Source organism: Xiphias gladius, chromosome 8 (genome assembly GCF_016859285.1).
Source record: "Xiphias gladius isolate SHS-SW01 ecotype Sanya breed wild chromosome 8, ASM1685928v1, whole genome shotgun sequence".
In the NCBI taxonomy this organism is placed as follows: domain Eukaryota; kingdom Metazoa; phylum Chordata; class Actinopteri; order Istiophoriformes; family Xiphiidae; genus Xiphias; species Xiphias gladius.
In genome coordinates this window covers 10,130,643-10,274,821 of record NC_053407.1, presented here as the reverse complement: position 1 = coordinate 10,274,821, position 144,179 = coordinate 10,130,643, and the positions used below count along the sequence as shown (strand labels likewise).

The 144,179-nt window shown below is 41.9% G+C and overlaps 2 protein-coding genes across 2 annotated transcripts in view; both read left to right on the top strand.

The window, feature by feature from the left end:
- Nucleotides 1-66,572: 66,572 nt before the first annotated feature.
- hipk2 (homeodomain interacting protein kinase 2) lies at nt 66,573-135,950 on the top strand. The gene is made up of 15 exons (XM_040132406.1): nt 66,573-66,900; nt 82,857-84,033; nt 116,286-116,409; nt 117,097-117,216; nt 118,657-118,743; nt 122,219-122,403; nt 122,538-122,700; nt 124,813-125,038; nt 125,800-125,921; nt 128,723-128,853; nt 129,867-130,049; nt 130,189-130,512; nt 131,328-131,572; nt 131,674-131,834; nt 131,999-135,950. Exons 1-15 carry the CDS (start codon nt 66,882-66,884, stop codon nt 132,461-132,463), a joined length of 3,732 nt encoding a protein of 1,243 aa, XP_039988340.1. The 5' UTR covers nt 66,573-66,881; the 3' UTR covers nt 132,464-135,950.
- A 4,167-nt stretch (nt 135,951-140,117) lies between these two features.
- The window catches only part of si:ch211-1e14.1 (UPF0606 protein KIAA1549), a 42,940-nt gene continuing 38,878 nt past the window's right edge, over nt 140,118-144,179 (top strand). The window contains exons 1-2 of the mRNA XM_040133536.1: nt 140,118-140,278; nt 141,600-141,725. Coding sequence (XP_039989470.1) covers nt 140,185-140,278; nt 141,600-141,725 — 220 coding nt within the window. The 5' untranslated portion in view covers nt 140,118-140,184. The remainder of the gene's footprint in view (nt 140,279-141,599; nt 141,726-144,179) is intronic.

The following is a 144,179-nucleotide window of genomic DNA, read 5'->3' as shown; positions in this document are numbered from 1 at the left end:
GAAATTATTACTAAATGCTATGCTGTTATGAGTATTTAAAATTTTGAAAAAATTAATGTGTAATGATTTGAGTGCACTTAAACCTACAAGTACAAGTTCGGGTCAGCAGGTTAAAACACCAGTAGAGGTAGTAAGTGGACTGCAGGGTGAGAGAGGGGTGAATGAATCTCATTGTTATAAGCATCAATGACATAATTGACTATGAATATTTAATTGAAATAATTTTAACTTTTACTAGGAAACGTGCTACTATGTATATGAGTGCACAGTGATGTTATGTTAACACTACGGACTCTATTTTCGTGAATCGAGGCACAGGAGGAGGCGATAGCTCACAACGCAAGCTCACTTCAGCGTGACAAAGAGATTTTTGGAGATGCAAATAATTTCATTCAGTTACTCATACTTGGTGACACTGAAATGCACATAATAATTTCAGTTACCAATACTGAGTGAACAAAATGACTTGTTTACGCACCTTACATGTTTGTACAGGCCTAAACTGAAAACTCCCCATAATCCTGACTAAAGTCATACGTTTTATCTATTTGCAGTTAAATAGGTAAAATTACAGTTTTATGCACGGGCATGTATTTCTTGTTCTGCCACCATCAGATTTATCCCAAGCCATCATACTTCTTCACTACCACAGTGATATTGGTCACAGCTATAGGCCTTTCTCTATTATAAATAAAAACGCCATGCCTCAGGCACTACTTGTGGGAGACCTGATCACTGGCAGACTGGTGTATTTGGCAAGGATACGCAGTGGGGTTTGGTCATGATTTGCACTGTAACCTACCAATTTATAGTAATTCTTTTGCTGTGTATGAAAGCCAAGAAGTTTGTTATTGTAATAGTCTGGTGCTGGTTGCACGAGATATAATCTATCCGGATTGGATTAACTTGTGTGTAATCGTGCGATTATGCCTTCATCTTTGCTTCAAATGGAGCAAGCAAAAACCAAGCAGTCCTGTTGCCTTTGAGATGGCTACGGGAGTTTAATCAACAAAAAGGGAAGGCCCTCATACATCCCACAGCAGCTATGGATGACTGACACTGGTAAGAATCAGCTCTTAATTGACCCCGTTATCCTAAAGACCCAGCCTTATTGATATTATTACCTCAATCAAATAAAAACCTTTGTTTGTTTTTTTTCTTTGTGCAAGTGAACATGTCTACTGGCTTAAGAATTGATGTCAGAGTGAAACAAGTGAAGATAAAATACATTAAGGGGTTCATGTGATTTTTGGAGAGGTCTGTGCCAGTGCAACTTCACCAGAAAGGCACGGAAATATCCCAAAATGCCTGGGTTGTGAAACAGAGCAGTTTCAAAATGAACACCTAAGCCTTCTTCTGAGCCAGAAGAAAAAACATGCACTAATATCACTACCAGCTAGTTACTCATAGAAGCTTTTAGAGAAGAATTCAACTTAAACCCAGATTGACCTCAAACAAATAGTCTGTGTCTTATGTAACATGTAATGTGAACAGAAGAGCAAGGCTTCAGTCTCTTCATGACCAAACATGGTAATACTGTACTGGACTAGTGTTGATTAATGAAGTTAAGCTCTTGGGCTCTTGGTTTCCTCCCTCCTATACATATGCATGTGAATGTATGTTTGGCAAATTGACCATTGGATGGAATATATATGTTGATATGTACTGACCAACCAGAATGAGTTTTGTTTTTCTCTAGAAAAACTATGAAAGATTAGGTCTGCTCTCTGTTAGGAGAGAAAAATTTCTGTAAATTTCTGTCTCCTATTATTGATCAATAATATTCCCATTAAATTCAAATCCGTCAGTATCGGTGCTTTATTTGTGTCTGTGTCCAGTGTTTACAGAATTTCCACACTTTTTTCAAGAACACAAAAATATCTACTATAAGCTGTACTTCTTGATCACAAATTTCTCATAGATTTAAATGAATATTCCTGTGCATTTAAAAGAACCTTTTGTGCATCTTGAACTTTATCTAGGCACCTGCCTGAGGTTAACTATTGTAATTGATACCACTTACTCTTATTTTTGGACATGGCTTTCAGTTTTGGAGTGGGTGGGCATGGAGGTAGTGATGGCAGGTGAAGAACGACCTTGTTCTTGGTGAAAAAATTGTCGTTGTCATCCTACTTACCCTCATTCCCTTTCCACCAATATGGCCTTTTTGTTTTCTTCAATTATTTCAACAATGTCAGGACAGAACAAAATTTTCCCCAAACGTTATGAAATCCTTTTTAATTCTTTAGCAAATACCCAAATCACACTACTGTTACATGCTGTTATGTACAATTACATGTTGTAATTCAAGGCCAGCACATTCGTAGTGTGTAAAATATTAATTTTGCTAAGTAGATGAAATAAATCTCAAGTAATACCGCTACTTACCTGTTTAACAGATTGGTTAGACAATTGACTGCTACTAGTCAATGATTATAAATCGCTATATCTGTGTCTGTAAAGCGGCATGAAAAAGTTTGGGCACCTGTGGTGAAAATTTCTGTTAGTGTGAATAGTTAAGTGAGTAAAAGATGAACTGATTTCCAAAAGTTAAAGATGACACATTTCTTTAATATTATAAACAAGATTACTTTTTTATTTCTATCTTTTTTCAGATGGTATTTCATTTTCGCCCATTCCCCCTGTAAGTTGAGGAAACACTTTTCATAGTAAAATTCCCCTCCTTTGTCCCCTCCTGAGTGCATTTCCAACAGCCAAAATAGCCAGCGTGTCTTTTAATGTTTCACAAATGCACAAGCTGGTGCATCACACACCATTGCAGACAACTTCAGTCTCAGTGTCATGGCCTTTGAACTCAAAACCACTCTCCAAATGAACAATTTAACTGAAGTCCTCCAGAAAATCATTGAGTTTGGTTTGTTTATGCCACGGAACAGGCCTAGAACAGCAGGATCACCCTGGAAGTTTTGTACATGTCCAAGATAGGGCCATAATTGGGTGGTTAAACTCTTAAAAAGTGGTAATCCATCAATATCTGCCTGCAAATTGACACACACATTTTGTTCCAGCTGGACTTTTTGTGCATTAAGTATTCCTGTAATGGCATTTGGCACTCCAAAGCAGTGATACTGTCCACCAGCTTTCTCATGCAAGTCTGCAGAGCAGACAGTACCAAGTAATGTCCTGGAATCTCTCAGTAGAGAGCTGTGATGTGCTGAGAGCAATTTCAGCAGACCATTTAAAACTGCATGGCAAATTCAGAGCTCTCCTTCCGTGTTTGCCAAACTGCTTTGTAGCTTGTCACAGTCTATGCAATCAGAGTTTCCATAATCCTCATCTGAAGCAAAATACTCATGGGCATTGAAGAAGACATCGCTGCTCAAGTCTTTGCACCTCAGCTCTTCAATTTCAGGTAATTTTTGGCATTCCTTGTATATGATCTCACTGTTGACAACAATTCTTGAAGAAGAGATTGGCCTCAAGCAATGAATAAGAGATGTTTTTCTTTTTTGTTTTCCTTAATTTTCTGTCAACTCTCTCCTTAGTTTTACGCCACAACGTACAATAAGATGGCATGTTGCTAGTTTTGGCCATACTCACACGGTCAAATAGTAAAACAAACAAAACAAACAGGCACAAAGTTGAGATCAGTCACAGACCTACCTACTCCATTATTACTGTAGCGAGACAAAGGACATGTGAATCCTGTCAACAAAACTGTTCAGAACAACTCTCAACACTGACACAATTGATGAGCAGATCAGATTGATACTTTTTTGCACTTCTTGGCCTTTATAGGAAAGTGCCAACACACTGAACCATGCCTGAAAGCTAAAAAAAAAAAACCAAAAAAACATGAGCATATTACAATTAATATGGGCCTGGAATTTTTGAATTTTTTAAGTTTTTCATGTTGATCAAAGTATGAGGCTAAAGCTAAAGTTTTTCTTAATACCTCTTTTTTAGTTGTTAGTCACAAGGGGCTAACAGTTTTTTGATTTTTCCACAAAAACAATCTATTTTAACTAATACACAAATCATTATATTGTTCCTTTGAGAATACAGGTATGTAGCTATGATACATGTAAGCTAACATTGGATAATTGGTTTTAACGGTAAAGCTAGCTAACGTTAGCTTGACCGTTGATTAGGATGGCTTTGTCGCGTTGCTAATATTAACCTTTTAGCTCTATTCTTGGTAACATTACCGGTAAAAGTTTTTGGTTGCTGATGGTAATGTTGGCGTAGTCGCTTTTTAATTGTTTTAATGTCATCAGATACTTGGAGTCAGTAAAGAAATTATGTTGTATAACATTTTCAGAGTTTACAAAGTTAACTGTTAATCCAAGGCAAACGTTAATGTTATCGACAGTTGGTGTAAGGTAACGTTAGAAACGGCTCGTGCTTGCCGCCAAAACACATTGGATTTAGCATGAGCAGGTTTGCCGAGTGACCTCATCAGTGACATGCGTGCACAAGCAGGGGTCAGAAAACATCAGAAAATGAATGGGAGCTTATGAAGAGATCAACATGAACAGTTGTTTTTTGTGCCTAAAACTGCCCGTTATACAAAAATAATGGGTGGAAAATGTTCCATTATTCCAAGAAGGAAGCCTAGTTCCAGTGATCTGGTCAGGGCTCTGGATTTTATGAAGTCTTTGGATGGTTTTACATTGAAACTGCAAGACTAAACGTCATTTACAAGTTACAACAGCTCACACTGTTGTGTGTTCAAGACTGATTAATAAATATTATTAATTAATATTATTATTATAATAAATATAAAGGCTCTGTGTTTGACATGTTTAGAGTTTCAGTTTGGGAATCGGTGACGGCTGATAGAGTGGCAGACTCATGGTTTAGGATGGACATTGTATCATATTGTTATGTTTATAATTGTCCAGAAGCAGAATTTTCATACATGCTAATGTTACAAATACAATCATCACAGTAAGTGCAGTGCACGAGTGCTATTAACTTGGGCTTTACCTCCCGGATGTGCACGCACCCATTAATGTTTTTGAAACAAGAGATCCGTCTATTCTACATGGTAGCTAGCCCAGTCTAAGTATATGGCTTATCAGACTAAATATTGCTATATAGAAAGCTGTGGGTGTGTCCACATGCATCAGCAGTAGTATGTAAAGGCTGAAAGATCATATGCATTTTACATTTCATGAATGTCAAATGAGCAAAAAAGAAAAAAATCTAACTAAAGTCTCAACGAAGGAAAGATTATAGGAGCTCAGATCGCAGATAAAAGTCACTGGGTGTAAGGTCTACAAATTAACAGAAGTAGCCTAATGAAGTTTCTTTCTTTTTCTCAGTCTTCACAGTGCTTTCTTTTTCTTTCCTGTAGCAGATTGTGTGATGGTGACAATTATACATACTATACATGGAGACTGATTTAATTTTAGAAATACATGCTCTTTAACAAAATTGTTATCATGTTTGGTCATAGATAGGGAAATATGATGAGTCAGTATTCTTAGCTTTAAAATGTTAATGAAGTTGATTAATGTTGATTTTGCTGTTTCCTTGGATGCTCCAGACATGAATGAGATACTGAGAAGATGAAGACTCAAGAATGGAAGAAGCAAGCTGGTCTAGGTAACTACTGCACCTTCATTTGCTTCATCGGAGTTGATTCAAAGCTATCACTGACAATTCTGAAAATGTGTGGTGTTGAAATGTCATGATTGTTTATATGGGCAGGATTTTCCCTACCATTATAAGACTTAGGTGTGGTACCTTAGCATTTTTGCACAGCACCTAAACCGAACATACGGAAAAAACTATGCTGAGAGTTCTTTACCAATCTGGATCGTTAAAAAAAGTAGGGGTTGTCCTATATTTCAGGGCTAGACAATTACGTGTCCATTCATTACAACGGATATCCCTTTTGAATGGAGAGAGTACCAGTGTAACTACGGCCTTTATTGCATTATGGGTTATTTGTAGCCTTATTATGTTGCTAGGCTAGTGAGTGTTTTCAAGTCTGTCTATAGTGAGTCTTTCAGAGTTAATTAGCCTTAAAAGTGTTTGGTTAGTATAGTTTAACCGGCAGGAGGAGGCTGGTGTAACATGTACAGCGGAAATAAATTCATGACGAGTGAGAATGACTTCTAAACGTCTCCCAATGTGTTTACCACAGCAATAAACCAGGGAGAAAATCTGTCAAACAGCCAAGTATTACGTCTGTCACAGATGATGAGCTCAAACAGACTGAAGTCTGGAAAAAGTTAACTGTCAGAGAAAATAATTAAGAGAGAGGAATATGCCCGCTACAGTAACTCGGTCAGCTGACCAGCGTCCACTGGCAAAGTGAGCTGTCTACAGACGTCCAACCTACAAAAATTTTGGTAAGCAGCCAAACGCTGTTACATTCTAAGATGGCTGTATGAGAATGAGAAAATTGCAGTTCAAATCCATTCACTGTTAGTCAAGTTTTTATATATGTCTGTGTGTGTGTGTGTATGTATATATATATATATATATATATGTGTATGTGTGTGTGTATGTGTGTGTGTGTATATGTGTGTGTGTGTGTGTGTGTGTGTGTATATGTGTGTGTATATATGTGTGTATATGTAGATATGTTTGAGTGTGTGTATATATATATATATGTATATATATATATATATATATATATATGTGTGTGTGTGTGTGTGTGTGTGTGTGTGTGTGTGTGTGTGTATATATATATATGTATATATATATATATGTATATATATATATTTTTTACAGACCAAATTGGTTTAATTTGGTCTGTAAAAAAACAAGATGGAAAGGTGGGCCATGACATGAATAAAAGTGTAATCCAGTAAGATGCCAGAAAGACTTTTACTTATTTGTAGTTGTATTTATATTCAACAAAGGATGAAATACAAAAACTGTGACTGGCTACTCATAGTGCAAGTTGTGCATTCTCTGGTACGGAAAAAGTGGAAGTCGGAAGTATTGCGAATGGTTCCCTGATCCCCCCTGCAGATTTAATTTATTTGATTACAAAACAATTTAAACTCTCCATGGTCTATCACAGAAGACAGAAAAAAGAGGAGACTAAATCAGAGAGGTGCAGGAGATCTATTTACATATTAATTAACTGAAAGTTTGATTACAGGTAAAGTGGCAAGAAAAAGTAAGTAATCCTTTGGAATTAATTATATTTATATATAATTCTGTCTTAAAGTATGGTCAGATCTTCAGACAGCGCGCTACGTTGCTCTGACGCCGGCTTTAAAGAGGAACGCCATTATTGCATCAGTGTGTTTTAACCAGGGCATGTGTGGCGTTTCATTTTGTTATGTGGAGAACTTTTTAACTTTAGGGGAATAGTGCTCCTTTGAAAACAGATCAGTCTCTATAGGTTAACTAATGCAGCCAGTAAATACCATGTTCACCCTGTCATCATTTCTGAAAACAAATACAACTTTTTAGCTTTTTAGCCTTCTTTCTTATTTCAATTAGAAATCACAGATAATGTTTATTGTTTTGAAATGCCTGTTTAATTACATATCCTTACTTTAAAATATTCACCATTTAATTTCACTGGACAAAGTTTAAATTTTGAGAAAAACTGTTAGGGACTCCCTAACGGAAAAAAAACAACTCACTTAGATATTTTTAGATTCTCCCTACACTCATGTCTCAAGTTTTTACAGTTTATGATGTGAAAGGTAACACATAAGTATGTAATATCAAACATCTGTACACCATGTGTGCGGCATATATTCTAATACATCATACACTGCACTACACCAACACACTAGCCTAATGTAATTTGGTCCTCATTTAAGCTGAGCCAAAGCAAACCCCATACAAGGACCAGCTGAAATTCTTGCTGTAAAGCAACAGGCGCACTGTGCCAATCCCAGGGTGATACAGGGCTGCAATAGGATTAAGTGGCTATGTTGAAGTGTACATTACTGCGGGGGTCTTGTAACAGTGATAAGAAAATTTTTGGAGCTGACGACAGTCCCATAACTAGCTCGGGCTGGTACAAGTCATCGCCTCCAAAAAACTGTGACTAGCACACTGCACTCGCTAAAGATGACAGGAAGTAGTTGAGTGAAACTTCAAACCAAAGATACTATTGTATTTACACTTTATTATAAAATTTTTGAGTAGGATTGATTATAATTCAGTGCGACAATAACTGCAATGGCTTCAGTAATAAATCAGAAATGTGCTGTAGTGAGTAGTGCAACTGTGTTAAATGCATATAAACATCCATAAAAAGCGATTACAGTAAATGCCGTGGAAGTGAATGAGTCAAATGCAGGAGAGTACAGTTACAAAGTTACTGTATACCACCTATCAAAACCAAATGTTATTAAATTGTGCAATGTATCTAGCTTGCTGTGGGCTTTTCAAGCAGTGCTGAAAGTGGTGTTTCATATCATTAAAATATTTTTCTTTTGAAAAAGTAGTGGAAAATCCATTTGGGGATATTGAATTTTATTGCCATCACCTAAGACAGACAACGTTCCCTCTTGCCCTTCCCCCTTTTCCTCACTTGCTTAGACTGGTAATGCTTCCCAAGAGGAGGAGAAAATACGTTTAGTTTAACATTTATATGCGCGACACCATGAATGCAGTAGTACATTTAATGAATTGAGAGTTGTACTGGCTGTAGGAAGCTTTGGAAATGTGGGCGGACCCCCCAACAGAGGTGTGACTCAAGTTCTAGCTAGGTGTTTTTTTTTTTTTCCCCAGCACATTCAGTTCTCTGAAAGACAATGGAACTGTGTGCTGTATGTCCTGGTTGACTTTGTCTTCAACCCAGTCCAGAGTGAACTTCTGTGTTACGACTGTTTCCCCAATACCAGCCACTTCCTTTGTCATCACTGTTCTGATCGGTTCATCTCTTCCAAGTGAGGGCTTAAAGATGTCTTCTTGTCTGATTGGTATTTCTGGTCTGTCTGGTTTCCTGGATGCTGTTTCAGTCTTACTGACCTTATGTTCATCATTGACCTCTTCAGTCCCTTCCTCTGTGAAGATGTGATTGAGAGGGGTTGGGTTTCCTTCCTTCCTAGTCCCTTCACACACACTGGGGATCCTCTCCTCTAGCTTAAATCTGAGTTTACATCAGCACACGGCAGCACTAGTTCCTGAATGAACAAACATGACATGTATTAAATAAGTGGAAGCGACAATAAACCTGATGGATGTAAACTTTAAGGTTACATTCAGATGGTCTTTCTCACCCTTTGTGAGATCTCTTCGGCACATAATTTGTGAACAGTTTCTGACTGTTTTCAACCCAGAAGAATAGATGATAGTTCTGATACAAATGTGTGTGAATCATATTAACAGCAGAGTTTTAAATGTAAACCTTTCCCATGTTGTCTCCATTTCCTCTTTCTGCCATGTTAAAGCTGTTAAAATCCTCTTAAAGCTCCGCAGACAGTCAGACAGCTCCTTCTGCTTCATTCTTCTCAGGAAGTGCAGTGTGATCTTCAGAAATGCCCCTCTGCTTCTCTTCCTCTGCTCTTCAACCTCATCCCTCCCTCCAACTCTAAGCATGCTGGGTAGTATTATTCGGAAGTCTCTGAATCTTCTTCAGCCCGTTTTTCACAAACCTGACAATGTTCTCCTCAAACAGCTGGAACAAAATAAATTTTAAATTAAACCAAACTCAACATCAGATCATCTATGGAAGACTGAAAGCCTGCATAGCCCATTTACACACATATATATATATATATACACACACACACACACACACATATATATATATATATATATATATATATATATATATATATATATGTATATATACACACACACACACATATATATATGTGTATATATATGTGTATATATGTGTATGTATATATATATGTGTATATATGTGTATGTATATATATATGTATATATATGTATATATATATATATATATATGTGTGTGTGTGTGTATATATATATATATATATGTGTGTGTATATGGGCTATGCAGGCTTTCAGTCTTCCATAGATGATCTGATGTTGAGTTTGGTTTAATTTAAAATAATTTAAAAACCAAACTTTCAGTTTGGTTTAATTGGTATACAAAAAAAAATAATGGTGTGATCACTAGTTTTCATTATGGAGACCAGATCCTAAATAATGTTCGGGACATATGTCAGAACTTTTTTTGGATACATAAAGAGACATATTGATCTATTTTCCCCCGATACTGTTTGGAGCAAATGTGAAGGAAACCAAACTGGGTTTAAATTAACATAGATGTGACCCAGAAGATCTTATTACTGTAACTATACTGTAATATGTAAGCCTATAAATGTTGAAGTCTCAAACAGCATCTCTGACTCAACAGCTTTGGATTTCCTCAGCTCCAATCAGCTACATTACCTGTGACCACGCTTTTGTGATACGGTCAGAGGGAGTCTGTCTCCCTCTACAGACCAACATGGGATCGACAACGTCAATGAAGACCAGGACAGCTTAAACGAGAAGGCTGTGACCTCTGATTATCACAAAGGCCGGAAAGTTAATGTTTTATCTTAATTTGTGACTGACTACATGAACCTTCCTGTAGACCAGAGCAAATTGGGAGGGATATGTTTCTCCTGTTACCTCCATAAATAAGCAAATACATCTAGACAGGGAATATTTTATGGCTGAGTTTTGGTCTGTTGACGGCACTTAAAGTTCATGACCTCTAGGGGCTGTTAGCAGTGCTTTTAAGTTCTGGAGTTGTGTTACTCTAATTAATTTGCTATTACTCAGAGTAGACTTCGAAATATGGTACTGTACATTATTTCAAACTTCAAATTTTGCTGTAGTAAAGTTTTGGGACATATTGGGCCTTCTTTATGATATTCAGTCATAACATTATAAGCCATGCAGGAAACGCTGAATTGAACCTAACAAAGCTTAACCAGATAGACATGCCAAAAAGGGGTGTGTGTGGTCCAATTCCAGTTGTGAAATATGTATTTTAATGAAAAATAATTTTCATTATTGTTGTGTTCTCTGTGTGTGTGTATAAATTTCAGTTGTTACTCTCACATAAATCATATATAAGATATATATAAGATAAGATATATATATATCTATATGTATATAGATTCTTATATATATTATATATATATAAGAACAGGAAAGGGCAGTGCCTGATGAAAAAGCATTGCCTACAGTCTATAAGGCTTTTGGGGGGCAGGTCTTTGTGTATACAAGCTGTTGGATAGCTGTGGTGATCAGAACAGATAGCCTGACTCTGTCCTTGTCATCGAAGGGTGAGAGCACGGATAATAGAAGAACTTCATAATTAACTATACATGAGGAAAAACACATACACAAAATGAGAGATGAGGGATCCCTTTGCTTTATTACTCTTTGCATTGTATTTGATGACAGAGAGGAAGAGAATATGTTTTATTCTGTACTCAATAAGTGTGTGCATGTGTGTGTTTGTGTGTGGTTCAACTTCCCATGGGCTCACTGTAGAAAAGAAGGCTTATCTAACAATGTGTGCTGGGTGACAGCTGTTGACATTCAAAACATCAGTCACAAATCCACTGCCGAATAACTCAAAGATTATGTGTAGGGCCATTTTAGACAGGCATATTAAAGAGCCTGTGTGTTTTTGCCACAAGTTTTTGCTTTTCTTTCAGAATTCCTTCCCAAGAAAGACCCATTGTGGTAACTTAATTTCAGTTCATTATGTGACTGGAGATTGTATGATGTATTAACAAGGCCACAAAGAAAAAGAATGAGGTAAATACTCAATGATGCCATGGAGAGAACATGTATTTTAACAGAATGCAGGTTTATTTTAAAAATAATAACATGCTTTGACAAACAGGTCACCATACAACAAATCAGCAGTATTAATCAATGAGGGTGAAGCCAGAGCTTTTGTATGTTTTTTCGTGTTTTTTCAGCCGCTGAGCCAGGGTTGATACTTGCTTTGCCCTGTCAAGATAAGATCTGTCTGGGTTGATGCAGCGTGTGTGAATAATGCATTAGAGATGATGACCCCTCCCTGACCAAGAGATGGACAGAAATAACACTGACGTCAGCCCTGAGCCTCATGGTACCAGACGCTACAAAGAGAGGATATACAGGGGATATTAAGCCTGCAGTGCTTCTCAGGGATTAGCTACACCTCTCAATCTGCCTGTTTCTCTCTGGGGGGGGCATCTATGTCATGCTCTCCCTCTCTCCTGTCTTTTCATGGCGATGTGAGAGGCATCTGTGAACACCAGGGAGTGGAGAGGAGAGGCCACTCACTGGGATGAGATGGGACTGCTGAGAGATATTTTTGCTACATCTGCATGTGCATGCATGCACACGCACAAGTACATTTTCCTATGAATGCAGGCTACTGCCAATAATACAATGGGCTTTGGGATACACAAACTTGTCATCTTTCCACGTAATGTATTTGATTTTGAGAAATTATAACATAAATTTTAAGGATCAAAGGATTATTATAAAATCACTTATTACACTGATCATTTTTTCTTCACCTCCCTCTGTTTCTTCATCAAATTTCTCTCTTAATGTTAAGTTTTCCACCCTCTCCATCTGTCTTCTCCATCCGTCAGGATATGCTTTTTGTGCACTTTAAGATCATGGAGTCTCAGTGCTGGAGGTCTACAATTAAATGCTCAATGTATTTCGCTTATTCCAGCTCTTGTCCAAATTATAACAAGGGCCTCAGCTTCTCCCTTGTATCTGCAAGAAACCTTAGGGAGTTCTCCTCTCTCCTATCCTCTATACCAACCTCTGCACTCTTTCATATACAGTACTGCAGGCCTACAGTCATATTACACAGTCACTCAGCCAACCAAATGGACTTGCCAGGACACTAACCAGCTGGTCAGCCAATAAATCAGTCATCTTGTAAGATTATTATTACACCTACAATATCTACGGCCTGGCTACGGCCTCAAAGTTCTCAAATACATTTTGATTTTCAGTTGATTGTGGAATATGTAACAAAACATGGGATTATATAGTTCATTGTCTTTTCATAATGGCAATTCAAGGTCAGAAAGGAAAAAAAAGCTATAAGAAACACTTTTCAACACTTTCCAAGGGCACAGGTACAGGTCAGAGGTCATGGACCGGTGCAGAGAGGTGCTTAACAGTCTGCCACACTCAAGGTGAGTTGAATTTTATTAAGGAAAAGGAGTTGTCATATTTGTGTTTAATATATATCAGCGAGAGTCCCCAGTCTCTCCTCTGCTCTAGTATGTCAAGATATGAATAAAGAATTTAAACACACCAGATAAGATGAAAAATTCGGCCCATAAGTATTTGGACAGTGAAACAATGTCCATAATTTTGCCTTTGTACACCAACACAGTGGATTTAAAATGAAGCCATCAAGATGTGATTGAAGTGTAGACATTCAGCTTTAATTCAAGGGGTTTAACAAAAATTTTGCATTAGCTGTTTAGGAATTGCAGCCATTTTTATACAGAGTCCCTCATTTTCATCGGTTCAAAAGTAATTTGACAATTGACTGACGACCAGTTTCATCGCCTGTTCCCTCATTATGTCAAATCAAATTAAGCAGATAAAAAGTCTGGAGTTGATTCCAGGTGTTGAATTTGCATTTGGTAGCTGTTCATGGGAACTCTCAATATGCGTTACAAAGAGGTCAATCAACAAATCAACAATTTGGTAAATTCTTAAAAAGAATGAATGCACTGGTGAACTCAGAAACACCAAAAGGCCAGGGAGACCATGGAAGACAACTAAATTGGATGATCACAGAATTCTTTCCTTAGTGATTAAAAACCCCTTAACAACATCGAGCCAGGGGAAGAAATTTCTCGTGGAGGGAGGCGTATCATTGTCAGTCTGCAATCAAGAGAAGCCTTCATGAATGTAAATACAGAGGGTTTACCACAAGGTGCAAAACACTGGCAGCACTCAAGAACAGAAAGGCCAGATGAGACTTTGCCAGAAAACATCTAAAAAAACCTGCCCAGTTCTGGAACCAGATTGTTTGGACAGATGAAACCAAGATTAACTTGTACCAGAATGATGGGGAGAGAAGAGTATGGAGAAGGAAATGATAAAAGCTCATGATCCAAAGCGTACTACATCATCTGTCAACATGGTGGAGGCAGCCTTATGGCATGGGCATGTGTGGCTGCCAGTAGACCTGAGTCACTGGTGTCTATTGATGATGTGACTGCTGATAGGAGTAGCAGGATGAATTCTGAAATGTAAAGGGCTATAGCTATCCCAACTGAGCATGCTATTCACTTACTGAAGACAAAAATGAGGACAGAAAGACCCACAAAGAAGCAGCAACCGAAGGCGGCTGCAGTAAAGGCCTGGCAAAGCACCTCAAGAGAGGAAACTCAGCATTTGGTGGTGTCCATGGGTTCCAGACTTCAGGCAGTTATTGACTGCAAAGGATTTTCATCCAAGTATTAAAAACAATTCCTATATTTGTAATTATGTTGGTTTGTCCAATTACTTTTGAGCCTCTGAAAATGAGGGACTATGCATAAAAATACCTGTAATTCCTAAATGTGATATTTCTGTTAAGCCCCCTGAATTAAAGCTGAAAGTAAACACTTCAATCACATCTTGATGGCTTCATTTCAAACCCATTGTGATGGTGTACATAGGCAAATTACATTAAAAAAAAGTTTCACTGTCCAAGTACGTATGGACCTAACCTGTAGCTCTGTAGTTGTCTAAGTCAGAAATTTCTATCTCTCTCTACTGTTTCATTTACTCTTTAATTTCTCTTACCAAATTTCTCTTGCCTATTTCTTTGTTAATGAGAACATTCAAATGCTACACATCTTCTTCTAGGCTGCTAATTCAGCATAATTAAATCCTGCATGTCTGCAGATCTGATTTACTAAATTTACTCAAGGCAATTTGATATCTAGGACTCGCCTTGTTAGTCCGATGTAAATGAATGGTATGCATCATAGTGAGTAGCATCAAAGTGTATAATCCAGGTTTTCATAAGAATCCGTGAAGGTCAGTTTTACTGACCTGGGTGTTCAGACTTTTTGTAAAGCCAGTGGACTATGTGTTCTGTTGATCTTAATCTTTCTCTCTTTCCCTTTAATATCTCTTCCATTAACTTGCAGAAATATTAGCAGCTTTCCAGAAAGACCAACCATATAAATCTATATAGATGTCAGCTGACATTCAGGGGACTTCAGGCAAGCGGAAGTTGAACACACATTTGTTTCTCTTTCTCTGTTCTGAGAGGCTCTGGAGAGCAGAGGGTGGCAAACACTACTGGAGCAGAGAGAGAGAGGCTAAAACCGAATAAACTAAATCTCATTCAGCTGACACTAAAAGCAATTATTCACCATCAGAAGTTGTGTGTGGTGAATCAACTTCATGTAAAAAGCATAAATTCACTACCCCTTAGAAAAGGATTTCTAATTAATATGATTCCATTTCAGTTAACATTTTGTTCTCACAAGTACTGCTGCTGAAGTCATATGTTGGAAATATTCCTCCTAAATAGAAGAAGAAATGACTACTAGCCTCATTTCCACATATAGGGAATAGTTATTATTCATTACATTGTGCAATTGCAGTCTGCAAGAACTCTGAAATCACATGAGAGAAAAAGCCAAAATAAACACACGTATTTAATCTTTCCTACAGCAGGGAGAAGAGATGCATATAAAATAGCAGTGCATAACTAAGTTTATCTTGGTCTGTATTTCTATCTGGGATGAATCAGTTAAAGCAGAATTGAAAAAGAGAGACAGATATGGCGAGAGCACACTCAGAAAGCTCTCTTTGTGGAGACTCCCTCCCCTGTGCCTAGGGAAAATGAAGCATTAGAGTGTGTGCTGGCATGGCAGAGAAGAGATGAAAGAGCGTCTGACTCCACTCACTGAGATCTCCTCCTCCCGCGTTTGATCCTGTCTTCCGGTCGGCTGGCTGCCCAAGAACAGCATAGAGAGCCAAAGCTTTGCTCAGGGCATTAGCATAGAGGAGAGGACAGAATGGCTTTCATAAGCCACAAACATATCCCTAAAAGCACAGACACTCAGAAATACGAGAGCAGTAATGGCATGTTTATTTGGTCCAAACCAGGGCTAGTACAAGCCGATCAGTTCGGTACAACTAAATAATTACAAACGTTTAATGTAATACAGTCTAACTACACCCAGAGCTTTCAAAGGCTGCGTCCAGAATTACTGCTTATTTACTATATATTAAATTAAAATTTCCACAATGCAACGCATTGCATTTTACGGATGCAAAAATTACCATGACAGTGATTAATGAAAGCTGCTCAGTATTGAGTAAACTATTTAGTGTCCATTAAATAGGGAGCAGTGAATACGTGAAGGAGGGAGCAATTTCTGAAAGAGCTAAAATGTTATGGTTAGCTGAGCCATACTAATCAGTTTAGTTGCTCATGGCGCTAAGTCATCAGTATGAAACCAGAACTCGAAGAAGTTCCTTGTTTGTTTAAATCCCCTGTTTGAAAGTGTTATATTTCCAATTAAATCCAAAATCTCAATCTACTGCTCATTATTGACTAAACTATTTAGTGCCTATAGAGGTAATAGGGAATGAATGAACGAGGGAGTAATTATGGAAAAGTTTTTTTGCAAAAAGTGTGATGGTTTTCATTTTTTAGCTAAACTATGCCAGTAACCAACAGGGATACTATATAAGGACACACAAGGAGTAATGGATTGGCGTCAACATTATCTAACTTTAATATTATGTGTTTAGGAATCATATTTAATATGCTATTTCATTTGTGACAGCATCACAAGACTTTGAGGTGTTCTAAAACACATAGCTGACCATGTTGACATTGACAGCTGTTGGACACACATTGTCAAGAGTTTTCATAGGGAATATCTCATTGTCTCTGGAAAGACAAGTTGATGTTCAGTCTTCATATGTTTTCCATTTACCATTTTTCCATTTTATCTCAAAACCTGAACAAATAAAACCAAAACTCCAAGCTTGACTGGACACCATGAAGGTTTAGGGAGAAAATTATTAAAAGAAAATTATTAATTATTAATATTATTATTATTATTGATATTTTGTCATATGGATGAACTGACCACAAAATCACATAAAACCACACTGTGTTTTTCAGCGAAACACACAATATCAGCTTTAAGCCATCTGCAGATAAATATTCAGCTACTTCACTTGGCAAATCTTTAATTCAATTAGCATCATCTTGTCATCTGAACATCAGACTGAAGGATGAGAGGCTGATTGAAAATGAGAATCCTAGTCGATAACTCCACCAAGACATAGACTAATGTACCATTTTTAACTTCCTACTTGCACAAATTACATACACATAAAGATGAATTCAAACACACACACACACACAAACCCACACACACACACACACACATAAAGATACTGTAACCCACTTCACGTCAATGGTCAACAAGGTGATGAGAGCAGGGGAGCACAGCAGAGAGGAGGTTAGTACAGTGCAGCTGCAGTGGTAATGTACTTTATTTATGACAAGCACTGGAACAATACTGGCTATCTGCACTCAGAAGCTTATAAGCAGAGGTGCCTGCAGTAATGACACATGGCCAACAGCTACAAAACTGTCACAAGCAATTATAAAAAAAAGAGTGTGACTATAATGAGGAACTGAGTTTTCTACTCCAGGTGAATCTGGGTGCTTATCCATGTTTACAGCTTATTTTAGTGTTACAGCGCATTGGCAGCAATTCCCACATTTCGGCTCAAATATTTCAACTACTGGATGTGTCCTTGACCTATCCTGCCAGATAGTTTCACAACATTAAATTTTAGCATTACCCATTTTATGCTGGAAAAATGTAGTAATCTGCTGTTTTGCCAAAGGCCTCCACTATAACTGGATGAAGGAACTGATGAACTGAATACGTATTCCTTAGTTTACTAAGGAATTTTTTAATTCCTTAGTTTATTGTAAAAAGTTGTTAGATCAGTATGTGGATAACAAGTCCAATTCATTTAAATTAAATACATTTGCTGTTTGCACTAACCTCTTTTATAGATATGAAAACCTCTTTTTAGTAATGTTTCCTAGTCTTCTATTTTCAGCTGTCAACTGGTACAAAAATGATGGTGATACATGCTCTAATAATTTATTATGGCTACCCTTCAAAAATCATTAGCCACACCTTTGTCGGATGTATTTAGGTTTTGTATGCTGTGTTTATGTCACTTTAGGGCTGTCATCCTGTTGCTTGTTTCCTAAAATACTATATAATGTCATGGTAACATCAAGTAAGGGGAAGGAAATCAAAGATGAGAAATGAATAATAAAAGCAATGTTTTAGTTTAATAATAGACTTTAAGATCATGCTCTTGGTGCACAAATATCAGTGGATTACTGCCTGAATACATATCTGATGATCCCTCCTTCCCTGTTACACTGGCCTGTAATAAGACCCACAGAGAGGCAGTTTTAGTGTCTTTGGTCCTCACCTCTTGAGCAGACTGCCAGAGCAACTGAGGGCATCAAAATGTGTAAAAAGTTTCAAATAAAACCTCATGAAATGTCCTTCCAGCCGCACATTTATGTGGTCAATTACTTTGTAGTACAATTTTGCCTGAATGTTAATTGATTTAGTTAGATTTGATTTCACGTTTTACTAGTTTATAACAACCTTGTGTTGGACATGACAGACAATGTTTTGAGCAGTTAAGGATCAGCTCCTTTGTTCACCTCTGTCAGATGAGCGCAGGAGGCATACATACCTGAAAACTAAAGCAGCCAAATCCATTACAATCCCATTAAAGTCAGCACCATTATTGAGGTCATTACCGAGGGGGGAGAGAGATGCCTGATGATGATGGTGGATCAAACGAGATCTAATTAATTCATTTATTCATTAAAGCGCAGCTCTCGTGCAAGCATGGTTAGTGCAATGAAATGAAAATGGAGAGAGAGATAAAGAATCAGACATCAAGTGCAGCGTCTCTGCAGAAACATCAAAACTTGACATAAGACAGAAAATATGAATATGAAACATGAACAAAACATCAAAGGCAATTTATTGCCAGTGTAGGGTACTGGCTGCTTTTCAAAGGACACTAAAACACATGGACATTTTCTAGCGCCGTGAAGGACGGCTGCTTTCAGCTGGGTTACGCACACAGACACACTAGGTGTCAGTCTGGTTGCAGGGAAAGACAGAGAGGAATATGACAAACACGAGGCGTGAAAATAAAAGTGTAAGTAAGACAGAAGGAGGTAAAACGAGCGGGAGCTTCACAGTCTGTTTCTCTGCTTCATCTTCCACCGGTGGAGCTGTGATTGGGGCGCAGCAGACATTAACGATGGATATTGATCCCTTCTCAGGTGGCTCGGGGACCAGAGGCCAAGGAAATGACAGAAACCTACTATGTTGCTTTCGCAGCCTGGAGATGCGGGGCTGGAGGAGGGGTGTGTATGTATAAGTGTTAGGGTGTTAGAGAGTAAAAGAGGGTCAAAAAGATAAAGAAGGAAGAGGGGAAGAGACATAGATTTGTATATGTGTTTGTGGATAATTGGTTTTGCCCATTTGCATGTAGGTTTTGAAATGAAGACAAAAACTGGAAAACATTTACAGATCACAGCCCTGTCTCCCCTCCCCTCATCTCCCCTATCCTCTCCATTTTGGCACACAGCACTACCTGGCAATCAGTATATGTTGGATCAAATGATGAGATCCTTACATCACTGCGCAAGATAAAATACTTTGTTTAGTTCAGGAGTTTGTACAGGCCGCAGTTATGTCCGTAACAGGATGACGTTCATCACTCGATATAAAATAATAACATTCCTTAACATCAAGTAGGATTTGACTCAAAGTTAAGCCAAGATGTAATGGTTTGAGTGCAGCTGAGTGGATGCCATGTCAGGAGCTGTGGCAGACAGAAAGGGAGATTAGATGAAGAACAACAGGCGAGCTGATTGGACGTGACAGTAGCAGTGTCCTCCTCCTCTGCAGCGCTGAGTGTTCCAAATGAAAATCTATATGGCATGACGCTGGCAGCAGACATTCATGGGCTAGAAGAGACCACTGGTCAGTCAAATGTTGGTGGCCCATAGTGCATATGTGCATTGAAACGCTCAGATATGCATATATATATATATATATATATATATATATATATATATATATGCATATCTGAAGATAAAAAGAGAGATGCCTGATGATGATGGTGGATCAAACGAGGATAAAAAGATTATGATACTGCAGTAGAAAGAAGGCTCTTTTATAGACGAAAACAAAAATGAGGGAAGACTCCTTTTGTGCTTTTTCATAAATCTGGATCTGATTTACTTGGCATCATGCTGACTGCCAAATATACATATGGAAACAATATACACATGCACATTATTATGAAAATAAACAAAGATATCCATAGCTAAATTGAATCACATACTACACTGATGAAATTTTAATAACAAAGGAATGATGATGAGATAATATTCATGATAAAAAAAAGTCTGTCATCTGATCCCATAGCTCCATCTTCTTCTTCTTTAGGTATACCTGTCTCTGTTTATGCTACCATTTAACCCACGTCCAGTTGCGATCTTTCTGGTCCAAACAACTAGAACTCCTCTCCTGTTGACATCACAGCTCTGTCCTTTCGCTGAGATCTTACTTTCATGGCCCGCTGATCAGTGGGGTTAATCAGGGATTTGGGGTTAGGGTCATCTTGAGTTTAATTTGAAGGAGACTGAGAAAGTGCTGTAGAAAAAAGGCGATAAAAGATATTTGATTTTAGTCTTCTCCTTTTTCTGTCTTGCTGGCAAAGTTATACTTGAAAAGTGTAGGATTGTCTTTAATTACCAACCCCTCAGCTCTCCCCGACCCTTTTTTCCACCGATGCTCATCAGTAGACAACACAGTTCATCCGGTCAAAGTAGCAGGTCAGAGCAGAAGCTGATGCATTAGATGCCTTGGCAGCTTTTCCAATTCATCCCTCTCATTGTTCCCTGTTTTGATTAAGATGGGACTCTGAATTCTACGTAGTGGTCAGATTGTTGCCGTCTGTGGACGTTCAGTTCTTGACTGGGGATGCTGTGTTGGATCTATGTGATGGAAATTCTGATTTCAGGACTTTCAGGAAGAAAATTGCTTTTGAATCGCTGTTATATGGGAGGACATTAACTGTAATTGAAATAATATGTGAGCCAGAGCACCTTTATGCAAAATGGCAATAGCTTCAATGAACCACATATAGTAGTAGCTTCAAAGAACCATATAGTAGTAGTTAGGTCAAGGTAAAATAATACATATTTTTTCATAATTAAGCCTACATTTACTCCATTTAAAGTAGATCAGGTTTTAGTTGTTTCATACATTTAAAATGTGCGTAGTACCCCTGTTGTGAATGCAGTTTTCTAGGCAGATCTAAAGATCTAATTGTGTGAAAAATGTGTGTGTGTGTGTGTGTTTTAGTCTCACATGAAATCCCACTATGGCCCTACCCTTAACCCCATGGAAGAGGTAGCTAGGGGTATTGTCGCCTGGGAGACTAGGTTCAGGGCAAAAAAAAGTGTTCATGTTCATCATGGCTAGTATAGCCAAATTGCATACACAAACGGAGCGTCTGAAACAGTGTACCTGACAAGAGAAAACAAAATGAAAAACTGAAATGAATTCAAGACCAATGGTGCCAGAAAACAAGGGTGACTGCTGGTATGGCCTTTTTCTTAAGAAACCCAACCCTGAAGATGGACAAAGGACTTTCTAGTGAAGCAATCATTGCTTATAATCTTTTGGGCCAGAAGCACAACACACATCATTTCATTAATCGTGATGTTGATAGATGTCAGTACAGTCAAAGAGCCGTGTGAGTAAGATCCTTTGGGGAAAGAAAAACTTGCTTTGTGCTCTGTTGAAGGACTCCTTCTTCTTTTGTGGTAGTTTTCCATTCAGATTTCAGGTGTGGATTAACTGTCTAGAATGACTTTTTGATGCTCTTAATCTCAGTATCACTCTAATGCATTTATCTTCTATCTCCAAAAATTGAATAGAGTATGAATGAGCCACTTTCATCCTACCTCTAGATCTTGGTTTCCACTGGCACTTGCAAATTTAATCTCTTCATTGATGACTATTCATGACATTCAGTTAGGATTGGCACAACTGCAACTGTTGTGCAAGGAGTTTCTTTCATCTGGCTTCAAAAAGTGAGACACAGGTCATCTTTTCTTATTCCACTGGTCACTCTACAATATCTTGTGCCCAAAAATCTCTTCAGCTCCAAGAATGATGACTAAAGCAAGCAATTTGATACTGGAGTACATTTCATGGTATTGATTGTAAAACTGCTTCTTAACTACTTTTTAATATTTTTTCCGTATCTCAATTTTAAAGCCCTAATTACTTGTGAGCTTGTTGCTTTTCTGGTTCTGTGTGTTCGCTTAATCACTTTTTTCTTTAACCAGATAGGCCTGTTTAACTCACCAATCAGTTATGGCTGGGAGAAAAGATAAGCTAATGTTGTTGCCCTTCTTCTAATAGCCGTCCTGGTAGCTGTTTGTTAGCTGGCCCTGCATTTATCAGAACACATTTAGATTACAGCAGACGCTCATTTACTGTACCAGGTCTGTCAGGAAGGCTTTTATCTCCCAGTTCATATTACCCAGTAGACCATGGCTGTCGTCTTAATTTATCCATCTGCTCTACTATAGTAATGAATGGGGGTTGAGTGTGGACTTTGCTTTTTAACTCAAAAAAAGCTTTCAATTTGCACTTACAACTCAGCCTGCCCTGTTTTGTCACCGTAATATTGCATTTTAGGGCATTGTGAGATGTAATATTAAAACAGATAACTGTAGTCCTACATTTTAATTGACTGGGTGATGCGCAAACATTTATGTTCAATTTGCTTTTTTTGCCTGTTAGCTGTCTGAAAATCATTGAGTTATTGTGTCTTTATGCTCAATAAAACAAACACTTTGGCACAGAGTCACAGAATATTTAGCTACAGCCAAGTAGCAAAGCTGACATGTTTGTCACTGGAAAACCGCAATGACCTGACTACCTAGTGTACACTGTAGCTCCATACAGTAGCCTACTAACCACTGGCTGCTCCATCTCGCACTGCAAACACAGCAAACAAGCATGAAGCAGTAAACAGAGACTGCTGCTGGGCAATGAGATAACGCGTGAGAGTCAAATATGTTTGTTTGGCAGGGTCTGTAAGGTCCATTTAAGATGCTTTTTATAACCACACCAGATCATCACTGAAATCAGTCTCCCATGTTAAAACTTGGATCACTGTGTGTGAGTGTGAGAAAGACAGATGCTGAAGTCATACAACAAGTTGTAAATGGTAGTATCATTAATCCAATGGACCGAGTTTGAAGTGAACAAAGACAATGTCATCCTTCTTTACAACATAGCATTACAAACACAAACACACACTCACAACTTACCACTAACTTCAGACCCAGAAATAGGTATGTTTCTGCAATGAAGGGATGCAATATCAGGGATGCAAACCAAAATCGATAAATAGTGATTAACTCTATCTGAAGTCTTCGTGTCGTCCAGAGCTCCCAGCCTGCCTTGTTTCCTTTAAGAGCTATTTTTGCATGGCATGAATCACAGGTACAGTTTTCAACCAAAGCCCTCTAAAGCGCGCGCACACACACACACACACACACACACACACACACACACACACACACACACACACACACACACACACACACACACACACACACACACACACACACACACACACACACACAAACTTTTGCTTCTACCTTTGTGAGGACACTCACCAACCTTAACCATCACAAGTAAATCCCTAACCGCAACCCTTACTCTAACCCTAACCTAAACCTGATTCTAACCCTAACCCTAAAACCAAGTCTAAACCCTCAAACAGCCCCTTGAAAGTGAGGACTGGCCTAAATGTCCTCACTATATAACTCAAACTGGTCCTCACAAAGATAGAAGTACAAATACACACACACATGTACACACACGTACAGCTACACTCAGCTGCGAGCTGAATGTGGAAAATAGAAGAGCCTTTGGTTGATACGACGTAAACAGAAACCAAGTAAGTACACTCTGTACATGAACTACTTGAGTATGATTAACGACTGACATGAGAGGAGGAAGCAGTGGAGCAGAAAGCAAAACATTGGGTCAGCGTGCATGAGGGAGCGACAGTGGGAGAAAAAAGCAAGAAACGGATGGCAGAAGGAGGTGAAGGAGCTACATGAGTGAAAGGGAAGAATGAGCACCAAGAGAGAATGTAAAAGCATGACAGGAAGAGGGAAAAACGTAAGGGATGAAGGACAAAGGGCTCAGAAGGGACAGAGAGAAAGGAGACACTGAGTGGCACTACTGGCAATACGGACATCTGAGGCTCTCTGTCTGCACTTTGTCGCACACACACACTCACCCGTACACACAGCCTCCATGGTCAGGCTGAGACCAACGGTGGCTAAGGTTGCTATGGCGACATCCCACCAGGATGGTAATTACAATTAACATCCCTTCTAAATGACCACCTCTGTCTCCTCTGCCCGTGCATCTCTTGGGTAATTGTAGACTTTAGCTCAGCTCACCCAAGCACTGTGGTTGGCCCCTTTTTATTTTTACAGCTAAATAATCCTGTCCAGATACAATAGAGGCAAAAAAGAATTATTTTCTTCAATGTTAAAAGGTTGTTTGCTGTTTCACTAAATAATTGTACCAGTCGGTGTCGTCATCAGCATTAAAATCAATATGCAACTCACATTTGTGCACAATGTGCAGGAAAACAACTTCCCTATTCATGCCAGCAGTGGAAGATTGCTGAAATCTATAGACACTACAGTATATTAACATGAGCTCCTGCTACATAAATATCAACTGTTAGATGCAGTATATTGTACCTGCAAAATAAAAGAGCATTTAGAGGGCTGAGCTACAAAGGTGTGTGGTGTCATCGTCACTTATCTCTCAATCTCACAGAAGGCCAGAGAAAGAGAAAAAAGAAGTGAAGTGGGAAGGCTTGGAGTGCTACAAAAGCAAAGAAAGCAATGGACCCTCACTGTTATGTTCCAGGCTGAAAAGGAGCCTTGTCAAATGGCACTCTGTCATGGTGTCAGAACCCATGCAGCCGTCAAGGAGAGAGAGAGAGTGAGAGTAATACAGAGTGAAACACAAGAGAGCGGCAAAGGAAATCATTGCTTTGTGGTTCGTGTGCACTGGAATTCATAGAGCATTAATTAAATGACAAATGGAAAAGTGACAAGGTATCATTTTAGACACGTTTAAAACCTGTAAATTTATGCGCAGCTCTGGTCCACTGACATTTCTGTGGATTTACGTCAAGAATCTATGCTCAACTTTCTGCTCCAAGATGGAACAAGGGGCTGGGATTGTTATGCTCACAAGTCCCACTGGGAATATGTTTTGCAAGATTACTCCACTTGTTTAGAAATGTCTTGCAGCAACAATGCAGATGCTGATCCACAGTTGGACTTCTGGGTTGACCTCCATGCTGCTAAAATGCAACATTCAGAATCAAGAAGCAACACATCAAGTAGGACAAAATCAAAGCATGAACAATGAAGAGAAACAGCTGGTGTAGATGTAAATGAATGTGAAAGATGAGCATATGATGAGCATTTGAACGTGGACATGCATATAAGAATCACATTATTAAAATAAATAGTGGGAAGATGAATATTTATAGGTGTCATAGAGCCAAAACAGATGAAAGAAATGAACACAGAGGAGTGAGAGTAAAGGAGATGAGAGAGAAAGAAAGCAGGTAAAAATAAAAGGCTTGACTGAGGACAAGGACGTAAGAAGAAAGAACGGGGGTTGAAGGAGGTTAGAAAAGGACATGTTGAAGGTGAGATGTAAAGAAAAAGGAGCACTGCTGGCTGATGAAGGCAGAAATCACTCTCATCTCTTTCATCCGGGGGGATGGGATAAGGCTGCTCCAGGACACTTGTCCTCTTCCTAATTGGGTCCACAATACATGAGGGAATCAGATGCCTGCGAAATAGAAAACCGGCCATCCTGTCTACACCTCCATCACCCATCACACCTCTAGTGCCCCCTCCGTCACCCCCATCCTCCATCAAGAATTCTTCGGGTCATTATTTCATTCCACGGCCCCAGCACCCCAGATGGTCAAATCATCTCGACAATAGAGATGATGATGGAGGAGTCAGAGAGCCTGTCACACAACAGGACAGGAGAGCCTGTCCTGTTGTGTTATTCCTATCCAGTCCAGTGAGTCTCATCATCCTTAAATCTTCAATCCCTCCATCCCTTGTCCTCGGAGACAGAAATACAACGGGAGAGCAGAACTCTGGAGGAATACAAACTACGTGGTTACCTGACACCTTTGAGCAGCTGCTGGCCTTCTCTGGAGAGAGTTGGCTTTAATATGGCTCCATATAATATAATAATTATGAGTGTGTTCACATGCATGCTGGTATCCTGGTTAGGATTTTTTTATTTTTTTTTGAGTATCCAAGCTACATATTTGTGCATGCCAGCATACCCTGGAATCAGATACCCAGATAAATCCTGATTATGAGGAACACATAGAAGCTGGAGTATTCTAGATAACTGTGATAGGTAAAAGCACCTTGTCCATGTGCTGTAAGTTGCTTCGGTATTCCAATTTCCTATCATGTCTCTAACTTGCCTGAATTCTTGCTGGCTCCCTGAAAAATGAATGGCATGAAAACAATGTATGGATACAGCTCTTTGAGATTTTGTTGGACCCTAAGGGATCAAATTTCATAATACATATGTCAAATAATGAAAATGAAATTTCTAGGATAAATTGTATTGTTGCTCTTTTTGTCCCCTTATTGATGAACAGATGGTAAAACCAGGATAAGATTTAAAACTATGATACTAGTGTGCATGCAAGCATACTCTGATCATTGATTGGAAATTTTCTTTGCCTCTGTGACAGCTGTGTGTACCATTACACTAAATGACTGTGGGTACATACTGGCTGCTGTACACTCTTGCTAGCTTTATGACACCCATCACTCAATGAGGATCTATAATAACTTGTCTTAGAAACACAGAATGAATACACAGGAGAGGCTATCAACAACACAATATCAAATAAAGCTGTTTGTTAGCTACATTCCCAGTCTGTGTAGCTCAAGTTGAGTTTGACAGCTGCAGAAGTCAAGCACGGACAAGACATTTTATTTCTACAGTGCGTTGAATAACCTCACTTGACTTAACTAAATCAATGTTACACAGAACGCCTTTGTATACAAAGGCCAGTGGAGAGTTTATTATTTTTAGTAATTCCACAGATTCTTAATGATTGCTGTTGGATTCAGACGCTGGGAAGAAAAAACAGCCACACAACAAATTTTGGAAATATCTCAAAAACATCAAACATCCTATACACAACATATGAACATATATAACATGAATCTGATGCTTTACTGAAGTGAGCTCATTCTCCACACACATAGAAAGAGAGGCCCAAAATTTCCTCCCGGAATGTTTCATTTACAGGAAAGTGATATAACAAATTAAAGCAGATGACGTCCACGATACCAGCTAAAAGCACAGTTCGGAGCGATCCATTTCAGGTAAAATGTCAAAACAGGTCTCTGTCTTACTTTTGTGCGTGAGCGTGTGCTTGTGTGCACTGAAAACAAAGCGCAGGAGCCAACAGTGTTTCCAAAGTGCATTGATTTTTTCTCCAGCCTGCTTCACCCCCCTTCGACATTTCACAGACACTGTACAGCCCAGAGCCAATATACAGGATGATGAAAGCTAGGGTGGCCTTGTGACCTCTGAACCCTGTCTAATGCATGTCTCAGCTTATCATTAGCTGTTACTGAGGCATTGTGGGTTACTGATCTGTCTTGATCTCCCCTCTGCTCTGCCTAGATCTCCTCTATTCTGCATTTTCACCTCACTAATGTGTAATCTACCCTTCTCTGCACCTCGGTGTCGTATATAGATGATTATGTGTGTTATTCCACACTCTTATCTGCGTCAGCGTATTGCTGCCATGCAAGAAAAATAAAAACAGATCAGTATCACATGAAAAGTGTATTGTTATAACAAGATGTTTTTCACGTTACAACAAGACATTTTCTTGTTATAACTATAGGCTAATTTTTTTTGTTACATGAAACGTTTCATGTTACAACGTTTGTATGTCATTATAACGTGAAAATATCTTGTTATAACATGAAAAATCTTGGTACAATGTGAAAAACATCTTGTTATAACAATACACTTTTCGCGTTATAACATGATGCTGACCTGTTTTGCTTTCCTGATGTGGCAGCAATACACTTCTGTACTTTTCAGTTTATTGTTTCTGTCTGTTTCACTCTATTCTCTTGTGCTAACTCACACTCTCCTTTCCCCCAATTCTGCCATGCCTTGCTCCTTCACACTCCTTTCCCTGCCACCTTCCCTTCATACAATGCTCCCCTGTCTGAGGTTCAACTGTAGGATCTGAGGATGAGGACACCAAAGCCCCAAAGACTGTTCTGAAATCACAGAGCGTGACCTTGTATAGAAATCGCACATCATCCTTTCACAAAACAGGGTCACGCACACACATGGCTGACCATCCCTGGCTGTGATAGTAAAAGCTGGAGAGGATTTCATTTTGGATTGTATGAGAATATAAGGCGGTGATACTTATTTGCTTCGGGGCTTTTGAGTAAAATTCATTTTTGAGAGAAATGCATTTTTGCAGCTTTTGAATCAGATGGCTACATTTGATTTAGGTCCCTGTAAAATGACATATTTTTTCATGGATAATTTAAAGACATAACTAAAAATCTACCCAGATATTGCAAGAGTGAAACTAATTGTTTTTTGTGGTGACACAAAATTAAACACTTGACTTTTAGTTTTTCTTTAAAATTTACCACTTCTTCTTTTTTGTGTTTTTTTTAGCCACATCTTCTAGGGATGGAAATAGTGGCTGGTCCACCACCTAAGTCCAGGCTGATATTTTTATATGGATTGCTATGAAATTTTGAACAAATAATAGTGGTCCCCAAGAGGATGATGTCTGCTGACTTTTGTGATCACCCGACATTTCACCTAGTGCCACAATAGGGTTGATTTTATTGGTTTCTTGTGAAATGTCTTGACAGCTATCTTATTGTTTAGCATGAAATTAGGTAATCCTCCAAGATGAATTGTAATAACCTTTTGTCTAGTGCCATTGCGAGGTCAAAATTTGAATGCTTGCAATAGTTTATTTTTCGAAAAAATACCAGCATGTTAGTATTATCATTGTTAGCATATTTGCATACTGACGTTAGCATTTAGCTTCACTGTGTGTGATTTATCTGATGGGAAAACCATTGAACCTCTAAACCAGCACCTGTCTCAACATGTTTGGGGTTAAAGGGTTAGGTTATGCTTTAAAATAAGCCATTTGTACAATGTCTCACCACATTAAAGGTCAAAAGACTTATTGTCGTTCCCAACAGCCACACTCAAAAGGTGGGTTGAAAAGCCAGCTGTCACAGAGAGGGGGTGGATGCGATACCCTTTTAAATATGAGTATAATGGTGCACATTTTCAAACAGTCTCTCCGGTGATACTTTTTCCTGTGTCGTACAACACGCAAAAAGGCCACAAATAGTTGTGAAAAAAGAAAAATTAATGAATAAAAGAGAGCTAGAGAGAATTTAGAACCCAGCTGACTTTCTCACCTCCGCATGCCTGGCAAGTCAGTGTGTGAAGTGGGTGTGAATGTTGGATTGACAGTTCCGGGAAGTTACAGAAATGATCGGACATAGCTCCTCCAGTCAGACAAGGGAAAGGTGTGAACGGAGGGGGTTTCAAGCTATCCGGCCATCTGACATGTAGCGCTGAGGAAGTATGCTGGCCCCTTAACACTGTTGGTCTGTGGAACGAATAGTAGCCTACTTGAAATATAAAAAGTGGAGTCTGAGGACATTAGAAAACCCACAGTGGTTTGACGTATGTGGTGCCTTTAACGAATTGTTTTTTTTCTTTTACTGAAACTGCTGAGAGCAGATATTTTGTGCTGACATTCTGTTCCTGTAGTTCTGACAAGTTTTATGACCAAGAAATTTCAAGCATTCACTGTTTCTGGTCAGGGTGACAAGTTTCTAAAGCAGCATTTTGACTGCACATGCAGACTTTTCAAGAATCCAATAGTATTTTATGGCGAGCCACTTTGTAAGGGAGAAAATTAATAAATACATTTAGTGCATAATAATATATTTATTTTTACATTCATAATATAATTGGTGGATGAACTATGATGACATTTCAGAAGCCAAGTGTCCTGCCTCTGATTTATTGATCTTCCCACATGAACGTACAGAAACACAGGAATGCACATGTGCTTTGCCTATGGGCTTTTCAAAACAACAGAAACCTGCAGGGAAAGCATGAATGAATCATACAAAGATTGCAGTATAGCCAATCAGATAATGACACACCCTCAGTTTAAACATTAGGGATCTAGATACTCCTGAGGGAGAGGTGCTGGAGAAAGTTTAATCATTTCTGTCAAAATAGCACGCACACTTCTTCACAAACACACACACATAAAAATGAGTCTGAACCTCCCTCTGTAAGTACGTACCTTGAAACAGTATAGTCACTGTAATAGAAGGACAATGTACAACTCCTAATTAATTAAATTCAACTATAAAGTAAAAAATATGTGAGATAATGCACATTTTGCTCCAGTTAAAAAATGAATATTGTTACATTTTGCTTGAGCAGCTCCAGTATCGAGTCAGTAAGTATAAAAATTGAGGTTAAAAGGTAACACAAGACTGTCTGTCCTCTCAGGAGTCTTCTAAGTGAGAATCAATTTCAGACGGAAAATTGAGTTGAGAGTAAGAAAAAACTGAAAAGTGTAGGTAATTTAAACCCTTTTATTGCTGAGGTGATAATTGGATATAAAATCTTCTCTACAAATTGGTGTAACAATTAACTGAGAATGATGGTGTTAAGAAGCTTTATTTTCATAACTGAGATGTGAAGATAATGTTTTAGAAAATGTTTGAGGAGATGATACATCAGAAATGGATACATTGCAGAAGCCATTTACAGGCTAAGCTGTTCTTCAGCTGTCTGCACAGGGTTTGTATTCACACATACAGAGGAGCAGCAAGTCTGTCACTACTGATTTAGACAACCATGCTCATCCACAGGCCCCTTGCAGCCACTGCCCTCTAACTTCTGAAGGGCCACATACACTCACACCCACACAAATTATGAATCAAAAGCTCTATTTCCACTAAGAATTGACAGTCCTCAGAGCAGCACGGTCATATTACAGTTGCAGGTTATTCTTTCAGGTCTTGTGGACACAGCAAGCGCAAAGGACGCACACAAAGCTGCTCTGAGTTTACTGTGTAAATGTGAGTTAGCAGCATTTGAACAGGGCAATAATGAGTTTTCCAAGGGGAATTGGGCCGTTATTAAGTGTCATACAAGGCAATTAACATTGTGTGCCACTCTTTATGATTACAAGTATCATATTCCTCCTCCTATGGCTTATATTTTAATACAGTGGCGTGAAAAAGTTTGGGCACCCCTGGTCAAATTTTCTGTTACTGTGAATAATTAAGTGAGTAGAAGATGAACCGATCCCCGAAAGGCATACATAAAGTTAAAGGTGACACATGCTTTCAACATTTTTAGCAAGATTCGTATATTACTTTTGTTTTGTATAATTTTTAGATTGAAAAAAGGAAAAGAGCACTATACAAAAGTCTGGGAACGCCACGAGATTTGAGCTCTCAGATAACTTTTACCGAGGTCTCAGGCCTTAATTAGCTTCTTAAGACTATGGCCTGTTCACAGTAATTGTTAGGAAAGGCCAGGCGATGGAAATTTAAAAGCTTTATAAATACTCTGACTCCTCAAATCTTGTCCCAACAATCAGCAGCCACAGGCTCCTCTAAGCAGCTGCCTAGCTCTCTGAAAATTAAAATAATTGATGCCCACAAAGCTGGAGAAGGCTATAAGAAGAGAGCAAAGCAAGCCTGATGCATTCTTGAAACAACTCCTTTGGACTGATGCAGTTCAAATAGAACTTGAGCAAAGATATAAAAAAGGGTGCAGACTTTCATGAAAAGAAGACCTCTCCAACTGTTAAACACAGGGCTGGATCAATCATGTTTTGGGCTGGTGTTGCAGCCAGTGGCACGGGAAAAATTCCAATAGTAAAGGGAAGATTAGATTCAATCAAATAACAGCAAACGTCTGGGAGCAACCATCCCACCGTCTGTAAAAAAGCTGAAGACGAAAAGAGGAAGGCTTCTACAACAGGATAAAGATCCTAAGCACACCTCAAAATCCACAATGGACCACCTCCAGAGGCAAAAGCTGATGGTTTTTCAAAAATCTCTGGATAAACCTCCAAAGAGCAGTGCATGCAAGATGGCCCAAGAATCTTACAGAACTGGAAGCCCTTTACGAGGAAGAATGGGCGAAAATCCCCCCCGAACAAGAATCAACAGACTCTTAGATGCTACAAAAAACGTTTGCAAGCTGTCGTACTTGCCCAAGGGGGGGTTACTGTGTACTGACCATGAAGGGTCTCCAAACTTTTTTTTCGGGCCCTTTCCTTTTTTTTTTGTTATTTTGAAACTGTAAAAGATGGGGGGAAAAAAGTAATCTTCTTTAAAATATTAGAGAAATGTGTCATCTTTTGGAAATCAGGTCATCTTTTACTCACTTAACTATTCACACTGACAGAAATTTTGACCAGGGGTGCCCAAACGTTTTTATGCCACTTTAGCTAATGGTGATAGTATATATTGTAATTTCTGGAACAAAGCTCACAGAGAGTTTATCTCAGACTGACAGGATTTTCTCATTCAGTAGTTTCCTGTTCCCCTGTCTGTACAGTTGTAATAGTTGAGATGCCAGCACCAACTGATTGTGTTTAAATCAAAGCAAATTTCACCTCAGCACCTGTAAAGTATTAATCTTTCCAAAACAGAAATAAACTTTCTTGAAAGAGTAGTTCAAAATCTGAGTACTTTATGCTTTGACAGCTGATACTGTATACGCTTACAGATAGCAGAAGTTCAATAAAGATGCCATGAGCTTCTCTCGCGGTGAAAAGAGAAGAAAAATACACACTTTAGTGGTGGATTACGCTCACTGAAAGCTGTAGTAATTTCTTTTGGCATATATCCCTGAATTCTGACTTAGTTCGCCCGGTCTTGGCATCAAATCCAGCCATGGCAAACCCAATTTTCTGCGCTTATTCCTCCCAACCTTGCTTTCATTCTGGTTTTCTTTCTTCAGCCTCGGCAGAGTGTAGAAGGAGGGAAGTGAGCAGGCCTGCTTGCTTTGATGTGTTCTTAAGGAAGAAATCTGCCTTTCATAAGCACCCCGTCTTATCAACCCGGGACTGATCAGGCGAAGCATCAGAGAGTGTGGCACTTTAACACCTACATCCCCACTGGGAGGCTGTCATGGTAGGGTGCTACTCATGATGCACTCTGATGTCTGACAAGAACTCTGAGAGCAAACAGAAGACTATGTACGTACATACATATGTGGATAGTCACATCTTGTTCGTTAGGCTAGGTGAGATTCTCACCTACTATGATTTGGAATAAAAGTCTTATTATTTCTTCAGCTCAAAGTGTTCCTGAAATGAATTAAACAACTCCAACACACAACAGTTTCTCACCTTGCATATATTATTCTCACTACATTCGGTGACAGAAATGAAATCAATATAATATTGTTCATTAAACGTTTTAACAGATTATCATATATGAATGTCATTTACTTATACACACATACACTCCGTTGTGTCTACATGAGATCAGTGATACAGTTGAAAAAACCCTGAAAAGACAATTATTGAGTATCAACAGCAATGAAGGCGACACCGTGAAAAATAAAAAAATAAAAAATAAAAATTCAGAATTAAAAATAAACCTGATGATGGGATGTGTGATTTTTTTTTAGGTTTCTAAGAATTAGATAATTTCCTGTGAGAGAAAGATTGATCATTAGGAAAAGCCCATTGCAGAATACAAAACTGTGTATGTTCACACATGTATGACTGCATGTGTGTGGCCCCAAGACTACCGCAGTTCACATTGAGGCAATTGATTTCAATAACCTTAAGGCAGCTCCTGCTGTATTACCTGATCCTGCGGCCTTGTCTCGAAGAAAGACTAGTTTTAAGACTGATTCTGTGCTTATATGGTGCAATTTTCAATTTGTTTTTTTCTCACAGCAAATCCGGCTGTGTGTAATATTGTATCTAGCATAGGAATACTGTACAAATTGAACACAGAGGGGAAGGAAGAGGAGGACATTAAGGGCCCAGGGGCTTACTTTCCCTCCAGTACCCCTAGCATGTTAATTTGGCCTTCAGTGAGAGTAGGCTTACTCTGTGTGTACCTCTATGCATACAGTATTTCTTTTGGGCTTTGTCAAGGTCAAAATGTAATGATGCTCTTCATGAATTGTGTCCTTCTAACTTCACCAAATGAAGCTCCTGGTTCATTTTCTTCCAGCCTACCTGTTTATAAAGAATAATTTGAAAGTTAAGCAGCTGCTTCTCAGAGGAGTTTCAGGCTTGAGTCTGATAAAACAAACATCCAATTCCATTTGAACACATTCTGTTAAATACAAAATCAGTTAAATCTTTATGGTCGTAGGTCTCTAATTAATGCATTAATTAATTTAGTTAATTATTTTTTTATGATTTGTTTGACTGGAAACATGCATATAAAATGCACACTGACAAACTGGGTACACAATAAACAATCCACCCCAAAAAAAAGCACATTTAACGTGTTTTAAACATGCAGCAAATGGTTTGATCTTCATCAATAGAATCTAGTAGATATTATTCAGAGTAAATGAAACACTGAGCAGAGAGGGATTTAGATGAGATTTCTTTGATAAAATAAGATATAATTTAACAAAAGACTAGTTCGTCCATCTGCGCACTTGCGCATGCAGTTAGGGCGATAAAGGTGTGATAGCAATAACAGATGCGTGTGAAGTGTTGGCTGGACTGTAAAGCTGCCAAGGAAGTGATGGCCTAATGAAATATACAGAAGAAAGCCATCTTTGCAGCCAACCAGAACCTTATCAATCTGCCTCCCAGTCAGTCAGTCAGTCAGTGAAAAGGTACTGGCAAAGAGGCAACCTGTCAGACCCCCCTTGCAGACATACATTTAGTCAATAAGTCTGCCAACTGGCTGACCACCACAAGCCCAGTCCGTCGTCGTGGTAGCCACCAGCCCGAAGGAGCCGGCAGGTCCAACTCTAATAATCCCACTTGCTCTCATCAAAGATCTCGTTGAGTTCTAAGCAGAGTATATCAGGCCTAACCACTGCACTGCTGCTCTAGGTGATGTGTGTGTTTCGGAGTGATTATGTATGTGTTATACTGGTTATGTACATCACATAATCAGGTAGCATCCCTGAAATACAAACAAATATGTGTATTACAGGCAGTCAAAAGACAAAATTATTTACTGCACTTGTGGCCCAGTATGATGCTTTTCTCTCATAGAAATTAAACATAACAGAAAATTTAGGGCTATAAGCACCTTCAGTGTAAATTTAATGATAATGGACCTTGACTATCAAAATTGCTGATCTTAAATATCAAACCTGAGTCCCACTGACCATCACTTTCATTTTAATCCTAATTACAAAAGGTTTAATTAATTTTAGATCAGTGACTGATTCCTTCCCAGGCCACTAGAGGTCAGTGGCTAGTCGAGCTGATGCCAGTGGTGAAGGGAACAGGACTGCTGTGCTTTAGTACAGAGAGCATTGTCTGAGTAGGCGCTGGTTTGACCCTCTCAAAGATAATAACAGATCACCAAAGAACTGATCCCCCTCTGTTGCTGCAAACACTCAAATTCTGGTTGAATCTGACATCGTCCTGATTACATTCAGAAATATAAGTCTAACAGTTTTACCTAGACAACCGGAAGCAAAAATGCTTCATTATAAATGCATAAATTCAACTTAAATCGTTTGGTTAGGAGTTTTTTTTTTTGTGTGCCACAAACAAGACACCTAAATATCTCTCCTACATTTTGACACAGAAAACAGGCAGCCACAGCTCTCAATCAGGCATCAGCTCTCTAAAGACTAGAACCATTGCTCCATTCAAATGTTTATGTGAAGAAACCTCTACATGCCCCATCAGACGGAAGAGAGACAAGAGAGGAGCTCCTTGGTCTCCACTGGCCCCGGGCGAATAGACTGCTCGCTCACAAAGGAGGGCTTGTCTGCTAAGGTGCTTAGAAAGCGCTCAGGTCGTTGATATGCAAGGCGACGGGGCAGCCCACAGTTCGCCTGCTGAGTTAATTAAGCTGCAGACCCAGTTGGCAGGATGCCCCCACCCCCCACCCACCTCTCCCCTACAGTGCTGAGCGGCATTCCTACAGGCTGAACCCCCCCAACCACCTCACCCACAATTCATGAGGGGTCTGCACCTACAACCAAAAAGTCCCAAACAGCTTCATATTGTAGCACCACAGTATCTAAAATAATGCTTTTCTCTTTTTGCTTTCTAAAAAGCACTATCTCTATTTCCCCCTTACTGAGGGCAAACTCCATCTTCCTCTCCATGTCTTTGATCGGGTCTTGCTCTTCTTTAATTGATTTCCATGAGATGTGCACCCACTACCCAAATAGCGCTACATCAGTCAAAAAAATGTCGACTTGCCAGCTCCATGTTGCTCAGCCCATCCCTTGTCTTTAATGTCAGTGAGCATCTTGGCAATCTACCGCCTCTATCATAATTTCTCCTTCATTTGCTCCTTTCTTTCTTTGCTGCTGTCACGCAAAAAGTAGCTCCTGTCTGCCATAGCTGACACGCACACACGCGCACACACACACACACACATACACTTACAGCTCTCTCCGTCCTGCTTAAATTTTTCATCCACATACTGTAACCGTGAAGGCAAAGAGGGCAGGCTCAATCAAACAGAGGACAGACTCCCCAGCTGCCTGCCATGGCTCTAATTGTGGATTCATCACAGACAGAGCAGATCAATACAGCACTCTTGACTCTGTGCAACGCAGAATGATCTGAAGTTTGTCCTATTGGAATTTCTTTTACCGAGGGGGATTAGACACTTCCATCCCTGTTTGAGGATGGCGGGACCTCGCTCTCAGCCACATTTAGGGTTGAGAAAAAAGGAGAGCGCTGGAGAAAGACAACCTCACCCCTTTTTTTCTGTTTCCCTGCTAATGACTCTCCTTTTCCTTTGTAGTCAGAGGCACACATATGCACAAATGCACAACTACACACACACACACACATGTGGACGCTTCTGTGTCCTCTGTTTTGATGTGACCTTGGTGCTCCTGGGGAGCGCTGGCTATGAATTGGCGAGGTGCTGAAAGAATTCCGCGCCATTAAACCTGTGGGGGCTTACTGTAACACTCAGCTATCCATAGCTGCTCTGTGGAATTGGAATAGTAGCTGTAATAGTAGCTCTCCAGCTAATGTACTGCTGGGTATTCAGGGAACAGAGGGGGTGGTAGTGGGTTAGAGGCTGAGTGAACCCAATACTACAAAAAAAGTTTTTTAAAAAAGTCCATCTTAAGAAGTCATTTATACCTGTATTGCTGTCCTGCTTACAGTTACATGCTCTAAATTCACTTGTTTTTGATACAGATTTGCCTGAAATTACATGAAAAAAAATTTCACTGTGGTATAAAGATGACGTCGCTTGATTTGCAATTGAAAAAAGTTCAACTTCAGTCAAATGAGAGTGTGTTGTTGTCCTCCGTCATTCCTATTTTGTTTGATAAACAATGAATTACAGGAAGGCAGTCTGAGATGGATTTCCGTGTTTAAATGCTGTTTGTTCTTCATACAAAATTCCTTCCTTTTGTTAAGCACCATTTGATCGGTAATTTTCAAGAGACTGGTCAAGTTGAATCATCGTCCATAAAGGCCAGATGGACGGCTTATATTTTTCTCTCTGAGTGATAGACTTAGAAATTGTAGAGGAGCAGCAGCAACACCTTCTCAGTCTGTCACAGCCACAGCTTTTCCCTGCCATCACACAGCGAGAGGGCTCTACTGCTGTGTTTTGCCACAACCACTGCCAACACAACTCCTCCATTCATTGCCTTTTCTTCAGTTTGTTCTGGACTGCAGCTCATAGTTTCTTATTTTGATTTTCAATTTGCATGCGCCCGTGCAGAGGCATGTCGCAGGAAAAAAAGCAAAAAGCTTCCATGCGGGTGCAGGCGCAGGTTGTGAACATCCACCAAGAAACAGGATTTATTTAGGTCAGGATTGTATGAAAACTCATTAGCAGGTACAGTATCAAGAGGACAAAAGGTTTTTTTTTTAAACTTTTGTCTGTGGCTTTCTGATGATGGAGAACTGCACAACCAGGTAATGCCAGGAAAGAAACAGCCTTCATCTTGTTTAATGGACACTCACAGACACACACACACGTGCATGCAAACACACACACACACACAAAGTGATTTCAAAGGAAACCACTGTTGCAAAGCTGTTGCAAATAAACAAAAAAGAGTGAATGGATTGCAATTTTGTATTATACAGATACTCGTTATACCTCTGACATTCAAGTGTCCAGTGTCCATTTACAATATACTGTATATAATAACCACATTCAGTATATCAGGTTTTACTCTCAATGAGAGATTTAGTGACCACTATTTATGACCACTTGTTATCACATGACCAAAGTTCTGTACTTGGGTCACATGATGACATGATGAGCAAGTTCCATGTGCTGAAGAAGGCAGTGGGATACGGTTGAAAGCCATAGATAAAGCTTTTATGTGACCCTTGAATTTTATATAAGAATATTTTATCACACAGAAATACATAGATTGAGTGAATGACCATAAAATGGAAATCAAAGGGCAGTCACTAAATATGAAATCATAGAAACCACCAGCGGAATGTATGTCTGACCACTTTCACCTAGACAATGAAACAGAGATAATTTTTTTTTCATTCTGTATGTGTCTGTTCAACAGAAATAGGTTTTCCAGATCTTCTTCTGACCTAGTCTGATGATAAAAAAGTTGCCTTTTCTGTTTGGGGAAAACCACAAGACAAGGAAAGACAGAAAGAACCTGTCAACATATATCTGTCTTTAATGACATAATTCATGTATAAAATACGTTTAATATGTGAAATTAACATACAGTATATGGAGCTTTCGACCTGACTGTATTTCATCTGTCAAGTCAGAAGAAGTGTATCAGTCTGACTGAATATAAATCTTATTTTCTTAGCATATTGGGATAGAGTGCACAAGATATATAAGGTTTTTCTTCAGTGTTCACTGATGATAAATCCTTTATTATCAAACCAGTTTTTTTATCATAATCACCACAGTTTTCTTTGTCTTTGCCAACTACTTTCATTTATTTGCAACTCAAATGTCTTTGCATGTCAGGCCCATAAAGCAAACTGAAAGTCAAATTGACAGACCGAGTGAAAGGCCAACGCTGAGGGGAAAGATTAATAGGTGTCATAACCGAGCAGGTTAAAATATCTGCAGTAGCGCTACAGGGGGACCGTGTACACCCTGTCTGGCCCAGTGAGTATTGATCTCTAAATTGCATCAGGATTTGCTCTGCAGAAACACATCTACATATCATCAAATCCATTGGCACTTTAATATAAAAATATATATAATTTATATAATCCTTCTCATCTGTTTATATTTCTCTGTTATTGTGTTATTTCATAGCTGCTGTGATAAATGTCTGAATATTATTCATCCAGTGGAGACATATTTTCTATATCCAAGCTGATAATCCCTTCAGTAAAGAACACGGCGCTGAAAAAAACTCTGTCTTCGACGCAGAGTGGAGGAATTGAGGCTGAGACAAAATCAGACGTTATTAATTCTATGATATTAAACACGCCCACTCTCCTTTTCCACTTTTTACATATTCATCACAAAACTAATGCAATTATCAATACCGTAATCTATTTGGCAGTCACATGGTGCAAAAATGTCATTACTCGTGAGCCTTCTTTAATGAACAAATCTAATGAAGTGCAGTAATATGTTAGAAGCAAGATTTCTCTCACCTTAGGCGGTGATATGCCTTTGTGCATGTGTGTCTTTGTGTGTGTGTGTGTGTGTGTGTGTGTGTCTTCTTTGTGTGTGTGTGTGTGTGTGTGTGTGTGTGTGTGTGTGTGTGTGTGTGTGTGTTTGACTCATGGACTTAAGTGCTTCTGACATGGGTGAAATGCTTTGCTAAAGACAAAAGAAAGGACAGCCAGAGGAAAAACTTGGATGGAAAACTTAGATGGAAATGTACAGCAGATGTTAGAGATTATATCAAACCTTCCTCAGTTTAATCCTACCTGCCGAAACATGGATCTGTTGCCAAATGAAAGGCGATGGCTTGGGAATATTGATTCCACATAGAGAGAAGACTGGAAAGGGGGAAGACTGAATACCTAAAAGAAAGAATGCAGAGGTGTTCTGACGAGTGATGCATAAAAGCCAATAAAGGAAGAATTCACACATCTAATCTCATGGAAATACAACGTAAGCATCTCTTCACATAAACACATAACATCATGACATATTTTATATATTTATTTGCTCAGGGGAATGGAACCCACCCCCAAGACTCCTAAAACCTTTGCTATGCATTATTCATATACATCGGCACAATTTTTGCTGATATGCAAGTCTTTGGATGTGCACGGTGGACTTCTGTACAAGACTTTTTTTGAGGGGCATTATGGGATGTGGCAGGACATTATTCAGACATGTAATACGCCTTTTCTGTCTGGTGTCCGCTCTGCAGCTTTCTTATGAATCCCACAGAGAGAAAGAAAGAAAAAAGAAAGAGGATGTTTGGTGGTGGAGCGCAGAGGCGGCAGTGGATGTCTTGACCGATGAAAGGCCAATTACTGGATGGGTTTCCTTGCTGTGTGCTGGGAGGAGCAATACTGATGGCATTTACAGACAGCAAATAAAGGTGTTAGACAGAAGACACGGACGGCAGCTTGTACACAAGAACACATTAAAAAGGCACCCACATGAACAGCAAAATCAGATTATATTTATCAACAAGTCTCAAGTGCAAGTGCATTTTCACATGTTCAAAACTTACTAAAAATAAAAACAGAGCGCCACAGCAATGAAAAAAACCCCACTCTGCATTAAACGACAGTACTCATCTGATACAGCATCACCAACCCCCGCCCAAGCCCTCTCTGATTCTAAAATCTAAAATAGCTTTTACTGTCACCACCAACCACTCCATCCCTTAATCTCTTCAAGGAGATCCATTACCATATTAATAATGAGATGTGAACCGGTCATAGATTAAGCCCGGCAATAAAGCAGCCTGCCAGGCACTCACACTGAGTCATTTTAATGACAGTGTGATAATTATAACTGCATGTGTCAGAATTGACAGACAGGGCTCCTGCATACATCATACAACCCCCCCAAACCCCCCCCCCCCACACACACACACACACACACACACACACACACACACACACACACACAAGCAGTGTCCTCGTCTACTTCTTGTTTCACATGTTAAATATAGGCTTTGGCCTTAATCACCTTGCTTTGCATTATAAATAGGCTGGAATATGACAAACTGGCTTATTCACCTGCTAACTGGCACTGAGACAAGGGTCAGTGTGTCAGAAAAAGTGGAGAGGAGGGTGATGTAGATGCTATTGGTAGCAGATTACATTTCTTCAGTACACTGTTCCGTTATTGTTTCAAACAGCAGCAGTTTTTCCCTCATGTGCTCTTGAATTGATAGCAAAAATCACAAAGTACACACACTGAGACTGCTTATTTTCTGTTGTTCTGCATCTCTCGCATACCTAGGGTACCCAATGCTACACATAACCGCAGAACCTGTGGGAAACAATAAACAAATGGCCTGAACAAGAGTAGCTCAAAACCTAGTATGTGGCTTGACCACCCTTTATCTATTTGCTTCTCTCTTACTGTCTGTGCCCACATATACAGTATTTTAATTCAGCTTAACTCCCAATAAAACTGTTTTCATTTACATGCCTTTCCATTTCTGTTGTCAGACAATGGAACAAGTATGAAATAGTGACTGAAATGCTGCCCATCAAGACTTCATATTAACCAGCAGTCACTTCCAAGCCATTTCCAGGCTGCTGCTAAAATCCTTATTTTATAACCGTGACGTTGTCTGACAAAATTATCATTCACATAATTTAAAGACAACAGTTGTGCTTTGATTTCAGCTATATTTTCTTGTAAAGTGATCACTCAGAGAGAAAGTTAAATGCTTATTCACGTCTGCCAGCTGCCATGCAGTCAATTGAATGAGAAGCATAGAGAGGTGTGCCTGCAGAGGGAAAGCCCAACCTCGCGCTTGTGGGGCAACACTGGCAACTCTCTTCTATGGAAAGTAGCTAAGACTTGTCCAAAAAGTCGCTAGATTTGTCGTTAGGGGCTTTTGTGCAGAAAAAGTCTCTAAAGGGGCCCGAAAAGTTGGTAAATCTAGCAACAAAGTCACTGAATTGGCGACAGCGCCTGTAAATGCCCTCCAGTGACACAATAGCAACTGTTTGTACCAATTCATTTTGAAAGAGCAATGACCAATGGTTAAACTCCAACACTTAGTCACGTGGCATTCAGCTGACCAATGGTGTAGCTTTATCACTCAGTCAGTCAGTCAGACACGGACATTCGCGTTAATAGGGCTTGTCCTGCTGTTGCGGTCCAGCCAAAAACAAACAAAAAAACACAAAACTTGTGTAGAATGTGGTGTTGATATGAATAGTATTTGATGTAGGATACGCTCAGCAGGAATGCTCATTATAAAGCTCTAAAACCCCAGATTTAATACAGCATACACAGTTTACTGTTTCTCTGTGTCTGACACTAAGCTGCTAATGTGTTCAATAGATTGTATTCTGTGGCTTCGAGTGACAGTGGTTGACGTTTAATGTGAGTGTAAGCGCTGCAGACTGGGTGAGAAATGATGTTTGTTTCCCTTGTTGCCGTGGCAGAGAGTTCTGCGTGTGTGTCTGTGTTTGAGTGTATTGCAGAAAAGAGAAGAGGCAGAGTGTGTGTGTGTGTGTGTGTGTGTGTGTGTGTGTGTGTGTGTGTGTGTGTGTGTGTGTGTGTGTGTGTGTGTGTGTGTGTGTGTGTGTGTGTGTGTGTGTGTGTGTGTGTGTGTGTGTGTGTGTAAGAGAGAGAAAGAGGAATGCTTTATTTTCTTGATTCCAACAGTACACATGTGCCATGCTTGACTTAGATTTGAGATAATCAACAAATGTGAGGCTAAACAAACAGCTACAGTTAAAAAAAACCAAACAAATAAACATGATTTTGTGTGCGACAGGAAAATATCAATTGTCGACAGAAATTGAGATACAAGCAAGTGACTTATACACTGGAACACTGTATTTAACGTATAATAACACATCAAGTTCAGTTTAGGTCAAAACACACATTATGGTTCTCTCTTTGACAAACACGCACACAGTCCACAAACAGACTCAGCAGACATGAGGTAATGGAAAGTGCTATAGAGCCCATTGCAGTGATGTTTGTATGTGCTTGACTGCACCTCAGACTGATCAGAGCAGATGGTAGTGTTGTAGTTACTACTGTCTCAATGGAGACCTCTGTGCAGCATGTGGTTGAGACCAGGAGTGCAAGATTTTGAATGACAAGATCCAAGACTAATCCATACCCCTGATGATTCATAACTGTCAAGATACTTATACTGTCACTACACTGGAGTTAGATATGCAGACAGGGATATGAAAGTTTTTTTTTCTTTTTGTGTAACGTCTAACAATTAATTAATTCATCGTTGTAACGCAGAAATCATAAATAATAATCATTAGCATCATCAGTAAAGGGTGCCTGATTAAAATTTGGCGAGATTTGACCATTCTAAGAATTTAAATCCATGACTATTGGTAATGAGCAGTTCTGACTCAGGACGTTATGTTGGCTAATAAAGAGAATTAGATTCATGAGCTGTCTTCATGGAATAATAAGAAAACACTCTAAGGACAACAAACAGCATAAACTATTGTGTTGGTGAAGGTTAATGCCCTGGTAAGTGCCCTCTGATGACTGAATTTAACTTTTAGCTATATTTAAATATATTACATGTTTGGTTTTCTCAATTTAAAAAAATCATCTCCCTCAACTCACATTGAAGCTGAGTTTTCTGAGACAAGCAAAAATGTATTATTAAATATTTGAAATTTTGAAATCCAATTCAATACAAGCGTGACTAATAGAAGTTCATGCAGGACAAATGCAGCCTCTGCTGAACTTTTTTCTATATAAAATCTTGGAGACAATTGAAAAAATGAATATAAAGTTAGTGTTACATTCCTATTATAACCTGTGGAAATTACTATTACTGCCCCTGTATTAATTTGTGTGTGTGTGTCTATATCGAAATGGGGGAGTCTTTATTTTAAAGCCTTTATTGGTGATTTTGATGCACTTAGTGCAAGTCATTGTCAGGCTGTGAGCTGCTGAACAGAGGCAGGAAGGCAAGCAGGTAAGCCAATCTGCGCTGTGTTCTCATTAACCGCCTGTGGATGCACAGTGAGTGCGGGACAAAGAAGGGGAGAAAACTGCTGTAAGAGAGAGAGAAAAGAGGAAAGAAAAAAAACAATACAGAGAAAAAGAGAAAGAGGAATATTTTTGCTCCAAATCCTTTAAATAAGGAAAAGGTGAAAAGATTTGGCTTCCGCTCCTTTTGTGAGCAATGAGGGGAGGAAGGGCACTGAACAACCTGTGAAAGATCTTTGTTAGTGGTTCAGAATGTGTGTTTGTACATGTGCATTGATTAAGATGTGCACAAACAGATGTGTGCTTTTCTGACTATTTGCATTATAAATGTATGTGTGAGAGTCTAATATATGTGTGTGTGTGTGTGTGTGTGTGTGTGTGTGTGTGTGTGTGTGTGTGTGTGTGTGTGTGTGTGTGTGTGTGTGTGTGTGTGTTCGGTGTGTGTGTGTGTGTGTGTGTATGTGCGTGCGCATATGTGTGCACGATTGCATCCCAGCCCATCTGTACATCTTTATGGAGGGCAGTAATTGAGTAGTAGAGGACAGGGCTCAGCACCGCAGGGAGCCAGCTGGAGTTATTGAGGGATGAGCAGTCTGCCTCTGGGAGCCAGCATCTCTCTCTCTCTCTCTCTCCCTCAAAACAAGGCAACAGGGGTGGAGGTGGAGAGACTGAGAAATATTGGGAGGGACACAGAGAGAGAGAGAGACAGAAAGAGAGAGAGAGAGAAGGCGCGAGTGAGAGAGAGACACTCCTTTCTTACTGGAGAGAGAGATGAGCAGCAAACCTCTCTGAGACATGCATCTCTTCCACTCGCACAAAGCAGGAGGCAGGGAGGTGGGAATGTAATGGCTAAGGGAGGGATGGGGAAGAAGTATCTGGGGGCTGCATCTACTCCTGTTTTTTCATAACAAATCAATTAATGGGAAAAAGAGTTTAATATAAACAGTTATTTTCGTCAGTCATTTCAGTCTATTGCAGGCAACGGTACCTAAATTAAGAAACACTTCAACACTCATGAATAAGGTGCAAAATGATTTACTGAGAATAGTTTTAGCATAGAGTCATACTCCATAGCCCATGTAGTTCAAGGCTGGGGCAGATTTTGGCAGTGTGCACTGCAGGAGAGTGTCTCAGCCTGCACTAGCTTATAAACAAAAATATATTAAACCAGCTGTTTAAGCCCCATTTCAGTGATGGCCTTGGACCTCAGTATACCTGCTTGCACTTCTAGTTAGAATAGAGTTTAAACACAGTAGTACATTCACATACGTATGTCTTGAGTTGATCCAAATTCATAAAACAAAGTGGTTATACACATTTAAGTGTGAATTTAAGTGTGAAAGTTGCAGTCACATTTCAGTGACTGCAACTTTCCTTATTTTTAAGTAGTACATCAGTGAAGGTTAGGTGCAAGATAACAAATGGGGAGGGGTGGGAGTTGTGTGAAGTCATAAAAAGATCAGAGAAGATGTATTATGGATACACACACTAAAGGACAAGAGCAAGTGGTAACAAATGTGAAGAATGGATAAGAGCACTCGTGGAGAAAGAGAGAGAGAGGTTGGAAAGATTATGGAGGGCAGAAGTTTGGCATGAGGACAGAGATGAGACAGGGGAAAGACAGGGTTAGAGGGGGAGGGAGGGAAAGAAATCTCAGGAGGTATGGTTGCATGCTGTGTGACATCAGTGGTTCATCAGCAGACATCACACCTCCACATACGCACATTCAGACACATACATAAATACATCACAGCTACTTTACCTAATACATGGAAACATACATTACATGTTACATTACAACACATTATACAAATTTCTCAAACTAAAAGTGGGCAGGTTATAAAAATATAAAAATACAGCAGAAGTGGGAAAAAAAATCAGACAGATATTAGTGAGAAGTGGCCACTGGCAGCCATAGCTGATAAGTGTCTCTTTATATCAGACTGCAGCTGGGGTCTGACAAGTCGGGATCAGTATACAGGGACTATGTAAAGCATATCTAGTAGAGACATGCCAGCTGTTGGTAATACTGTCTAATCGGGTCTGATGAGAAGAGGACTCACAACATGTTTGCTCAAGTGGATGCACTTGCACTTGTCCTGAGAGAGAATAAAACAACCTTAGGAAAAAATGGAGAGGACACACAGGACTAAAGCTCACAAAACTTTGGACTGCCAAATGGTGCCTTTTAAAACCATAAAATCAAAACATTTAAAAATTTTAGCACTTTAATAATGCGTGAAAATCAACTATTACTTTTTTAGCCTAATGTAAATTTGAGATGTTTTCAGTCAGACAGCTTTATATTGTAATCACAATAATTATCACAGTAAATTGAATTAAATCAAGAGCTGTCATATAAATTATATGCATATATATATTTAGGAACATAAGTATTTGGACTTTTTTTTGGCTCTGTACAACATCACAATGGATTTGAAATGAAGCCATTAAGATTTCATTAAACTGTTTACTTTCAGCTTTAACTTAAGGGGTTTAATAAAAATATAACATTAACTATTCAGGAATTACAGCCATTTTGATACATAGTCCCTCATTTTCAGAGGCTCAAAAGTAATTGGACAAACCAACATAATTATAAATATAAAAATTATTTTTAATTTTTGGATGAAAATCCTTTGCGGTCAATGACAACCTGAAGTCTGGAACCCATGGACACCACCAAATGAGTATGCTCCCTTGAGGTGCTTTGCCAGGCCCTTACTGAAGCCACCTTCAGTTGCTGCTTCTTTGTGGGTCTTTCTGTCCTCAGTTTTGTCTTCAGCAAGTGAAAGGCATGCTGAGTTGAGTTGAGGTCAGGTGACTGACTTGGCCATTGAAGAATATTCAATTTCTTCGCCTTGAGAAGGTCTTGGGTTCCTTTCGCAGTATGTTTTGGGTCAGTATCCATCTGAACTGTAAAGCACCATCCTATTGGTTTTGCATCTGAGCAGTTAGTACAGCCCTATACACTTCAGAATTCATCCTGCTACTTCTATCAGTAGTCACATCATCAATAAACACCAGTGATCCAGTTCCATTGGCAGTCACACATGCCCATGCTATAACACTACCTCCACCATGTTTGACAGATGATGTAATATGCTTTGGATCACAAACCGTTCCTTTCCTTCTCTATACTCTTCTCCTCCCATCATTCTGTTACAAGTTAATATTGGTTTCATCTGTTCAAAGAATCTGGTTCCAGGACTGGGCAGGTTTTTTTTTAGATGTTTTCTGGCAAAGTCTAATCTGGCCTTTCTGTTCTTGAGTGTTGCCAGTGTTTTGCACCTTGTGGTAAACCCTCTGTATTTACATTCAGGAAGGCTTCTCTTGATAACAGACGGACAATGATACACCTGCCTCCGCAAGAGTTTTCTTGACCTGGCTCAATGTTGTGAAGGGTTTTTCTTTACCAAGGAAAGAATTCTATGATCATCCAATTTAGCTGTCTTCTGTGGTCTCCCCAGCGTTTTGGTGTTGCTGAGCTCACCAGTGCATTCATTCTATTTAAGAAATTATCAAATTGTTGATTTGGCCCCTCCTCAAGTTTCTGCTAACTGCACCATGGGTATGCTTTATTTTTTACGCCTAATGATGTCCTCCGTCATTTGCATCAACATCCCTCTGTAGCGCATATTCAGAGGTCCCATGAACAGCTACCAAATTTAAATTCAACACTTAAAATCAACTCCAGACCTTTTATTTGCTTAATTTGTCATGAAATAATGAGGGAACAGTCCACACTGGGCCATGAAACTGACTCTCGGGCAATTGTCCTATTACAAAAAAAATGTAACCCCCCCCCCCCCCCCCCCACACACACACACACACAAATAAATAAGTAAGCATTCTTTCCCCCCCTTACCTAATGTGTCTTTGCAGTTTACTGGAGTCTTATGTTCTAAATGAACCAAGCTATTTCTCAAACTGTAGGCAATGAGGGCATGCAACATCAGTTAAGCCATAGTGAGTCAGAGGTGGGTTTCTGCATATATTTATTGTCTTCCCTGGTCACCAACATTTAAGGCAAATCATTGAAGCACTTCACAGAATCACAGAAAACAAACAAACCCTTTTTCCAAGAGTGACAAAAGCCACTGACAAACAACATTGCATGCATGTCCAGATAAATACTCCTCAACACAGAATCTGTGACGCACATGCACAGTCCTGTATAAAAATGCAAAATGGCAAATGATATGTGAGAGATGTGACGGAACCTGTGGAAAAAATCACTGTCTTTGCAGCCCTGGGTGAAGAAGTGCTTAAGGATGCCGAAATATTTTAATCCTAAAAGCCAGCCAGTACTTTAGGATCACTTTTCAATCGCTAATGTCAATTAACTGAGCACTGAGTACACAGCTTCATCATAATCATAAATCACACACTTCCTCCTGGGATATTTGGTTGTGCTGCAGCCAGAGTTCATGAAGTACATTTTAACAGAGAAAAAACTAAAACTTAAAAAAACAACAATAATATTAACAGCCAACTTGTGTCTGCGTGCTTCTAAACAGACACTCTAGAAACAGAAATTGTTGGTGCTTTTAACCTCAAAGGTGTTACGGAGCATGTGGTAGCAGCACAGGCAGGGAGGACCCAATTACAGACACATATGCAGGTAGGATAGATGAGCACAAATCTTCGGGCAGACAGCCCAGTGGCAGAAGAGTCGAAGAGCAGGACACCTTGGGCACATCAACCAGGGGCTGAAGAGCAGGAAAAGCTGAAGATCTCTGGCTGTTGGCCCAGAGGCAGGACAGACAGGCGGTGCCACTCCGGGGACAGCCCAGAGACCAACAGACATGCAGAGCTGATTTGGAGGAAGACCCAAGGCCGACAGACAGGTAGAGCCATTCAGGAGAACGTTGGCTAAGGCAGGGCCACTCTGGTGGGTATCTACAAACGCACTAACAAAGGCAGAACCCCTCTGGAGGCTGAGCTGGGTTTGGGCAGGAGGCAAACAGCAAACGCAGTTCCCCTCTGGAGGTCGGACAGGCTGGTTGTTGGCAAAGATAGCACCAGCAGAGAACAGCGCTGGTTGTCAACAGCTGAGACAACGGCCTCAGGGGCAGGTTATTCGTTGGCCAGATAGCCAACTCAGGAACAAACCTGGGAACAGGCTTGACATCGGCTGAGACAGCTCTGGGTCGCTGAGTCTCTGAGGCACTGGGCAGTTGAGTCTCCCAATGGCGTCGGGAGCAATGATGATCACATCTTTTTCTGTGGCCATCATTGAAATCACCATCATTGGTCAGGCAAATACTTTCGAAAGGTGACTGCTAGGTGTCAGACTGGCTCCTTGAAGAGGTCACTGAAGACTCAAAGATTTTTAGGCTGACAGAGAGCGTGTTAGCTAGCTAATCCAGGCAGGAAATGCAAGAAGTGGACTACCCAGCTAAGAACAGGTAGACTGCAGGCTAACACACATGAGCCTAATCGACTGGAGTGCAGGCTGAGATGCAGGCTAAAGGCTAGCAGGCCGGGTAGCAGGCCAAAGGCTAGCCTGCTATTGACTAGCATGCCAGCTGGGGTGCAGGCTGGGAATCAGGCTTGTTGAGGAGGTCCTTAGCCCACTCAAGTAACAAATTCCTCAGCCATGTCTTAGAGGATGTTTCTCTGCATGCTATTGTCAGAGCTGCCTCTCTGTGCTCCCTCCTGTACATCCAGGGTTGCAACTCATACAGTTTATCTTCAAATAAAGTATCTCCTGGGTCCATGGTTGGTCAGATTGGACTGTTATGGAGCCGGTGGGAGCAGTGCAGAAAGGGAGGACCCATGCGTAGACACATGAGGCAGGTTCAGTGAAGGAACTGTAATGGATGAACTGAAGAAAACCAGGCTCACAGACAGATGGATGGACCAGCAGGCAGATACAGAACACAGGTTACTACAAGCAGGTAGCAGGCACATGGAGAAAAAACACTGGGACATAAGCAGATGATCTGACAAGGAGTTGGTGGAAATGGCTGGTTTAGGAACTGGCTGGGATACTGGGAACAGGTTTGTGAATGGGCAAGGGAGCTCAGGTGATTGTGATTCGGAGACAGCTGCACAGGTAGATCTAGTAATCAGTTGACTGGGATAGGGAGGTGGATGGACAAAGAGTGGCAGGAGTGGCAAAATAAACAAGACTGAGACAGGAATAGAGACAGTAGGGATGGTAGGTCCAGAGAAGGGAACAAGATGGCCCAATGATGAATCATGACAAAAGGAACTGCTTGTGTAACAGATGCTGAGTCACTCTGTCTTTAGTATGTATACGTAGTATATAAAATCTAAAAGCTGTAGCTTATATCACAATATTTTGCTTGGAAATCTCATAAAATTTCCTGATATTGTCTAAAATTATGTTTAACAGTCTCTAAGAAACATCTTTTGTTCATCTTATTGTGAAATATCTCAGCACATAGGCTACATATATACAAAATATTGATTCATATCATTGTTTACAGAATAAATTTAAAAGTAAATTCAGTTTTTTAATTTGTAATTAAATATAATAAACTGAACATTTATGAAAAATCATCACACCCAAAAAACGATATACATGAAACAAGAAGACAACAAAGTTAAGATTGACAGCTTGCTGTGATCAAAATGGATGACCTAGGAAACGTTCTCCAAACAAATACTTTAATCAAATTGAGTTTTGTTGCTGTCATGTGAGTTTTGTATCTCATTCACCCACATAAGGCAATTTTGAGGTGCTGTGTAATTACACTCTGTTCACAGTAATTCTCTGCAGTTTCACTTTGCGAATAATCCGGCATTAGGATAGGATGGGTAGGCAAGCTGTAGACAAATCCACAAACAATATCACCAACCCACGCGCAATCATGCAATCATCAGGTTTTATAATATTAGTGGTGAACATACATTATATCTGCTGTGATGGACTATGAAGAGTGATATGCTACAATTTCAAAACACCTACGCACCCACTGGCAGAGTGTAATGTAGTTCAGGCTCCAGGGAGAAGCAAAGTCACTCCATTTATTAATGATATCACTTTAGCTCAATATCAGTTAAAGCCCTGAAAACGGATACGAGGTAGCGCAGGATGAGCGAGGCAAACAGTTCTATCGTTCCTCCTCTCACTTCCTGGAAATGTTGTTGGTATCAAAGAGCTTTCTAAGACTGCAGGCGTGTCTGTAAATCATACAGAGAGGAGCAGAGCTGTTATAATTGCTTTGCAATGCCTGTGATGCCCCACCGGATTATCCATGTCATAGCTTATTGCTTTTTTATTGTTAATTGCCTCATAAAAACGGCATTGATACATGACCATTGATTTGTGCACAGCCGGGTAAGCCAGATGATGAACATACATTGTGCACAAGCATACACACACACACACACACACACACACACACACACACACACACACACACACACACACACACCAGTGCAAAGAGAGAAAAAGTGTGCAGAGCCAGTCACATGGACAAGGGGGTGCCAAGCATCAGATCTGGCTGAGACCCCCACACTGGCCTACTGAGACAGGATGTATAAATGGATACAGATGGGCAAGAGAGAAGGAGGAAGGAGAGACTATAAAAGGAGGGTAGGGGTGTTGGAGTGGGAGAGGGACATGCCCCCATGCTGCTGGAATGCCACACGGTACTGACTTTGAAACATAGCTTCCTGTCACAAGTGAACGAATGTGTGTGAGAGTGCATGTGTCAGTGTTTGTACTGTGGAGCACTGTCTGTATTAGCTCAGCCCCAGTTCCCTCATCCTGGCTGGTGGTCACACAGTTGCACCATCACACAATAAACACACACACACACACACACACACACACACACACACACACACACACACACACACACACACACACACACACACTCACACGAACACACACACACACACACACACACACACACACACACACACACACACACACACACACACACACACACACACACACACACACACACACACACGGAGACACAAGACACAGGCTTATCACAGACAGCAGAATACTCATCTGATTAATAAACTATGGCACTGCAGAGTCACAAAGCCAAAATAATCCACTCTAACCAAATCTGGTTAGCTCCAGGCTGCAATATACCCCAGAAATGAACAGAAACTAAACATAGCACTGATCTTGCTCCTCATAAACTGAGGATGACTTTAGTCCTGGTAAGCTTTTGGGAAACCAGATCAGATGAGATGAGTTTGCCATATCTAGCCTGTTAAAGTTGAGTTCTAACATCAGCTCTCCCAGAAAGCCCTCCGCTGCTCCCAGTTCGTTATCATTGAAATCTACTGGGGATCTCAGCTATTATTCAGTTGCCAGCCAAGCAAGAATATTAATTGTCTTACCTGAACAAGTGCCAAATCTTATCACCATAAGGACTGCACTTATATAGTGCTTTTCTAGTCTTATGGACCACTCAAAGCGCTTTACACTACATGCCACATTCACCCATTCACACACAATCTTTTTTTTCTATACATTCAGGGCTTTGTACACATACATACACACACACACTCACACACTGATGATACATTGGGGCCAATTTGGGGTTCACTATCTTTCCCAAGGACACTTCAACATGTGGACCGGAGGAGATCGAACCACCGACCTTCATTACAGAGACATGTTCTTACAGTATGCTTATGTGCATGTGTGTGAGTGTGAGCACAGGCGCTAAGTGGGGTTTATCTCAGACTATACCGCATAGCTCTACATGTCTGACATTCCTCTGTGTCACATCATCTGCCGTCTAGCACAATCAATCAAGAGAACCCATTGTGCCTCACAAAAAGCCGATGAGCTGCATCAATAACTAAGCTTGCACTCCCCACCCATGAATATTCCCCTAATGAAACAATCTCTCAGCGCAACGCTGGCCTGGAAGTCAGAGAAAAGAATGAAAGAGGCTGTATGGTAACAGGACTGTCCATACTTTGTCTCCTTCTGTCTCTCAAATATGTACAATTACAATGAGCAGCACAGAGTAGAGGGAGAAAGGGGAAAAACTGAAAGAAAGAAAGACAGAAAGAAAGAAAGGAACATATGAACGCACTGATCAATGTGCTGCTTTTTGTCTTTTTGTATGTAAGCTAACCCTGTAAACAAAAGGCCAACTGTAACGCATTCACTGTCATTCCCAACCCCCAAAGATGCAACAAGAGAAAGCATGGGGAAAAATAATGGCCACATTCACACCTTCAAAACATCACACATGGAGGAATCACAGTAATGTCCTCCCTCAAGCAGCCTTCATTTCCATTAAGAAAACATATCACTTTCCGGTCTCTATTAACCCCAGGACCCAGGCCATCCTGAGCTTGCACTAGTTGGAACACTTTGCACACTTTGTGTGTTCATCACTTGGCCTCCCTCTATTGCCATTAACTCTGTGCTAAGACCATTATTTAAACACTGAAAGCAAAGAGGGTAATTTGGAGCAACGCAGTGCCAGCTCTAACATCTATTCTATAGCCACAGCTGCAGTGTGTAGTCTGGAATCTGTCGAGGGGCCAGTAAGTGACGCTCCATTGAGCCTCCACAAACAACACAAGACAGAAATGAACCACTAAGGCTGCAGAAAAGGGGGAATGTTTTTCCTCTAAAAGAAAGAATATGGATGACAGAGCAGTGTGGAGAGGGAGGAGCAGACAGAGTAGGGGACAATAGAAAAGAAGAAATGGAGAAATGTTATCCTTGTGATTTATGAAGTCATATGTTAGACACATGCACCAAAGAGGCAAATGTGTCATCAGCTAGGACATAAAATAGAAAGACATCCCGTACCTACATTTGTATCTTCCTATAGCAACACCAAAGATTCATGTAACCCTTAATCTATAGCCTTTTCACTTGCTGTGAATCACATGGATCCCCCCTACCTGTGCCATCTCTGATGCTTTTGTCCACAAGCACACACACACATACGCTTACGCAAACACACACGTACACAGCGCATCCCTTCCCCACAGAGCACATCATCCACCTCAGCAACAACAGCGATATTTACAGCCAAGCCCCCCTGGGTGGCCGGGTTTCTCGTCATGAAACCAGCCCTCTCAGCACATACAGTACTGTAGGTGACTTCAACAATCGCTGCCAGTCCAAAAGAGAGGTCAGCTATTCTAGACTTCAGCAGGAAGCACGACGCTGGTGTGAATCCCGCATGTGAGGCACTTCAATCCTCGAGAAACAATAACAGAGGCCTGGTCTTTGACGTCAGCGCAGTCGTAAAGGCAGAGACGAGGCTAGAGATTAACAGGAGCTCTCTGAGGGGGACAGACCCTCTTCCTGTTGCTAGGAGGCTCTGAGTGTCTCATCTTTTGATTGCTGGATGTTGTTAGAAAAGAGAAATATTTAGAGAGAGGGATGGAGAAAGACAGAAATAGGGTTAGCTGATAATAGGCTATTTTCTATCAGGCCAGATTGTTCTTTACAGGTTCACTTTACCAGGACCTATTGTTCATCTTACCATTTAAGGTGTGTCCGTCGATAAAAGTAATAATAGATACCATTATGGCCAAAACACCTTTAATTATTTTTATGGCTAAAAATGAAAAGCTAGCACATCACCGTTTAGTTACATAGTTCCAGTAGTTTATAAGGTAGTTGTGGAGTAACATATCATCTATGAAACTCCCCAAAGCTCCAAAGTCACAGTATGGCATAAATGGGATCAACATTATCAACAAAAATTTTTTTCCGTCTCCTCCTAACTGTACCGGAAAACAATACAGCAAAGGCAAAGTAAAGGGAATAATTAGAGGAAAAACTCAAGGTTTCCCTATTATTCTAAAAAGATTCTTTGATTATCAGCCCACTGATGGTATGAAGCCGGTCTGTAGCTATAAAACAGAAAACAGAATGTTTGCAACCCTGTCTCCTGCAATTACTGCTGATTTATGTTCAACGGCAGAAACTACAGTGAAGGTTGAACCCTTGGTCAGCTGAATGGCTCGTGACTGAGAGCTGATGTCACACCATTGGTTGGCCGGCCGAGTGTTGAAGCTTCCCCTTTGGCCGTTGCTTTTTCAAAATGAACAGGCGCCAACAGTTTCTCTTGCATCATCTGGAGGGCGTTTACAGGAATGGTTGCCATCTTAGTACCTTTGTTGCCAAATTAACTGACTTTCAGACCTATTTCTTCACAAAAGCACCTAGAGACAAATCTAGCAGCTGTTTGGACAAACCTTAGCTACTTTCTCTAGAAGAGAGTCACCAGTGTTGCCCCACAAGCGCAAGGTCAGGCTTCCCGTCTGCAGGCAAACCTCACTAGGCATCTCATTCAATTGACGTGAATGAGCTTCTAACTTTCTCTAGGTGATCATTTTACAAGTAAATATAGCTGAAATTACAACACAGCTGTTGTCTTTAACTTATGTGTATGGTGATTTTGACAGACAACATCGTGGTTATAAAATCAGGATTTTAGCAGTGCAGGACAGCAGCTTGGAAATGGCTTGGAAGTGACTGCTGGTTAACGTGTAGTCTTAATGGACCGAGTCTCAGTCACTATTTCATACTTGTTCCGTTCTCTGACAACAGCAACAGAAAAACATGTAAATCAGAAGAACTTTATTGGCAGTTCGGCTGTTTTTAAAATACTGCATATTTGAACGCAGAGAGTAAGGGAGAGGTGAACAGATAAAGGGCGGTCCAGCCACATACCAGGTTTTTACCTACTCTTGTTACATCTGAAGATGAGTATCTGGTATGATGTGTGGATGTATTTGTGTGGTTGGGTAACTCTTCCTTATTGCCACTAGTGAGCACATGTTGTTTGAATTGCATTACGCTAAGAGTGGGTGATCTGCCCAGCATTTCTGTAAAGATGCACGGCCATATCCTTCGGACTCTTCGTGTCCATTTTACACTTGACAGAGACAGACAGACAGTCAGAGGGAGAGAGAGAAAATTAAATATTCTCTAACAAACCACTGTCCGCTTTAGTGAAGCACTCCTGCAGACTGGTTGACAACAAAATCGTGCAGCTACTCACATCAGCCATCAGTCGATTCAGATTTGAGGGGGAATATCTCTGTACAGGCCCGCCGCTGATTTCAATAAGTAACTCAGCCTTGATTTATAGACTTAATCCCCCACAGGCAGTGTGTACAGCCAGCTCTAATGAAACACATTGGTTTGGATGTGATCTGACGAGTCCAGATAGCTGTGCCATGTGAAAAAGAACATATGGATTACTGAGCTCCTCTCCAACATTCCTGAACAATCTGGACAGGACATTGAGCGTTTTATCACCACCAAGGACTCAGCAGTTAGACTGCGAAGGCATCCAGCCGCTTGTTCCCATTGGGATAAGCATCCTATCTGTCTTCTGAAAAAACAGTAATAGATTTCTTGCACATTGCTACCGTGAAGTCATGTTTTGTAACTTTATCTTAATCATGGTTGGAGACACTTTGTCATATAGTTTGCTGTGGGTTATTAATTAAAATGTAGAATTAAAATTTAATCGCTGGCTACTCTGGTGGTTTGTTCTGCCAACACATAACTTCATGACCGCATTGAATCTCACTGCCACTTTTCAATAACTCTATGATGATAATTAATGTAACTAATTCCCTTACAAAAAAAAGCTCAGCATCATCTTTGTCTTTCTGACCCATGAGTCACTCTGTCTATGAGTGAGAGGGGCCATTTGGATTAGCAAAACAGTTTAAAGCTCACTTGTTGTGAGATCATCTGAGAATATGTCATCAGTTACACTCGCAACCTTGGGACCTTGTATGGACCCTGCTTTACAGCGTACTGGAGAGCTTAAGTGATTAGCTACAATTAGAGCATTTTACAGAAGAAAACAGGAGAGGAAAAGCGAGGAGATTACAGCGGTAGTCACTGTGCCATGGGGCATCGTATTTCAGACAACATTCATCATGCTATCAGCTTCCTTATTATAAGCACTCGGTGTGGGAAGACACATGTGGCAAGCTGGCCAAACCGTACAGTGCCCTGAGCTGTAAAAGCTTACCTTCCTTTTTTATTTTCAGAGCAACAAATGTCTGTCTCTCTCAGTAAAACAGGATATATGGCTAGTTGTATATAAGGTTATCTGGGGCACGGTGGCTGGGTAATTTCTTGTAAGTACCTGTCTAAGTACCAGTTTCTGTATATCCCAGATGTCTCATATGAGTAACAGTTACAGAAAAACGTGATTTAAAAGATTTTAAATCCCTGTGTTTACTCTTTCATTATTTCGCATTCAACACGTGGTTCGACTTCAACCATCATAAACGACAAAACCTTTATTTTGTATCAAAGTTTTACAATAATTTTTATAAAGACTCCAGCAGGTGTCACTGTAACATGAGATCTCCAATACAGACATTGGTGCTCCAGCCACCAACTAAACCTGCCTTGGACTGTGTGGGGCTGTAGGAGGTGGGGTCAGTCACTCAGTCATTCATTAGTCTGCCCTCACCACAGAAGAGTTCACCAGAGGTTCAACCCTGCCCAGTAGAGGAGTGCGAAACCTAGTCTTCCTGCCACACTATGGACTGCTGAACCCAAGCCCCCAAGGGGAGGAAATCTTTTCTCCTTTCTGCTAAAAAACGCCTCAACCTCTGTCTTTGTGTGTGTGTTAAACTGGATTAGCTGAACATTCAAGCCATTTTGAGATAACAATCATTAATGCTCTTTGATGGCTTTGGCATGAAGACCGTGAGAGCATCCATGTCAAGGAAATGGAAGAGGGTAAACATTCTTTCTGCGAAAACCAGGGAAGGTTTTTGATTTCCCAGGGCATACACAGCTTGTCCTATTCAGTACATTAGACAGGAAAGAAACGATGGTGCATAGACCTACAGCACTTGAGAATCCACTGACAGCCTCTGTTTCAAGGACACAACCTTTAGTTTGTCTTGTTGAGGAGTGAAGTTGAATGTGTGGGCGTAATTCTCTGTTTGTCTCTGGATGTTGACTTCCCTGAGCCCTGTCATTTTTAAACTTGGGGGCACAGCTGCTTTCATACACAGTGGTTTCACGCAATGTAAGCTCATATGTATATCTTCAGTGTTCTGTAGCATGTAAATCTTCATTTATACTGATAGCAAGTTACACAACTTCCACAGCTGCTGCAGCTTCTAAACAGACATGATTTTACACGTTCTGGACACAGTTTCTCCTTCTCTCTCTCTTTCTCTGTGTATGCACGCGTGCCCCCGTGTGTGTGCAAACATGCCCATGTGTATGCAAATAGGCATACAGAATAGGCACAACAGCGCAAAAGGGAAATACAAAAACATCACTTTTAATAGCAGATTAATTTGGATCAAAAGCACTGTACACAGTTTCTAGTCAGCTGAAGGAAATGGTTACATCTTCGTAGTTAAGGTTCATCCCACAACAGGGGAGCTGAAACCTGGTGGTTCTCTTTAAGGCACAATATACACAGCAGTGTTTGTTGTAGCACTAAGCAGTTCTCAGAGCGAAAGAAAGAGCACAGGATGGGCTGCATTTGTTTTCTTTCTCTTTTTCAGTTGTGTGATCAATCGTGCAGAGCAGGGGGGAAATGCTAATTCTGGCTAATATGTGTCGAAACCTAGTTAACTTTGTAAAGTTCATCTCAAAACTTAAAGCCCTGAATTTCCCTTGATGGCTTTGTCTGACATTTGGCATCCAGGTTTGATTTCATTTTCAGGGGGTCCAAGCCAGGATGTTGTAAAATAAAATCAAACAAACACAAAGTGTGCACAGTAAATATATATTGTCCACTGGGACAGAAACTAATGCATGGCACAGATGGCCTTTTACTAGCTTGTGTTTAACAATGATGGGACAGTGAGGGGATGGGATGGACCAAGAGCTTGTTGCCTGTTCTTTGGTCCTGTCTCACTGCTGACAGAAAAAACTTTCCACAAACAGACATCTAATTAGCTTCAAATAATGAATTTCAGGATCATGTATGTTATTTTGGACATTTTAAGTTCAATAGCTTAAAGGGGACTCGAAAGATTTAGTCCTGTTCTTTCAGAAAGTGGGGAGACTTGCAAGAGACAGATTAAAACAAAAAGGTGGAGGCCAACATATCCTGACTTTTAGTCCCTCACACAAGTAAAGATTCAAAAATTCTGGATCCTACACTTCCCACAATGAAACTCAATACCATCTTTCATTAGACCTTACATGGCGAATAAATGCCCTCATCTTTCAAACTTCCCCCCTGCCAGTTTTTAATGCAGGCTTTCTGTGAAATATTTGAAGTCTCAATTCCAACCCAGCTCTGACTCTAACTCAACCCAGTCATACTAACGACGCCAACAAGGTTATTTTCTCAGATTCTGCAAAGCTTCCTTCAGAGGCTGAAGACATAATCCAACTCACAGACTGTGGGTTACTCCCCCGTGATGAGTAAACTGACCTTTAGTGTTAATTCAGTGAAATTTCCCTTTATTTTAACAGACACCAGCTATTTACAATACCACTTAGCATTTTTCTACACCAATCAGTGTAAATCAACCCCCTAGCCACTTAATAGTCTGTTAGAAGTTGTACTGTATTTGGTGGCTTTGTCTTATGTAATATCTCTGTTAACACTCTGTTCCTCCTGCTGACCCAACAGAGAGTAACTTTTGATTTCCACTATGATGTTTGGATTATGTCATTGAGTGGGACTGCCAGCCCCGTCCACAGTATTATTCATGTCTTGCACTGTGAACTCACCAGAAAAAAACAAGTCTTTGTTTACAGGAAGAATTCGTACTGAATTGTAAAACATGTGAATGCTTTTGATGGTCTTTGAGGGCCATGTTCTTCTATTTTGCTGGTCAAGCTGGTGACTGATCAAATCACTGACAAAACACTCAGCAAATGATCATCTTCATCATAATGAAGCTGCCCCGGCCTTACAGAGCAGGACACTCTGACCATCCAGTCATTAATGTAATAACCAGAATAAGATAAATGTTGTCCACTCTACCGGGGTCAGTGATCTCATTTACCAACTTAGACAGTGTCAGGTCCAGTGTCTACTCACCCGTAGAAAGTGCTGGAGAGATGAGGAAGACTTTGACTGACACGAACTGGCCTCGAAATGGAATACATTTAGAAATCAATTGCAACCTCCACGATGGAGGAAACAACCCCCAGTCACACACACTTGATCAAGTCTCCTGGAAAGAAAGATTGGGGACAACAGTGAAAATGTTGCTGCATACATGTCAGTGACACATGTAACTGCAGACAGATGGAGTCTAGATTTAAAAAAAGAAAAAAGCAGGTTTTAAAGCATAAAAGGATCATATTACAGAAAAAACAGAAAGAGCTGTTTATAGGGGATGTGTCCACATTTTCAAGGATGATTATAATTATGTGATGAGTCAGCCATTATATTTGAAGATTATCAGTCATACCATATCTAACAAGCAGCCTCTTACTACTTGAAATGAAGAAAGTAAATCCTACTCGCCCAAAGTATAGGCTTCATCTCTTTAGACTGTGCTACGAGGCTGATTTGTCTCATGCAGTTTAGTTGGTTGGTTTCCAAGGCAACCGGTCAACTATTCGTTCCAGCAGCTTTGTCCGAAACCTGGTAGAGCTCCCAACCTTCCCCTCCACTGTGGCCAAGGGGGCCATGTCCCATCCTCAGTAACATCATGTCAATGATAAAGCTCTCGGGAGCATCGAGAGGCAATCACAGGCTAAGCAGCAGCAAGAACAAGCAGCACAAAAAAGGCACACAAAGGCACGAGACAGGACGTTGCAACACAAAAAGAACATTTTGAGAAACATACTGCTGAATGCTCAAAAACTAAATTAAAAAAAGAGTGAAAATTCTGTGTGCTCTAGATTTTTTTAAGGCATGACAGATTGTTTGGCTGTTGAAAACAGAACTGCATGCATTGGTGCATGTGAAGCATATGGGATAATCATTTACAGCTTTGCGTTGTAATTTATGTGGCTTGTTTGTTGTTAAAAGAAGTACTGTAGCTCAATCAAGAAGGTACTCGATACCAAAGTCATTGTCAGACAAATTTAAATTCTGTTTGCTCTGCTGCGATGCCTGGTAAACCACCAGTTCTCACAGGCAGGAAAAACATGACACCCATACATACCAACCAAAACCACAAAACAGCTTTTGCACAAATGAAAACACAGCTTTTGTCAAGGACAACTGTCATTCATTTAACAACTTAGATAAGCATCTCTTCATAATCATTGCCTTATATTTCCTCTTTTTAAAGATATTTTCCTCATAAGTGTAAGCTTTTTATAAGACAAATTGATGGCTCTTATATAACTGGTTACCTCTTATTGAGTTAATTATAAAGCTCAATTGTTATGGAGAGGAAACTCATACAAGTAATCAAAGCTTGTTCTGCTAAAGCTGAAACATGTTCATGAACACTACATCACACTCATACAACTGTTTACATGGAGCTATATATAAGACTGATAACATGCAGTCATCAATGAATGTTTCAAAAACATGCAAATCATTTTTTTTAAAGTTATGTATGACAACAGATTGGTTGAGCCACTGTACCAAACAGGAATTCACTTAAGCTCTTATTCAGGCATGTTTTTTTTCCTCAAACTAAGGCTGGGTAAAAGTGATTTTCCCATGGAAATATCCATTTAAAAGTCAGTGATATCATCCATGTCAGTGAACCAAGAAAGGACCCTTATTCTGATACGTGTGAAGTAATAATGGGACCGGTGGGACTAAACAGTCGAGTACAGCAGTTAGGGGTCTGAACTGGCACACGGGCTATTTCGGTGCTATGCAAGAGGTTGAGCATGTTTTCCACTGACACAGGAGAGGCAGAGGGAAAAGAGAAGAGAAATGTTTGGACTCTTTGGCTTCCCTTAAAAGTAATTTTCAAAGGAGTGCACATTCAGCCTAAATGATCACAATAAAAGATGAGAAGATATATTTATATAGGACCGCCTACCTAACTCACTTATGTGTATAAGAAACACCTGAACAAGGACAAGGCAATGGAAGATAATGAAAGAGTGGTAGCGTACAGGATATGAATTGTAAGGTACTGTAATTGCTGTATAATAAAAGAGCTGAAATAGGCTACATACTGTATATACCATTTAATTTCTTTCTCATTCGGCAATACGCACACATGTTGTTTATTTTCATATTGTGTTTGGACTTAACTTCTATTGAACTCAGGCCATATGGCAAACTGCAGGCTGCACTCCGTCCTGTGTCAACACAAACAGGTGCATCAATACCCAGTAGAAATAGACCCTGTAAGTCTCTTTAATTACAGTGGTTTTACTTCTATCTGCTGCATATGTTCTTTCTTACTTAATAACAGTTTATAGTCTTTACTCTCTCAAATGGTAAAATGGCATCATATAACAGAGACTGGACACAAATCTAACTAGGAGGCTGTTTTTTCAGGTGACAAGATGTTTTGCCAAAAAAAAACCCCAGAAAAATGAAAAACCAGGTCACAAGAAGATACAGAGTAATTATACATGCAGTTGTATACTGTTACTCTTGCTTTGCTATTTGATGCCAATATGGTGTAAACAATTTTATGTTCAGCTGTGTGCTATCAAATTCATTTGTGTTCAATTACTCCATTATAACCCCTGTGAAAACTTTTTAAAATATTCTGGGAGTTTTTTGTTATGTGAGACAATCCACAAAAGCTTAAAAACAAAGACATATTTGAGAATTAATGTGTTGTGATCGGTGCTTTGGTGTACATTACTGATCCCACAATTATTTCTATTATTTTCACTGGTGTAACATATTTGTTTTGAGCTGTGGTGTGAATATTTCTCTTGAGCTCTCACCTTCTGTCAGAGCGAGCGTTGAAGATGAAGCTTAGAATTGCAAAATTCCAGGGATCGACCAAGGACTTCTATGTGCTGAATAAAACTGTGTAACAGAATAGTAACCAATATGGTTAGTAAATACACTTCAAACCCATAAGTGAAATGCACGGCAAAGGCAAGTGGCATAAGTAAGTGGTATTTGTGGGGTCCCTAGAGGCCTGGTTCACTAGTATAGCTGCACATAATGCATTACTGATAGTAACACTGCTGGCCTTTTTTTTTTTTTTTAAATAAAACCAAAACAACTTCTGTTACTATTAGTTTGAAAGAAAAATGCTCAAGCATTTCAGCAATATTCTAAATATCTGACCAATCTGGACAGTAAACCTCCATTCCTTTATTAATCATCAGTCTACCTGATTTGTTTTTGAGTAGGATACGTCCATGTGCACCACATCAACCTGTGTGTTACTGTCGCGCCCTGGGATTCATAGCTGTCGAGTTATAACTGTCGTCCATGAAGAACTTTGGTGGGGGGGGGGTATTTACTCATCCAACATAATTGCCCCGGTCTGTCTGTCCGTCTGTCAGTGTGTTTGTTCACCATTTAATCATCTGTCCATCTGTCACGCACAATTTCTTCGACACCCCTGACTGGATGATCAGTCTATTGGGGGACATTCTGAAAATTACAACGAGTTGCCTAAGTGGGGTACTATAGCAATGGTTTCATTACCTGTTGCACACCTTGTTGATGAAATCATTCAAATTTTTACAAACCAGACAGGAAAGCTCAAGGTTTTTTTTTGTTTTTTTTTTAAAACTTTTGCCTTGTAGTTTCGGTCATTATTCCTTTCAGTAACTGTAAAATGTTACAGTTAAAACTTTGTTTTCCATTGAGATACAGGTATTCCGTTCGGGAAAGTCAGATTGATTTTGTAGAAGTCCCCAGTTTTACATAAAACTCTTGGTGGGAAGTGAAAGGTGAAATTGAACTTTTAAATGATTTCCCAAACTGTTGGGAAATGCCTTTTGCAGCGTTACATCCGGGTTCCACTTTGGCCTAGTGTGTACTTTCATAGTTGAGAGTGAGCACAGTTTTGCAATACGATGAATACTGTGCACATTTTGACTGTGTTCACATTTTGAACGTTGGGGGACAGTGGTTACATGCCCCTGTACCACACACACTCCCCTTATGAGAAAGGCCGGCAACTTCTCCATCCCCGCTGTGAAGCCATTAGCTTTTATCAGCAGTTAGCATTTTCCTAGCCTCAGTGCAAAAATGTTGTTTTTAAAATAGGCAGTTGCTTATTTAAAGAAAAAAAAGTTTGCACGATGCTTATGTGAATAGCATGATCAGAATTCAGTGGATAAAAAGGGCAGCTGTATCTTTCTCCTCAAAGAATAATCCTCTTACGAAACTCTCATGGAAAAAACTATAATAACCCTATAAAAGATTTAGAAGAATATTATATAAAGACACTGTACCACACACACAAGGATACTCATTGAGCTGTAGTTTATACTGTACACTCGGTATATTCTCACTATTGAATATGCTCCCACGTATTGTTATGTCTTTCGTAGTATACTCTCAGTACTGAATAGCTTACCACAGCAGAGTATACAGTAAGTCCCTTTAGGGACATTCTAGTGTTTTTCGTTGAGGAAGTAGCATGACTAAACAATGCACTACAGATTGGAGAACTGCATCACTTGGCGTTTTAATGCTAAACAAATATAAGTCAGCCCGCCCTGCGGGCCTCTCAGACCTAATTTCGTGCCCGTCCTGCAGTTGCATCATTACATCACAGATGTGCAGTGGTCAGCTCTATACGATGTGTGTATGTGTGCGCGGGCTGCAGGCCGTGTGACATAGTTGAACTGAATGAGTAATTGCATAACTCTGCGGAGCTGCATGGCATAGAAAATGCACAGTATCTGCTGAAGATAGATCATCACTGTTTTTGTTTTGTTTTGTTTTTTTCCAGAGACAGTACAGCTTTGTGAAGAAATATACGTTTTTTTATACGACTTTTTTTTTCTTTCTTCAGCAGAGAGAACAAAATACTTCTATAGCTAGAGCCCGGCATTGCTTTCAAATTTATTTTCATATTGCTGTACTTCGGCAGCCTTTAGGCTGAAATTGCTCTGCTCCAATGCACTGCTGTATTAACGGACGCCCGCATGTCTAAATCGACATGTTTAATTTAGAGGTTGGTACGCACACTGCCGTGAGTGCATTTTGGGGTCGCTGGTAAATGACAGATTATTCACATTTGTGTGAGCCTATGTAATCCGATTCCGCTCCAGTTCGTTCTGTGCAAATCTCGTGTCGTCATACTACATAGCCTACAGTCGGAGCGCTTCAGCTTCACTCAGGCATGACCAAACGCACGCAGAGTCGTCCGACCCAGATTCACTTGGCACGGCTGTGAGCAATGTGCACAGCTGTTTAACGGCAGTGTGGCAGCGCCTCGAGTCACATCATGTCCGACTAATTACACCAGGTAGCATTAATTATCATATTTTATTAGGCCGTTTCTCCATGAGACTGTTAGACGGTTTGGCGTAATTCTGCTGTCACAAACAAGCCTGACTGTTGAAGCCTATGCATTTTTTCTAAACTATCGTTACTGTTGTTGTTGTCGATGGTGTTATATATTCATAAATCACAGGTTTTATTAATGCATTAGCGTACGTAGCTTTATATTACATCAAAATGTTTTTTCCCCCCAGTTATCTTAGTGTACACTTTCAGGATATAAGAAAATATATACAATATTTTTTTTTAACACAGTAAAATCTATTCCATATTCAAAAAAGAGGGAGGAAATGAGGAATGATTACCTACCTCCAAAAATAGATGAATAACTTAACCAACGATTAATATTTTATTTTTCATTTTTTTTCTTTATTTATCCTTATAATTCTAATTGTATTCCATTTAAATCTTTTATTTTAATTTTTATTGTATTTTAAATGTTGCTGCAATGCTTTATTTATTCGCCTTATGTAACGCTTGGGAACCTACTCTGTATCTGAGAGGTACTATACATATAAATTGGCTTGCCTGGTAACAGTAGTAGTATGATTGATGATCTTCCTTTTTTTCTTTCTTTCTTTCTGTTTAATCCTAGTTCTTTTATTTTTATTTTTTTTATTTTATTTTGTATGCACAACGTTGATAACGATAATGACGTTTATTATTCGTGTTCTTCCAGACCTGTGGTGTTTGTTTTGGCTCCGGAGTGGTGCATCTTCCCGTCGCCTCCATCGACTCGATCGTCACTCGACTCCCTCACTTTACACCAAACTCGCTGCGCTCTGACCACTGCAACTTTTGCAGAGACTCCACACTCCACAGACATGTCGCACAATAGCTGAAGTAAAACCTGTCATCGTGGCTCATCACTTGAGCCTCCGGGAAAACGCCGCCGGTGGGATCTGAATTGCACGGCCTCGCCTCCGTCGCTCCGCCGGCATCGGACCCTACGTTTGAAGCCGCCTGGATATGAATTATGAGCATTTTCCTCACTAATGAACTGGGCCAGTAATGCAGGAGACCACGGCGACTCTCTCATCAGTGTTTCAAGATGGCAGATTTTTATTGAGTTTTGAACAGAAATCTCGCTTTATTTTTTGCCATGTATAACAGAAATCCTTGCACCGATGGCCCCTGTATACGAAGGTAAGATGGTTTTGAAAATATGCTTTTTTTTTTTTTTTTCTCCCCCTCTGTGCGGGGCTCAGTCACTGAGCCTGCTGTGTCAATTGTGCTACAATTGAATTGCGGCTGATATGGAGGGCAGAGATGCGTTGCGCCCTCTCCTCTTTCTGCCAGAATCCTACGGCATATATTAACATTATGTTTCCTAAATCTACCCCGAGCAGGCTGTCAAACCCCCCTGCAGCTTTGTGCGTCAGTGCTCTCGGTCACAGTTGAGGAATATCAGTAGCCCAAATGCTCAGTGAGATTGTGGTGCCAGTCCGAGCCTATGTCCCTTAAAATAGCGCCGATAAGACTCCCAAAACCTCCTCAGTAAGGTCAAAGACGGGCTTGTGTGCAAGACACGGCGGTCTTCGTGTGCACGGGCGCCTGGAAATGTTGTGATTCTGGGCTCACGCTTGCTCCTGCCAGAAATTACAGCTCTGCTTGAGGAAGGAGAGGGAATGAAAGAGGGTCGGAGACCGATCGGTCGACTCTCGGCTCTATTCGCTCTCATTCCTCTCTCTCCGGTTATTTCACATCAGTCTACAACGGGACTGACTTCAGCTGTTCTACTGCCTGGGTGCATTGGGTCCCGTGTTTTATTTTATTTTATTTTATTTTGTATCCGGAAACGAAAGGCACGCTTAAATACATCACATTCACCGCCGCTGCAGCATTGTGGCTGTGACTAATCCAATTGAGAGAATGCTAACCCGCATGCTTCTCCACATTATTTGATGTCATGGAGGTGTTTTTGTTTTTGTTTTTTTGTTTTTTAATTCCAAGAGAACCATTCACACACCGACAATATGTTTGCTTTGCATGGTCCTGGCCGCTTGTGTTGTTTGACATTTAGTGAAACAACACAAGCGGCCCATTATAATCCGTGCATGATCGAGGTCTGTGAATGGTCCGAGTGCAACTACACAAATAATACCAGTAGGTTAAATAGTGCAATATAACAGGGACATTATGTATGATACACCGCCTGAAATCTTACGTTATATTTTGGTTTCATTCAGCTGAAGTAATGTATAATTCAGAAGTACTGTAGCCTGTGGAGATGCTCTTTTGACATACAATAGGACAGATAACCTATAACAGCATTTATAGAGTAAACAGAGGTTTACATGCTGATTAGAAGCTTATGCAAACTGAAAGGTAGCACAAAGCAAATGATGACCCTTGATGTTTCCAGTATTGTGTTGTTGTTGTTTTTTTAGCAGCCTAATGTTTAATAAATTCTTTTCTACTCTATAGTCCCTCTGCTGGTATTACAGGGAACCCTTTCTTTTCCATTCAAAATGACCATCAAGAAAGATAATGCTTTTAACACATTTTAAAGTGACATTATAGAAATATCAACTGCAAAAGGGGGTCCTAATAGGAATATTAAGCTAATATAATAGCCCACTAAAGATGTTACAGTATTATAAAGTACAATAAGGTGGCAACAAACTCTTCACTAAGTGCTGTTATGTCCCTGTAGGGATATTGTAGTGACTTTTCATTAAGGGTGTTGAAGCTTAGAGGCAGAGCTCAGGACTTTGGCATTTCAACATGAAAAAGAAAGTTGAAATGAAACTCCTATGCAAAAGGTAATTAGTTTAAATTACATTCCCTGGCTTTTCCCCTTCACCACAGAGAGGAGGAGAAGGGAAGAGAAAGAGGCGGCAGGGGGAATTAATTACTTTGCTTGTCCTCCCCAGTGTTAGAGGGGGCTGTTATGTAGAGCAGTCATGGAAATGACCAACGTCTCCGGTGGAAAATAGGTCTGGGGGGGCCCTTCACGTAGAATGAGACCAGCTATTATGGTAATTACTCACCCATGGCTACGGGGCAACTAATAACTTAAATCTATATGATTAACTACTTCCTTTGATAGTTTACAGCAGATGTGTCTTTTTTTGCTGAAGAACTTGATTTCACATTCATATTCATTTATTTGTAATGATTTGTTTAACCATTGAGATCATCAGGACATCTGTCAATTTGTGTCATTTTCCTGTTGGTTCTGCCTTTTTTCTTCTTCTCTCTCTCTCTTTCGTGTTTGCCTTCGGTTCTTCTTGGCCCAGACAGAAGTCCACAAGGCAGGCCTGCTGCCAGGCAGGGCAGCAGTCTGATCACCCTGGGAGCCAGGTCTCATAACCCAAACTGACACCTTGATGGATGTCTGATGAACGGAGCAGGTCTAGCAGCCCCCAGCTGTGGAAAAGCTAATATTCAGACACCGGCAAACCCTGCCTGCCTGCCCTCTTGCTCGGCTAGATATGGGTGTTGTGGTGTGCTCATGCATGCATGTGCATATGTGTCTATGTGTTCATGAGCCCCTACACACGTGCCCTCACCCATTTTTAGGACAGGCCCTCGAGAAGGAATAGACAGTTGCGGAAATTGGAAGGAAGGCAACTTCATTTGTAGATCGGCCCCTCCACAGGTCAACCAGTACTATTCCAGAGAGGATTCATTCATTCCTGCCTGGAAAAAGGGACAGAGTATGACTCAGAAGCTGATGACGATAAGAATGAGGGTGATGATGGTGGTGGTGACAGGCGCTGCAGCATCACAGGCAGATTAATGTTTTATCCATCCACATGGCCATTATGAGTTAATGGGACTTTGAATTACCATGTGGTTTCCAGGTATGGGGAATGCACCCTGTCCTTGTTGAGGAGAAGTTACTCCTCTGAGGGCCAAGGAAAAGACAGGCGGACAGAGAGAGCGAGACCTTCTCAGAAACTGCCCTCAACTCTCCTTGTCTCCCTCCCTCTTCCCCTCACGCTTGTTTGGAGCTGCTTGATTGATATCTTCCTCACAGGCCACGACCCAGGCTTAGAGTCCAAGGTTGCAGCTTTTTAAACTTTGATTAGAATTGCAGGAAGAACCCTGGGGGCCTTTGGGGGCCCTGGCAGGGCCACACCCCGTGGCAGAGTCAGGGGAACTGAGGAGGGTCTCTCTTCCTGACTGTTATGACAAGCAGGGAAGTGCATTTAGCTTTTCACTGTCCACAGTGGTGAAAGAGAAAGGCCTGGGGAGGGAGGATAGCTAAACAGTTGGTAAGAGATGGGCTGATAGTTAAATAGCTCACATTAAAGAACAGTCATCACTCCACAAATCCTTGTAGGTGCCATTTTGAATGTTTATTTCTTGTTTTTCCACTTTCACTCAGTGTCCGTTTTCATCTGTGTGTTGACCTGATGTATCACCTTATGACTTGTAAGGAAGGCCGTTTGCATAGAAAAAGTTATGAAAATGGATAGGCTCTGTCTAGAAGTATCGCTTTTGCATTATTCAAAGCTTCCTATCTGAAAAGAAAGCGAAATCCAGTGTTGGGTGATTCTTTGTGCTATTGATTTGTTGAAGCATTTAGCAGAAGAAGCTGGGGCTTTGGAGGGAGCTAGAATGTGAGTTTTATGTGAGATGAGGTGTGTGTATGTGTAGCTCTCCATTGAAGACAGGGGAATATGTGAGCTCTCTGATGTGCTGAAATAGTTCACAGGTGTGATCTGAGGGTTTTGGAAACAGATGGGGGGGGGGGGCGTCAGCCTGAACTGAAATGACAGGTTAGTAGAGGCCAGTCTGACACAGGAGGCCCAGCCTTGAATACAAGCAGAATACTTGTGGCTATTCCAGCAGGCTCAACTTTTCATATACTCTTTTCAGAAAATTTCTCTGGAGTAATACTGCCTCCAGTATTCCAGGACATCATTCTTCTGGCTCCTTTTTGGTTGTTTGTTTGTTTTTGTTTTTTTTTTGTTTAGTTTATTTTGCGTGGAGGAAATTCAATTGAGATGCAAGAGGATTTTACAGTTCTCATTTTCTCTTCAGTCACTGAGACTCCTGTTTTAGTGGTTCTGCCATATGTTTCAGACCTCTCTCGGAAACAACTCTGAAAGCCAGGCTCTGAGGTCCTTGAAGCGGGAGACCACATCAGTTGCTGACAATAGTTAGTTTTTATCGAAGGGGAAAAGGGAGGCTGGCTGGGATGGAGCCTCAACCCTGTCGACTGCTTACACAAGGCATTTCCGTGTTGGTTGTCATGCATGTGTGAAGGCTCTTTTCCCCCCCTGCACTGCTGTTTCACACTGTGTATGGTGTCAGCTTGTGTGGAACAGCTGCCTCTGGCTCTGACTAGCAGTGTAACGACTCCAGGCTCTGTAAGGAAGGCTTTAGTTGGAGTTTAGCATAGCGGTATTTAGCATAGTATGCAAAAATGAGATACGTCCATTCAAACTTTAAACAGGCTCTTATGTGATGGCACAAAGCATATCAAACCCTTGATTGCTGGAATGAACACTCTGGACACACTCAATCTATAATATTTTAATGATTTGAATACTGAATATGTAATTTGTTTTCTAAATGGATTTGTAGCACTTTGGAAACAATTTTTCTGGTTCTGAGTGGGGTGGCATATCACCTAAAAAAGAGAAAAAGTTCACCTCCTTGTATCTGAGCCTCAGCATGAGAGAAAAAAGCATACACGAATATCCCTCTTAGTTTTAAATAACCTCCTCTTGCTAAAAGTGATGTGGTTACCGCTATACAGCGAGGATGAGAAGTAGCATCTGTTAAAAAGTATGATGCCGAGAATCTCTCAACCTTATGACACATCCATTGCTTTGATCTGCTGTGAGAGCCAAAGTTCAAACAAAGGTTCACATTTTACTGTTTCTCAGTACAGCACAGAGTGAATAAGGCCTTTTGTTAATTTGGGCCCGCTAAGCAATAATTACACAGGGACTCCTAGAGCATAAAGGCCACTTTATATGCTCGGGGTGTCAAATCATGTTTTTTTTTAAAATATGTGAATAATATTGCACAGTGCAGCGTGAGCATAATCTGCATTTTGCTTGCATGCTATAAATTGCACGCTCACTTTGCAATCTCTCATCATCCGCCAATGACCCCCACCAATTCCCACCCCCACCCTCCCCGCGCTCCCCGCCCCACCCCCACATATATCTCTTATCTGTCCCTCCATCCTGTTCTGTTTGTTGATAAGCCGAGAGGCCATTGGCCAGCGCACATGGTGCCCATGTGACACTTCAGCAACAGCCTGATGGCCAGATTGGAAGCCCCCGTGTATGTGGTGTATGTGTGTGTGTGTGTGTGTGTGTGTGTGTGTGTGTGTGTGTGTGTCTCTGTGTGTGTGTGTGTGTGTGTGTATCTGTGTAATTTGAGGCTGGTTTGAGAAGATGTCTGGCTACTGTAGCTTTTTTGTTCTCCCTAATCATGACCCCCACCCAAACCCTCTCAGACTCCCCCATTGCTTCCCGCTTCCCTCAGTCCCCCCTGGCTTGTCTTATTGCCTTGTCCCATCACTAACCCCCCAAAACCAAACCACCGGCTTGTTTTTGGTGCACATTGTCCCAGGTCTTAATCCTATTGTTTGTGATAATGTCCCTGTCATTCCCGTCCATTTGACATCGCACTCTCTAGAAGAGAGCTGGCGGTGCTGGCCGTATTTATCACTGGCTCATTTGGCCTTTCAACTTGACACGTCAAATTGCACATGCACGCACGAAGCTCATAAAAAAGTTGAACAAAGCTTTGAATGTGATGCAAAGACAACAGATGATGTAAGGTACTACAGCTGGATGGTGAGGGCAACTACCACACTCACAGTCACTTTATTGATACTAAACATTCTAACCGTCTCTTCATTTTACATGAAACGCAGAGTGAAAAATGGTTTGAAGTTTTTAATCAAGCCCTTCATAACCCGCCACATTTTCCTTCCTCTTCTGAGGGAAAACAGGGTAGGAGGGAAAGGGGGATTGTTTACAGACAGAAATTAAAATGAGAAGAGAAGGACTGAATTACACGGTAAGATCAGGCCACTGAGGTTGGTCTAAGTGCCGCTGCCAGCCTCATCACCACTCCTGGCACCGGCCCCTCTCGGTCATGGAAGGGAGGTGGAGCGTTGGGCGGCTGCTGGTGGCCCCTTCACAGATGGCTGCAGGTACAGCTCTACGCTTGGCTGATAACCAAGGACTTCAAAGCTCAGATGAGCGCTCAAGCATATTTCTGTCCAGAGCCAGGAGGCAAAAGGCACAGAACAGAGAAAGGAGGCAGCAATAGACAAGGACTGGGGTTGTCAAAAGAGTCAACAGGCATGGAAATGAGCAGCTTTAGTCCTTCCTTTTCCTCCATCCGTTTTTTTGTGCAATAGTTGCCCTCATATTCTTTCTCACATACAGTCCACCTCTCATCATCAATTTCAATTTTTTATTATCTTTTTCTACATGCTGTGTGTTTCCCATTATTCTATTACCACGAAAGCAGTTGCGATGACACATCCTCTTACTAGCCAGAAACGGAAATAAAATGTTACTGTCACTGTTACAGAAAGTCGCCCCTCCCCCTCCAGTGATTTATTTTTTTCTTAATTTGCTTCAGACTCGGGATTCTTGTAGAAACCCTGTATTTCCAAGGAAAAATCAGTCTCAGTAAACGCCAAAGTTAAAGATCAAAAGGAGCAGGAGGTGGAAGTGACGCCGTGTGGTGATAGAAGTAGAGGTGATAGGAATCTCTCAGAGGTTTAAAAAAATTATAGTCAAGAAATGTAGTAAAATGGTCTCTGTATCTATTTAATATTCACATATGTGGAGAAGATGATTTCTTCGTTAATGGTGAAGTCTGAAAAGCAAGCTTTTCTGAGCTTTTAAGGGATAAGTTATAATGAGAGGGAGAGATGTTAAAAAGTAATTGATTCAATTAGATAATCCACTGGCTCCTCTAATAACGCTCCAGTACAGATATGAGAAAATGCTGAATGTCCCAACTTTAAGAAATATTTCCTCACAGCTGCAATACTGCTGCGTGCACATCTCTGAAGACATTTAGTACATTCAGCTGCAGCAAAAGTGATTGATTTTGGTTGCTTAATGGCGCTGTGATCCTTTTATCGAAAAACTGTAATATTTAGGATCTTCAGAAAGGTTTGAAGATGTGTATGTTAAGTTTGCTATTACCATTATTTTATTCTTAAAGATCGAATAACGTGCTTTTTCAGCCATCTTATTTTAGTAGATTTATAGTAGAGCCATGGGCTGTATGCTGAGCTTTGAAGAACTTGTGTGCTAAAAAACAGAATGTAATAGGGACTTCTATTGCTGGAAATGTCCCTGATAAGCTTCTGTTACTATGAAGTTTAAGCATGCATTCATGGTAAACTTACTGAACAGAATTTAGGAAAAGTAACAGTGCTACCTGTTTATATTTCAGGGCCAAAGTGTGTTGCAGCATAAAAATCAGACTGCACACCTTTTAGATCAGCTCCTCACTTCAAAGCTTCAGGCACATCATGGCCAGCCCACGCCTCACGGGTAAAGGACCCCTCGTCTCCACTCTCTTACATCTGGGAGTCAGTGCTGTCCAGCGGGGCGCCCGTCTCCTCAGCTTCCCTGACAGAGCCCAGTAGCTGCTATCACACGCGAACATTCTCCCACCGCTCCATCAGTTTTAGAGACGCCGGCCCAGAAAAAGGCCAAAAGTTGACCTTTAGCTATGAGGATCTGTTCTCTTTCCCTAACTGCTCCAGAGCGGTCCAGACCAGGCCAGTTGTTTTTACTTCGTTAGGCTTGCGTGAGACAGAGACAGCGTGTGAGTCCTGCACTCATAAGCATTCAACTTAAAGACATTTGGGCATAAACATGGAAGTAAGTGGCATACATCTCATTGAACTCATTCAGATCCCAACATTTTAATAGCCTAGACACAAAAATACCTTAGATATGCTAAGAGACTACTAGCATTTCTACCTATATTCCCAGTAAAGCATCTTACAGTTTAATGAATATTATTTACTGACTTCCCACAGCTCATCTTTTCCATCTGTGAAAAGCAATCTCAGCTACTACTAAACTGGGAGTTTAGAAACATAACCACAGGAACAGAACCTAACTGGCAAATTCTTAAAGTAAATGGATCTTGTTTCATACAGTTTGCTAAACAAAGTTTGCCATAGTGTGTATAATTGTAAAACCAACAACACTTATTCTCCTTTTGAACGTGTTTACCTTTTGTGCAAGCCAGTTCAAATGTGTACTTCCCATACACAGACTTTCAGTATGTGGGTGTTAAATGGTCAGAATAGCCATTTCCTGCCTGGTTTTGGCTGCTATTTGTGACTGTGAGGACACTGTAAATATAATCGGTGAAAGCCATGATTTTCACCCTGAATCAGATGCAGAGGGCTGAGTTGGCTAGCCATATTTATTACCTTGGCTCTGTGGCCAGAAGGATTCAACAGCCATGTTTACGACACACTGTCAGTTGGATTAAGGATACATATGCCTTGCTAAATTTGTATGTGAGCACATGTTTGTGTGTGTCCTATAATCTTTTAAAAGCTGTTTCAATATATAGCGTGGCGTCCTCACTTTGTCAAAGAGAAGGCGGACCGAATGAGAGAAGCTACAATTGGAGAGAGGGTTAAAAAGAAGAAGAGGTAGATTAGGTAGATTAAGCGATTAAAACAATTTATTAAACATGCATATGAGTCACCTGCAGTATGAAGGCAGGAGTGTATGTTGAGGCATTTTAGAGGGAGAAAGAGGCATCTGTAGTTAAAATTAGCATGATCTATGTCCCTAATAGGCCCAAAGCCGCAGCTTCACACACCCCACTGAAATATCACACACTCTTGTCGCCTGGGGAGGCTTGTGCACCCCCAGCTTGTATTTGATGGAGAAAATAGATAGGTGGAGTACAGTGGGGGAGATGGGAGCAGAGGGCCAGCCACATGTGGGGGTTATGAACTGCTATGATGTGAGATAGAAAATAGAAATTGCCCGTTTCTTCCTCTGTCTGCTGTCTGTGAGCCAGCATCAGCACTCATAATTTTCAAACACACTGACTGGCTTGTATGTCCCAACTTGTTTTGGAAATACAGGAAGTGATGGCCCTGCCTGTGTGAGACTGGTCCCTAGTTGTCTGGTCAGGTTCGACTGGTTCCTCCGTTGTCGGGGTTCATTGCTGGGTTTTGAAGGGGTGGAGCTTAATACAAGTCCTGCAAAGCACAGATAGTCACAAGGTAACACATGTAAACACACACAAGCGGATTCTCAGAAATGCATAGATAGATGTCTGTGGGTACACGCTTGCGACACACATTCTGCACACATGCATAATGTTGTGTGTGTGGTGTTGTGTGCATCCTCGGTCGAGGTGAGCGTGTCAAGCGGGACAGGCATTATTCCAGCTGTCTCATTTGGATCATAATGGAGCAGGAGACTTTCACCCCTGAGTTCAAGAACACACCCAAAACCAATGCTTAGTAGTCTGTTCAATGGAACAGAGTAGGGTGGCAGAGTGGGGCGATGATGCTCTCTTGTCAAAACACCATCCAAGGTAGTGTTCCTGCCAACTGAGAGCTATGACAGTCTCCACCGGTTTGATTCTCTTATTCTTACTTTGCACAATTAATATCAATAGTTTACTAACTGCAAATGTAGTAACGAATAAAGACTATCAACACATTTAACACTTTTGATGTGATAATCATATTAGTGGGGTTAATACAGTTCTGCACCTCACAAAGTGAGTGCCTGTTCAGAATATATTAGACAACCCATGCATAAATAACAAAGGATCACACAAAATGAAAATCATGATGGATTATTTTTGATTTTTAAATTCCTTTGTATTGCTTTTTTCTCTGTCAGTTCATTTTTGTGTTAGAACATAATCATATCATATCATATCTATTTGTCCAAGAAGAGGTTAGATCCTTCAGAAATAAAATTAACGTCTCCTTCCTTTACAAACCTCAGTCTGGTCTGTTTCTTTTGTCAACCGAGCATTACGCAGAATAATGACTAAAAATCACAGGCTGAGGGAACCTGGCTCTCAATGTTTGTGTATGCAGGCATGTGTGTCCGTGTATGTGTCTATCACTGGCCTTTGTCCTTCACTTACTGAAGTTCTATCCTTTCAAAACCTCCGGTTGAGGTACGTTGCAAGAGCAGTGTACAAGGCCGCCATTCACATGTACACTAAAACCTCATACTTCAGTCTGTAACTTATAGCAAAACACAATTGGCACGCAACAAAATCCATACTGCTCTGGTTCTCTCAAGTCAATTGCCCACTAAGCAATGTTTTCTCCCACATTATACTCATCTGTGTTTTCTCCCCCATTGTATTCGACGTTTGGTCACTGCTTCTTGCAGTTCTCATATGTTAATCTCATTATAGTACATTGTGCCCGGCTGTCATTGTTGATCCCAATGACATAAGAGGAAGTGTGGTGTGGTGGGGCGTTTCTTACTGTGTGTAAATGATAAGGATTCTGGAGAGCAGCTGCTTATCAGGTGTGTGTCCCTGTGTGGCCCAGCGTTGTGTTTGCAACTGTAGTCGAAGCAGCGCAACTTGGTGCATGCAGTGGATGTCAGTGGTAGCGCAGTGAAGCCATGAGTTAACAGGTGACACTGGTTTACAGTTAGGCAAGTTTTTAGCTCCCTCCTCCTCATATGCCACAAATGAGACTTCTGCAGAGAACAAATAGTTTCTTCTTTTCTGTTCCACATTCAGTGTTTTCCTTTTGCTACAGCAAGGGCATGTATTGCCAGGCCTCTTTTTCTTTCTTTCTTTCTTTCTGTCCAACGGAGAGGAAGTTGGGTGCTGTGCTTTGAACACTTGCTACACTCGTGATTTGATTAATAAGAAATCCAGCTCAAGCAGAGCCACTCTGCCCCCCCCCCCATCTCCCACTCCTCTCCTCCACCCTGTGTCTTGGTCCAGTGCCTGGTTAGGCTGACCTGGCAGTATAAACAAGGCAAATGTTTTTCTCACACCAGCCGTTTTATGACCATACTTACAATGTGAATAGCAGCCTCCTTATCTGCTGACAGTTGCCCTGGGGAGCCAAGTTTGTCAGCTTTACTTTAGATTAGAAAAGCTAGCGTTGAAACTTTAACTACAGAAGTTATCATCACCTTAGTAAGCCCTATAAGTCAATAATATATTCAGAGTTGTTCTTCACATTAGTTGGTACGAATGTTTATAGCTGTATACACCTCTTTTTATTGGTGCTCCTGTGTACATCCACATATGTTCATTTGTACAATAGCTTGTGTGTGTCTGTCCTTACTTATGTATCTATGTAAGTGCAATTGAACAAGTGCTGACCAAACATGTTATCTCACAGCTAACACAACATGTTGTATCCTTGGCTGTTTGTTTCCAGGAAGGGGAGGCTTGAGGGAGTGTCACATTTACAACAGGCATGTTGCTGATTTATGAGCTAAGATGTTCTGTGTAGTATGTCCGTCACACAACAGTCATGTTTGCCTTTTAGGCTCTCCATATGCTAGATGAATATTTGTCCTCTTTTGTGTGTTTGTAAAAGAGCAGGGAGAAATGGGGAGACAATTCCACCGGTCAAGTACTGTGGCCAGGATGAGCATAAAAGGCTGATGGAGCAGCAGCCTGCATGACAGTATCTCCCTGCAAGCTCGTCTGATGCATTATTCTATAAATAAGCAGAGATGAGAGAGCTAAAAAAGCAGACAGGATGGTCAATAGTGGCCATGGGTGAGAGAGAGAGAGAGAGAGAAGAGAGAAAGACTATTCAGTGTCAAGCTCCAGCTCCCCTACTGAGGACAGAACTCAGGCAGGAGGCAGGAACACAAGGCTAGGCTGCTCTGTATGAACAATATGTTCCTCTTCAGTGGTGCATTCACTGTTGCATTTAACCCCAAAGTCACTGTCACTGTCCTCACAGGTTTTCGACCAGTGGTTCTGTTGGCCATTTGCGCATATAACATCACTCCAGAAAATTATGGCATGTACTGATTGGTGACAAATTAAAAGAAAACGTGGATAAACCGGTCGAGAAACAAATCCAGATGATTCCATTCAGGGTTCAGGTGCTCACTGCATGTTTTGATTATTACAAAACAGATGTGAATCATATGCTATGGCAATTTGCAGTCAACCCAACTGTACACCTAAGGGAGAGCTTGGACTGACATGTATATATCTTATATCTATGATATCTTTTGGAATATTTTTGTTATATCCTCCAGTAGAATTCCAGAGACTTAGAAAAGCTATGTCAAAGAGAACTGAAGCTGTTCTGGTGGCCTAACCTTATTAAGACACATTATGTTGGTCTTCTATCTATATGTCAGGGTGTTCAGAAAAGGGGTGGAGGTGAGGGAATCAATATCCCCAACGCACACATGCAAACAGCAGCAAAGGGTGAGATAATGCTTTGTCTAGACAGTCAGAAGTTATTTCATTAGCCAGCGACCCCCCCACACACACACACACACACACACACACACACACACACACTGTCCAGTCCTGCAGACACTGGGATGTCCAGTAACGAGACAGGGTCATCAGAGTGTCTCCATCGGTGTCGGTAGCCATTAGGCCTCAGGAAGTAATCCAAATATATCCAGGCCAGGGTACATTGACCAGACAGACCTGACTGCTGTCTCTGCATAGTCTCCTAGTTGACAGCTGGGGTCTCGGTACTGTATCTATCCATTTAGACTGTTTGATGCAGACTGAGCATGAAATAGTTGCTCTCTGGATATAGACTGATATATATTTAACCTTATGAGCCCGGTTTTATGCATTCTTGCCATCACAGTGCAAAAAGATCAAAAAGATCTGACCCTTGATTCATTTTAAGTTATGAAATGTATAAAGTACAGAGCCCTGGGTACAGGCATGGATAAGTTGAATTACAAGCAGGTGTTATATTAAAAGACTGTTTATAATTACAAAAGAGTACTTGGCAGGTTTGGTGGCATCTACAGGCGTCCTCATCAGTACCCTCTGTTATGTTGTCAGCAGGATGTAAATGACGGGTTTAATAAAAGAGAGCAAACAGAAGCAGGTCACAGGCTAGAATGTGAGGGCCACTCGTGGCCCCGCTCTCCACGCTCTGTTCTCCTTCCCTCCTTTTCAGTATGTCTCTCAATCTCACATGGCATGTAAAACGGCCCTGATCCTCCCAAAAAGAAGATTAACAAACCCCTGACAGAGAAGTAATCTCTCTGAAAACACTGACTATTACCATTTCAACATGCTGCCTCTAAACAGTGGAAAATACCTCTCTGGTATGCTTAATTGCAGTGTGTGGGACACACAGTGTTCCTTTAGGTATGCTAAATGGAAAGCCTTGGCTACTGAAGGCATTCCAACATGGTAAATGTACAACAATTGATCTTTACAGTTTTGCGCTTGGCATAGAGTTCAGAAATTCAAATAAACTTCAAGAGGACATTTTCAATGGAAGGTCTTTGTCACTGTGTTGTTTCTGACAACAGTAAAGAGCGTTTGGTTGTTCAGATTCTAGGTCATAAATATGTTTGAACTTCAGTTTGGATGAAGAGTGATTCATGAGTACTGGAACTCCTTTCCCAATGAAGTATAATTGGTCACATTGTTGACTGTGTATGTTGTCATGAGATAACATTCCAGCCATTTGACCTCTTACTTTTGGTTCATTTAATTACTTATCTGTGTTCCACACAGGGCTCTAAACTGTGGTGCTGTTTGTGCAGCTTTTAGTTTTGTCCCAAAACCAGCTCTGCGGACTTGTTCTTAACAAGTCAAAGCCGAATTTCAAGAGTTTCCTATGCATAACTAAAGATTTATGTCAGTTATATTTCAGTCCTTCCTTGTTTTGGGGAGCATGTGTGTCCTTCAGTTCATTGCACTGTGTAGGTAATGTCAAGTGAACTCTTTGACCACAGTGTGAAAACTTACATAGAGTCAATGAATGGCTAAGATCAGGCTTGAGGAGGAATTCATGTGATGCAAATGCAAAGAGCAGCTAGCCTTGATCTGGCCTTGTAAAACCCCAAGCTATCCGCAGTCATGCTGGCAGATATGTAATGCTGGAATTTTCCATAAGAGGACAGACCGGCCCCTGTGTCCGTTCATCCATCTTTGTGTCCATCAGTCTGTGCCTGTGATCATCCTGTCAGCCTCTCAGTCACACACTGTTGACGCTGCTCTGTGACGCAACCCATCATTCAAATTATTTTTAGCGTAAAGTCCAGGCACAGGAATTGGTAATCCAAGGAGTGACATCTGGCCCTCAGGGCTTATGTGATTAGCAGAGAGTCTTGCCCCTAATAGCCTAGCGGACGTTCTTCATTACCTCTCTGGACCAGACATACCTACGGGACTGGACATGCATTGTCTAGGTGTGGGCACTTAAAGCAAAAAAAACATCTTACTGTTAGTTCAGAGCATCTATATGCAGATATCATGGCTTAGGTTTTTAATAAGAACTACAGGAAGCATGGAGGTGCTATACTACATCAGCCTCTGTACAACACCCACCAAGCCTACAGTGAGCCTTCTAATGTGCACTGTATCTCCAATCGTACAGCATTAGGACTAAGACCAGATGACCACACAGATAACTAGTAAGTCCAAGCAAGAGAAAGAGAAAAAAATTCTAAAAAGGAGGAGGAAAAGAGGTCAGGAGAGTTTAAAAAACCACAACAAATGAAGCAAAGTATACCGGAGAGCTGCCAGCTCGCCAGTTTCCTACTGAATTAATCATCATCACCACTCAAAGGGCTAATAATGACAAAGTGACCAGGCATGTGCCCTTCTCTCTGCTTGGAGCCCACAATTATTGAAGTCTTCCCACCTTGGAGGGAAGTGGTCCTCTAATTGTCTTTGAACAGAACAAAACTTCCCGGCTTTCAAGACTTCTATTAAACACACAAAAGCAACATTTTTCTTCCAGCAGCAAACAAAGTTTAAGGGCTGTTTGCCTGCATGGGTTTTGTTAATGTTTGTCTGCACGCTGCGACCGTAACATTCTTTGAATCATGCATCAGTTGATCAACAGCAAGGCCTAATTGTGTGTGTGGGCGTTAGCATGGCCAGGTGGAAGCTCTTAGTTTGTTAGCAGTAAACTAATTTTGGGTTTACTGGAAACTGTTTAAACATAGCATCACTACTAGTCTCATATAATCTGCCTTGTGCTGTAATAATCATTTCAGTGTTACAAACAATCCTTTTTTTTTTTAAAAGAGAGAGATAAAGAAAGGGACTATTTTTGGGCAGTTGTTTGCTTGGAGAATCTTTTGCTTATTCTGAGGCAGCTTGTTCCCAGGAGTTCAGAGCACAGCCTCGTTGCAGTTTTGCTTTTGTTTTGTTGTCTTCAGGATCTGTGGTTGAGAGGGAGTTCAGTGCCCCTCTCCTGTTTTCATAGTTACTTGAGCAACATTTCCTCCACCACCTTCCCTAAATTGAGTAATTCTGTACCAATAAATGAAAGGGATGGGTTATATAGTGAGGAAGGAAATTTCAATCATTCCTTTAGACTTTTTTGTGAGCCTGTTTTTGTGTATGATTTTGTCTTGCACCTCTGTCTCTGTGGAGTGTCCCATGAAAGGGTATTCTTTTAGTATTCGCTCAGCCTATTTACTTTTCTGCAGATGGGAACAGTGGGGAAATGGCATTTCCTCTGCATGAACCAGTGGTTTGCATAAGCACTACTCAATCTAAATCTGCTTATCTTTTTGCTAAACATTCTGGCTTTTATTTATGTTATATAACAATTAAAAAAAATACTTCATTAAATTGTATAAAAAAACTCTCCCCTTTCCCAACAGTGATGTAGATTAATGATGTAATAACTGAAGTTTTATTACAAAAATACTTGATAGTACTCCTCAGGCAGAATTTAATGTCAAAGCACCAAATGACCTTTTGAAGGTTATTTAATGCCTGTTACTTTACGATGATGTTAAAGAGTTCAAGAGGTTAACATGCTGATGCATCAGCATATATGCTTGGTGTTTTAATGACCTGCTCTGACCCAAGCTGTCTTTTTTTAAAGCTTCGAGCTGCCACTCGTGTTTCATACACTCTCAAATTCCTAACCGCTCACTTTCATTCCCCTCCTGTCCTTGCTCCTCCCCTCTGTTCCCCTTTTGTCACAGGTATGGCCTCGCAAGTGCAAGTGTTCTCCCCTCACACTCTCCAGTCAAGTGCCTTCTTTAGCGTGAAGAAACTGAAGGTGGAGCAGAGTTGTAACTGGGATATGACAGGGTACGGCACGCACAGCAAAGTCTACAGCCACCACAGCAGCAAGAACGTGTCGACCGCCAGTGGCCCCCTAGGCATCAACAGCTCCCTGCAGGTCGCCAGCTCCACCCTGCCCTACGAGCAGGCGCTCATCTTCCCAGCCAGCGCGGGCCACATTGTGGTCACCTCAGCAAGCAGCACTTCGGGGGCCGTGGGGTCTCTGCTGGGCAGCGGGGGTGGAGGCAGCAGCAGCAACAGCAGTGGTGGTGGAGGTGGCGGCGGCAGTGGTGTGGGTGGCGGGGTTGGTGTTCACAACCTGACACGCCGCAGCACGGTCAGTCTCCTAGATACCTACCAGCGATGCGGGCTTAAACGCAAGAGTGAGGAGCTTGATAACAACAGCAGTGTGCAGATCATTGAGGAGCACGGTCCACCGATGATCCAGAACGGAGCAGCCAGTGGAGCCACGGTGGCTACAGTGGCCACTGCCACCTCCACGGCAACATCGAAGAACAGTGGCTCCAATAATGAGGGGGACTACCAGCTTGTGCAACATGAGGTGCTCTGCTCCATGACCAACACCTACGAAGTGCTGGAATTCTTGGGACGAGGAACCTTTGGACAGGTAGTTAAGTGCTGGAAGAGGGGCACCAACGAGATTGTGGCGATCAAGATCTTAAAAAACCACCCGTCTTATGCACGGCAGGGTCAAATTGAAGTCAGCATCCTGGCACGTCTTAGCACGGAGAGTGCAGATGACTACAACTTTGTGAGGGCATACGAGTGCTTCCAGCACAAGAACCACACGTGCCTGGTATTTGAGATGCTGGAGCAGAACCTGTACGACTTCCTTAAGCAGAACAAGTTCAGCCCTTTGCCGCTCAAATACATCAGACCCGTGCTACAGCAGGTGGCCACAGCGCTAATGAAACTGAAGAGCCTGGGGCTGATCCACGCTGACCTGAAGCCAGAGAACATCATGCTTGTGGACCCGTCTCGACAGCCCTACAGGGTCAAAGTCATTGACTTTGGCTCAGCCAGCCATGTGTCCAAAGCAGTGTGCTCTACCTATCTTCAGTCCAGATACTACAGGTAAGAGCTGCAATTGTGAAATAATAATGAGTTTGTTATGAAATTGATATGAAAAGCTCAGAATGTAGGTATTCAATGTAACATTGCAGATGCAAAGAGGAGATGGCACAGAGAAGAAAATACTTATCTCTTTGTTTGTCCATAGTTGGTCTGTTTGGATGATCATTGTGCTCTCTGAATCTTGTTTGATTTATTGCTGCTTTAATAGGAATGTTTTCATAGTTGAGCTGATTATTTGGCCAAACACTCCGATTTGCTGCCAACCTTATGAGCTGCTGCTGAAGTCTTCTCTCTTCACTCCAATTTTGCCTTTCCTATTAGCTTGGAAAGGCAGTTAACCTATTTAACCCCCCCTTCCAATGTGGGAGAGAGCAGTAAAAATCAAACGCTTACTGAGTAGCCAGCTGCTTATTGTGTTTAATGTGATAAAAGAAGCATGTTTTACTGTTACTTGATAATTATAGAAGGCCTGTTTAGTTACTTCACAACCTGCTAAAGCTCTGGTAAAGGCGCAACAGACCTCAGTGAACATTTGAAGCAATGACATTTTTTAGTATCATTGAGAGGCTTCAGGGGAAGACTGTGTTTTTTCCTGCTTTCAATAGAGGGTTTTTGAAAAGATCTCAGAGAAACTCCCTCATTGAAGAAGGGCACCAATCGTGTGGGGCAGCCTGCCCACAGGCTTCTATTCACCCTTCTGCTCCCCAGGCCCCCAGACCCTCAGCCCCCCATCACCATGGCTGGCTCCCATTTCCCCCGGGATAGAGATGAGGGGTCAGTCTGAGTTCTCCTGTAATATGTGCCTGTAATCCACACCAGCGGGCCCTGCATTAGAACCAGATGACACTCTGGGAAGGCCTTTCTTTCTTCTCCCAGCACTTGTTAAACAGTCTTTTTTGCCCATAGCAAAGAGTTTGTTTAGGTTTTAGCAGAGGCAGCGTTGGGAGACCTGTGCGAGGAATTAAACAGTGTCCATGTCCGTACAGAGAAAAGCTTTGTTTGGGGCTCAGGCCTGGTGCCGGGCCTTGTGCTGAGGGAAGAACAGGTGTGTGTGTGTGAGCCATGGTACTACACATGTAAACACACACCAACACACATATACCCACTCACACATGCCAGGTGGTGGCTCTGCAACCATGCATAGTGCAGATTCTGTCAAGAGAAGTTTATGGTCCCCATTTAGTGGATTCTGTTGATAGAAGAATTTTTGTTATCTTAACTGTTTGTCATTGGCTTTTTAAAATATTATTCACTGCAGACCACTGTTTCCTGTTAAAACAGGAAGGTGGCAAAACTTAAGGTAGGGAAAACTTATAGGGAACAGTAATGGGATTCAAACTGCTGTATTTTTTTTATTTTTTCACATCTGACAGGTGTATTATTCTATTAGAGCTTTCCTGTTTATTGAACTGTATTTTATACACTCCTCCCTGACCAGCTCCAAAATCTATATAAAGATCCCTGTATGGGAATTTGATTGTACATGTCAACAGGGCGGGTCTGTTATATCGGTTTAAGTAGCTCATCCTAAGGTAAACACCACTAGTAGCCTGTTGTTGTTGCTCCTGGACGGTAGGTCAACAAGCCGGCCATAAAATGTTCCTGTTTGTTTTCTCGGGGAGTGACGAGTGGAGGAGAGCGGAGAGATCATCCCTTCATTTCCTCTTGGCAGTGGAGGAGGGGAAAGAAAGGCTGACATTGACCAGAAAATTACCCATCAGCCACCAAAATCCAGACCAGGGACTTGGTGACCCTGGTTTGAGGCATTGGGAGTGGCGTGTGTGTCTGTGTGTGTGTGTGTGTGTGTGTGTGTGTGTGTGTGTGTGTGTGTGTGTGTGTCACTAACCTTTTCTGTGCTGCAATGCCATGCACACACAGTGTGACAACAAGAGTGTGTGTGCTTTACCAAGATTTGTTGTGAGGAATGAGGCAATTCTTACAATTCAATTCCAAGAATGTACTCATGGGATATGAGCACCACAGGTGTCTTAACATCGCATGCAGTTTGGGGAGCAAACAAACTTTTGGCTGTGGGTAGAGTTCATGGTGAGTTCATAAGATTAGAAGAGAACATCAAACATCATCTTTGATGATTTCAGATGAGAGGATAACAGGACAGTTTCTGTTGCAGATGGTACCTTTACAGGGTAGAGATTACAGGTATGATTTGCTAGCTCTAACTGGCTGGCTCTGTGTTACTCTATATCCTCCACAATAGCAAAAACATCCCCCTGTCATCTTCTTTGAATCTCCATCCATCTATCCATTACTGGGGTACACCCTGGATAGATCACCTGTCTATCACAGGGCTGAAATATAGAGACAAACGAACAGCCACGCTCATGTGCACAACTACTACAATTTAGATTCCCAAATTCACCTAACTTGCATGTTTTTGGACTACGGGAGGAAGCCAGAACACCCGGAGGAAACCCACATAGGCACGGGGAGAACATACAAACTTTGATTCTTGTTAAATAAAATATTTATGTCTTGTGCTCTTAAGTTTTCTCAACAACTGCTCTTTTGGATTGATGAGCTGAAATTACCTGAGACTGAGATACTCGTAAAGCGGAATCCTGAGCGCAACTTGTTTGTTTTTCTTTGTTTTCCCCTTTTCCAATTTTTTCACAAAGATGATACTGAAGAAAGAGTAATTTAAAGCCCATTGCAAACAATATACCTACAAAGCCATAATCACTTGCTTTTGCTTACATCCATTTGGTGGAAATTTCGTACCCCACACAGCAGCTGTTTGCATTTTTGACATAGATATGCTGTTGACATTGTATGTGCTGTAAGAGCCTTGCAAATGAGTTATGGATTTTCCACAAGGTTGACTCATGCAAATAAAACACCAGTATTCAAGGTAAACAAGTGATGTGCCTTTTGCAAGAACAGCTCTCGGGGTGCTTAGAGGTTCAACTTTGCTCGCTTCAGTGCTGAGCGAATACAGGCTCATGTAGCAGAGCTCATCTATCCTTGTCAAATAGGTCTGTCTGTGGCGCTTCTACACTTGGTGTGACTGTACTTGAATACAGCCAGTCTCCCTACAATTATTTAAATGTACTATTACCTCAAGTTCCCTGTAGTCTGCTACAGTATCTCTCTGTCCTGTTCTTAATTATTCTGTGGTGTGTACATCCTGATTACATCAACTTATGACCTGTCCCTGGTCCTACTTCTTTTATCCTCCTTTCGTCTCCTTTCCTACTCCCATTCTGCCCTCCTTCCTATAGCTAATGATGTAACAGGTAAGCTGGCTAGTCGAGCTTACCCTGTGCCAGATAAAGGGATTATTGTCACGTCCTAGTTGGGCATATTTGTCCGATTTAACTCATCGGTTAAAGGCCGTGAGAGGGGTGGAATGCAGCAAGACACTATTTAAGTTTATGTAAAGTTTCCTGAGGCAGTGCAGCTGGCAGGAGCTGGTCCTGTGGTGGCTGCTGGTAGTGAAAGGGAAGCATGTAGACAGAGAACACACTCTCTCACTCTACATGAGTGTCTGCTGGACTATCCAAAAGCTTCTTCATTTAAGAATAGGGTTTTAATGTCTCCAAAGGACTGCTCTGCTTGCACTTTCGCGTTATGTATTTCTATTGGGGGTCTGCATGGGCATGCTACTAAATCTGGTGTCTGGTCCTTAGCTGCGACTCTCAGACACAACTACCAACTGAGCCTAAATGTAGTTCCCAAATTTGAAACCTGAGCCCAAAACATTATTATTATTAAAGGGTTGGTTCATGAAAATAAAATAAAAAAAATGTTGTACCAGTATTTAGACATGTGTTCATGTATCCTTGTCTGAGATTTCTGTCTCCACGCCAATACAATAGAGATGAATGTAATTTGGTTTGCTTTACTTGCTGTTGCTGTTACTTTGGATAGTCCTCCAAACATGCCGTGAATTCTTTTCATAGGTTGGTGGAAATTAGTTCCAAACAAAACTGTTCACAGAAAGTTGGTTGGATTATTTGGAGTGATAGGAAAATTGTTTCTTATTGTTTTTTGAGTCTGCTATTTAGTTGTTTTGAGGGCCACCAACAAAAAAAACCCTCCAAACTATCTGTATGACTAGATACCACTAGAAGCAAGAAAATAGGTGGGTGTCCCAACTTTTAATCCCTGTCTATGCTTTCGTTCGTTTGTGATAGGTGTATGAGCATGCATATGGACTCGTCATCACATAACGCCTAGACTTACACTCAAGGGGTCAGTATACCCCAGTGGCAGTGCTTGAGTTTAATCATCTCTCTCAAGCCCTTTTTTCATTCTTACTCCTTGAAAAAATATAAATGCCTTTGAGGAGAGACTGTCTTAAAGTGTGTGCCATCATCTCCATATTTAAATAGTTAATGAACATCTCACCCATCTATTTTCAACCCACCTTTGAATGCAGTGGTTTGGAGCAGCTAGAAACACTTTTACCCATTTTGAGCATACCCCACCCTTTCTGTACTCATACAAAAAAGCTTTCTAACTGTGGATTTTACAGTAGCCTGCTCAATTGCCACAAGACAGAGGAACAGAGACAGATCAGTTTCCTCTAGTAATTAAACATCTTAATATGAACTCAAACGCCTGAAGCTGTACTGCACACATCAGCTCCTGCCAGCGTGTACCTGTTATTTAACATGCACACATCACAGACTTCATACTTACACATGCGTGAGCAACATATATGGTACATCCGAGACTTAATATATCCTACAGTATAGAGCCTGAGGAATTAGCCTAGTGGGTGAAAGGAAAATGAGTCAACGGTGTCTGAGAGCGAGGAATTGGCTTGTTGATGTCACCAATAATCTGAAGCGGCCAGTGTCTGTGTACTATTAGTGCAATCAGTGTGAAGATTTAGGCCTGTGGTAAAGGAGATCTTAATGCATCCAGATGGAAACTTCAGAAAAAGCTTATGTTGTGGAACGCTCTGCATTTTCTCATTCTACTTACGGAGCCCATATCTTTATTCATGTTGGCAGTAAAAATGGGTGCCATTGATGCGACAGTGTGATTTTTGACACCCCTAAGTTTATGTCGTAGCCTTAATAACTGATGAAATTCGTATCTGTCTCTTCAGGGGTGGCACAGTGAGTGCTGTAAGACGAGCCTCTGCCCCACCTGTCTATCTATCTCTCTATCTGTTGTTAGCGTCGCACAACCAGATAGACAGGGCAGGCGTTCCAGCACATTTACCCTGCCTCCGTGCGAAACATCAAGGGGTGTTTTAATGAATGAGGTTGCTATTAGTTACTGTTCTGTGAAGCGTGTTCTAAAGTGTGTGTGTGTGTGTGTGTGTGTGTGTACCAGAGAGGGAGAGAAAGGTAGGTAAACACCAGGATCGGGTTGCTACAGAGGAAAGATAAATTAGAAAAGGACAGAAAGGCAGATTCACTCAGTGGCAGTGGGGCTGTTAGTAGTGCAGGTGTTGTTTATGGGAAGATTCTCCAGAAAGTTTCTTGAACGGGAAGGAGAATGGGGGAGAAGATGGTAGAAGGACAGAGGTGGGGGTGTGCATAAGGTCGTTGTTTTGCATTCCTCACCAGTACCTGGAACAGCGCTCTCTTCCCCCCAAGCAGTGGCAGATTAATACTAATGCAGATGAGCTTTCATTAGGTTCAGCCTGACTGGGTGGCTGCTGTAGTATGTTGTTACTTTTTTGCTAACTTTCTGGTTGGTTTGTTTTTTTCTAAAGCTTTATATTTCCAGCTTGTGACCACTAAGGGCCAGGACCGTCCTGTTGTTGTTGACTGTAGATGCTGGAATCATTGGCTATTATTAGGAAATGACATATAAAAGAAAGACCCCTAAAATGATAATTACTGCTCCCTGTATTCACTACTGTGCTTTTTATGTTAGTCATAACATCTTTGTATGCATGGTAGAATCCTAATAACCTGTTTCTCATTTATAATTTGCCTCTGGGCAGATCTGCCATGTGTCTCCACAGAGGAGCCGGCAAGCAGGAGACATGTAGCAGCTAAGATAATTAACTACCCGTAGTTGAGCATATGCATCAGAACATATACAGTAGTCAGCTGCTCACAGCAAATAATGAACAAGAATTATTTAACTCTTAAGGAAAAAATGCGAACTCTGCCATCTAGCTGATAGATATAGCTGCTGTATCAGTACAAGTACAGGACAGGATGCCCAGGTATGTGTGTGTGGTGCATGTCTGTGTGTGTGTGTGTGTGTGTGTGTGTGTGTGTGTGTGTGTGTGTGTGTGTGTGTGTGTGTGTGTGTGTGTGTGTGTGTGTGTGTGTGTTTCTTTGTTGCATCCCTGATAGTGTGGGACTGTGTGCTCCTACGATAAGACGGAGCTTTCTGAGTTTCACCACATCGTTTCATCCTGACTACTTGTTTTTGTTCTCCCTCACAGTTCAATTTCCATACATTTCCCAGGATATTAAGCTGACAGAAATTAAGCTGCCTTGATAAAAAGCAGCGAGCCGCCCACTCATGCTCACTAAAGCTGCAGTCTCTCTGCTCTATATTGATTGGTTTATTTGAGCATAGGATTTTTCCTCACCCCAGCTTTTGGGGTGGCTAGCAAATGTTGGCAGCACACAAGTAGGAACTTGTTCAACCTTACAGGTGTTTGTAGAGTTGCTTCATAACACCGCCGGCTAAGTAAAAAATCATAAAGTGGAAGGTCATTAAAATGACCAGACTTGATTGAATGGTTACAGCCACAGAACAATGGGATTTCCTTATCATTTAAGTCTGAAAATCATTAACCGCACAGGTGAAATTTCTCATCAGTAGTCACATATTAATTTTCCTACTTGCCACCAATTTTTCTTTCTTTTCTGAATTCAAGCACCAGTTGGTTGGCAGGGTGATGGCTGCCATCAGCGGCTGACTGGCACAGGTGCCCGGGGGTCTAAATAATTCATGAGCCCCCCCCCGTTCCTGTATGCCTGCCATCCCTCCGCAGGGAGCTCCAGAACGGGGGTAGCCCCACCACCGCATGCTGCCTTGGCTCCTTCCTGCCCTCATTCCCTTTCTCTTCTTTTCCACCTCCCCTCAAATTCCCTTTACCCCCCCCACCTTTTCCATCCACTTACATGAATATTTAAAATCTAACACCAGGATGGAAAATATACAGCAAGGGGACTGAAGACTACGAATGTTCCTAATGCTTAATTTCTCTGGCAATTAAATGGCAATTTAAATTTACACTAGTTGACTAGTCTAAAAGTAAGAAAACTATCAGAAACACTCAAAATTGGCCACAACTTCTTGCGAATTAAGTGGGATCACAGCATCTGCAGGTAAACAATGTCATATTGGTTTGCTGAGTTTGGCTAACGTTAGTACTGCTAGCACCAGCAGCCTTCTTTCCTCCAAGGTTAACGTCTAAACGTGCTAAATGTGGTTATGCTTTCCTCCGGTCGAGTGGTTATATGCCAGTTTATTCTGAGACAGCCTACATACTACCTTATTTCATTTTCTAGATCAAAATACTGCCAAACCACGCTGGTTTTATGAAATCTCATCTGTCCCAATTTCTACCTTGCTTGTTTACAACATCTGGGCATTAGCGTGGGGAGAGGGTCTGCCGTCTGCTGGGGCTGCAGCCCCGGGTAGTGGCGGGTGGATGCGTAATAGCTTTGAGGCAACAGTTAACCAGTGTTGTACATTAATAAAATAATTATTTTAACCGACTAATATTTGTGGTGCGGACTAACAAGCTCAGCAACATTTCATCGTTAAGTTGACTAATCACACATATCCTTAGTGAAGACTAAAAAAAAAAGATATGTTGGGACCCTGTATTTCTAATTTAGGAAAGGTCGTCTCACAGATAGAGAAAGTTTTAAAGAAAGAGAAAAACAGAGACTAATGACAACAATCAGAACGAGAGACAGAAAGAGGACAGGAAGGACACTGAGAGGGACTGATCCTAGCTATAGCTGTCCAGCTGGGGAGAGGACTGGGGGGATTGGGGAGGCCCGGCAGGGACCTGCAATTGGTTCCATGCTGGCTGTGTATCTGTGGGTTTTGACCAACTGCCACTGTGACAGAGAATGCCTGGTGTGCAGAGGCCCATGCAGACTCACATGAAGTTCTCAGCAGAACAAAACAGATGCATTTGTTTTCTCAATCGAAGGAATTTGCTAATGTGCATATACAACGGTATAAAGTTTGGCTAATTTGCAGCAGGCAAGTGGGCAGAGCACTATGTCACTTAGACAGCCAGCTGGGTCCCCTGTATAGAGAAAAAAACAGGCTTTGATGACCCCCCTCCCATCTCTCTCTCTGTCTCTCTCTTTCTCTCTCCATTCAGTATCATCCCCAGCTCAACACAATAACTTGATTTTCCTCTAACTACCATTTTAACAAATTTATCCGCTTGTTTTTATATCCCGCCTCTCCCTCCCTTTTAAATGTGTTCATCACGTTTGATAGAAGATGTTCAACAGCCCAGTTAAACATAGCTCATATTCATGGTGACAGTTGTCGCTCTATAAAAATGTTGCTATTTTTCATTGCAGATGGCTGAATTAAATGAGGCTCTGTTCTTATCACACAGGCTATTTTCAGCACCACTCAGAAAGTCGTAAAGCAACATTGCTATGTGACTTTTGGATTCCAATTAGTAACGTCACACTTGGCTCACATTTATGGTAGTCACTTACAGATAGGATTAGAAATGTTTTATAGACATTTCACTTTGGTTAAGATAAAAAGGAATAAAATGTACTATAGTTGAAGGCACAGCAACAACAAAATAGTATCAGAGGTTTAAAAATACATGTAATCAGGATTTAGAGGAAGTTTTTGTTTTACAGTTTAAGCAATTTATGCATCAACAAAAGGGTAAGGGAAGTTTATGACATGATGTTTATCAGCACAAAGTATCTGATGTAGCCATCTGTTGGCACTGAGTAGTACCCTGGGTTGAAGTCTTGCATAGCAATCTTTTTGAGATGTCATAATAAAAGGCTGTTTCCTCAGAGTGTACGTCAGCATTGTCATTCATTTATTTACCTTGTGTCTCAATGAACTCCTCACATATGGACCTCTCTAGGGGCGTCTGAAGATGTGCCAGAGGAGCTTTTCATAAAAATGGCTTTTTTGGAATATAATGTCCACTCAAGATTCTGTTGAAGAAGAGTGTTAGTCATGAAACGGGTCTGAAGCAAATCCTATTTTACCCAAGCTTGATAAATAATTTAAAATGACTAATAGTGCCTTATGACAGAGAATGTATCGCTGTGGTGTATCAGATTGCGGTGGTTTTTGCCTGAGGCTTACTTTGTTTGGAAAAATAATTACTCTTGTATTGGATCCTGGTTAAATATTAAAAGGGTTAGCATTAGGAATGGGGCAGCATCAAAGGGTGTTTTGGTTTACTTCTGGGCAAACCCATTGCTGTAGACATCACTACTGCAGACAGGCTGCCACAAAGGAGGGAAACAGCTGTATTTTATTGGTAAACTCAAACTACATTGCTAAATTTCCCAAAAGAAGAGAAGTGCAAACTAATGAACTTTCCCTGTGAATTTGCCCACCAAGCTTTGAAAACTAATCCCAGTGTTTTATGAGTGAGGAGCGTCGGATTGTCTATTGAGTTCAGCTGGTTATTGTGTGCACAAGCTGAGAGGCACCAATGAGCATAAAGATGCTATATATCAGCCCACAGAGGAAACAAAAAAACAAAAAAAAAAGTTTCAATGAGATTGTACATAACAAAAAGAAGAAAAGCAAAAATAGTACAGTAAAAAAATAAATGAAAAAGAATGAAAAAAAATAAAAGAACAAGAGGCAAATTAATCACCATAAATGTGAACAGCAGCTGCTCAACTGTGCTGGGCAATTTGCTGTGTGTGTTGTGTATGTGTGACTGCATGACTAAACACAGAGGTTATGCTCTGTCCCACAACACACAACTTGTTCAATGTTCACATTCTCAAACCACCTAATGGAACACAGCATCTCAGTGTGTGTTATCAGCATGAACTGGACATAACTCACATCACTCCTTTAAACACAGCAGAGACGTCAGGGAGGCAGCAACATCGCCGCAGTGTTTCATTACAGCCACAATCTATATATCATCAAACAGATGGCTTCTCTTTAAACAAAGACAGTGTTGTTGTCCTTGTACCCAGCGATATGGAATTACATGTATTTTTCGATAGCATTTCCATATACACACTGGCTTCAAACAAACTTTATCTGACACCGACGTACATACCATTCTGAAAGAAAGACCCACCAACATTACACTTTAATTTCTCACACTAATTAATAGCAACTCCAGCTTATGTGAAAGTGGAGACAGAAAATTTTTTTTATGTATTCCATAGAAGACCTGGACACCCTAAGCAGAAATCAAGGCTAAGTATACTCATAGAGGCATTTTACACAATCCGTTAACACGCCACCCTGGATCCTGCACAAGCTGTTTTCGACACATAATATTCTCATATTCTCAAATACATTTAACATCAGTGACTTGTGTCTTAAATCTTCTCTACCCCCCCCTTTTTTGTCCTGTGTTTTTGTGAAAATGAATGAAGAACATTTAACACACATCATTTCACATGAGTCCTAAGAAGAGTCTCTCTGTTGTGGCCGTCGCCATGGCAACCAAGGCTCTTGTTCCAAAATTGTCCGTTTGCTTCTGAAGGTGCAACACCTGAACTAGACCGGGGCTGTTTTGATCTGCCTGCCTGCCCCCAACTGACAGCTGTGTACTTTAGGGACAGGGAGGGCCCTTGAGCCACACTCTCATCTCGCTGCTATTGTTTGCCCAGGTGGGCCAGGACGCCCTGTCTTTCTCCCTCCCCCCTCTCTCACTCTCACTCTCTCACTCCCTTTTTCTATCTCATTCCCTCTCCTTCTCTCGCTCTTGATCTCTTCCTCTTTCTTTCTCGCTTCTCTCTCTTTGTTCCACAGGGACCTGTGGTCCAACTGAAGCTCTCGGTTACACAAAGAAACCTAAATTGGCTTTCATCTGCAGCCTGTTACCAGCTGTGTACATTGTGCGTTTGTGCTCCGGCTAAGCACTGAAAAAGTATAGATTTTACCCGTGACAATGTTGTTATTATTGGCTTTGAGTCATAACTCTCCTTGCAGAAAGGCCTGCTTCTCATACAACTCGAGGGTAGGTTTCTAATTTATGAAAGTGTTTGGCATGCCTTTGCTGTAAGTAGTGCTGTTACATATGCTCCCATCTTTCTAGTTTTAAAGCGGGTTTTAAATGCAAAAAGAGGACGAAGCTGAGAAGCCCCCAGAAGTCCATTCTCCACTTCCATCCTGGGTCAATATGTGTGTTAAGCTCTTGACATAACACTCATATGTGCTGGAGGAGTACAACCCCCCCACCCACCCACCACCTAAAGGCCCAAACTCCCAAACCAGCCCTGTTATTCAGTGTCACCATGGTGACAATGAGGCTTCAAGGCAGACACAAAGATGGGGTTTTTAGGTGTTCTCATTTGCTTTTCCTACTGACTTTGTGTGTGCGTGTTTTTGTGTATGTGTGTGTGAGAGAGAGAGAGAGTAAGGAAGGCCAATTTAGTATACCCAGTTTCTGGCCTTGTATACAGCACTGCTGAGGGCACTGAGAAAAACAGCTGAGAAAACAGCAGGGAACATTCATTAGTGATCCCTGCCCCTTGTCTCCTTTCCCCTCTTTGCTTCTTTTTACATCTTTCCATCCGTTGTCATCCTCCCTGCACCTCCCTTCCTCTCTCAGATGTCCTCTTGCTTCCATCCCTCCCTTCCTCTCTCCATTTCCTTTATCCTGACCTCTGTCCCTCACGCAAATCTGCCTGGCATTTCAATCATCACATCCAGAAGCCATATAGGATCACAAAGCCTCATCCCTCACAGCTGGCCTTGAGGCCAGAGAGTTTCAATATAAATGCAACAGTATTTCTGCATGCAGTTGTTGGGTGTTTGAGCAGGAGCTTTGCATGAGCATGTTTGAGAACAAACAACAGACAATGAGGGTGTGAGATGCAGTGAATCTCAAGGATAGAAAAGGAAGTACCTCACTGAGATAATCTTGATGTACAGTTCGTGTGGATGTTATATTACGCAGAGCAGTGAAAGTATGGGTATCGTACTTTCCTTTTAGCACCATGAACAGGTGTTTAAGGGAAAAGGAGGTCAGATACTTTATTGTCCCTTCCTTTGTGGGTGTGTGTGTGTGTGTGTGTGTGTGTGTGTGTGTGCCAACAGGTGTCCTACAGTCAAATATCTGTACCCACAAGCATCACAAGCGTCCATGCTGCTGTTGGAGTTAACTCAGCTGCTTTCGAATCAGTCAAAGGCAAGTGTTACCGTAGGAGGTTGAGAATTTAACTGACTGAACTCATGAGCACGTCTTTATGCTCGACTCTTCGCTTTGAATCGTCAATGCACACTGCAGCTCAAATCAATCATAACTACAGCACCTGTCCTACAGAAATGCCAGCATCAGTTAAAAAGGCACTCAGTTTGTTGTCTGTCTGTGTGTCTGTCAGTTTTGTTTGCCTTTTCTTCACGGGAGCAGGGGGAGAAGGGAGAAGAATGGATGACTAAGTGCACTGAATCAAAAATGAGTTGAGGAGTGTGTCGGTGCATTGGAGAGGCTCAGTGTGATAGCACAAGCTACCTGTCACATTTCTGTCTCTTCTTTGTTTTCAGCCTAAAAAAAGCCTCTCTTCTCTCCCTCCTTCACAAGCTCTCCCAAGTCTTGATTTATAAAAAGAAGCCATTTTGTGGGGCTAATTGCATAAAGCTGGCTGCTGAAGCAACTGAGGACAAGTCATAACAGCCCTTTTAGATATACTGCAGACAGCTGAAGCGGGGCTGACCCAGGAGCAGAGCAAATCATCGGTCACGAATGTTGAGCCTGTGTACAACAGATGATGACCCTCAGTTTGCACTCACCACATGAGCCCAGTTTTAAGGGTTTATTTCACTGCAAGCAGGCTTAGTAAGAGCAGTGTACTATAAGAATATATGAGGATTTATAGATTAATCCTATCCAAAACACAGGAAAGCAACTGTGTTCATGAAACAACCACCAAGTAAGGACAGCAGCATGCTACAACACATGCTCTCACCTCCTTTCCCGCTGTTAAACTGGGTGTGAGGAGTGCTATTTGCATTACAAGGTTCCTGTGGAGCATTGTAAAACGAGCTGTGAGCAAAAGGAACACTCTCAGGGTGGCCCTGCGCTAATTGCGACTGGGGTGCATTTACTGATTATAGTTAAGTGGTCCAAAATGGTCCCCTGCTCTCTGTTACACTGACCCACTCCTTCCCCTGGTGGATGTGGTCAATAGCAGGCCTGTTGAGATGCCTTTCCACTGAGAGAGGAAAACAGGGTCCAATCATGCCTGTCTCCTTGCCTCATCTCCCGTAGCACATGGGAGGGGCGAGGCAAAGGGAGGAAGCGCTGATTTTAAATCAGACTTTATAAAAAGGTGAACAATGGAGTGGGGACAGCAGGAAGCAGACGGCTGCTATTTTGATTTATTTCAAATGAAATAAATGTTTAATCGAAATACAAATACCAAATTGGACCTGCTGCAATGGCTAAAATGATTGCCTCAAGCGTGAACAATGACTGAGAAAAAGATTCAACTCATCTGTGTTCTTGAGGCTACGTGTCTTTTTTGTGAGTGCGTTTGCCGCTCATGACTATTCATGTTGCCAGCAGAAACATGCAAGTGTGGTCAAATGGAAATTAATGGAATTCAAAGTGGAATGTAAATGTAGTTGCAGAAGAGGGAAATGAAATCCTCGCTAAAGATCCTGCAAGGTTGCATGCATAGACGGGACTGGGTCGGTGTTTTCCTCTCCTCCGTGTTGCCTGCGCCATAACAGGAGGCCCCGTAGTGGGAGAGCAGGCCGGGGGTGATATAACAGCCACTGGATCACAACGTCTTTGATCTCCCCTCTGGGTTTCTGAGCATCTATGGGATAGGCTTTTGGCGTACTGATGAGAAGGTGGAAATCTCACACCCCCTCTAGTGCCGGCTCACTAGCAGGTCTCTCTTTATTACCAAACAGAGCATATCTTAAGCCTGGGTGTCAGTGGGTTATTTTTTCTTATAAGTACTGGTGGACTTGTTTGCAGTTTTTAAAATTCCCATGCACAAATATAGCAGAGGTTCACACTCACTCTGCTTTTCTTGATTGTTATTCTCGATGCCCATAGCTGACCTAAACACAAATAGAAACATTCTGGTTAAGATAGATAGGCCATCTCTTTTTTTTGCGTCTCTCTCTTAAGGAGTTGTTTCCTTCCTAAACGTTTTTCTCAGAGGGGGTTTGAGTCTTACAGCAGGTCTAGTGTTTTACATAACCCTAACACAGTGATGTAATTCCTTCTCTCACTGAATGCTGGTGTCAGAAACACTGGGCTGTGTCCCTCTAGGCGTTCAGTCTGCCCTTGTGTCATAATCTCTCTCATGCCTGGCCTGATCCTGCTCCATTTTTTGTAATTAACTGATGTCACCGCTCTGGATTGCATGAAAACACTATCACCGCAGCCCTGATTTCCCTAAAAGTAACAAATCCTTGCGGACCCATAGTCTATTAAGGCTGTTATTCACATAGCTTACAGTTATATGAGGGGGGATATTAGAAGTCAGAAAATAACAAGCCCCATTTCATAAACATGGAGAAGTAATTGGGATAGAAAAAAGGTTTCTTTTATTATAGCAGCTAGCATAACTACTACATGCCAATTAGAGAGTGAGTGTTTTATAAGTTTGGCCTGCCGATGAAGAGGGATTTGCACGTGTGTGTGTGTGTGTGTGTGTGTGTGTGTGTGTGTGTGTGTGTGTGTGTGTGTGTGTGTGTGTGTGTGTGTGTGTGTGTGTGTGTGTGTGTGTGCGCAAATGGGTGCATATAGTGAGAAGAGGGTTAGCCTTATGTGACTAATACAACACACAACCTGTGCTTTTTGAGCACAAATACTAATAAGAGCAACAACAGCCAGAGCTACGTTCTCTTAAAAAAAAAAATGCTCCTATCATAGATGGGTCGGACTTCTTTTGTCTGTGTACATGGCTGGCTGTTTGCACTCTTGTATGCACATCTGTGTGTGCAAGCACAAACAAACATCCAACTGTGCCGGATGATTAGATTTCCAGGGCATGGTCAGTGGCTCGTAAGACTTCGTGCATCCATAAGGTATGAGCAAAGGCAGACTTTCTGTCAAGCAGGCCTGACCTACAAACAGTCAGACAGACATACAGACAGACAGACAGACACTAAATCCAAATATACCAGCAGGAAGACAGACAGTATGGCAAACTAGCAGACCGGTAAGAAATAGACAGATAGAGCTACAGACAGATAGAGGGCAAGGTCTGGCTGCAGGGAGATCGGGGCCTTCTGAGTGAACATTTAGGTTAGACCGACTGGGTGAATGTGTCAGGCTTTGCCACTGACCTCAGACATAGATCAAACACAGAACCAGCCATCCAGGACACATCACATTGCTCAAGGCCTAACGTCGGCCTTCCTGACTGGGGCAGGGACTCTGCCTCCCTGCCCCGGAGGGGAAGAGATCCAAGGACGTCTCCTGACGTTTCCATGGTTGCATATCTCAGCGAGATCCAGCCTTGTTTGTTTTCGCCTGCAACATGCTCTGCTGCACCAACCCACATGATGAAGTGGTCGCAGACTTAACCCTTACGTGGCCAACTAGAAGGCCAAACTAGCACACATTTGCACAGCACAGACGCATCATTTGCTCCCCGTTCTCATTTCAACTTGTGATGGGAAATGAGCTTGGTTTGTGTTTCCTGTGTCCCATGCTCGATGCCTGATAATAATGAAGGAGAAAAAGGGCAGATGAGAGGGTTGGGGTCAATACGCAAATAGTGGTAGTACATTCAGGTGCCAGCATGGAATGATTTGGAGAGATGGGCTATCATTCTCCACCTCCTTTCCCCTCCTAATCCCCCCCGAGTTTCTCTCCATGTCTGTCGCCCCCTGTTTTCTGCTCTCATCCCTCTCCATGTCCTTCACTATCGTCTCTCCTAACCCCCTCCCTCATCTCCCTCCTGGTACTCCTCCTCTCCCCCCACCCATGCCCCAAACACCTCTCTCCCAGAATATGAGATACATTTGTTTTCCTCCGCCAGGCTTGGAGAGTGGGATGCGTGGTGTGCAAAGTGCTGATGTGTTGGGTTCTGGGTAATTATAACATCCCCCGGTCTCCAAGAAAACTCTAAACTAATGTTTAATTTGCCTCTCCGCTCAAAGGAAGCCCTTCTTTGTTATTGCTGTGGCAATTAGCTGGAGCCAAGGCCCAGGCATTTCCTGTGATTGTTGTGATTTGCATAGAGAGCGAATCACAGAGACTATCAGGACCCTATACCCCTCTTCTCGCACTGCTATTACAGCCACTCACTCCTCCCTTCCTACCTCTTTTCCTTCGTTCCCTCCCTCTAGCCCCCTTGCCACATTGAATCGCCAACAGTGGCCTAGCAACCAAAACTCCAGCCCTGGTGTTTGATACATCTGCACGTTGTGACTGATCGACAGGGGAGGAACTGGAGGACACAGAACAATGATTTTATTTTTTGGCCATGAAAATGCCAGCAGGTCACATGTTTCCTGCCTGCTTGATCCCTAATGGTCTTCCTCCAGTTTCAGCCAATAGTTTCTAATTAACTGTCTGTTTGTAAGCTAACTGGTGGCATTCCACTGAGGATGGCGCTAATGGACGTTGTTAATTGAAGGTATGAACACACAGTCTCTAGATGAAGATGTCACACCAGTTATGTGCATACTGGCTAGACAAATGCATTCAGTGTTTTGAATGTGGTGTAGCAGCGTGGAGACCTATGTGTAGTTAATGAGATTATCAGTCACAAAGTAAACAGCTAGATAATGTTGTTTTTGGTCCTGAGGGGAAACCATTAACTAGCATTGCTGCATCATGGCCGATATTGTGTTTTCTGCGCTGGCCAGATAAGAAATAGATCCCCCCTGACTGTTTAATCTCAGGCTGAATACAGCTGCAGTGTTTTATGACGGCATTGTTACTGTGTGTCCAAATAATTCACAACTGGCATGAACTTCTTTATCAGCAGTCACGTCATATTGGTTATCACTGAGTACTTTTGAATTTATGGGTTTTGATGTGTTAAACCTAACCTTAATTAACTCCTAGACAACAGCTAATTTCCATAAAAGCCTCCCTTTGCAGCTTTGTTAAGCTTTAGTTTCATTAAAATACCTGAATGAATTTGCCTCACCTTATCAACCTGCCTCTGTGTCTACGCTTAATATAATAGTACCACTGTGCGATATGATATCCACATTTCCTCCACTGCTTCTCTCTCATGCTCTCATCAGATTATTAGCACTGGTATTTTCCCATTTGTGGGTTTTAGTGCTAAGAGCTGTGGCTTCAGGGAGCCTGTTTAGTGGAGAGAGAGAGATAGAAAGAGGAAGCAAAGAGAAAGGAAATAAGAGACAGAGGGGCAGGCAGAGAGCTAATGGTGAGATAGAGGGAAAGCTGCAGGGGCTGTTAAACCTGAGGAGTGGCTAATCCATGAGACGGCACTCTGCGCTCATCTGCTCTGGACTGGTGTGGCATGGTTGGCAAGTGGCACATCCAGGGCCCCAGCAGTCAGACATAGCCCCCTGATCTATATTTCAAAGCTGAGAGTAGAGAGGAATTCAGTAATGAGTTCCCATCTTCCTTTTGGTAGTGGAAGACTCTCTTTGTGGAACTAATTGAAAGTGGCATGTGGAGCGCCGGGGAGCTCTTTGGGGGCTGTGCTGCGTTTCAAGGGATGTGAGCAGATAAGCCTGCATGCCACTGTGGCTTTTGTGTCACAGGTCGGAAATAAACAGGTCTCTTAGAGGAGAGTGTTGTTCTTTATGGCTATGATTGTGGGCGGTGTTATTTTTTTTTTTTGTGTGTGCAATTTTCATCTGCAAAAAATCTGTGTCCATTGCTGAAATTACACCCCCCACACACATTAGGCATCTCCTCTTCTATCCCTCCCCTTAATAAATCTAGTTTTCTGTGTCAGCTCATCAGAGATGCGGTGTGTATGTGTGCGCACATGTGTGTTAGTTTGCTCTCCGAGCGCAGTGGAGGAGCGGCTCTGATGAAAGATGGGCTTTCTCTATTACAGATATGGAAATGGCCCGAGACATATGCAGTTAGACTGATGTACTGCATGGCATTTACTGAAATGATGAAACAGAGCCTGGCCTTAACTATTTACAGACACACATGTGCACGAACACTAATATACCCACATTTTCATTCAAACACACACAGACATACAAATATACACAGATCAGTCGCAACACTAAAACTGGTAACTGGTTTTAATGTTGTGGCTGATCAGTGTATACCCAGTTGGTATTTCACTTGTGCTCGGCAGGTGTGTGGATTCCGTTTTTTTTTGTCCAGTTGAACTGCCTTTTTGAGTTGAGTTTTTTTTTTTTTTGGGGCAATTGAGAACCTCATGGATAGGAAGGACACATGTCACTGAGGCTTCTTCATTTTTTTTCTCCAAAAAGCAGCTCTGCACATTCCTTGGCGGTTAAAGCTGTGGGAAATGTGCTTTTTTGCCCTGTACATCTGGATCTTAGAGTTGCTGTGGGAACTTTTGGAGTATCAAAGTATATTCTCAGGCTTTTATTTAATTAAGACCTGATTCAACTCTCAGTCGACGCATTCTCACCAGTCATTGTTAGTTGGTAAATGATACTGGAGGAACTGATTGAGAGATGTGTTGTATCCCCGACCTGAAGTTTCGATGATCCCCTCTTACGGTCTTATCGGGGTCCTGTTTCTGTCGGGTTTCGCAGCTCATCTCTTTACATTTATTTATTACATTATAAGGTCAGTTTTATATATCAACTGCTGTTGCTCATCACTGGTGACAAGACAGCCTCACAGCCACAGATGAAGTTATTAGATTATGTAGTCTGTTTGCTGACATGTCTTTTTACCCCTGTCAACATGACACAGCTTAAAGGAAACTGCTGCAACGAGAGAATATTATGATATTCAGCAACAGCAGAATTTGAAAAGAACTCATTAACATTCCGGCAGCTCTTTGTCATTTTGATCCACTGTTGTTTTGTCCTCAGCCACTTCTGTCTAACCTCATCATGTAAACTGTGAATGAGCCGATGGAAGCAAAAGCAGGACAATTTCTCCTCCGGAACAATTTGAAACACCACGCAGTGGTGAAAGAAGGATATGTTCTGTTTTCGGGTGTGTAAGATGGTGAGCAGACGGAGGGAGGCGGGGATGGTGATGGGTGAAAGTCGAGGCGGGGAGGCGGGGAACAGCCCAGCCCGGTGCCCAGCTGTGAAGCTGCCCCTGGGGTTCGGGGAGACTGTGGAATGTGGTTGATGTGAGCCCGGGTTTGGGCTAGAGATAGCAACGGCCTGGGGTACGCAGCTGTGAGCATTGATGTGTGGGAAGAGGGTGTGTGCATGTCCATCCCTACTTGTTAAAAGAGAGAGATAGTTTGTGGATGCATTTATGTGTTCTTGCCTCTTTGTGAATGTCAGTTTATGGGCATGTTTGTATCCATACATGCAATGTTGTTTGCCACCTTCTGTTGGCCACAGCTGAGGCCCCATCACAGGGAGAAGAACGACGTTCAGACTCATTTCCTGTTTGAGAGTTCAGGGCACGCTCTTTCACTTCGCTCGCCAGAGATGTCTGGAATGTGAGACAGGACCAGATTACAACAAGCTACGTCCCTCAAGGATCGGTCAGTTTGCCAGTCAGCTGAGAACGGCTTTGTTCAGAGTGAACCTGTCAGGAGGAGATCACAGCTAACTTTTGTTCTGGAGATTTCCTGTCCTGTCCTGGGCAAAGGGTCGGTTAAAGTGCATAGAGGAGCTGTAGCACCACTCCCCTTTTCCCGCCTCTCCGTCTCGCTCCCTCCCTTTTTCCCGCCACTTGTATCCCCACTGCTCATATTTCCCACCCACCAACCAATTATTCTGCCCTGTGTGTTGGGGCGAAGTGATCTGATTGGCTGTGTCGGGGGTGTCTGGGAGGTCAGAGCTGTGTTCATTTCACACTGTGTCCTGTTGGACTCCCTCCAGCAGCATCTTCGGAGCGCAAGCACAGACAGCAGACGGAGAAAAGTGGAGAGAGGGGAAGAAAAGGAGGAAAGAGGGAGACAAATAGACGAGAAAGATATTTCCTATATACACAGCCTTCAGTGCAATATGATTTCTTGCCTGAGAAATCGTAAATGTGTCATGTTTAGCACTGGTTTAAAATTCACATTGACTCCAGCAGGCATCCCCAGTGCTGCTGCTGCTCCACAGTATGTGCTTGTACTGTAAAACTTTCTGTCTGTTGCCTTCAAATCCACAACAAAAGGAAATGTTCAGAGTTAGAATGCCTTTGTTGTTGTTGTTTTGTGTGTGTGTGTGTGTGTGTGTGTGTGTGTGTGTGTGTGTGTGTGTGTGTGTGTGTGTGTGTGTGTGTGTGTGTGTGTGTGTGCGTGTGTGTGTGTCAGTGTGTGTGTGTGTGTGTGTGTGTGTGTGTGTGTGTGTGTGTGTGTGTGTGTGTGTGTGTGTGTGCCTGTTCAGTAAAAAGGGACGGTCTTCCCTCTGGGCAAGGTAAGCTAAGACAGGAAAACACCTGGTTAAGGAAGGCAACCATCAGTTATGGAGCTGTCACAGGACATGCATATCTGTGTGGAATGTTTTTATCACACACAAACCAAGATGACAGCATATTTGTCATCCGTTGCCTGGTATATCCTGTCATGGAAAAATATCTCTCTGCGTCCATGTAAAGAGGAGAACAATCTTGTCTGTCATTAGTCTCCCACGACCAACAGTCCCTAATCTCAGGTGGTGCAATCAGTTTTTAAATTTTTTACATTTTTTTACATTTTATCATTTGGCTTGCAAACATGACCTTTCCCCCAGTCTCTATATGTGTTTATAGACTAGAACTGTCACGTTTAAGGGCAATCTGATATGCCTACCCTCCAGACAAACACAAGGTGCTCTCCGCTCATTTGGTCTCAGTGACAGTGTTTCTATTCATGTTTTTGGCTGGGTATATATTGTGTAAATTACATCAAGAAATGATCAAGTAATCTTATTTTGTCAGCTGTATATTTCAAACCAATTAATCATTCACGTCATTTATCAAGCACTAATGCAAAATACTTGCTGCTTTTCTGTTTTAATACATTGAAAAATAAATATTATTTGGGTTTTGGACAGTTCATCTGACAACAAAAGCCATATGAAGATATCACCTCAGGCTCTTGGAAACTGTAATGAGCATATTTCACTATTTTCTTACATTCTATAGACTAAACAATTAAAAAATTAGATTAATTAGGTTAATTAAAAAAATAGATTTATTGATAATAACAACAGTTGTTAATTCAGCCCTACTTCTCAGCCAGCTTGCCTCAGAAACAGAAAAGCACCGTGATCCCCTTGATCAGATTTAATACAGTATGTACATAGATAGATATTAACCCTCCTCACTGTCACTTGTCTTTACAAATCCACAACACGCTCCTTTTTACGTTGACCTCACCGTCTTGTTGAGTCCACCACAGTGATACTGACAAGGCAAATTATGATAGTGCATTTATGTCACTCCTTTCTTTAATCAGAAACGTGAACGTATCTGAGCTTTACCCACTGTGCTCACACGGTGGACATCGCGATGTGATAGCCAGAATTGATTGGATTTTTGGCGAAATTACTGTTTAGATGAAATCATGATTGTCTGCTGCCTCCCTGAATGAGGCCACAGCAGCAGAAATAATAATGTCATTTATGTCCATAATAATTGAATCTTCAAGTATGGCTACATGAAAAGAATAATTCCATATTGATTGTTGCTGTGCAGTAATTGTTTTCCCTCAATAGACAAAATGTATGGCATATTAAATGCCGAGTATGTCTTCATTGTTCGTCATCGTAGAATATAGAGTAGAGGATGGGAGAAAATGATCCCTCTATATGACAGAGGAAAGGAAACACAATACAGGGGTATTGTCATTGAGAGGTGATTAACTGTGACTATATTTACAAATTACTGCAGGGCACTGTTGCTTGGCTAAATTAATTACCTGTCATTGTGACAGAATGTTTTTGAAGACATCTCTTATTATTATTATTGCCTGCTGTAAGAAAAGTTTTCACACTGCATTTCACCATGGAGTGGCAACATAAACACAAATGAGCAATGATTAAAGGCAAAAATTCATATCGTGTGCCCGTTTCTGATTCATATGTGGCTCAGATGGAAATTTACTGTTAGTTTTAGGGAGAGCCATAAATGTATTTGCTGTCTTTAAAGTGAGTGGTGCATGGCTTATATTGAACGGACAGGAGAAACATCTCTTGTTTTATACATATGTGCATGCACATATCCATGAATTTGTGCGAAAACATTTAACATTTAGTTTCTGAGCCCAAGCCATGTGTATGAAGTGGGTTAAGCTTTGAGAAACACAAAGGTGACATGGTTTCGTCACTTGTGAGACTGATCTTGACATGAGAAACTGTCTCCCTCAATTACAAGTCAAAAAACACACCTCACACAATACTATCCGTCTCCCCTCGTTTGTCTTAGAAAGACCGGCTTCTGATGAGGCTATGAGGGAATGGCCTATTTGTCCAAATTCCTCCATAATGCCTAAATAATCCTGCTGTTGTTTCTCTACGTGATGACATTTCTAATTCTTGTCAGGGAAGAATGCAGCGTGACGAACGGTGTTAAAGAGTGTCTGAAGGCACAGCAGGCAGGCAGCACGCTGAGCAGATAGAGGGACATGAGTCTGAGGAGGGAAGACTCATGATCGGCAGAGGCTTCACCCTGAAGGACACTCTTGAGGACGTGTGTGTGTGTTTGTGTGTGTGTGTGTGTGTGTGTGTGTGTGTGTGTGTGTGTGTGTGTGTGTGTGTGTGTGTGTGTGTGTGTGTGTGTGTGTGTGTGTGTGTGTGTGTGTGAATCTGTGTGTTTTCTTGCATGCTAATGTGCTAGTTGTCATGCATGTATGATGTTAATTGTGACAGAGGGGCAGGGGGTCAGTCATTGTGTTGGATTAAGATCTGACCACATCTGGGTGACAATCTGGATCAGCCTCTGTCAGTCTGTCCTACCCGCTCTCTAATTAACCATGAGCCTGCTGCACTCCAGGGACTCACTGAAACACACGCGTACATCGCAAAGAAGAGAGTAGCACTGTACACAGACAGACAGACAAACACCAAGGCAAGCACAGAAGCAGGCCGACAGGAAGAAGCCTGGGGAATCATATCCAGGAGGTTGCTCCCTGTGTTAAATTTTAGAGAGAGATGGGGAGCTGCTCTATAGGACCTGCGTGAGGTTTAGTTACAGTTCTCTGCCGCCCTGTAGCTTGTCGTGAGGCAGCGCAGCCCTGGGCACCGAGAATTCATGTCACACACAGCAGAATTTGATTAGGCAGGAGATGGTATTACTGGCCGACTGGGTGGAAGGAAGGAAGAGGGTAGTCAAACAGGGGATAGTGATAGAGTGGGGGAGGAGTGAAGGGGGGATGGGTGGAGGTAGAGAAATGAAGCGCATGCAATGTATGTCAGCGTATCCCGGGGTGGGGGTAAGGTGGAGGGGGATTTTTCAGTCTGCCTTGCAAATGTCTCCCCCATGTGCTCTTTCACTTGCCCCAGAAATAAGGAACTAGTCAACCAGAGCAGCATTCTTTGATTGAAACTGTGTATGTGCGTGTGTGAACTGTGTGTGCGTTTGTGCGTATTGAATGGCAGGGAGACGTATGTCATTCTAATGGTACGAGGGCGCCTCTGTGGCTCCTACCTATAAGTTCTAAGGCGCTGTATTTCAAATGGATTTTTTTTATTTCAAATGAATCAATTTCTTCTTGCTCTGGACTGTATTGTTGTAGTAGCAGCAACTGCTGGAGGAAACTAGAGAATAAAACGCAGTAATTACTATCAACCAAACAGCAGAAAATACAGACAAACCACAAGAAAAGGGGGGCGACAGACAGGCAGTAAGTCAAGCAAGCGGATGAGATTGTGATTTGTTTGGCCAGCAGTTTACATAACTGTCATGCTGGGCTTTCTCGACCGAAAGGCTGTGATAGAATATTAAGATATGGTATATATTTTGCAGTTTTGGCCTGGGCTCTTGGCTGTCCTGTTGTTGCTTGCACTGTGCTAGACGAATTGTCTGGCTTTTCTTTTGATTGTCAGCCTCAGATGGAGCCGAGCGAAATGTTTAAGTGTAGCTCACTGAATCTCTCATACACTCTAATTTGCTGAAACGATCAAGGCTTGGGCTTTAGCATCCCTCTGCCACAAGCAGACACAATATCATCTGCCTGACTGACCGCCTGCGCCCATCTGCACAGTGTGTCTCGCTGCCCGTTATGCTGCTTCCCTGTCTGTTTTGGTAAATGTCTGAGCCATGGTGACAGGCTTGCCAGCTGGTTAAGCTGGTTGACTGAGTGACTGCATGTTAGAATGTGTTATCGTCTGTCTGCATGTCTGCCTTTAGTTTGGCTACAACCACTCCCAGCGAGCTCTCTGTGTGACCCACATATTTCCTCTGGCCTTGCTGAGAGTGGAGAGTAGTGACTAACACAGTATGAAGGTGCGATGTCGTCATTCTGAATGGTCATCAACGGCGATTCAGTACTTTCTAAGAAACTTGTTTTCTCATGTGAGACATACTTTTTACTCCCAGGGTGGGATATCAATTACCCATTTTCAAGACATTATTTTAAGATTCCTCTAAAGCCTGATTTTCATGGCGACTCAAGTCTGACAGAGCAGAGCAGCACATGCCTCAGGGTCGGGTCTGAGTCTGGACAATGGCTGGTAGACTGGCCTAATACTGTTTTGACTTAGCTACTTGGAGGCTCCCTTTTGGCATCCCCTACATCTTCTCTCCATACTCTCTGTGCAGAGCACAGCATCACTGTATGACAGATACCCATAATTTACCGACTGCAAATCCTTCCCAGCACTCTTCCCTCTGAGAAGAGAGGCAGAAGGCACAGAATACTGTATATGTGTGTGTGCGTGTGTGTGTGTGTGTGTGTGTGTGTGTGTGTGTGTGTGTGTGTGTGTGTAGGTGGGTGGGTGTGCCCATTCTACCCTCTCCGTCTTTCCCACCCTCATCTCCCCTCTGTTGCTACTCCCTCTCGCTCCACCTCAACCCACGTTGAAGGAAGTCTGTCCCTTTGACCCCTGCACCAGGCGATGGGGGTTGGGGGTATAGCGGGTACTGCGGGGAGCCAGGGAGAGCCCGCTGTTTGCAGGTGGAAATGAGATGTGGATCAGCCGCATGCCGGAGAATAATAATAACCACAGGAAAGAGGTAATTACCAACCGGGAACGATGAAGCACTGCATAGATGTCTAAATGAACAACTGAGCTGCACTTTAGCTGCTCTCATTGTTTGGTTTTTGTAGATGTTAGCATTGCTAATAGAAGATTTTGCGAGCAGAGGGAGAAGAAAACGTGAGGGTGACTGGAAAAGGGTACTAAACTGCCTCTCCAAGGGGGGAGAGAGTCTCTATAGTCGTAAAACGTATTGCCAGGGCAGTAAAATATGTTTTGATGTTCTCGCTTTCCTAAAAGTAAATCTGACATGTTATCTTAACGCTGCTATGAACACAGTCATTTGAAAAACAATCTTTGTAATGACATAGGATGATGCCATGTGAGAGAATGTGGCAAATCCTGTGTGCTAATATTGACTGTGCTAGGCTGCGACGACAGGGCTCCATGTGCCATGTGTGCCACAGTGACAGTGGTGGCCCTCTGCCTACTGAATATTTCATTATATAAAATGCCCCCTAAAGGAGGGGGGAGCTAAATGTGAGACGGTGAGACTGGGAGAGGGAACAGGGAAGACCCTTGAATGTACAAATGCTATCTATGTCAGCTCTTGGTTACAGTTTACTCCCTCTGAGGTGGCTGAGCTGAACTGTACCTCAGGTTGTGTAGAATCAGCGCGAGCATACACACAGCCGTCACCCATATTTTACATTAGCCCGCTCTGACGCATTTGAGTAACTGAAATCACTATTGAACACCTGAGTTACTTATATGTATCTGCAAGTTTACCTATTCATGAGAGTTCTCTGCCTTTCACCGACTACTTCTTTGGATGTCGATGCGCACCTTTGTATGAAACATCCTCTCTGCTTCTTTCCCTCCATAGGCTTTCATTTGCCTTGTTTTAATGCATTGCTAGACCCACAGGGAACGTTAATACTTTAACTGGCGAAACAGTGGCGGCCTCGTCAGCGCTTTCGCTGTGCCTTTTTCTGTGAGAAAGAAAGAAAAAGAGAGAGGGAGGCCTGTTTTCAGGACTTTGAACACTAGGAATGTCGCCTCTGCTTAGTGAGTGCAGCAACATTTCTCAAGGACTCTGAAAAAGTTTGCCTTGTCCAGATATCACCCCTCCCCTTTCCCACTCCTCAACCACCTGGAACACCCGAGCTCTAAATTTAAATGCCATCTACAGTCTCTGCTTACGTAAATGTGCATTTACATGATCACTATATCCCATGCCTGGCTTGTGCACTGTGCAGCAATTTCTGATGTGATGTGTGTGTGTGTGTGTGTGTGTGTGTGTGTGTGTGTGTGTGTGTGTGTGTGTGTGTGTGTGTGTGTGTGTGTGTGTGTGTCTCCGGCTGGGGCGGGTTCCTGCAAGCCACAGGTGCACTGCAGGGGATGTAACTCCGCACATTGATTTCACAGTCAGCGACCACCATGCAATATATCTAGAAAAGTGTTTCTCTATGGTGCATCTTCAAAGAGGCTGTGGAGGAACCTTTGAGGGCATGAATATGTTGATGAACACCCCAGGGGAGGAAGGGAGTCATTCACAGCACCAACCCCAGTCTTTTACATTAGGCAAGGGCAGAGCGTGAGATGGAGCGAGGGGAAGAGGCAAGGAGAAGGGCGGAAAAGGGAAAGAAAAGAGGGAGATAGAGGGGACGAGAGCTAATGGCAGGCTCTTTTCTCATGAAGTGCTTTTTCCTGTTAGCACGGGACAGCTATCTCTCTGCCCAACCAGCGCTATGTCATAACAGTGCTTTCAACATAGTCAGCATAAGATCTTATTTACCTCCAGTATACATGCTGCTCTTTACTTATAACTGCCTGCCTGCCTATTGAATAAAACATAGTTACACAAGAGCCAATGATGAAGTCTTTGAAACGGAAAGGAAAGAGATCAAACCCATTACCATAGACTGGCTGACCTGTGTGTGTGTGTGTGTGTGTGTGTGTGTGTGTGTGTGTGTGTGTGTGTGTGTGTGTGTGTGTGTGTGTGTGTGTTGTTCATTTTTGTGTGTGTGTTGTGCATTTGTGCGTGTGTGTAAATGCTGCGGGGTTCCAGGGATCCATCAGTCTCCCGTCTGGAGCCAAGCTAAGGGAAGGTCAGCCTGATGGATATATCCTGACATGCACACAGCCTGTGATGTCAGCTGTGTGTGTGTCTATGTGAGTGTGCCCGCATATGTGTTTATTAGTGTGTGGGCTGGCAGGCCAGCCAAGCGCAGGCACGGTTCAACAGAGCAGAGGGCGGATAGGCGAGCAGGGAGGGGAGCACTAGCCTGGCCTCAGCACCCCAGTTTGAGGGGTTTGAAGGGGGTTTTCCTGGCAGAGGGGTTGTTAAGAGTAGGGGGGTGGTGAAGCCAGTTTAGGTGTAGGGGTTGGCCGGGATAGCAGAGGGGGGTGGGTGAAGGGGCTGAGGTGTAAGGGTGGGCTGGGGTGGCAGAAGAAAGGCTCCATTCATGAGTCGTGCCATCTCTGGCTCTCAAGGGGACCGGGGCTCATCAATGACCGGGCCAGCTGGGAGGATGTCAGTATGCAGACTTTCTCTCTCTCCCTCCCTCTCTCTCCATCCCACCCTCCGTCTTTCTTTTGTCAAGTGCCAGTGCTGTCGGAGCCACTAGCCCGAACACTGAGGCCTCTCATGCAGTTGGGTTCCCATTGAAATCCAGAAAAGGCCTCTGGCCAGCCGGTGTTTTGCACACTGTATGTACTGTATGTGACATCTATGGTTTGCAGAGGGAAGCTCACCTCCACCCTCCGACAGGCACTGTCTGTGTTAGCCATGTTGGCAGGAGATGAGCTACGTGGGGTGCAGCTTAAAGGGTGATAACTTGGCAGTGTCTGCTGAATGCGGCACGCTTAGATGGTATATCCAAGTACCTCAATTCTGAGGTGATTACCAGGTTACAAGAGTGTAGTTTTTCAGCCTTTGACCAACTGACAGACAAAACAGTCATTTCTGGTCTCCCTTTTTTTATTTAAGCGCTTTGGTCAATTCTTTAGGTCTTTAAAAATGAAGTTAAAAACCAACTGAACTTCTGGGTGCCTCTGTACTGGTTTTACCTACAATAGAGGTGAAGAACTAATGTCATATATGCATGAATTGTCAGCCTCTTGTGCTCTACTACTTTAGGAAGGAAAGGGGGACAGGAAAGGAGCAAGGTTTCTGAGCTGCGCAGATGTGTGTGCTGTTTATCACTGCCAGTGAAAGGCCTGCATCAGCAGCAGCTGTGGGGCGCTTTGCATGCGATGGCAGCGGTGTGCTGGTAGGGGCGCATTTGCATTTGTGGTTTCATATCACGAGCAACGATGTTACTCCCTCTCTCTTCCTTCCTCCCTTCCTTTGCTCTCTTCTCTCTCTCTTTCTCTTTTTGTCTTTCACTGAACCGGAGGAGCTTTCTGTGAGAGGCAGAGGAGCCATGAGAACAGCCTAAGTCGAGCACTGGAGCATAACCCAGGAAGGTTCAGGCTGAAATAGATCCAAGCATAACATCAACACTAGAAAATCTCTCCATCACACACAAGGGCGAAGTCCATGTTGTTGTGGCAAACAGCTACACACACACACACAGCTACACATACATGCATAGAAACACCGTACTAAAGCTAAATACCTAGCATTAATTGCGCTCTAATGAAAGTAGGATTTGTTGAAGTTGGCTGTTATAAAAGCTACCTTCACATGACATCTAACTGCACCAGCTGCACTTTAGCTCTTCCCTTTCTTCAGTTTTGCTTGCTTTAGAACTTCTATGAATTACATTCCATAATGGTGATTGATGTTGGAAGTTGTGTGGGTAAAAAAAAAAAAAAAAAAAAAGTTGAAGGTCCTGTGGTCTGTATGTGTCCACTGGAGTTGCAGTGATCTAGAGGACCATATGATGAAAGGGTTTCCTGCGGCTTTCATTTTCACAATGTGTTTTGATGGGGAGAATTTCCTTGCAGCTGAGTCAAAAACAGCCTCATATTGTGAGAACAGCCTCCTCTTTTTGCAGCTTGCAATGCCTCATACATGCTTTTTGGTCTCTTGAAGTCATATAAGGTTTTTGGAGAGAGGGGGTATAGATGTGTTTTTGTGTAGGAATGTATTAATCCTATTTAGATAAAAATGCACAGCAGAACTGCATGGGTTCTACAGTATATTGGTTTTATTATATCATAAAAACATTGCATAGGTAGAAAACACTATTGCTGTGATGACGATGTCACAGTGCTGCGTGCTTCTATTATCAACTTCTGCACAGACAGCATGATAAGCAAAGAGTACAAAGTGCAAAAAATGATGTTTGAATGTATAAATAGAACAAAATCCTCACGAACGTCTGTGCATTGTTCTGTGTCTGTTAGGGAGTTTTGTCATGAAACAAAGTGTTTAAGTGATTTGACTTCACTTTCTGAAGACTTTAAATTGATCTAGACTTGAAAGCAATGCTGGATAATAGTGTGGTTGAGTCTGCATATGAACATGTGTTCATGGATTCCTCATCAAGTTTGACTGAGTGCATCTCTGTCTGAGGGTGAACGGCACACAGGAAGACCACTTCTTATAGTTTTAAGTTCACTTTCTTGGTGTGCTCTCTTCTCTCTGTGTCCGCAGTGAAACTCAAGCCCTTCTAACAGGCTGTTAGAGGAGCGTCATGCTGACCCCGGTCCCGTTGTCCATCTCTTCTCCTCCCTACCTTCAGTAGACCTCGCTGTTCCCTCTGCTATCGCTTCCTAGCAGCATCCTTTATGCTTCTTTGGCAGCCCCTTGATAGACATCTCGACTCATTGTGTGTGAAGGTGTCTTTGTATTGGTGTGTAATGGGGCTCTAAGATACTGTTGCTAGAGTGTTGTCTTGGTGTCTGTTCCACTGCTGCCCTTGAGACCCCAATAACCACCTTCTGTGACAGGAGCTCTTCACTGAGCAAAGCACTGCTCCCCCTCATTTGCTTTATTTCTGTCTCTGTCTCTCTCTCTCTCTCTTCCTCTTGTTTCAGTTGTTGTTTTTCTCATCGTCTACCCTGTCGGTGTAGTCTGCCTCTATATATCAGCCATATCTCAGTGTACAATGGATCGCCTGTGCCCTCTTTTGATATCACCTGGCATCAGCAAGCAGCGAATAGAGGGCAGGAGGCTAAAGTTAGAAATTTGCTTTTAAATATGTGAGGTGTGTTCATTCATTCTCCTCCAAACCCTCCAACGGCCCTCGGACCACTCACCCTTTGGCCCCCAGCAGGCCTGCAAAGTCCTATAGCGTCCCCCATGCTGTTTTCCACATTCTGTGTTTCCCTGGCACCTACAGTTCCAGCGGGCCTGAGGCCAGTCACCCTCATTTCTCTCTCCACGACCAAAACCCTGCCAGAAACTGCCTAGGCTTAGGGGGGAGCACTAGCCTAGTTACCATGGTCACAGTAATCAGCATTGTGAACTCTGCTATGAACAACTAACTTTCCAAGATCAGCCTTAGGCTGCTGCTATCTGTGTGTCGTGCTGTTATGAAGTTATTAATTGATAGAGAGGGATTTCAGTTTTAGTATTTCAGTATAGATCGAAGTTATAGATAGGACAAGAGTTCTGCCTTTTCGCTTAGTGGAGACCAGCTTTTTGGAGCTACAGTAAGTGACTAAATTTCACCATTAACATGTTGGGCCAGAAATGTCTCCCCTATGGTGATGACAGCCTGAGAACCTCTTGAAAGTGATTTGAATTGTTAGCGAGCAGAGTCACAATGGTCTTGGTTATTTTAAGCCCCATCAGAGACATGAGCTCACAAGAAGTGTACTTGTCTTTCTGACAGGACATGCTGAACGTGCTGAATGAAATTTGTGTATTGTTTGGGACTGCGCTGTTGTTCAAATAACTGAAACAATTTTTTTTTTTTAACATCAAATCATTGATATTTATCTCTTCTACCACTGAAATGGTCTGAAGTGGTGTATCACTTTATGTGTGTGCGTACGACTGGGAAAAGCCAGTGGCTGGGAATTCAGCACTGACACTATTAACTAAAATGTAGCCTGCTAAAAGCCCAGATGAAACTCATTGCATGCTCAAGAGAATATTTATGTTCGTTTTATTTTTCATGGCATAATTGCTTCCATCTTGCTCTGTGGCTGTAGACCGTGAAACACAGTAAACATATACTTCTACCTCTACACGGTTCCTGTGTTTGACCACCAGAGATGGGGCTCAGTGATTGGTGTGCCCGCATGATTATCAATAGACTCTTTACGCAGACATCCCGCTGTATTGCTGTTAAAAAGACCCCTTATCAAACAAGATTGCATTCCAGAATCAGAGGCGTGATGCGTAACAGTGTCTGCGTCTGTCCCGCCATGCCGGCTCTCCCTTTTACACAGACGTCGATCCGGCTCTGTGACTACCTGCACTGCCAGCTTACTGCCAGAAAAACAATGCCCCCCCCATTCGGCAAAGGGGGAATAAAGGTACAACAAGCTGTATAAAAGGGGCTAATCAGTTATCTGCAAGGTGCCACCTCGGAAACTGCCAATGTTACATACTTCAGACACAGCAGATTAATTGAATTGTCTGTCTTGCTGTGGAACTGTGGTCTACGTGCAAAAAAGTGCACCTAATTTGTGTGTGTATGTTGTCTAATTAAATCATATTGGCTCTGGGAATGTTACTAAAATTTGTGGACAGTCTCCAGCTCACTCCTACATATTCAGCATAGATTTCTTCTTCTGACCTGTGTGTACTATACTGGGCTGCTCACAATGAGCTCATAGGAAGTGTGAAATTAAGCTCCTTGCAAGGCTGTTGCAGATATGACTTTATATTGAAAATGCCAATGTAGTCATGTTACATTTACAATGTGTTTCAATTTTCAGTGTCTTTGTCAGGAACAGCAGAATCCTGTTATTGCACCAGCTCTGCTCAGTTTGAACTTATACATTTACTATAAGATAAAAAAAAACGTTCCAACAGTACTGTGTGTTTTCTCCATCCACAGGGCTCCAGAGATCATCCTGGGCCTGCCATTCTGCGAGGCCATAGACATGTGGTCCCTGGGCTGTGTGATAGCTGAGCTCTTTCTGGGATGGCCCCTCTACCCCGGAGCCTCAGAGTACGATCAGGTAACACATGATTGCTTGGACCTTCAAACTGTCTCCTGACCTCTGAGCAACTCATGTTTGTGTGTGTTTGGGTGTTGGGGTGCTAGCATACCCATGAATTTGTGTTCATGTGCAATTATGTTTATGTGTACCTGCATTTGTGTGTGCTCTCTCTCTGTGAGTGTGTGCTTGTGAGTGTGTCTGGGAGGGTGGGATGCTTCTCTAATCCCCCTGACAGCCCCTGATGATTCTTGTGCAGCCTCCATGTTTATCTGAACAGATGCCACAGAGCCACTTGTCCAATTAGCGCAGCCCCTGTGCTCCAGAGCAAGACATTGCCGCGCTCCCCTCTCTCTATCAGTCAGACGAGGCTCGGTGGGAAAACCTTGAGCAAGTTGTGCTCCATCACTGAACAAGCTTGGCTGATTTTTCACAGTCTCGAAAATTTAGCAAAGTGTCTCATTTACAAGTCTCGAATCAATCTTAGACTCTTGAGCTTAGGTCATGTTTTGGTGCTATGCATTATTCAGCCACAAGTTTGGAGCAGTTAATGTCAGCATAGAATTCTCAAACTGCCAAAAGAACATCCTTCCTAAAGTTTTAGCTTTTTTGTGATCAGCAGGAAAGATTCACAGTGCTACCCAATTAAATGCAACTTATGGTTACATGCATGTGATGTGATTGCATTATTCATCCTCTGTCTTACAGATCCGGTACATCTCACAGACGCAGGGTCTGCCTGCAGAGTATCTGTTGAGTGCAGGGACAAAGACCACCAGGTTCTTCAACAGAGACCCCGACTCCACCTATCCTCTCTGGAGACTTAAGGTACAGCTGGGATGACAGAGATGCACCTGCATACACACTCACAAAAATCTCAGCTGGTAGCATCAAGAACATCCTTCCATGGGCAGGTCATATTTCACAAGCAAAGTGTTTGCCAGTGAAAGCTGATGTTAATATTCTCTAGTTGAACACTGGTTGCAATATGTGAGCGACTGACAACCTTCTGGTCATAAACAAAGTGGGAGGGTAATGAGAGCAAAATGGATCTGTGTTAGAGGATTTGGCAAATGGAAACCCAGCCTGGTGAATCCAGAATGTCTGCTCTAACCCCCTTCCACTGTCCCTCTATGTAGGCCACTCAATGGGGAGGTCTTCTCCTTTCTTTTTTACCCTGATTAACTTAAATTGAACTTTTGTGTTTCACGCAGTAAATTTGCACACTGAGTTCTTGACAGTATCAAACTGCAAACAGTGATCCATGTCCGCAGGGTATGGCAATGTTTTTACCATGTCTGCTCTGCCTGTGCCTAGGACTGATGATGATGAATCCCTTTAACATACCGCACTGACAACAACTGATAATGATGATTGGCCTGTCAGTGAAGAATATGGTAACATAAAGTACGTAGTGTACATGCTCTCAAGTCAGCTGCCCACGAGCTTTTAGCAGTTGTCAGGTAAAAGTCGCACAACCTTTGAATGTGTTTGCTCAAATTTAAGAAATTCTCAGTCCTCTCTGAAAAACTGCATGACCTATGGGCTTATGAGGCCTTTTTAAGACACATTTTCATCAGTTTGAAGCGGTGGGTTTCTGAGTTACTGAGAGAGGGAGATTTGATAGAAGCATAGTACGTAAGACACAGAGATGGATTATTGCGTTGCACTTGACACCACTGCTGTAACTCATTATGATTTTCTAGTGTCTTTGGTATGTGGAAAGTCAAACAACAAGGCATCCTGACCACTTTTTTCCACTCTGAAGAGTGAACGCTCAGCTTCAATTGACCTTGCCATGTGTTTCCATGTAACAGTAGCTGCATTGCTGTGCTGACTGTAATTAAAAATATAATGTGTTCAGGCAGGGGGTTTCTATATTCAACACAGATTAGTGTTGTGTCAATTTTCAACCTTTGAAAGAGAATCGTCACATGCTTTTATAATTGTTTTGGCATTTTCATATAGTTAATGTAGATGTGTGTCCATGTGAACTCGTGTAAAGCGTGTGTATGTGTAGCGTAGTGTATACTCTGTATATCATCTCAGTGTTCGTGTGATGTAGTGTTTGCCTCCACATGCAGTCTCCCCATCTTCCCTGGCTGTTAGATGAGTGTTTGTGTGCTACCCCAGGGTTGCTTAGAGGGCAAGACGAGTCCTGCTGCACATCAACAACAAGAGGCTGTAATGAGTCAAATGTAAAGAGTGCGTTTCCAGAGGGGAAGTGTGATGGGTTTTGAGATGAACATTGCTTCTTGTCTCCCACAGACTCCAGAGGACCACGAGGGTGAAACGGGGATCAAGTCCAAGGAGGCTCGCAAGTACATCTTCAACTGTCTGGATGATATGGCGCAGGTATGCTGTTTCAGTATCACCAAGCACAACTCTTCACTTCCCACCTATCGGACAATAGATGTATTCTTTTGCTTTTGTTCTGTCTTTTGCTTCAGTCACGTCCACCTGCCTCGCATTTGAAGCTTCCTCTGACGTGGCTACTTACGTCCGGAGCTTGTTTTTATCCATCACGTCCCGAGAATTATCTATCAAATATTTGAAGTCCTTTAAAATATTTATCTTTTTGAGGCCTGATTTCCAGATGCGGTGTCGCTCTTGCTGCCATATAGAATTTTACAGAGTGAAATGAAAGCAGCTGTTCGCTGAAACCCCTCCCCAACTCTGCCTCTGCTCTTCATTTAGCTAAATCGCTATCTAATAAGTTACAGACTGACATTTGAGCCTAACATGTGGTGAGGCTGGTTAACATGTTTGATATGTACAGTTTGCTTTCTTATTTAAGACAGAATGAGTGTTGTGGCTAGGCCTTCACTTTGTTCATCTGCAGTACATGTAAGCATGTAGACGGCAACAAGGGTACAAAATATTGTTCTCTTTCCCCCTCTTCCTTTTACTGAGACACACACACATGCAGACATTCCAGAATGTCCCAACCAGTTTTTCAGACCGGCCCAGTGGGACCCGCACCTTAATGTGTCTGCATGACTCAGCTGGTTAGCCCCTGTCTCCCTGCAGCCCTGCATGTCGCCTGTGGGAATCTGTTTGTTGAGGAAATCTTACATAACCCCAGGAAGTGACTTACATAGTGGACTTATATATGGAGAACCACTGTCACTGAACTCAGCTACATCTAATGTCACTTTCCTCTGTGACTCAGAGTGAATTCATCTCTCCATGGTGGGAAAGTTCACATGTAGCCATGACATTTTGATAGGATGTGCCTGACAGTGAGATGATAGTGAGTGTTGTTTTGTTCACCCTCACTTGGCCAAATACTGGTTCTGCTGGCAGATATGGCAGCGGTGATGGAAAATTACAATTTTTTTCCCAGGTTACTTTGAATCTTTGACAGTACTCTCTTGTCATCATGTTCCTAGATCCTACCTCTGATAATAACTAGCCAAGAGATAGGAGTTAAGTAGGTGAATTATTTCTTTTAGAATATGGTCATCTTGGTGCACAATCAGTAGCAGCCTCTGGAAACTGTCCATGTGTATACCCAGCAAATGTTGCTACTTAAGTGATGGAGACAATTATGGCTGTCCAGTAGCGCCCAGGGCCGCTGTCAGGCCTGCCTGGAATAACATGCTGTCGACTGAGACAAGATACTATCACTGCCTGGGTTTGTTGAATTTACAGTTACCATACACACATAGACAGACACACACACACACACACACACACACACACACACACACACACACACACACACACACACACACAAGGAGCACGGAGTTTAATGAAACCAACCTGCACTGGTATGATATCCCCTGGGTCATCTCTGTCTCCTACGCTTCAAGCTCCATGTCCCATCCTCCTCTCATTGTTGCAGCCAGACTTAGCTTACTACAAAAACACAGAGGAGATACAGCAGAGCTGCACAAGCTTAATGTGGGAGAAAACTGCCTATTTTGCCCCATCTCACTATTTCGACCGTATAAACAAGTCAGCCTTGTGGACATCTGTCTCCGCGTGTATAATGGATGATATAGCTGAAGGCACTGCAAGACAGAGGGGCTGGGTGCCAGGAAGAGATAATGAACCTCCTTTCAGTCGTGGGAAATGTGGGGAGGCTTTAGTCACAAGTATATCTAATTTGAGTAAATCAGAGACCAACTTACAGCAAATGGCCTGACATGGATGGAAGGAAGGCCGGAACTGCTCGAAAATGGATCCACTTTGATCTGCAATCCTTCAATATCTCTGTTGATTGGAGTGAAGTCATGGCAGGAGGAGCAGCATGTTCTTCACCGTATCTTTCTTGTATTACAAGCACTTACAAACACACTCTTCCTTTCTTCTGCTTCTCTTCCTACTGAGAAATAAAGTTTATGGGTAAATCTGCACATGTTGTAGTGCTGTGTAGAAGATGGGCCTGCATCCCGCATTGCTAGCTCCACATCTCCTGAGGCATAGCCCAGTCTGTCCCACTGCTCGACATCTGCCATCCCTGCCCTTACTCCAGAGTGGCATGTCAGTGCTCCTCACAACACAGACATAGTTCCATAAACAGCTGTTGACATGCAAGACATACAAGGCCCCTTTGTTTTTACCGACCATTTTCTTTAAAGTTGTGGAAATGTTGCCTCTTGCTGTTACTGAAAGAAATTGAAGCATGAAAATATATTTTCTATCTAGTAAATTCACATACTTTAAATTAAAGTGATGATAGCGAACTTCTTTTTCCTCCTCAGGCGTCGTCTTATCCATCCTGATTATTGTGACGCGCCTCAGCCAACTCCCACCTGTTATGCATGTGCCACCAAACTGTGTATATTTCACAAAGTCATCTCTTCCACTCGCAGAGGACAATGTGATTATTTCTCACCTCATTCTGCAGATTATTCCTTTATCACAGCCGGTGGAGATGGCAAGCAGAGGGGAATGGTTACAGAGCCTGAATAACCTGCATAGAGAAAGAGAATTGAATCAGATTTGCAGTGTTGACTGGCAGCACATCTGATAGCCCCTGGAGCAGGCCTACAGATAAGCGCTACGTCCTTATGAAAAACAGGCCTGCTGCCTCTGCATGGCAGTCACAATAAACAAGGCTGCCTGTTTGTTGCCGCTGTCCCTGTCTCTGTCCTGGCATTGCCTGACAATCTGCTTGTTCGTCTAAGCCCAGACAGGCTATATCATGACCTTGTCCTGCTTCCTTCATTCCTCAACCCAAATGACAACCTTAAAAGTAAAGCCAGACCCAAGAATTAGTTCCCCGTCTACCAAAGCAATTCTTGCTAGTCATGTAAATTTGCATTAAAGCAGAAATCCGCTGCTTTTCCCAGTATTTATCCACAACCTAAGCTGCAGAGTTTAATACAGTTGAAGCAACATGATGTTCTAAGGCAGCTTCCCAGAACTGACTCAGAACATATTTAGGTTAAGTTGTCTTATGTCAGCTTTTTCAGACACACTCTGATAATGGTGTCCTTTGTGAAAGAGTTCTTTAACGACTTGCCAATGGCAGCATTTATTGGGCCCATGTTTTTTGTTTGTTTTCACGTCTTAGGAATAGATAAAAATCTCAGTGAAGGCGCCAAGAGATATTTCAAGTAGTGCTATGAATACCACTGCAAATGTTTATGTCACTAAGGTGCAAGGTTATCACTGGGCTCTGTGACACACAAACTGACACCCTAACTGATGAGTCCTTGTGAGTATTAATAGGTCTCTCTGTGGGAATGAACTACGGGGGAGATTTTCCTCTGTCGTGTGCAGAAACATTAGAGACCTTGAATACTCGACCGGCCATTGAAGAAATATTTGAAAAGCTAAGAAGCGTGTGTGTGTTTGTGTGTTTGTTTCATGCACCCAGGTGAACATGACATCAGATCTGGAGGGGAGCGACATGCTGGCAGAAAAGGCTGACAGGAGGGAGTTCATCGACTTGTTAACCAAGATGCTGACCATCGATGCAGACAAGAGGATCACCCCCATCGAAACACTCAACCACCCCTTTGTTACTATGTCACATCTCCTTGATTTCCCACACAGCACACAGTAAGAACTTAAGAGGCTCTGATTTTGTTATTTACATAATTATCCTTTTGAACAGCGAAGTAACATCCGCCACTGTCATAAGACTCAGTACTCGTTCCTTCTCCGTCTCCCTCACTATCACTATGTCAATGCAGTGTGAAGTCATGCTTCCAAAACATGGAGATCTGTAAGCGTCGTGTCAACATGTACGACACAGTCAACCAGAGCAAGACGCCCTTTATCACCCATGTGGCCCCAAGCACCTCCACCAACCTCACCATGACCTTCAACAACCAGCTGAACACTGTGCACAGCCAGGTAAGACTGAAAAATAAACACCCTCATTCATCAGTATGCTATTAGGCAACCAATGATAAAGAACTTCTGTGCAATTATATAGTGTATATAAAAAGAAATGCAGGTGAAAAAAAAAGTACAGAACAGAAGTACAGAGAAGAATAGTAAAGTATACTGTATGTGTCCTTCAGAATAATAGCATTCTGAGTATAGAATGCATAGAATGTGTCAAGATGGATAAGTGAAGCCAAGTGCAAACTCTTGAATAATGAATGATGCATTTGCTAATACAGCCAGTCCAATGTTGCCATAACCAAAAACACCCAAATGTTAGTGGTTGAACATCTTAGCAGCCTGTGAGCGGCTTTTTGTCCCTTGTGTTCTATTTTTTTTTCCCGTCCGTTCTTCCTGTCTGTCTCCACGTTCCCATGATTGCTGGCCTGCCTTTCTGCCGTGGTACATGTATATCTGTCTGCCTGCATTTCTGTCTGTGCCCCAGGTCCTGTGGGATTGTCACAAAGTGCTGATTACACACATGACAGGCCCTACTTCCTGCTTGCCTTGCATTCTGGGGCTTTCAGGCCTTAAGAATCCCTTTACCAGGCTTCCTCTCTTTTCCCCTCCTCTCCCTCCTGTCTTCCTCTGTCTTCTCTCTTTTTTTTCTCCAATCTCTCTGGGTTGAGCCTGTGGTACTTTACCGCTTCTTTCTCCTACGGTCTTTGAATCGAAACTGCTGACTTTTGGCTAATGTCGGAATCACTGAGCGTCGAGTTGCAAGGTTTCCAGATTGTGCTTAGTTACTACCCCCCGCCCTCTCCCCCCACCCCTCTCTTTAGTAAACAGAGTTCTTTATCACCAACTATATCGAGCCATCTCACACTGTGTAGTATGCGACAAAAACCCCATCTTGCTGTGATTTAAATGGATTAACATTCCTTCAGCTTGTCTTTTCTGCGCCTGGCTCTCAGGGCATATAGACAGACTTAAGTTAGTGATTTATTCAGCTCGATTCATTTGCAAGGCTGGAATGCATCTTTGGCTTGTATTTTGCTGCTACCATGCTTGTTTATGATGAATGCCACAGTGTCATATTGATTATGTTTCCTCCCCTGGTGTTCATTGAACACGCTAAAGAGAGCAAATGAAAAATGAAAGTGATGTCTCTGTATTTCCCTCCAACCCTATGTATGCTTAATGAAAGGGCTAAAATTAGACAGTGTCTCGTGGAGCAAATACTACTTACAAGCTGAGCAAACGGTGTCTCTTAAAAGCATTTGTTTGTCTCTAGGATGTTCCCAGGTAGACATTCCACATGTCTTATTAATGGTCAGGACATGCTGGAGTTACCTGAGCTTACATAATTATAGAATGACTGTTGGCTGTGAAATATTACTCCTGTCAGGCATATTGATTTGGAGGCTAGATAGTGAAGCTGTGACATGAAATGTCAAATTTTGCTGCAGCTCACTATATTGACTCATTATCATTCTGTAACATTTACATGATATTATAATATGATCTCCTTGTGACTTCAACATTCATTTAAGTGTGATAACAAGAGAAATGCCTGTTTTGCTGTGTGGTTAATTGTTTCTAAATAGTAGACTGAGACATATAAAGCATCAATAAATTCATGGACAGTATATTGTCCCTATAGACATTATACAGTACATTTCCTGTTCAGCGGCATATTATCCTAGTCTAAAGACATAAGGTCAGTAAACACTGTAAATTATATTAAATGATCAAAATCCCAGTCTAAATTTTCTCTGGGGACATTTTACTCGTGGTTTACTGATGGTTTATTATTCTAATAATTTTAGCATTGACTGCATCTCTCCCCACATTCTTTTTCTTGCTATAATTAATCAAATCAACAATGCACACATTTTTAGACACGCTCAAATTGCTTGTCCAATTTCCTTATTCTTCCATCAGCTTTCATCAATGATGGATGCCCCGCTATCCATCTTCTCTTGATCTGGTGGTTGTTTTGCATCTTTAGATGCTTTTATCTTTCTGTTTTTACCATGCCTGCTATCCAGCCTTCCATTGGAGCACTTCCACTTCCCTGTCATTCCCATCAGTACCTCCACTCTCATGATTTTTATTTTGGTCCCATCATTCCTTTAGGCCACCAACCTGGCTCCCTCCTCCACCAACAATGCCACCCTTTCCTTTGCAAGTCCTGATGTCTCCATACTAAACTACCAATCTGCACTCTACCAGCCCTCAGCTGCCTCCATGGCAGCCGTGGCCCAGAGGAGCATGCCCCTGCAGCCGGGGGCTCCTCAGCTCTGCGCAGCCCGCCCCGACCCCTTCCAGCAAGCGCTCATCGTCTGCCCACCTGGCTTCCAAGGTAAGCAGGTCTGACCAGTCAGTATGCATTAGCACAAATGGATGGAGTGAGATGTGTGGTGATCTGTGCAAAATATAATATCTTAGCCATGAGCACCTGCAGTAGAACAGACTGATATGAGGATAACATACAACAGTAAATTAGTTAAAGGTTAAGACCAGCATTTGCTTGAAGCATTTATCTGGTACCATAAATACAGTTCTGTAGTCAGTTTTAGTTCTGTATCTGTGCCCAGACAGTCCTCTTTTCTTTTTTGTTAGCTTTTTGTCTTTTTGTTTTGCAGCTTTAGCCTAGCACCCCACAGACACTGTCCATACAAAGGGTGATTCAATGATAACTTGACATGGCAATTAATCATTTGAAAGGAAATTTAATATCTTTGTGCAATGCTTACTCACGCCCCTTTTGTCTCCTCTGTGTTTGCACTGGGAGGACAAGAGAGTTCCAAGGCATTATTTTTTTTGTTTATTTATTCTTTCTGTGGAGTGAGTGATAAAAAAATCCATTATCAGTAACTGTTTTTATACTATTGCCATGACTACTGTTTTTTTGTTTTTCTCAGTAGCATTGTTATATTTGAACATAGCAGGAGGGTTTTGAAATCTGTTGAATGCAGATAAATCAGCTTGCACATCTAAGCTGTTACCTGATCTCTCTTAATTTTGCAGAGAGCATGGTGTAGTTTATAAGTGACAGATGTGGAGAGTTCTGCTGTACTTATTTGTTGACATCCTCTGTGCATGTGCTTTATTTGTGCACAGGGCTGCAGGCATCCCCTTCCAAGCACACAAGTTACTCTGTGCGGATGGAAAATGCTGTTCCCATAGTGACGCAGGCCCCTGGTGCCCAGCCTCTGCAGATCCAACCTGGCCTGCTTACACAGGTAGGAAGATTTTTGAGTATCACAGAGAGAAAACTAATAGAATTTTGTGGGCCCTAACAATAACAGTGCCTGTGAGACTTGGAATTGCTCACATCCAAACAAAGCTCTCTGCATCCGTTTTTTCATAAGCCTTCACTAAGAATAGTATCTATCGATGGAGGCTGGAAATCACTCAGTGTTCGTGAACCTGCTCCTGCTGGCAGCTGTTTTTTCCTGAGCGCTCTTCTGTGCATTGCTCCCTGCCTCTCTCTCCTCGTACTCTCTCCCCCTCGCTCTCGCTGCTGCCCCACTCTCCTGGAGGCTGAGGCTGCCACGGTCTGATGCACACAAAGGCAGGAGCCGTTCACACAGAGAAGGCCATCACTGGAACCTGCACAGTGGAGCCGGAGCTTTAGCTGCTAATACACAGTTTGTTGGAAATAACAGAGAGTGACTGTGCATCACTCTCCCTGCACACACACAAACACACCGTAGACCACTTCCATTGCCACACCACCTCTTTCCCTATGGAAATTTCCATGAAGGCTTTAAATATCCCTGAGAATCCAGGGAGTTTGAAGCGCTCCCTTATCTCCAGTTAATCATGCAGTAGGCAGGCAGGCAGCAAGCTCCGTGTGCGTATGTGTGCGCGCGCCTGTATTTCTATGGCGGGTTAATCTGTCAGATACCAAATGGTGATTAGCTCCAGGGCTGGTTCCAAGTCAGGCGCTCCAAATTACAGGCCTCAGAGGATCCTGGAAGGTCAGGGGAAGCTTGAATGAGGCTCTGCATGACCAGAGAACTCACAACATCACCAGATTCATGGATATGATTGATCTATCAAAGGAAAATAAATAATACAACATGTCTTATTAAGAAAAACACTAATTACGTTAATGGATATATCAAGTGTGGATCACACATTGCTGCCATGCTCTGCAGGTGTTCACTGTAACCTCTGTCTGCACAGATGTTCAATAAAGACAGGCAATAGTTAACGTAAGTAGATGGTTTATATAGGCCAGCGAGCAGCGCACCTAATAACTGGGTGTGTGTGTGTTTTTCCTCGTTTATTCTTTTACTGTGGGAGGTCTCACAGGCTTGACTGAGGCCTTGTTTGCCATCTTGGTTGCATTCTCAACACCTGCGCCTTCACCCGCTCACTGTCAACCCTCCTGTCCCCTTCACCCACCTCAGACCCATGCAAGTTTACCCACGAGCTCCTTTGGGTGCGGAGAGGGAGCAGAGTGAAGGAGGTTCCAAAGAAAGGAGGCAGGGAAACCAGCAGGACCTTTATCTGGAGCAGGAATGCAGAAAATGTGGAAACAATTGGGGAGTGAGAGCTGGGGCTTTCAAAGCCCTGAGGTGACAAAGGATTTTCACCCGGGGAGTGTAGGTCGAGGTGGGAGGTGGTGGGCCGCTGATAGTGATGGTAGGCTCTGAGAAGAAAGAAAACGGCTCCTTAACTGGGTTACCATTTCAGGGCAGACAGGCTGGTTACACAACGCAGATGCCTAGTGAGAAAGGCATGTAGAGTGCCAGGAATGGAGATAGAGTGAGCAGGAGCAGGCGGAGCAGGAGATGGATGGATGTATTAGTGTCTCTTAATGGCATGTTGATAAAAGGCCTTGGATGTGGTCTTTGGATGTAAAGACCATCTCCAGCTCCAGAATGTTCCATTAGAGATGTCAGTCATCAGTGCACAGACAAGGCAGCTCTGCATGGCCGGCAGATGCCCCCCTGCAGCACTTCAACTACAGCCTGGTTGGTTTGGGCTTTGCAGCCTACCTTAGACAAAGACAACTCAACTTCCACAAGCCTGCAGCCGTTGTGTCAGAATATAATGTGTCAGAATATAATGGGAACACACAGAGCAAAACACATACACAGTAAGATAAAGTTAAGATGAAACATAAGGTAAAAATAAAGTTACCATACTATATGCACAGATTACCTGCTTAGCATTTTGTATGGGGCCTCTCTCTCTCTCTCTCTTCTCTCTCTCTCTGTCTTTCTCTACCTCTATTTAAACGTGTGTGTGCTGCAGCACATACTGATGCGGTTGTAAATAGATGTGCAAATGGTATTAAAGGAACAATTTATTAGCCCTGCCATTAAAGTGCTAATCAATAGAACTGCATTAAACTATTAGGGCTACGCACACGGTAACACACAAGCACGCTCGGGCATGCATGCAAGCACACTCATCTTGGCACATCTTGGGGCATATTATGCCTGATACTCCTCCTGCTCTGCATCAGAAATACAAAGTAGCCACTTTCACAGCAGCCTGAATAGGCCTTTGAATTTAACTAGAACATAGGTTGATTTGACTCAAGTCAAACACAGGATCACGCTAGCTCGCAGACACACACATAGGCTCAGTCACTCATACACAAGCACACAAAGAAAAGAGCTGCTCTGCATCTTTATTAAGTCATGGTCTTATCTCTTTTGTCAATGGATGTCTCCTTGAAGCTGGCAGAGTTCATTTTGCATGCCCGGCAGCAAGTTTACACCAGCTGTTATGCACTTTTGAGAAGATACAGTAATCTATCACAACACCCTAAAACTAATCAGTCAGGTTCAATGAGTTTCTTTTGTTCATGCATCTATAAAGTTTGAGTTAAAAGATGCAACAAAATTAATCATTAGTAACATTGCAGTCCCATGACAAACTTCATAAAACAAATTAATAAAATTCACGTTTTGTTACGAGAGCTGACTGTTTTTCTGTGTCTCCTCTGTATGTCCCTTCAATCTGGACTCCTGGTTTTCTCTCCCTCTTTGTTTATCCCCGACTCTGTGTTCTCCTACCTCAGCAGGCCTGGCCCAGCGGCACCCAGCAGATCCTGCTGCCTCCAGCCTGGCAGCAGCTCACCCACACCTCAGTCCAGCACGCCACTGTCATCCCTGACTCCATGAGCAGCACACAGCCTCTCGCCAACTGGAGGTGAGCAACGCTGCTTTCTTACTTTTAACTGCTCCCAGCCAATTTCAACCTTTTCTAATTAAGGAGAGTACTTTGATGTCTCAGTGTTGTTGCATACAGTTTTTGAGCCTACCTCTCTTCTCACACAATTTAGCAGGATAAATAATTCCAACAGGTTGACACTTGTCATTTTCAAGCTTCAAAATCAAAGCAATTTGTAAAATTAAGTTTATACACATAATACCAGGGGTAAGACTGCCATTCAGGTCAGATAAATTGATTTCAAAGGCCAGCAGTAGTTATATGGCCTTTATAGGTCAAAATGTGCAATAGGAATACAGTATGGCACAGGACTGATTGACCGAAGAGTCTGCACATCCCTGACAGCTTGTCCTTTATCTTCAGTGAATCACAGTCCCCACGTGAACACTGGTGCTTTTTTTTTTGAGAGCAGACTTACCTCAGGGAGATGGGATATATGTACATGTAGAGACATCATGTCAACTGTAGCCTGTCACTGCGATGGCTTAATAAATGGATGGATAGATGGGAGAGGGCAATCTGCAGGGAGATAAGGAGGATGCAGGTATATAATGAGTATGTGTGGGGGGCAGCTAGGGCCATGTATGCTCAGATCCATTCAGAGCTGTCCATCTGTGACCAGACATCACTACCCCCTTCCACCCCTCCACCCCCAACCTTTTTGGCCAGTGGCAGCTTTGTTGTCCTCTGAGAGACGATTAGGAAAGTGTCGCACTTCCTCTGCAGAGCTATCGCTCCACAGCTGCTGGTGTCAGCTCCTCTGCCCTCCCTCTTTTGCGCTCCCCCTCTCCTCCTTCGGTCCTCTTCAGAAAAGTTAGCTGCTGCCACCCACTGGCTTCTCTGGGAAATACTTATCCATCCTTATCGCATTCCCTACCAAGGTTTGATTGATTATCCTTATATATCAATGTATTTTTCAGCAGCCCATGCATTGATGCCTCACTTACAGGTTTCTAATTGTTGTGGTAACTTAAAACTGTGTTATGTTACAGGAATTCCCACCCTCATGGCAGCCATTATAATCCCATCATGCAGCAGCCAGCCTTGTTAGCTGGCCACGTCACACTCCCATCCAACCAGACGCTCAATGTGGGAGTGGCACATGTTATGAGGCAGCACTCAACCAATAACAGCTCCTCTTCCAAAAAGAGCAAACAGCACCAGATGTCTGCCAGGTACTCTTTAACACTCAGGTGGCTCTATAAATCATCACCCTGGCAGCTAAAGAGCATCACAATAAGATCATGATGTCTCATAGTATCTGTGCTTTTTGCCCTCCATAAGAAACTACCACTATCTCTTTCTTTCTATCAGGAACATGTCAGCCTACGAGGTGTCATCCTCCCAGGCGGTGCTGTCCCCGCAGCGCTCCAAGAGGGTGAAGGAGAACACGCCCCCGCGTTGCGCTGTGCTACAGAACAGCTCGGCCTCCAACTGTCCGCCCCCACAGCCGTGTGGGGGCAGCGGGTGGGGGACTAGCGAAGCTGAGCAGGCTTCCAGCACCACCCGCGACCTTCAGCACCAGCACCACGTCCCCAGACAGACCATCATCATCCCTGATACGCCCAGCCCTGCAGTCAGCATCATCACCATCAGCAGCGACACAGATGAGGAAGATGACCACAAACAAAACAATAGGTCAGTTTCAGGTTTTTGGTAATTAATGGGATTCTTTTCATACACACTAAGAGGTTTGTTTAACATTGGGGTCATAAGCTCTCTCATTATACTATTAATTGCTGCTGGTGTAAGAGATTTGCAGGCTTGTCATTGTGATTATAAGTTTCCACAATAAACACATTACAAAGGGGTGCGAATTTAGATCAGCCAAGATAAAAGCTATACGAGCCCTTTCAGAAACATTGGCATGCATCTGTTTTGACTTGGCAGGATAGAGATATGTTCCCACCATCGCCAGCAAAACTAAGAAGCCAATTTTCTGACATCTTATTTGTACTGTGATCTCATTTTGGGTTTCAAACTAGTGTATAACATTATATAGGCATTTTCAGTGACACATCTTTGTGTTTCTGTAAGCTCGTGACTGTTCGACAACAAAACATGATTTAATCTAAAGTCATAAAACGCTATCTGGGCTATTCAAGGCCATGGGTAATCTCTGGGGGGATAGTGTTTTGTGACAGTTGATCAAATAAGTTTTATAGCCACAGAGCCATTTATCAGACAAACACGATGACATGTCAGTGACAGCACCCTACTGGTTTGATATGCTATAAGGAAACACAAAGCAAGTGATCGTGAGTAGGAAGTGACAGAAAGTTAACTAGCAATGGTAACAACAGATTTATAACTTGCAAAAACAAATTAAATGTATGTTTCCCATTAGAGTAATGTATTTACTTACAGCGTCAATACTTGGCTGCATGACATATGTTCAAAAACAGTACAGATAATTATAGCTATAGTAAAAAGTCCTCTTCTGTTTCCTTCAGCTCATCTTCAAAGCAGAGGAAGAATGTCATCAGTTGTGTGACGGTCCACGATTCACCCGACTCTGACTGTTCAAGCAACAACAGCCCCTACACAGTAGAATCCAGACCCCCCAACAACAACAGCTACGACACAAAGACCACTCTACTGGACAACTACAACAATGGGAACCCCCGCACCATCATCATCCCCCCTCTCAAAACCCAGAACAGCGAGGTCCCGAATGAGTGTGAGCGCCTGATGCCAGGTAAAGGAAAAAGCCTCGTGCCATAGCTAGTAACTATTACGTTGTTGGGTATTAAAGATGCTACTTCCCAATTAACCAAACCTGTATCCTCTTCTGTTCAGATGCAGTGAACCATCAGAATTCAGCTTACAAGTTCAAATCCTCCAATGGAGTGGTGTCTGGCAATAATCACGTACCAGGGGGTGTGACTGGAGGCGGATCCTACCGACAGCAGCGCTCAGGGCCACACCCCCTCCAGCAGCAGCCTCTCAATCTCAGCCAGGTATGGAGAGACATGAATTATCACTGTCAGTGAATTAATATGTGTGTAAGAAACCTCAGATCTCCAAATTCTCAACTTTTTAGGAACATTTTTTACAGGAATAGTTCAACATTTTGGGAAACAGATTTATTCACCTCTAAATCTCTTTCATCTCCTCTTCGAAGGCCCAGCAGCACATGGTAGCGGAACGAAACGCAGGTCATCGGCGTCAGCAGGCCTACATCACCCCCACCATCGCCACTCAGGCCCCGTACTCCTTCCATCACAACAGCCCCTCTCACACAGGCAACGTCCACCCGCACTTGGCTGCCACACACCTTCCTAGCCAGCCCCACCTCTACACCTACACAGCCCCTGCTGCTCTGGGCTCCACCGGCACCGTGGCCCACCTGGTGGCGTCACAAGGCTCGGCACGCCACGCAGTCCAGCACGGAAGCTACCCACCAAGCATCGTCCACCAGGTCCCCGTCAGCATGGGCCACCGTGTGTTGCCCTCACCCACCCTGCACCACAGTCAGTACCAGGCCCAGTTTGCCCACCAGGCCTACATCAGCGCCTCGCCCGCCTCCACTGTCTACACTGGATACCCACTGAGCCCCACCAAGGTCAACCAGTACCCTTACCTCTAGAGAAGACACTGACTGACACTGGAGAGGCTGACCCGGCACTGCTGCTTCCTCCCCCAAACCCAACGGCCCTGAGCCCCGTCAACATCCAAAACATCCTCTCCTCAACCTCAGACATAAACAGAGACAGAGGAACATGCAATCCTTATGAAAACTGTCACGTATAACTTGAAGATATAACGACAGAGAGAAAAAGAAAAAAAAAAAGATTCATAGCCTCTCTAGAAGGGAAAGATGGGGGTTGAATTTTGGAGGGGTACAGTTCAAGATGTATTCTTTCAGTTTTGTTTTTTTCTTCCTGAAAGGGCCAGTTTTTGCTTTTATTTGTCTTATCTTTGCTTTACTTTATGAGGAAAGTAATGTCTCTTTAGTTTCACAGGGAGGTTTGAAAGAGGCCTTTTGGGACAGAGGATGTTTTCTGGTTTGTTTTCTTTTATTTTCCCCTCTTAAATTTGTGAAGCGACTGTTGAACAGGGGTTACTGACTGGAAGTTTGGAATCCCAAGAGATTTGGGAGAAGGTGAAATACGGAAACCTGCTGCTCTTCAAAGAAAAAAATATTGATGGCCTTGAACTGTCTTAATATTTCCAAATCATTCATGGTGTGGGGAGAAAAGAGAGGCAACTTCCCCCACTCCACCTTCTCCAGTCGAGGAGGCTTCTGGAAATATAACCAACAGAAGACAACAAACTTTTTAGTGTATTTATAGATATTTTTCCTTTTTTTTCACCTTTATGATGATACTTCAGTTTTAGCTAGGTGTCTTAGCTGGGCCCCGTTCTTAGAATGTAGCAGTCTGCACCTGTTTGTTTTAAGATTTTTTTTCTGATACCAATAGATTTATTTGTTTCTCTTTTTCAATGTGATTGCACAAAGTGGTTATAATAACATAGGCATGTACAACGTGATTGTCTGTGTGTGCTACTGTCAGCCATGCGTGTGTAGTCCACCTCCTCAAAACCCTCTTCAGTCTTTAGGTTTTGACCATTGTTCCCTCGTAGTGCCTTACAGATATAACGACACAGTTTACTTGGCTTGGATCCTGAAAGCCACAAGAGACTATAACTATACTTAGAGAGACACGTTTCCCTGGTTTGACATCCTAGTCGGGGCAGTTCTAGCTCTCTTCCAGGTGTAGGCTCAGCCCTTGCTGTTTCATGTCCCTAATGACAGCTTACTATAGATGATGATGAAGATTAATGTCAGAGTTGGTATCACGCTGAGCTATTTTATGATGTGTGCATGAGATAACTTGCCTGGGGTACTTAACCAAAGTCACAGATAAATTCTTTGTTACATTTGTTCTGGATATTAATGTAAATATGAAAATGTACAGTATAGCTGTAGCTGTAAACCTCTAACACAGTGGCACCCAAAATGTGGCTCCGGCTCTGAATATATTTGTTTTTTTAATCACACAAGGGAATTCATGCTACGTGATTACAGCGCAGAGATATTAGCTCAGTTTTCATGTGTAGGGAGTGAGTTACAGTACAATGTTTGCGACACAGTAGAGCTTGTTTTTTTTGTTTTTGTTTGTTTTTTTAAGGTTAAAAGCTAGTCCGAAAGAAGGGCCTGACAGAAAGTGATTGCTGCCATGAGGGGGATTCTGTGAGGCTAGAGACAGCCTGGCTGCAGGGAAGAGACAGATTACTGAGGGTTGTTTGAGAGAGCTACTGTGTAGGCACGAGTGAGGGGGCTGGTTGAAAGCATAGGGTCAGTTTAGGTAGGGACTGTGAAGGGCAGGGTGAAACTCTCTATCTTAAATGGGACTAAAATGATAGTAAGTTGGCACTGAGCAGGTTGATAGTAACACTGAGCCCGGGTGGTTGGTAGGAGCCGAAGGGGCACTACCTTTCCTGAATGCACATCTAGAATTCTGACATGGATACTTTTGTTTTTTGTTTTTTTCTTTTTTTTTTCTTTTCGTTTTTTTTTTTTTGCTGTTGCTGTTTGTTTCTCCAGCAAAGATAATTGGAAGTTATTTGTTGCGTTTGAGGTTTGGGTAGCATCGCGGAGCTGCAAGAAAAGAGCAGAAGGGAAATTCCACAGCATACACCTGGAAGGGACCTTTGTGGACGATTTGTTGCCACTGTCCATTTGTCTTCGAATCAGATACACCACAGACATCGCCACGCCAGCCAGATGTGATACCTGAACACTTAGAGAACCAATAGGGCTGTCGCTTTGTGTGTTTGCTGCTTGATTTAACAGATTTCATTTACTCTTGTAGCCAATGATACAAATAATCTCCTCTGTTCATTTGTCCTCTTGAATGTGGGCACATCAGAACTGCTGGTGGTTTTAGTGAAAGCCTTCCCCTCTCCTTCTTGGTATGCCATAGTACTTGCATCTGAGGTGTTTTTGTTTTAACTTAACATTATCTTGAACTTTTTGACATGGCTGTAGTACATGTTGTGTTTATTTTTAGAGATTGTTGCAATAATTCTTGTGGATGTTTTATCAGAGTGCGTGCGTGTGTGTGTGTGTGTGTGTGTGTGTGTTTTATTATATGTCAGGCTCATTTCTCTTTTGTAACCTGGGGGTTGATGTAAAGTAATATTTAGTATTCCGTGAAGGTGGGTGCACCTGTGTAAAGTGTTGCAACACTGCTGTTGATAGTAAGTGTTGAGTTGTTCCAATGGGGCTCTTATAGAGACGTACTTGGCTTGAGGGTGCCACACCCCAGAGTGGTCCTTCATCCTGGTACTTCTTTCCCCAAAAACTCTCCACTCCCCGTCAGCTCCAGCATGCAAGCCTTGGGTCCGGGCACTTAAAGATGTGATTACATAGTACGTTGCTGGTTACATCATTCTTCTCTGTTCCATTGTTGTCTTTTTATTTGATATGATTTACTTAATTTCCTATAGGTCATCGGGGCCTAAGCACACACGCATAAGGGAGATGATTTTCCATTGAAAACTTTTGGCTCCTCTGTTCTGAAACGGACTACTGAAACATTCCACTGTTTGAGGGAATTTGGTGTTACCCATGCTACACTGCTGTCCTGTCCCCACTCTTGTCAGCACGGGGATAGTGTTGTCACGCTCTGACTTTTTCACTCCTCCCACCAAAGAATTAAACAGATTGACCATGTACAGCACAGCACAGTACAGTACAAGCAATCCTCTACAGCGTTGCTTGAGCAGATAGGCAATAACTTCTGGTCATGTTGTTTTACCCCCAAGCAAGTGCATGTGTGTCTAAGATGTGCAAGTACACAGGGAGGATTTAACATACTTAATGCATACAGCACAGTCTTTACTTTGTTTAGAATCTAGAAACTCAACTATGAGAAGCACTGCAGTCTGTTTTACTTTCATTGCTCCTCACACTTGGCCCCTGTCTAGACTGAATGATCAATAATTACCTAACCTTCTCCAAATTGTTTTATAAGCCAGTTATTTTTTACGTTGTTCATGTTGTAGCTTTATTGGTGTTGTAAGAAGAGGAATTTGTAAAAAAAAAAAAAAGAAAAAGAAAAAAAAAATTTAAAGATGTTTGTTTTACATTAGCGTGCCATGATGGAATAGAATGACCTGTAAAAATGAATTAATCAAAAAAGTACCAACTATACCTTTAAAACCATGGTCACCGTGCAAAATGAATGTAATATGTGACCTGCGAAATCTGAAATGGCTTTAGATCTTTCTCAGTGGGTGACCATTAATTTAATTTCTACACTGTTTGTGGCCATGCATGATGCAATAATTATACATCAGATCTCCAGCAAAATCCCATATGAGACAAATAATGTCAAATGACCACTGTCCTCATGATTAGGGGTTATAGAAAAATCACTATTTTCTCACATGAAACATCAAATTAAGAGAAGCCCTGTATGTGCAACATTGCGAAAAAACACTTGACGTGTATGATACTGTTGTCTATCACGCTGTCGCGTTATCACATAACCCATGTTTTGTGTTTTATAAAAAAGGGGAATCACAAATGATAGCATTAACGTAGATCGAGTGACCTTACAATTACCAAAATGTGCTTAAGTAGCGTGTAAAAATGTTTTGTGTTGTTGAGGTGAGCATAGCCTTCCCAGCTAGCGACTTTATTGTTAGAGTACTGCCTTCCAAATAACCAACAATACCTCTAAAGCTTTAAGGTGACATTTAAATCAGAGAAAACTGAATAAGGCAGCATCTGACTCTCTATGAAGCCTGGCATTCTCCTATTAAATACACTCAAACTTCCAACTTTGCTCGTGGTGTTACTGTGAATACTCCTCCTGGAGCTTTGGAAACACCAAGAAACATTCCTGAGAGCATGGCACACAGTGTTATACATTAGTCTTCTTCAGACAAACTCCTCTAAGGTGACTTGAAGCTAAGCAAGAAGTGAACAGACAACCCACACCATAAACCCGTACGCTCTTACAGTGAAAATCATTTGGCAAAGTCACAGCTGCTTCCCAAAGTACAAAAGGGTTAGGAGCAGGTGTAAGGTGGATTAATCATGTGCTGATGTACTTTTTGTCACCAGGAAAATTCATAATCTAGCTACACAAGCATTCTTAAAGCCCTTTTGGATGATGGCGTGTATGTCTTTGTTTTTAAACCTTTGTTGACGAGATCTGCTCCTTTTGCTGGCAATTCCTTGGGGGAATTCAGGGTGAGGTGGTCAAGGTTTGATGCTGTCACTGATAGAGGGTGTCAGGTGATTGCACGTATGATTTTAAAAACCAAAACTGATTCAATTATTATTGTTTTCCTTCCACAATCATTTATTCTAATGTGTTTGCAACCAGACAAGGATAAGGATTAATCTCTACCACTTTGAATCCCCCAATTTGCTGTGGTGTAAGATCCTTTGGTGCTGGTTTACATGAATGAAAAATGTTGCTTTTCCAGCTAATTTCAGAGAGATCTCTAGCCAAAGTCAGTTATTTTTGTAGTGTTAAAATGAATACATGGAATCTGGAAGTGGTAGACCACAGCTACGTTCAAAGACAGATTTACCTGCTTACACTACAAAAATATCCATCTTTACCTAGACTTCATGTGAAAGTCACAGTCCCTTTTGGTCAGTCCTCAAAATTATAACAGTAAATTAGTGTAGCTGAAATGCTTAGATAGCTACTTGCGCAACAGCATTCCCGCAAGTGATATATCAGTTTATTTACATTTTTTAAAGACCTAAGAGTGCATCAAACCCTGACCCCCTTTTATGTCCATTGCTGTATGGTTTCTCAATGGTGTAAAATCTCATTCTTTGTCGATAAAGCTAATGTGTGCTGAATTATTTCCTAATATAGTTCTCTGTTAATTGTTTTTCTTATTTACTTTTGTTTATCGGGGTGTGATGTCTCATTATTTCAATCTGTTGATGTAGCGTTCTATGTATACCCTGTTCCTTAGCCTAATATTATTAAGTATGTTACGAGAATGGATATTTTACTGGCTTTATAGAATGTTTAAATAAATATAATAATGACAATAAGAAGAAGGATTAATTAAACCTCCTAACAAGTTGAGTACTTGCTACTAAGCGCTTGTGTTACCATTATGATGTTGTGTGCTTCTCTTAATCATTTTCGTTGTAGAAAAATGGAGTGAATTTATATTAGGCTTCGAAAAAACTAATGATAGCATTGTAAATTTTACAGGAGGATTTTAACAGACAAACAGCTTCGTCAAATAGAAGAATATAGTTATTTTAATCGTCCTCTTTACTAACTGTAGGGTGAGAAGGGGCTCGCGTTGTGGTGAACTATGTTATAGCTTGTTATTCACTGTTACTTTTGATCATTTTTTCGGTCTCCGAGGTGAATCGAGTTATTAATGAGAATTTGTATGCTCACATATGCATATTGTATATGTGTAGAAATGTAATCACACTTTGTCTTGGATTTACATTAAACTGTTAAGTCACGGCACCAGTGTCCTTTTTTCTACTGCTTTGTGTGTGTGTGTGTGTGTGTGTGTGTGTGTGTGTGTGTTTTTGTGTGTCCTTGGGCATTGTAACTCCTTTAATACATCAGAAAGAAAGAAAAAATACACAATATAAACAAAAAAACTACTTACTATTACTCCTAAATGCTAAACTGAGTTTGGTGCCAATTAAATAAGATAAGACTTAACAAGCTTTGGCTTCAGTGTAGCAATCACTGTACTTTTGTACCATTGTGGATTTATTTCATCGAGCTGTTTGAAGCATCTATTTCCGCTTTTTGAGAGGTATTGAGGCCTACGGATTGAAGGAACCGTCCCTCACCTGAGGTTCCCACGTTAGCAAACATACACCCCTGTTGAAGTGGCCTTGAGCAAGACACTGAATCCAGTGATGAAAGAAGTATTCTACTCCCTCATGTAAGTAAAAGTAGAGATACATACACATATATACTAAATAACAAGGATATTCCTGCGTCCACATACTTAATGTATCAAAAGTATATACATCTATATATTTAATATTGTACAATCTAAAACATTGTCATGCATTAATGTGTTTAGGAAAGGTCAAGCACAATTCATACATGAGGCAGGTTCAAAGTGCTTTACAGATATTTAAACTTTAAAAGAGATTGTTAACCAACTTTAATAGATTAAATATTATAAATGTTATGTACTGAATCTGCAAATTGACCAGTAACTACGGCAGTTAGATAAATGTAGTTCCAAGAACCTCGAAATTGCATTTAATAACAGTAGTTGAATAAATATACCTTGTTTCATTTCACCACTGACTGAAGCCCCACCACTTCCAGTGGCATTGCCTGGCTTCGTTGCCACACTTCCTCCCTGCGGGACTGGACAAAGGAAGAATGTTTTAATAGAGACCAATGCAGTATAAAACTATCAAGTCATGTTTTGACGAGAGACATAAGGTTTTCATGACATAGGGATCCATGGCACACACAGTAAGCTACTGGCTAAAAGTTCTGGAGGTAATTGAGAGCCAAACTGATTTGTCACCAGCAGCGTGAGTCACTCGGCACTGCCACTAGGTGGCGGCGTGCACCAAAATGTTGATGCACATTAAACTAGCACTGACGTGATTATGCCGATCACCTCAATTTATTTTCGACCACAAAACCTTGCTATGCACGATGCTTACAACAGCAGGTCATATCTCTGGCCCCGCAAGCTCTTTGGAACTTGGAGAATTTACTTTCTGACAGAAATCATGCATTAAAGTATAAATGACGCATGCATCATTGTTGTGTCTGTCAGATGTTAAGTGTAAACACTGCGCTTCAATAAGCTTATGAATGGTGATGGAACTGCAAATTAAAAAGGCGCAGGAGTACAACCAGTAGGCTATAGCCTTTACCAAAACATGATTCTTACAGAAAAATAGAAAAATTATGTGACTTGGCAAGAAGGTAAACTCTATTAAGCTAGTAAAAAAGACAGGCAGTTATATATCCATACACGGATATATCACTGTCAGCCTTTGGATATATCCATCCATGGATACATCTCGTTAAGTGCATTATTGCATGAGGCAACGTTGCCGTGGAAGCCGCAGACGCCAGTCGAGGAGGGTCAACCTAATTTAAAACCCCCACTTTGATAGAAAAGAGCTGCAGCCAATGGGAGCGGGTTTCGATGAATTACAAGCTAATCAGATCTACAAGGGGGCGGGGCTAACCCAATCCTCAGGACGAGAGAAGGTAACTGTTACCAGAAGAGTGTCAGATGAAAGCCAGTTACCAGCTAGCGTACAATACGTGTACACTGAAATAACTTATAACGCAGGCAGGTGCTTACATGAGGGTTAATGACGAAGCGTTTTATTTCATCCAGGGATATTTTCTCGTAACCCAGACAAAGGAATTGACAGAGTTTGAGCTCCGTTTTTTTGGTAAGTCTGAATGCGCAGCTATGGGCTGACTGACAGGAATGGCTTGTGGGAAGGGTGAAAAAAAAATCGTGTTATCTGTGCACTCAGAGCTAGCTATGGGAAATGTCGCCAAATAATGTTAGCAAACCCGCTTCTAGCATTTTGCTGTGACACTCATAGGAAGGATGACCGTGAAGCTTGCAAGAAACGAGACGGGATGTAGGACAAGAGACTGTACTGTATCATGATGAGAGCGGCTGACAGAGCGAATGAAAGCTAGCCGGGGGATGAAGCCTGTCCTGGTTCTATGTGCATTGCTGATTTGCCTTATTTACCACGTTACGTTTGTTTTGGCCTATGTAGACTAAATTAGGTTGTTTAGTTTATCTAACGGGACGATAATCCCTCATTTATGTCGATTTGAGTGATGTTATTTACGTTGCCTCATAATGACCTGCTTGGCCATGTGCACAAAATGTGTCAAGTTTCTTTCACAATACATATCTAGAATGACTATCAGTACAGCGCGGACCTCCGCCAAGGCCGATGTCAAACAACAAACATCAGACTTCGGAGGAAAAAAAAATCAAATTCATAGTAACTAAGCCAGATCTGCCCCAAAATTTAATGGGTTCTTGTCCTGACCCATGCCCCATCCCTCCAGCAAGTTCGTTCCTTGGCGGAGGAAATAAACATAAGACGAGCCTGAGTGAACCATCAAATTTTGTCATTTATTTTTAACATGGAATGTAAAGTTTTTCTCTGGTATTCTACTTCTGTGGCGAGATACATCTTTTGTCTGTGTGTGTGTGGGACAGAGTGAGACAGTGGAGACAGTGTATGCATAGTTTTTTCGATTCCAAAGCAAACATGTATACTTTAAGAATCCAAATTAAATGCACCAGACACTTTATTGTTTATGAATGGTCCAGTGCATAGATAAAGCAAAATTTAGACAATGATGTGCCTTCAAAATGAGAAATAGAAATGAGTGTTACCATTATTGTGTGCTTTGGTAATGTTACCATAATCAAATAAAGGTATGGAATAATTGAAATAGAGCAAGTGCTAATGTTTATTTCAGTATATGGCTGATTAATGGGTTAATGCTCAAGTAATAACATTAAATGTGGTTGCTTTGTTTTGAGAGTCACATTGTTGCTCTTTTGTTTCCCGCAGCCATTCTTAACTGCAAGCACATGTTATGGAAGGAGGGGCCTTACTAAAGGAGACCAAACCAGGCAATCCTCAATAACCCAAAACTTGATTGTCTCTTAGGCATGAATCTTCCCTTCCTAACTGGATGAAATGCCTTGACCTTACCTCCGCCTTACCATGGCAGGTTTATTCTCCTCTGTGGGTTTGGTGCTGATGCTCAAGGCTCTTATGAGTGTCCATGGCCAGCGTGCAGTGTTTCTCGGGATAACAGTGTTGGTAACCCTGATCGCAGCTGACTCACCTGCTACAGGTAAGAGTACACCTTTCGCTGACTCACACAACATGATCCACTAATTTGTACCTTGTGATACATAACTGACACAGATCATTATCTCTTCAGATAGCTTTGAAGAAGAGCATGGACAAGCGATAGACAAGCTGCCCTTGAAAATGCAAACCAAAAAATTACTATGAAAATCCTTTTGAAGGAAAAAAATCCCATTCATGTTTGTTATTTTAGTTGATAAGAGGTGAAAATCAGCAAACGTTAAACAAAGTCAATATGATATATTTTTAACAGTGAGGTCCACAAATTGTAACAAAACCCAACATTTTTATGGTGTACAGTATATCACTTAATCTAGCTGACAAACTATATAAATTACACCGAACTGAAAGTAAACATGATTGCTATGTAAACATGTTGAGTGTGTGTGTGTGTGTGTGTGTGTGTGTGTGTGTGTGTGTGTGTGTGTGTGTGTGTGTGTGTGTGTGTATGTGCGGTCGGGTGTGATAATGGTCTCCAAGATCCAGCCTGGGCAGAATCAAGATTGTTGTTTTGATAAATTAGTTTCTGGTAATGGTTATTTTCTCTCGTCCTGAGGATTGAGTGTGAGAGAATCAGAAACCTTACACAAATTTATTCATTTTCCTTACCACTTGTCCAGTACAGGTTAATTTTTTTCCATTAACCATTATTGACTTAGGGCAGGTTTGTTGTGCATTACTGCACATTTTCAGCAATACTTGGCACAATTACCGACAGTCACATCTAGGAGATGTTCAGTACAACTACAGTCTTGTTTGTGGGCCACTGAGCAGCTGCACTGGGGCAGTTGGGGTTATCATGTGCCTTGCTCAAGGCCAACTTAACCTGTGACCTTTCAGGCATAAGCTTGCTGTCCTAACCTTCAAGCCACTGTTGCCAACGTCTACTTAAGACTTCTCTTCCCCTTGATCAGAAGTTATAGATATCGTATAGCCCTAATAGTGCAACTTCTGTTTGCTTTACTTTTAGCCTAGTACTGTACACCTTTGTAGTTTGACACAAAAAAGTCTATGTCTGGTAGTTTACCTCAGCATGAATTTACTAATGCCTTGATTTTCATGTGAAAAGTCAAGGTTGCTGCCTGACCTTGGATAGCTGTGATATTCCTAATGAGGACACTCATATGTTTGATTCAGGATCTTCACAAGAGGCAACGTGGCTCTATCCCTACGTAGTTAAACAAATTTCCCATAATTAGAGAAAGAGAAAGGGTCTAAATCCACCCATTTGATGGGTGTTTTCCCTGGGATTACTTTTATAGATAAAGACATGATCCCACCGACTCCCCTCCCCCCACGCATTGCCCAGTGAAACAAACCCGTTTTAAGGGCAGCCAAAAACTTATGATATTATGTGGTAATAGGATTATGTAGTAAATGCCAGGGTGAAAGCCTTGTACAGGAAATCAGGAATTAGTAAATCTTAAACTCACACTCATATGATAACGCCTCCATTCACAGCTTTTTTTAATTTCATGACCAATAATGTGGGCTTCCGACTTTCCTCAGTTTACTGCTAATGTATTGGTTAGGCCTTCATAAGAATGTTTTTATCCAGTCTATAGACCTCGTGTAGACAATATACCATTAAGCCACTCTGTAAACAATTTCAAGCAATTGTATAAGTTTGAAGTTTTGATATCTATAAACTTAATGTATGTTCCTGTTTCTGCCATTTTGCATTTGCTCATCTTACTCAACCAGCTGTGTGTTTGTTAACTGGTTTTTATTAAGTCCTCCTGTAGAGATGGTTCTCCTAAAGTTACAATGTGCTTGTAGTGGATGATATGACCTGACGGTTTGGACAGTTGAAGTATTACAACTCTATTCATAGAAACCACGAAGAAGTTCCTATAATTGTTTTGTCAGGGTTTAAAGTGCACATTCACTTTGATATATTTTTTTCAAGTATTTTGACTCCCACATTTCGTCTTTTTGCATCAATGACAATTGTATCCTAAGCCTATAGAGGATTTTTCTGTTTTTCATGTCAAACTTCCATGAGATACTGTATACTTTGCAGTAGATATTCTTATTTTAAGCAAGTGGCTCAACCCGTGTAGTAGAATGGGAGGAAAAACCGAAAGGTAGCACATATTTATTCTGGTGTTATACTGCCCTTAATGTTCTGTATTTAGGACTACTTCTTTTGCACATGAGATTTATCAGGGTTGTTCCATCTCCTACGGGAAGAAAATCTTCCACCAAAGCAGAGCGGCTGGTTTTGGTTGATATATCTTTGGTTGATGATCACACCAAGCTAATGCAGCACTTTGAGGAGCATCTCATGTGCTATATATATTAAGACAGTTCTCCTGTGGCAGATTGCAAACCACTGCATCGCATGAGAATACATTTATGAGCCACGGTTTGGACAGACTTCAAACAACTGCATGCTGTTCTGAAACAGTCTGTTAAGCACTCTAAATTTGGGTGA

Coding starts and splice junctions, on each gene's coding strand:
- hipk2 (XM_040132406.1), top strand. Junction 130,050..130,188: donor CAGCACCAGATGTCTGCCAG/GTACTCTTTAAC, acceptor TCTTTCTATCAG/GAACATGTCAGCCTACGAGG. Junction 131,573..131,673: donor GTGTGAGCGCCTGATGCCAG/GTAAAGGAAAAA, acceptor TCTTCTGTTCAG/ATGCAGTGAACCATCAGAAT.